The 123,988-nt window shown below is 48.7% G+C and overlaps 3 protein-coding genes across 5 annotated transcripts; all 3 read right to left on the reverse strand.

The window, feature by feature from the left end:
* Positions 1-4,275: 4,275 nt before the first annotated feature.
* LOC105699622 (pro-resilin-like) lies at positions 4,276-7,850 on the reverse strand. Its single transcript, XM_012424761.1, has 4 exons — positions 7,830-7,850; positions 5,401-5,586; positions 4,580-4,892; positions 4,276-4,460 (listed from the first exon to the last, which is right to left on the reverse strand). Exons 1-4 carry the CDS (start codon positions 7,848-7,850, stop codon positions 4,276-4,278), a joined length of 705 nt encoding a protein of 234 aa, XP_012280184.1.
* Positions 7,851-41,472: 33,622 nt separating this feature from the next.
* Positions 41,473-61,943, reverse strand: LOC105699666. Its single transcript, XM_012424810.2, has 6 exons — positions 61,901-61,943; positions 49,270-49,629; positions 44,042-44,162; positions 43,564-43,736; positions 41,952-42,020; positions 41,473-41,594 (listed from the first exon to the last, which is right to left on the reverse strand). The coding sequence occupies exons 1-5, from the start codon at positions 61,941-61,943 to the stop codon at positions 41,953-41,955; spliced, it is 765 nt and encodes a 254-aa protein (XP_012280233.2). The 3' UTR covers positions 41,473-41,594; position 41,952.
* Positions 61,944-64,662: 2,719 nt separating this feature from the next.
* On the reverse strand, positions 64,663-117,147 carry LOC105699911. Of its 3 annotated transcripts, none has more exons than XM_012425333.2 (7): positions 116,824-117,147; positions 91,357-91,719; positions 86,443-86,563; positions 85,515-85,693; positions 83,890-83,982; positions 66,580-66,668; positions 64,663-66,489 (listed from the first exon to the last, which is right to left on the reverse strand). In XM_012425333.2, exons 1-6 carry the CDS (start codon positions 116,879-116,881, stop codon positions 66,580-66,582), a joined length of 903 nt encoding a protein of 300 aa, XP_012280756.1. In that variant the 5' UTR covers positions 116,882-117,147; the 3' UTR covers positions 64,663-66,489. The 3 variants fall into 3 exon arrangements, with proteins under 3 accessions (XP_012280756.1, XP_012280755.1, XP_012280757.1); XM_012425332.2 differs by having other exon boundaries at positions 83,884-83,982; positions 116,824-117,145; XM_012425334.2 differs by lacking the exon at positions 83,890-83,982 and having other exon boundaries at positions 116,824-117,145.
* Between the last annotated feature and the right edge of the window lie 6,841 nt (positions 117,148-123,988).

Below are 123,988 nucleotides of genomic sequence, written 5' to 3' on the forward strand. Positions count from 1 at the left end.
CTAGGGAACTCTCGATTCGATGATTCCGGGCTTACAGGGCTCCGGTCCCTCGTCTTTGCGTATTACCTCGGTGCGAAAGTCATCTTCGGATTGCACTTACATCGGGGCACGTGACCTCCTTCCGCCTCCCACGATAAATCCTGCTGCGCCGCGCCGGGGACGACTGGCGGGCGCCGTAAACCCATAAACCTGCCAAGGATAGAAATCCCCCAGATATCGGGTGGACACTTCTACATATGTAATGGCGATGTGTAAGATATGTGCCGCGGGTGCGGTATGTGCGCCGCGATATGTGCCCCGGGTTACTAAGAAGTTATTGCGCCGAAAAATTACGACGGGGTGCACCGAGCTCGAGTACCGGCCTTTATGACGCACGACTCGCCGCGATTGCGACGCATCTTTACGGCTAATCAAATCTTTGCTCGAGTCATGGTCGATCCTTGGGGGAGGGGAAATCTCATAAGGCGCGTGTTAAAGTATTTCCTTGCTCGCGGGACTTAGAATCTGGCCGGGGATGCGAATAGAACTGAAATCTCGGGGATATCGAGTGAGCGCTTTCACATATGTACGGTATATGGCTCCTGTAAGAAGACGTTGCCTCCAAAATATATGGCGGCTCGTGCAATAGACTATCCACCGTAAAACGGGATCACCCGCCGTCCGTTCGACTGCTGTCACGTCGCGTCGCATTTTCCAAAAGATTCACGAAGGGGAGTAAAAGCGGGCGAGAAGGACGCTCGGGTTTGGGGGAACTGTTAATGGAAATCTGGAGAATCCGTCGAAACGGAAAGTGCCATTCGCGTCGTCGGGTGTGTTTATTTTCTCGGGTACCTTCGGCGAAACTTTTCCCGCTAATGACTGGAGTCGGTGACTCGAAGAGGTGATCGTTAAAAGTCTCAGGGCATTAGAATTGTAAAAGGTTGTCGCGCAAACGAGCACCCCCGTCTTAAGACGTTCGAAACTGGGACTTCTTTCGCCCTCGGGATTTCAATGAGGCAGCGGAAGACAAATTTCCGAATGTATTTCGGGGGCCGAGCAGCTAGTCGATCACCTTCGAATTTCCGCGGCCTTTGATGGCCTTCGAAAAATTCCCGGGAAAATCTATGCTCCTGTAACTTGCCCGGCTGCGGACCTTCCACTCCATCTCCTTCATTTCCGGGCCATCGTTCATCGTCCTGGTCCCTACTAAACCGTGAGTCCTCCCTCGAGACTGGCGACCTCCTCGACAGGGTCGCCTTCGAGGGGAAAATGCACTGGTAGACCTCCGAGCTAACCAATTAACTCGGGAAAATAAATAAAGGAAGGGAAGGTGTACAAATAAGTTAAAAAAAAAAAGACGAAAAAAGGTGGATGTCTCCATTGTTACGAGCGGATCGAATGAGCTGACTGCGAGGTCGATAGTCTGCTTCTTCGACTATTGACGTAACGAGAGACGCCGGTCATCGCTATAGATCCGGCAATTTCAGAAGCGTGACGAGCTCTTAGAGGGATAACGATACTCCGATGAGGCCGATACGGTTCTTGCGAAACTTTTGCATTGTGAGCCTCTTTGTGCCGGTTTGACGTAACCTGTGTATATTGGTTTCGACAGTGGCCAAAATCCCAGTCGATCCTTAACAATGGCGATGGAACGGCCGAGGCCAGGTCGACCTCTCTGGGCTAGCCGCGGAATGGACGCAAAAGGGGCCAATCAAGCCGATTCACTGAACACAGAGATCGACAAAAGGATCTTGCGGAATAAAAGAAAACCCTAAAGTCTCTCAAGGGCCCTTTGAGCTTTCGTTAAGCCCGGCGCCGAGGACGATTCCTTGGCACACCTCTGCACGACCCTTGAAATCTCTCAAATTTAACCTAGAAGGTGTACGAAATATCCGGTCTTATCGCTCCTAGTCCACGATTTGTTCCAGCAAATCGACTAATCGAGTTATGTTTCTAATTTTTCCACCACCTTGTCCATTATACCTCCTCTTTCGGCTTGGCGGACGTTCTCGAGTTTCGATTCGAAATGGAGGGTCGAGTGGGCCTCTTGGCGTGCACCTCCACCTGTTCATGCACAATTAACGCGGGACCAGAAATGCAGCTACCACTTTGGAGCCCGCGTTCTTCACACGTACGGTGAATTTGACATACGAGAGAACCGCTCCCTGAGCCAACTTTAGACGAGACTCATAAAAGACCTCGGGAGGCGAACCTGTATAATGGAACGCGAACTTAAAAGTCAAGCCTTGTGTCAAGTGAGTCGCCGAAAACGACTTTATCGCGGTGCAGTTTAGTCAGACATCTGGGGCACCCTCGTTTTACGAAATACCCTGATGCCCAAATCCAGCAAAACGAGCATCACTCAACTTATACGTCCCAATCGCCATTAATTTCTGAAACTAGCACGACAAAACCTCGACATACTTCCACCCAACCTCATGTCCCGTGATAACGTGCATCTGGCCACTTCGATCGAGTGCAGGACCCTATCAGGATCCCCGATATTCCACGATCCCGTTTAGGACCTCTAGAGCGCATTATCGGGTTTCACTGTACTTTGTTGTCATAGTAGTAGCAATGACGCTCTACCTCGAGTTCCGCCGAGAGCGTATTATCGAGGTCTTTCTCTACTTTGTTATCACAGGAACAGGAAGGATGTTATTCCCAGTCGGAATACCGATACTCGGCCGCGATCCGGAAAAAACACAATCGAGATCTCGAGATGGACGATTCCCGGTTGATGATTCTATCTCGAGCTGGTCGATCTTTGTAAAAATGGCGAGCTCCTCTCCTTTGTCAAGCGAAGAGTCGAGAGAGGCCAGGAGATGGATCGCCGCACGTGTGAGCGGGATTGCGGAAATATTGCGGATCCTTCCCATGGACGGTCCCGCAACGGAAGAGATCCCGCGACTACTTCCCCCCAGTCCTGGGCTGTCTAAGTGTCGACTAACGAGTGGGAGACTGGATGCAACGTTTCACCAAGTCCGAACAAAGGGAACATATCGGACACGCCGTGGATTTCTAGCGTGCGTGCTCTGGAAGTGCCACGCAACGACGAGGCGCGGATAGACGCGTGTGAAGTCGTGCCGCGGTTTACGCAACGCCTGACACCTCACTTTGGAGCCGGTTTTCTTTCGGATCGCCCGATTTCTGTTAGGAGTGAAGTCTAAAGAAGAAGATTCGCTTCGCCTCGTTTCTTATTGAACATTGCGGGAAGCCTTTTACGCGGTCCGACACGCTGGAAGCTCCGATCATGTTTCGAAGCTGACGGAAAAATGGCCTAACCACTTTGCGGAACGGAATGGGAGTTTGTGAAACAATGACCACTTACGTCCATTGTCCCTGGAGGGGTCTTCTTCCTGACATTAAGTAATTCCAAGATGCTGGAAAGAAGTTAGACTACTCGTCTAAATTTTATGCCGTCTGGTTCTATCCGACTTTTCCATGGGCCGCAATTGCGACACAACCGACGTTTTCTTGAGACGTGCGGGATTTTTAATGGGGTTAAGAAGTCGTACCAAGGATACCATTTGTCACTTACGTTTACTCTGGCTCGGATATAAATTGTACATAGGTGAGGTCGCATATAAATAACGCACTTATGATTCAATGGCAAGTCTTCGGGAGACGTTCTCGACCTTGTATAATATGATGCGATTAATATCTAGAACACGCGCGCTTTCGACTGAAGAGTATTAAATCCGTGGCCGTCACTGGATGTACGAGTACGCCTCTTAAGTGGTACGAGGGAATTATGCGTAAAAAACATACCACGATTTCGGTAAATCGAGAACGAGGTGCAGGAATTCTAAGAGACGCCCGCTAAGAGCGTGCAACGGATTTGCTCGAATCTCCCTTTTATTGCGGCATGGGAAACCAATGACTCATAAGGCAAGGGAGATTTCAAGTGTATTGCGGCAGACTTTCACGATTCACATCACGGTCACATCGCGGCGAACGCGTTAATCGTGAGAACGCGTTACCTGGCTTCATAGTGCCCGCCAGGAGTAACTCTTCTTAACTTAGCGGCCTCCGCGATCCTGCAGGACTTTCCCATCCTCCAACCGAACCCTGACACTGTGAGATTACAAGTGTAGAGAAAATATCTCCCTTGGGAATAATTTTCCGAAATTTCTCCCCCTGAGTTTAGCGGACGCCGCGATGGGGTTCAGCCGGTCAAGCAGCGTAAACTCAGCCAGTGACTCGTAACGGACGTTCCGTCGTAAAGATTGACGTTAAGTATACTTAAGAATTGGTAATATCCTACTTCTCCACGAGTCTACGTCCAGGAGGCCTTTAATGGAACGTCGGGGTACCGTACGTGGGCGAAGGATCGTTCGAGCCGTACGAGTTGCCCGAGTAGCCTCCGTAGTTCTTGTACCCATTGTCCAGCGAATTCGAGCCGAATTGGTAATTCTGATTGTATCCAGTGTTATAGTTCGCCCCGTTGCCCTGGTAGTTGTTGTAGCCACCTTGATTACCTGCAGAAATATTCGCGTGAGAGGAGTAAAAGGGCGGCGGATCGATGAAAGAGGTACCACGTCAACGAGTAAGTTCGTAAACGTCGTAACGACGCCACGACCGGGTAAGACGGCGTTACCTGCGCCGTTGTAGCCGACGTCTATGGCGTTCCCATTGAAATCATAGCTCCTGCCACCGTTGTTGTTGTTGTTGTAACCATTGTTGCCGTTGGCGTTGTACTGTTCCGGGTAAGAGGCCTCCCCTTCGTACCGCACATCGGCATGGAACCCAGTCCTCCAATCTGCTGTGTAACTCACGATTTGCGTCCGTCCGTCCGGAAGTTGAACCCTGTATTCTCCCCGAACGGTGTCCCCATCGCTCGTCTCTCTCCGACCGAAGTCGTTTCCGCTAGCTGCATCCTTCACGGCGTACCCGAACTCGTAGGACTTTGGCTGGAACCAGTTTGCAAAGTTAGATTAATATTGGGACCACTGGACAGGAGTGGAACGTTCGTCGGTTTTGACGATTTCCGATTCGATTTTTTAGCAACGATTTTGCGACGATTTTTTAGCAATCATTTTGCGACAACTTTTTGGCTACGATTCCCCGAGGATTTTTATTCCGAATAATAGTACCATATTTAAGTAGAAAGGGGTTCGACGTTTGCCCGGGTTGCGCGAAATGATTTTCCTGTCGATCCGAGAGCCCGTCACTCGAGGTTACCGGCTAACGAGATTAATCGGGCTTGTCGCGTCACTTATCTCGATGCCAATCGATTATCTCGATTTGGCGGATCAACACGGTCGCTGACTCTATCTTTATTCCCGGCGTATTTCATTTATAGCGCTATCACGAGAAGCGCCATATTTATTCCGGCTCGAAGTAACGAGCTGTCGACCCGACGAGAATATTTAGTTTTAACCAACCGCGTTTAACTTGATATCCGTCGATAATGCTTGCCTGGCTATCGATGTAGTCTTGATTAAGGTCATGACCTCCTCCAAGGGGACTCCCGTAACTGTTCGTAACTCCACCATGGTTCCCATGGGAGTTTCCGCCCACGAAGTTTTCAGGCACGCCATATTGATTGGATAAAGGAGGCTCGCAGAATACCGTGGCCATGCTCAGCGCCATTGCGAGTATTATCTGGAAAAAAGAGTTACTTAGAAAATTAGCCAGTCGATCTTCGAGGAGGAACGATCGTTGTCCTCGGTGCGGTCCCTCGGGTTTGGTAAGAACGATGGGGGAAATTTCCCGAATGGCACAACTGATTTTATAAGCCGCAAAGTGGACTTTTCCGAACGACATCGCGCTCGAACGGCGTCCCAAGTTTTCCGAATGGCAGGCACGGCCAGTTATGCGAAGTTGTCGGCTTTTGAGACGCCAATCGGTAACTTAAACGAAGTTTACTGTTGAGGAGGGTTACCATGCCCGTTTGCCCCGCTAAGGGGTGCTGGGCCCCTCGACGTAAATCAAGTTATGTGAATGGTTTTCGGTAAGGGCTTTAACTCCAATTAAATTATTCCTCACTCAATTGAGTGCCCTAAAGTATTTAGGCGTACGCAATTGCAGTTGGCGCGATAGGTCGATCGGTGGGTAGCTAATTAGCGCGAAACTAACCGAGGAACTAACCGAGGGATTAACTGGGAAAAGGAGACGCCAAGATTGCACACAGGGAGTCTAATGACGTGGTTAATTACTCCTGCGTATTTATTACGCAAATATTTGCACTTTTAATTACAGGCTCGACCCAGTTGCTCAATTAATCCCCGCGTACTGGATCGCGTTAGGACGTTTAAAAGACGCAACGGGATAACCTTTGTACGGATCCCTGGATTACGTGAAAAGAAGCACTAAACGCGTTTATGGACCGTTGCGCAGGGCGGTATAATTGAAAAAAAAAAGGTACCGTCACTTAATCGCCCGGGGGAATTAGCCAATTTCTCATGGTGCATTACATGACTTAATACCGGACGACGCGAAGCCTATTAAATTCTGCGCACTGGCTAGAACGTTTTTACAGATTTATTCGCCGAGAGCAGAGGAGGCGTGCACCCATGAAATGCACGTGGAGAACACTTAAGATGCTCCCCTTCTCTTTTATTACCAAACAAACGAGCCCATGGGAAACTTTTCCGATAATAGCTGTATTACATACTCATGAGGGAACTTCAATGGGAACTTATAATCGTATTCGATACGGACTCTCGATAACCGCGTTCACCGATTTTACGGGTCGAGATTTTTACCACGGCCTCCCAGTCCGTTCGTGAAACTACTTTTAACCCTTTTTCCTCGGTATAAGAAAATTACCGCGAGTCGTCTTCTCACATACGGCTCTATCTTCGCGTTCCAAGCGATCTTTGCGAACGTTCGCGCAATTTAGGCTCATATAGAGCACGATTTTGCGTGAATTCCGACGAACCCTTCAACGCGCCCAAAGTTCGCTCATCCCGAGTGCGTCGTCGTCAAGTTTGCCGTCGAGAAGTCTCGCGGGTGAAAACTGTCCAACAAGTTCGAAAATTGAGCGACGCGTTTCCAGTCGTCGGATGGACTCGTCCCTTATCGCCTCTTATCCCGAGACACGATCTGACGTCTCTGCAGTTCCTTAGAGCCGACAACCCGAGAAACTTCCACGACTCGGGTTTGACCACGCGCTTCGTCGAACGTTCCGTCAAAAGTTGAGAATTCAAGCCTCGCCTAAGCGTTATCGACCGTTAACGAGCTCTCGGGAGAATGGACTATCAAGGGATCCACCTCTCGAGATATCACCTCCCCTCGTCGTTCTCCAGACTATGTTACGACGTCGCGACCGCTTTTCAAGTCAATTCCTTGATCCCCAAGGATCCCAAATTCGAAGCCCAAATCTTCGGCACCAGCGCGCAGTGATGACCAAAATCGATCTTGGCCTCGCCCCTGGATCGATCTCTTTTACAAAGCCACGATCAATTTGGACCATCACTAAGAGCCGGTACCAAGATGGCGGATTCCGAGTTCCGTCACCACGGAGTGTCGAATAAACGAAAACGCTTTCGCCAAGAGCGATCCGGCCACAAACTGCAGAGAGCCGCGGTCATCCCGGCAGTATGCACGTATCGTATTGCACCACGTTTATGCGTCGTTTTCGGAGCTGCACTTGAGGTTTCCTCTGCTCGCGGAATCGAGTTCCGGCGCTGACGCGGTGTAACGAAAACGGGAATCGAATTACGTCGAACCCTCCGATGGAAGGGCTCGTAACTCGAGGTTACGGCGGTTAAAAAGAGATCCGCGCCCGTGGATGCACTGACTGGCGTCACGTCCCTTCCCGGTCCCGTGGACCGAGCCCGGAGTCTGGTCCCACGGACATCCGCGAAGCGCCGTCGCGACGCGCGGCCCGAGGGCGCCTTTACCTGTCGCACCGCGGTATCCATATTTTCGTGGCACGGTACCGCCGACGTCGAGGACCGGAATGTGAAGATGGTCCTGGGTACGCGGACTATATATACCGGCCCGGGTTTCGAGACGTGGATTCCGCGTGCGTCTCATAGGCGTCTGTGTGCGTCTCTATGCGTGTCGGTTGATAAACGGACGCATACTCCAGTTCACACGGCGGGCGGGAGCGCGCCACGCGGAAAGCCTACGCTTTACTCCCCATTGTTTTCTTCGCGGGGGATTTCGGCGAAGACGCGAGCACCAGCCTCGGAGAAAGCCGCGGTTGCCTCATCTCCCGGCAGCCGAGCGCCTTTTTCGAGACGGCTAATTAGCCGACTCGCCTTTAATCGAGTTAAGGCCACGCCGCTAGACCGCTAACGGTGGGAACCCTCGGAAGGAACTTGGGATCGAGATTTCGGCAAGACCCACAGGTTCCGGGAGACCCTTCCTGCCTTTCCACTTTCTCTCCGCCCTTAATTCAGACCGAGAAATGCCGCGGACAAAGAAATCCCACCCGATTCGGATCCCAGCTGGGAGCGAATCGGCGAATTACCCCTTTAAAAAAATTCCAGAAGACCGCAAACCTTCTTTGGAGACGGTGTTTTTTCCCGAATTGGAAGTTGCTGCTTTGGGAGGGCTTTCGAGTCTCGTTTTCACGAGGTAAATTAAATTATATTTATTTATTGTACAATTTACGCGGTTTTGAGACGTCATTATTTGCTTTCGTTAAGCTATTTGAAATAAATATGTATTTCTTAAACTCATATGAACTGGTTTTTATTGCCAATAGTTTTTCTTTTGCACTACTCCGCGTAAAGTGAGGGATGGATGTACCTCGAAAATCGAGTCGTTTGAGAAATTGAAGCATCTTCGATTTCGAGATGATTTTAGGGGATAATAGGAGGGGACGGTTTTATGTGGGGAGCACTGTATCGAGGAGTGAGGGGTAATTAGCGATGGTCGATAACGGCTACCCTTTGGACGGAACGAATGTCCAGATTAGAAGAAACGTCTCTATCGCTCCATTATGTGCACTTTCCTAACCGTTGTGATACACGGTACTCGCGTGCAAGAAATTATAACCAGCTGACATGGTTCACCGCGACTCGATTATTAAACTGGAGACCCTGCACGAGTATTATCCAGGTACATCGACACTAAACTTAGTCCTTGTGCGATCTTAATAATTTTGAATTATTATCCGAAATGATGAATTGCCCGAGACGGGAGTTCTAATCTCGTAAGTAATAAAATTCCGGTGGATGAAAATTGAATGATTACCTGCCGCTTTCGACGACTTCATCGGGTTGAGTAATGCACTAAGTACACGCATTTTCTTCTTACAAGGTGGATTCGGCCCGTAAAGTGCGTGGAGGCACATTATCGCAGGTCAAGTTTAACGAGCAACGCGTGGGACTTCATTTCATTTTCCAAAGAGTACTCGTTTGGTACAGTTGCAGGTGTAACAAGAAAAAAAATGGAGATTTTTCAGGATTTTTCCTACAGTTTCGTATGTACAAATTTGAGGTGATCAGGTAGCGAAATCGCGCTGTTTGCACACAAGCTGAGTCAAGTGCAACAGTGGGCCACAACAATTGAATGCCACTGGCATAGGGATTAATTTTATTCGTCTGCTTCCATGACTCGTTAAGCCGCATAATGCATTCTATGTACACGTATCCGTAATGTCCCTGAGAACGCAAATGTTCCAGAAGCGAGTTCCCCATTCCTCGGCAGCGACTCGTAAAACTGGAATTCAAGGTGACGCACTCTGAAGTTTCCCCCGAAATCTTCGTATTTACGAGGTCTGGAAATTTGCAACTGCAATTATTAAAACTGACTTTGACGGCGGCGCTACGTGAAACGCATTGTGTACAACGGCCATATTTATAAGCCTTTCTCGTGGTTATTAAACATGCATGACACCGCGTCGCGTCCATGGCTCTACTTTACATTGTCTGGTTTTTTCGCCAGGCGTGGGCACGATCTGATTACAAAGTGTCGGATGGGGTGACAAAGGCACTTCTCCTTCTAACCGTTCATAAAAATGATTATTAAATTAAGATCAACATATCGCGTCACTTATACTCTATTCGATCACTTGGAAAGTCGGCGGTGACGAAACGTCACGCTGGCATAACGGAAAGTTATACGAACGATGATATGCAGATATGCATAAGAATGAGTGGTACCATACTCGGTTATGCATAGGGCCGCCAGATTCATAAAACATAAAGTGTAGTTCAACTCAAGAGGGTTTATGAAGTTTCCATAGGGCGAGCACGAGTCCTGTCCCATCTCTCCGTTCTCCGGACGCGTTTCGAGAAACGGAACCGCGTGCGGCATAAATCAGTCGTGCAACGCCGAACTGGAATCGATCGTTTGCTACATCATTGGCATCGTTAATGTGAAATGGTTAATGCCGATGACGCGTGTCGTATGGAGAGGGCCGATCGCCAAGCTTATGGCCGAGGTCCCGTGATCGCGACGTAATCCTATGGGAAGCTATAGGAGAAAAGTCGAGCATTCACAGGATCTCCTGGATGACTCGACGCGTTTAAAGGCATGCATTGGTAACGCGCGGTGCGCGTAATACCCCGGTTACGACATTACGGCGTTACCGGCTGTAGGGTAATTATCAGTAATTAGATGTGCGGCGTCAAATTTAAACGAGATCTCGTCTTGAATCTCCGTAATTGTAACCACTGGTTTCACTAACTCGTAGAAAGCGGGCGCCAGCCACGAAATAAGACGGTAAATCGTTCGGACAATGAGCTCTCGCCTCTCTTGCTCGAATGACCGGAAGTGCCGCTGCGTTTCAAAAACCGGGCATATACTTCGGACTGATCTCTTTTAAGTTATGCCTTTCGAAACGGAGTAATCTAATTAAGCCGTAGGTCGACCGACATCCTTGCCGTGTATGGTACCGAAGAGGTCTCCTTATCACAGTTTAACATATGAAATAAGCACGATCCGTCTTGACTATCTCGTTTGATTGCACGCTTGTCTATATCTAAAATTTAAATTACGATTAATACCTTCCGCGTCTAGACCGAGGTAGATGGCCCGTTTACAAAGGATGTCCGTAATCGCGGTTAATATTATTTCCTGCGATCCTGTTTCTTCTTCGGAGCTTCCATTATCTCGTCCGCGGAATGCCTGAGGCTATCTGCTGCGTTGATATTTTCTTTCTTTTTCGGGATGTACCTTCTTTGGGAAATTATCAAGGCTCCGATCATCGACCGTGGCTTAATTCGTATGAAACTTCCGCTCGGTATCCTCCGCCATCCACGTGGTACTTCACATTCTGTACTCTTCCGTCCGGAAGAAGTACGTGGTAACGGCCGTCCGTGATGTTGCCGACCCGAGTTTCTTCGTGGCCGAAGTCGTTTCCATTTTCATGGTCGGTTACCCGATAGCCGAATGCATATTCCTGGGCGTAACGTGCCTGCAACCGAAAATGCACATTAATTAGCCACTCACGCAAAATTTCAGGGTGCATAGTAACAAGAGGTAATTTCGAAATAATAGACGCGAAGATTTTTTGAGCATCGAGCATATTTCGCAGTCGGTGAAGATTTTGAATTTGGGAATAACTGGGGTTTGAATTCGAGTTTTTTCGGGAAAGCCCCTGACGGTCTGTAGATTTCTTGCTTCGGTGAAAGATAGGCGACGTCTATTTAGGGGCTTCGATCCTCCGAACAGACCGAATACCGTGCCACTTACTCGGAAGAGTTTCTTTCCCTCCTGTTAGGAGGGCGAGTAATGGATCGTGAGCGAGATTTATATAGGTAATCCCTTGTTTTCACGGAAGGATGGATTTCTTTGTGCGCAAAAAAAGAACCGCAAAAATAGTACTCTCTCCTCTCTCTCTCTCTCTTAATTGTACAATTTCCCCGGGAAGGTTGTCCAGAGTAATGCCTCTCATAGAGCAATACCAGGGTCATCTCAGAGAATTCTATTTCGAGATAAAACGTGTGTGGATTATGTTTCCCTTTTCCGAGAACCTGCAAACCTGGCTCTGTATCGCGTTGCACAAAATATGCCTCGGATTCGCCTTGGATATAAATGAGCCTTAGAAAATCCGACGCAAATCTCGTGACTGAGCGAAGATTAGATTTGTCTATTGCGGTCTTGACCGATGATGCGCATTTGTTAAATACTGCACTTTGAGGGCCAAACCGCGTTATCTTTACCTCGGGCAAAATGGGCTTTGCAAATTATTCCCTATGGTCAGTTAAGCATACGAAAATTGAAAATTGCTTCAATAAGAAGTCAAATACTGCATTTTCAACGTAGAAAAATTGAGTGCATGGGATTTAACGCGTTGGTCTCGAGTACTGATTGCATCTGCTAAACGAGCGATCGTTATCAGTCACTGTGCAACACGTTGCGAGCTACTGGGAATTCTCTCCGGTTTGAAAGTACAACTGCGAACTTATCAGAGCCCTTTACCGTAGAGTTACTTCCAACTCGATGGATGAGTAAGACTTGAAACTTGGAAATTAATGACTGTGAGGAGACTCTGAGGGAGCTCTGCTGCTATCCATTGTACGGCAGTATTTCTATTTTCATTTACTCTCTGCTGTTCCACGGTGTCCGCAGCTGAAACGTTTGAAGCAAACTTCCGAGAGACAAGCGCGACGTTACCTTCATTCAACTTCTAATTATTATTTCTTTTTTCTTTTTTTCGTTTTTTCCATAACCACCTCTTTACAAACGAAAGAGATTTTCTTCCTCGTCTTTTTCGCAAGGTACCTTAAATTCTTTATGTCGAATGCGCTACTGCCGTATTTTTATACTTCTTAAATTGAGAGCAGAAAGTTATACCACGAGTATCGTAAAAAGGAAGAACGTTTTATCGTGTTTTATCGCAGTAAGGTTTCGAGCTTTAGATATCGTTCCTCGAATCGTTCCCGGAGTGTTATTCTTTCGAGACACGTATTGCATTTTCTACCGAGACTTTTGTGACGCCTCGTCGCTTTCTTTTTCAACAAGTTATCATAGCGAAACGGTTCCAACTGCAAAATTGAAATTCCCAATCCGGAAGTGAGAACGAATGGAAAAAATTATTACCTATGAAATCATTTTCCAGGAATTTTCCGCGTAATATCTAGACGAGGAATAAGCGTTTAACTCGTGCATTAACAGTCGATAATAAAGCTGGCGATTATAATGCCGTTTCTCTAAAGCTCGTGTAAATTAAATTCCTACCAAATTTACCTCAAAATGCCTGCCTTTCCACGTGACGCTTTTTAGGTGCGAAACGCGCTCAACAAATGCCACAATTTTACATTATAAATGCAGTTCAAACATCCTGCTTTAATATCCGCCGAGGGTCCATTAACCAACTTTTATAATGCACTTTCTGAAAGCACCAGCAAAATCAATTTACGCAGTACCGCTGCCGTCAGTCATTACACTGCACATTGCATCATTGAAAACCTTCGGTTTCGCGTTATTGCGCAAAATGGACGGTTCCAATTTGCAACGAAACTAATTAGCGCAGATAATTTCTTTGGGACTAGAATTTCATTCATTTCTACCACAAATAAAATGCTCAATTTTCAAAGGAGCTAATTCTTAATTAATTATGTACTTACGTTGTCATCCTCATTTTCATGGTAACTAGACGTCTCTTCATGTTCGACGAGAGATGGGGAAGGTAATACCTTGACTTTTGCCCATACCGGCAACGGATTGGCGAATTTTGCTCCCTTGGATATTGATTGGGTTAGATGTTCGTCTTCGACCTCGTCTTCGCTAATAGGTCTATAACCTGATTCTTCATGAATATTGGCAATCAATAGACCGCTCGGCGAAGAAATTTTGTGCCGATAAATGGGCGCTCCGTCTACTTCTGCGTCGGCGCCGTCTCGTTGATCGTCGTTTGGTACATCGGGAAAATCGTTCGTTGGGGCCGGGGTGACGAATCTGTGCAAGAAGTCCTGCGACTCATTTCCAATTGCATCGCTTATTTTGGTCGATCCTGGAATTAGAATACGGCAGAAACAGCATTAAATCCACTCTCAAGATCATGTGTTTCAGAAAATGCCGTAGGGGACCAGAAACCCAATCCGTCACCGAGCAGAAATTCGGACTCACCGGCATCTCTTAAGGTTTCAGGCAAATTGAGATTCAAGCTCCGAGCTTGGTCCTGTGGCGAGAGCTTGAGCAGTTTGGTCAAGCGCGTGGACATCGGCTTGAGATCATCATCCGAAAGCGTAAAGGGCTTGGGAAGCACGCCGGTCTGGTAATAGAGCTTCGGTGGGACAAATCTGATGGGTCTTTGCGGAATTAATCTAGATTCCAAGGGAGAGTCTCCGTTCCCAATGGGTCCGCCGTCGAAGACGCCTTGCACCGCACTGATGCGCCCCGAATTCAGGAACGGATTCGAGGAGGACGCAGGACCTAGATTGGACCCTGTGAGGAAATTCGGGTCCAAGTAGGCCGTGGCAGCTTTTAATCGGATGGGGTTGAGATCACCATCCTTCGGGATGCCGTTCGACAAGCGGAACGTCAATCGTCGTTTTCGGTCTCTGGCGAGGTTCCCGCTCGTTTTTCCATTTCTGGCGTTCCGTTTGTTCCTCGGCGTCCTCGGAAGAGTGGACCCTGAGAAATTGACCGGCCTTCCGGGGGAAGATTCCGACACGACGTCCGGCATGTCTCGGAGATCCTGGAGCACGTATCCGCTGCCGTTCGATCCTACCGAGCTCGTCCTTTGGCCTACGTCGCCGACCCTTCGTCCCGTGTCCCCTTCGCCATATATTCCTGCCGTACTTACCGACAATCCGTGGGGATGATCTCTCTCCCTTGGTCTATCACGGAGCCTTTCGCTCGGTCTAGCCCCATTGTGCGCCCCGGAGAACCTGGATTGTTTTTTCGTTTGCGGTGATGAAGTGTACTTCCCCTCGTTCGCCGCTCCTCTGTCCGAGTCTGACGCGGCCTCCAGAGGTCTATTGATCTTTCGAGTAGCTCGCGTATTCCCTGATCCCTGGATCAACCTGTCATTCACCTGGTCCTGGTCGTTGCCCTCGACGACCGATCCCCGCAATTTCGACTCAGGAGAAAAGGAACCACCGAGAGGGATCCGCGTTTCAACGGAATTAACCGCCAATGTCGGTGGCGCCGTCTTTCCGCCATCCAGGAAAGGCACCGGCTGAATTCCGCTGCGTTTCTTCCGCGGATTTGCAGGATCGAGGAGTGGCAACGCCCTGGGAAGTCGTTCGTTACCGGGCTGCTGATTAGAGGCTCGTCCGACAACGGACGTGTAGTTCTGCTCCGACGACGTGGCTGCGTTCACGCCGGTGTCGCCGCACCACGTTGCCAGAAAACACACCGTTACCTGCAATTAGAGCGATTATCGCTAATTGATCGGGAAGACGGGGCTACGAGCGGGTTTACTACCATCAACGTAACCCCGGTTAGCTGCGATTTCTGGGGTAATTGGTGATCTGACCCGAGCTCCTATCGACCCATCTTTATTTTTCGAATTTCAACGCGAGAATGGGACGGAGAGGGAAAGAGTTGTAATAGCTGCGTCAGGGGGACTGAATTTTATGAGGGCCGTTAAGGAAAAAGAAAGTTATCGACTAGTTCATTCAAACGACGAGTAGAATAAACTCCTCGGGAATGACGATAATAAGATTTCGCTGATGTCCCGAAAACCGCAGTCGTTAACTATGCGCTTAAAAAATTCGGTAACTCGTCCCAATTCTTTTGAAGTGATACCTTTAATGCAAAATAAGTGCTTCGATTTTGTGGAATCGAATTTTAATACCAGATTCTGCCTGGCGAAATATCCTGAGAGAGGGCCAAGGCGCAGCTTTGTAGCTTTAAAATTGCCCCAGTTACAAACATTCAAATTCATTGTATATTTTAGGGCCAGCACTGGGACGTGCCCCTTTAAAGTGAAAAATAAAGAACGCGCATTGGAACCTCTCCAGTCCTGACAACGACAAACTTTGCCTTTTTTACTTTCGTTGGAAGGATAGAATACCAAACAAATCTGAATGCACGCTTTCTAACAATAGCTACAGCTTTGACATGATGCACAATAACGCCGTTCCCGAGGTCGCCGACGATACGCGAGGTACATGCGACTCTTTTCAAATTTCCCTGCGCGACACTTTGATCGTCCTCAAGAATACCAGATTTCAGGTAAACTTGTGAAATCGGAGTCGGGTAAATTTTTAATAACAAGTCGATATTCGATTGGTCGACCTTGCAGCATTACGGCGCTGCACCGTGGACTGCAGTGCTGCACAAATTCGCAAATAAAAGCGGTATAACCGGAAGATATACAGATCCTGGCGCTGCCGTAAGTACATAGGTACTTACATAAGCGAACTCGTTAAAAGCGGATACTTTCGTCGTTCGCACCGCCACTAAGCAGAGTACATAAAACGAGTTAAATACGTTTTGTACATGACGTAGATTTCCCGGATGAGCGTGTTCGACCTGTCTGTCAATTGCAGATTAAATAATGGCAACTCAATTGCTTCCCACCTGACAGCCGCCACTAGATAGCAGGTGCTAACTGTTTTATTGCACAACGTTTGGATATTAATGAAAACGTCCTCTTGCGTTCGAACCAGACGTTCCTATTTTAACTTCATCGCTCTATACTCCTTTCAACGCCAGCTAATAATAATCGATCCCTCTGATTAACCCGATACGAGCCCTAGAATTTTTTTTTAATCGAACAAGACATTTTGCATTTAAAGAAAAAATGATCAAGATCGAAGTTCCGCAGTAAGCGTGGATTCCAGATATACTTACGAGGAAGCGGAACATGTTCCGGCACCGACACTCTTTTCTTTTCTTCCACTTAATAGTAATGACGGATTTGTTAAACGTTTTCTATGGTTGCACCGATAAGCGTAATACTCCGATTAAGTATGCAACTATCGATCAGTTTCCTATGGACGTTACGACTAGAGTGATCTTCGATCTTGCACGCAATCCGCAGTTTTATGTCAGACTGACGAAAGAGACCGAGACGAGTCTCGGAATGGGCCATCTTCTTGCACTTTCGACCGGCGTCACTTTCAATTGGTCCTCTAGGTGAATCCCTGCTCGCTGATTGGTCGGCGATGACACTTTCACGTCACGTGGCTCATTCAGAATGTCTTGGTCGGCAGGAAGGACGAAGAAGACGAGCATCTAAGGTCAAAGTCTTGGAGAAAGGTTCTCTTTCTCCTCGGAACGCTCCGAGTCGAAGACGGAGAGGAGACTTAGTCGAGGTTGAGGACCTTGGAGAGGAAACAGACCTTCATTAATATTTATGTTTCGGCTGCTTATTCTATTTGCAATGGTAATACGAGGAAATGAATGCGAGTGTATCCGTAATGCTGCACTCTATATATGCAGGCGCTTAGACTCGGTTTTGTTTTTCGATTTAACTCGCAGAGATGAATGCCTTGCGCCTGGTTGATCGGTTGCGCAATTCACGGAATCGGATTTAGGAAAAACTGAGACACAGGTTCGCAATTAAATATGTATTTGTGAAGTAGGTCGCCTTTCGGGATATCCCAACGACTAATGACTCGGTGAGGGGAAATAATTGTTACCGAATAAGACGACGGACATTCGAGCTTGAATAAACCTAGAGCGAAGTCCCGGATTAAAATTGCACTCTATAAATTTCTCGCGCATTCACCGCCGTGGGGGTCGTTATAAATAAATTAAACCTTCGGTAATTCGGTAACTCGGTGAGGTAACCTGGAAGTGGCGTTCTAAATTATCCTGTCTCTTTTCTATGGTTTAACGTTTTCTAAAACGGGAGATTTATTTACGTCCATTCTGGAATTGTGCAATACCTAACGAAGTGGATTCTCCTAACAATTAATTTTCTACGGGTACGGTTAGTCGGAGAATTACAAGGGGGAGGTTCGTTACTTAACTCCGTTGGAGGAAAACGAAGAAATTGTTCCAAGGGAGCTCGATAGCCGGTTCGACGAAGATGGAGGCCGCCATTGGACCGTTTTAAATCCTACTCGGATGCGCACTTCCTCCTCAATGTCGAAATGCATAATTAAGTCGTAAGGCTGCTCGGGGAGTCAGGTTAAAATTTAACGGGACGAAATGTAACTCGCTGGTATCACGGCACAAATTGTACAGCTGAGTGCAGCTGTGTCTATACGACATGTATCAATGGGAGCAGACCGCACTAAAATATACAATGTGCGGCGCTGCCCGCTCGATAAGACCGACGCCCTACGCCGCTTTCCGCAGCTTTTACTCGAAATTCTCCCGACCAATTCGATCGGCTCGATCGATGGATAAATCGACTTCGCCCTGAGTGCGTTGGAGGTCGAGGACGGATTTTAAATCCCTATCGTCGCGCGCCACGAATTACCTATTCGGCGATTCCAGTTCACTCCGCGTTTGTACTTTCTCTAGGAATTATACATTTGGAGAGAAGATGGCTGGTTAATCATTCAAAATGTGAAAGCCTATTAAGGATCCCGAGACACGGCAATCGGTGGCAAACGCGCCGAGGAAAAAGGAGAATTCGTTTCCAATATCTCGCGGCCGCGGCGACATTCTCAATATGCAAAAATGGAGGTTGCAGATGAGATTATAAGTTCAGAGGAAAGTCGGCGGGTCTGGTGAAGCACGCCATCCGGATATAAATTTCATTGGGCTTTGATTGCGGTCTCGATCTACATCTTCATTTCCTTGTTCCATTCCTCCCTTCGCGAAATTCTCGTATTCATCAGCGATTCGCTATCCTACTTCGAAAATTGCGGAGCTCTTTCATTTGAGCTACTCGCACTTCGCTAACTCACTTCAGCGGTGCGATGAGCCGTAAGGCGTAATGACTTGGTCAAACTATTGCACACAGCTTCTTTCGGTTCCTCCTGGAGGTTCCCTCGATTCGAGCCAGTCGGCTTAAAGTCCCGAATACGCTATTTTCCAGATCATATGAATGTTATCAAGGCACGCCTTCCTCGAGCCCTGCAGGTATCTCTTGAAGACGAGAAATTGCATCCCCAGGAATCTCACTTGTCTCCATAAATCGAAATTAATCCCACTTGGATCGAAGCGACTTCCGCGGTTTCCATTCGTCAACCAAGTTTATTCCCTCTCTGTCTTAAACACCTGACATTGATTTTCCCCTACGCTAACGATTTTCCGGTAGAGGGTCGCCTGAAAAAAATTATACCATTAACGTGAAAATTGTTCCTCCACCGAGTTCATTTACTTCCAGTCAACCTCTACACTGAAGCTTTTTCCCGAGTTCGGTTGAATGTACCTAAATTATTTGTTAATTCAACGCATTTGATATTGCATTAATAGGAACTTAGACATTACCAGGTAATTCGACGTCGAAATTAAATTGTCAGTCATTCGGAGCTTCGAAATTTACTTCGTTAAATTATCTTCAACGAATCGAATCTCCGTACTCTCGCGAGAAGCGGATACATCCATCATTCTAGGTGGCATGTTCCATCATTAAGTGACACAAGAAATTTAATACGCCGTGAAAGGCTGCTCATAAGTGTTGAAAAGTCCGATTTCACGAGCGACGAATTGGTCCTCGGGAATTGTATACGAATTCGGTCAAGTTTATTGTCAAGACAAGAACTTTCTTCCGCACTGCGCGACCTGCCGAAGAATTGGCACGTGTTCCATTATACCGTACACCTCCACGGTTAATAACTTTCGGTAAGCATGTTAACACGTAAACCAGTTTGGAACATCGTTCTCTACCAAGTACTTCAGTTCGGCGCCTACTTTCACTTACCAAGCCCCGACTTTGGCGCGAAGTCTCATTTAGTTTGAATTATGTACTCTCGAGAAAGAAATTTCGCTCGTGGTGGAGAGAACTCTCGTCGGGGCTAACTTTTAACTTACTACCTTTGCGCGGTCTAATTAATATATCAATTCTAAATTAAGGGTATTTACCCCCTATTTACTCTTCGAAAGTTGAGAACGGATAGCAAGAGTGTTTATCCGAGAAGTGATAAATTTCAAGAAGAACGCGAATGCATAACTCCTTGCATAAATGGGCGAACGACGTGACGTTAGTACTCGAGATCGAAGGAACAGCGAATAGTTAGACATACCGGAAAGGTATATTGACTCAACATCGGTTAACTAAAAGCCAACTCTAAGCGGCTTTGGAATATTCAAGCCGTTTCCGGTGGCGTGTAAACAGCCAACCACTGATTACGACTCGGTAATTTCCAAGTTCCGTCAAGTCGGGATAGTTTTTCGCAAGCCCGGAATTCCCGACCAATAACGCGGACCAGTTTTCCTGGATGTAGGTCGGCCCTTCCCGAAAGGCAGGCAAATTTTCGTTTATTTTCGCTTAATCGGCCGCGATCTGAGCAAGCACGCCGACTTTACCTTTCTCGACTTTCTCCTCGGCGTTTCAATTACCTGCGCGAATTTGGAGCCGCTTTTTCCGCGCGGCTTTCCTCAAAGATGGTCCACCGAGGTCCGGCCTGGCCGCGATGGATCGGGGGGCAGAAATATCATGTTTACGGAATTTACAGCGGTGCAGTAAACCATTTCCGCGGGTGTCTCCTCATCGGAAGCAGAATTTCCGCGTAATGGAACCCATTGAACGAAACGACCGCCTTGCTCGCACCGCTCGTCGAATCGACGTCGGCCCTGCCGCTCCGACGGAAATGGTACCTTAGCGATTTCATGCCAGCCAATCGTTCACGCCCTGAAGATATCCCATGGGGTTTGGGATATTGATTCCAAGAGGCGAGCTCTTCTCGGTGACAAATACAACCTTCGAACGGAAGTTCGCCTCGGGAGTCGCTTCCGTTGGAAGGTTAATTTGCGCCAACGTCGTAGGCGGAAGTCGATTTTATCGGGGCTAAATTTCGATTCCGTCCGAAGCCTCTGAAAGAAACGGACTCCTTGGCGATTCCACGTCGAGCATCCCAAGGGCGACGGGGGCCCATGGGATTTCGAGTATTGATTTCGCGGAAAGCCGCCATGGGACTCGATCGAGAGTCTCTTCGCCACGTCCTGATGGCATCGCCATGGATTAATTCCGCAAAGGCTCGGACTACGTTCGACCACAAAGGATTCGAGTACGTCCGATACTCGACGCCATGCGGAATTACTTTAGTCGTCGACGAGTCAAGAGACGGTTCTCGTCAGAGAACGCAAGCTCCGCTTTAAGCTTCGCAGGTCGGATTTATGACGAATCCTGAGTCGCGTGTTTTGCCCCTCGTAACACTCGAAATTAGCGGAATGAACTCGGGACCTTTTAACCCGAAATCGGGACCATTGCCTGGTACTTCGCTTTCGAGATTTACGGATGTCTTTTATTACGCGTCTCCGGAAATTAAGAGGACTTCTTTCCCCCGATATCCGGATACTACCAGAAATGTCTTAAAGTCTTTCGGGATCATCTTCCAGGATCCGTCGACTCCAAGTGGCATTTTATGATACTCACTAGAGAAGTACTTATCGGTCAAGATTTATGTACTACGCTGTTTCCCGGGTTCCTAATTCGGAACAGTTAATTAAAATACTTGGATCGAAGGCGTTTCGTATATTTTATAGCTATGGAAAGTCAAACACGGGAGGAGAAAGTCCTGGGCCGAATTTCTTCCCAAGATCCTGGTTTCCAATTAGAAGTCACGTCCTCGTGATTTCGTTGGGATATCGTTGGCCAGAATTTCTTGGATTCGGATTCGTAGGTTTGCTTTTGCCGGATGAAATCGTCCCGCGGGATTGTTATGCGATCTCGTGAATTCGATCCGACGTAGTCGATCAGTTTCGGGTACCGAATGGTGGCGATCATCGAATTTGAGTCGCAGCCAAAAGATCTCGTGTTACTCATTTTCAAAGACCGAGAGAATCCGCGCGAGCACCTCTCGATCGAGTTACTGGATCGAAGAACTAGCGCGTTCGAATTTATCGTCTCGGCGATCTGCATCGAGGCGATATAATCGATATCGATCAAGAGGATTCGGTGCTTCCGGCTTGATCCGAAGGTAAGGACTACGGCTCGGTTTCCGGAATAATCCCGCGGAAAAAGGTAGTCCGACTCGTTCCGGTAAAGAGCCCCGAAATGTCGGCAGTATTTGCGAAGGAAAGGGAATCCTCTTGGCGAAACTATTACCTAATGCATAAACTCTTTCACGAGGGTTCTGCAAAATGGAGGTGGATGGCGGCCGCAAAAGGAGCAGAAAACCGACCGAATGGCCGGGCGTTTTAATATTGGGCAATTCAAATATACCGTCGCGGAATAATAGCTTACGGAGATAAGCAGTTACGGTGGGCAGATAAGAATGCAAATATCAGTTAAGTACGGAGCGATAGCTTAACTGCAGCTTTGGGAGATCCGCTCCTTCCGCGGATTTCGGTTGATAATAATTCGGCGGATAACGTCGGATATTTCGCTTGATAATAATTCCCCACTCCGGAGATCCGTGGAACGCGCTTTCATCTTTTTGCCCGATTTCTCTGAGCGACATTGAATAACTTTCTGGCGGTTCTTTTCCTGCTACGAGTCTCCACTGAATTATTTTTTTTTTACCCACCTTTTCGCCATTTTATCTTCGATGTCGGGACGAAGAATGTGTCGCAGCTCGGCCAGAGTTTGGCTGGCTGTGCAACAGGGGGATTTACGGTGGCGCCATTTAATCCTTCAGAGTTCTACAGGTGTTCGATGTGCTGCGAAATCGGGACTTTAATATTTTTCATTACGGCTGGTTCCGCCAAACGTCGACCGTTCGTTCTCGAGCAGAGGAATTAGACATTTCCAGCAATCTCGCAACGAGCCGGAAATCACAATTTCGAGTAAAATGGAACTTTTCCAGTTCGGAAAGCGCTCCCTTCGTATGGCGGAAGTAAGCCACCAAGAATTGGTGCGCTTCTTTGTCTGGCATTTCCAACAGGAAAGCATAAAGTTCGGCTGCACAATATAAGACTTCTTTCATGCAGTCTGAACGTTTTCTCCTTCCTTCTTCCATTTTTTCTCCCTTCTGCTTCTTTCCCTTGACTTTTTGTTTCCCACTGGGAGGAACAGATGGTCCGAGCACAGCATCTGCACTATTCAGAGTTGTTCTATGACTCGGCGCTACGGATAGCCAGAAAATGACGCCGTAATCAACGGGAACGACTAACTCAACGACACGCGACATGAAAAAGCACAATATCGTTCGTTCTTTCCCTGAATCCACCTTTACATCCGCTGTTATAATGATATTGAAATTGCAGATCCCCGTGGTTTTGTTGCCGGCATTGTGTTACATCTGGGATTGCTTCCTTTGACGCGTTTGATAGATTTTTCGGGCGAATAAAGTTGCCCCGTACGCTCTCGGAAATTTATTCCGCGGACGTCGTTCTACGTTTAAATGAACCGGCTAATTCCCGAAAGGGAGATCAATCGAGACACTTTGTATAGCGGTGGCATAAATAAATCAAATTACGGCAATTCCGCCTAACGAGAAATTTATGCCAATTTAATATCATTCCTCGACGGATCGATTCGAAATTGCCAAGATGTATTTTTCCGGACTCCCTGGATTCAATCGCTAGCATGATCTGCTGGATTCCGTTCGGTTCCTTTTTTCTTTCTTTCTTTCTTCCTTTCTTTCTTTTTTTTTCCCGTAAGGACGACCGTTCTGCACAGGTTCTCGAATGAAATGTCCACTCTCCCCTCGTTGAATTCTTCAGATCCATTCCTCCATTCTATAGAGTCGGCAAACTCCGTTTCTCATTTCACGGAATTCGCAAGTAAGTGGAAATCTCTTATCGCATTCCTCACCAACATATTGTCCACCATCGAGTCTGCTGACCCGTGCACTTTCCTTCGTCAGCTTCATCCCACGGGAAGAACTTTTATTTATGCCACGACCTCGACCTCCCTTCGCGATAAACCACGTTTCCGGATGGAAAATACCATAAATACCGCGCTGGGGAAAAATAATCAAATCGGTCACAGAAACAACGCGTTTGCGGGTAGAATAACATTTCGACAAAATATTTATTCCCTTCGGGGCCTCTAGTTGAACCTACCAAAAATCGCTGTCGAGTTTACTCGATCCATCTCGGTTGCGATACCTATACAATTTCTGGTTGGTTTTTTAAATAAACAGAAATTCGTTCCGAAACTACGCTTCAGTCATCCGCAGAAAATCTCAGCCGTTTCATACACCAAGTATACTTACACACTATATAACTCGTATTAACTTTTATAATAACAACTTATCGCCGACTGCATTTAACACTATTAACTTATTAGGTATGTCTAAGACTCTAATGGGGAATTCTTTGATTAATTGTACATAGTACATAGTATCGCCTTGTGACGGACTACATTTTCACGTCTTCGCTGAGGTGTGTACATATGAAGGTATTAAAAATAAACATAAATATCTACCCTAACTTTAATGTTTGGGAAATTGGATGTGTCTGGAATTATTATCAGGACGCATCGCGAGTACCCTCGAGCTTTTCGCCTCCGCTTAGAGATTGGTACTCTATTATGATACTCGAGGAGAGTAATGTTTTACCCGAACGCCCGAAAGCATGGGATAATGTCGAGCATAGTTGTTGTTGAGTTTCCCACAGAGCCGAGGCAGATCTGCCTTCTGGGACTTACGACGCCCATAAAATTAGTCACCGTACTTCGACATCGAATTAACCATGGTTTCGCGTACCCGCGAAATGAACTACCAATTTCGCTAATGGGCGGCTGCTATGCTTTAACGTATCGTTTGCGAGCTTTGTCGTCTCTCTGGGCGATTTCATTTCCACGGGTCCATTTCTAACGTACACGCTAAGGGTAACTCTAATTACGCGTGATTTTACATCCCAATCCTCGCCTTTGCGAAGAAAAAATCGAATCCGCAATCCTAACTCGTTAGTTGCCTAACGACGTAACCTAAATTAGTTGAGCGCGGATTCTTATCAAATATCTTTTACAATCAAAAGGGCGATGCAAGACTTTTGGTCCTCGTTGCCTGCCTAACGACGTAACCTAAATTAGTTGAGCGCGGATTCTTATCAAATATCTTTTACAATTAAGAGGGCGATGCAAGACTTTTGGTCCTCGATACCTGAACGACGCACCTCTTATCCCAAACAATTCGCAAACTCGTTGCTCGATCGTTCAACGAAAGCGAATCGGTATGCATGAACATTAGCAACGGTTATGAATTTACTCGTGGGGTAAATGAAGTTCCACAGTTAAATCCAATTCTAATTTCATAATACGTTGGAACAGTCCAGACTTGCACGACTTATCGCCGCTCTCGCAGGTAATTCAATTTAAACGAGAGAGTCAGATGCAGATAATTTAATTTAGACGGGAGTTTATTTCAATGATACCCAGCGCCGACGAGAACGAAATCTCTTCAAGCACGCGAAAGCTCCGGATGAGAAAAATAATATCCCCCCCGAGTAAAGTATTTTTGGATTCACGCTTAAGTAGAAAAGAAATTACCGCGATAAGAGGTGTGCCGTTAGTTGTGAAAATAAAAATTAATAACGATAAGCATGCTGAATAAAATGGCAAAATGAATGGTCCTGATAATCTACGGTAATTATTGTAGTAGCCGTGCTCGATCGTTTGATCGATCGATCGAACGATTCAAGGCGTCCATTCACAGGGCAAGAATGGATGAACGGATGATCGGACTATCTAGGTCTTCTGGACACGTTTCGGACGAGTTTCCCTCTTAGGATGGGATTAGCTCTCGACTTTACTAGCTGTCTTCTCGTCATACTGAACCGACGGTACCATGGGTGGCTTGAATCCGTATTCCATTTTGGATTGCCTAAAGCTCCCGGTTCCCACTTGCGAATGAGCTTCCGGCTGCCTTATTCTCCTGGAAGTAGTTACTAGAGTCGGCAGTCGAGTAGCAGCCGTTAAGTAAATGGGAGCTTTCGAGCGAGGCCCAACTGAGACTTGATCCTGATTCTGATTGGTCGGTGGTGCGCGTTGTTGAGGGGGTATCAAACCCACGTACTCGTCCGTCCAAGGACCGTCTTTAGAAGAGGTCCTGTGAAACGCGTGTCTGCGATGAAGGGATGAGTAATTGTTCGTGGAGTAGGCATTGGGAGTGGACAGAGCGATGGAGGCCAAATGAGCTCCCAGTTCCTTGGATAATCCCTGGTGGATCAACTTCTTCAAGTTGAGAAGCTGCTCGTAGTTCGCCTGCCCGTTGGCGTTGGATCTTGCCTCTGGATACCCCATTCCTGGTTTCCTGTAGACGTGTCCTGGGAAATCTTGGGTCGCGTTCTGGCTGGCTTGCTTCTTATCACCAGCGGAAAATCCGTAAAGGGGTATCGGCGACTTCACCTCGTATCCGGTGTACAGATTCCGCATCTGCGGTTTCATAATCTGCTGGTAGCTCAGCCCGTAATCAACGCCATAAGGCATGTGATAAGGCTTTTCGACGTATCTAGTCACCTTCACCGGATACGGAATTTTCCGTTCGACGATCTTCTCCACCTCCACCGGATATGGTTGGGGGATGCGGATCTTCTTCTCGATGACCTTCTCCACGGCGATCGGGATCGGCACCGGCTTCTCGACGATCTTCTCCACAGGGTAGGGCACTCTCTTCTCCACGATCTTCTCCACTGGATACGGCTGTGGGACTTTAATGTGGACAGCGTAGGGTTGGGGGACCGTGATGTGTTTCTCGATTACTCGGTCCACCTGGATGGGCACTGGGTAAGGGTGCGGAACCGGCACCTTCTTCTCGATGACTTTCTCCACGGTAAAAGGGACGTTCCTTTCTATGATCTTCTCAATTTCGAGGGGGTGCAATTGCGGGAGGTGCAGCGTCTTCTGGATTATGTTGTCGATCGGGTGGACCTGCAGCAACCCAGCCTGGACTTTCTTCTCCGTTATGGCGTTCCCTTCGACGAGATAGGCATTGCCCTGGTTGACTTTCTCGTTCGAGGTTTCGTACCCATGGGCCAATCCTCCACGGTACGCTTTGGGCAACATCGGCTCGCCTTTCTCGTCGATCTCGTTGATCGGCTTCTGATCGAGAAGCTGCGCCGCTTCCGGAGGTTGCAGTTGCCCCGAACGAATGCCCTGGTCGTTCTCCACCTCGTCAACGATTATGCGAATCGGCTGAGCCACATTCGAGCGTACAAAGTCTTCCTGAACACCCCCAGCTTGCTCCCCAGTCGCAGGAGCGTTATCCTGGGGGTTGATCGCATCTTTGGGACGCGTTAAATCCCCAAAAACGTTTTGCAGATTGGCTCGTTGGTACGTATCAACGATCGAAGCTTGGTCCTCGTTGGCAAGGTTGTTTCGTTGGTTGTTGGGGACGTTGTACACGGTTTGGAATTGTCCTTTATGACGCAGCTGGGGGTACGCGTTATACCGACCGGCTTGTATCTGCACAGGAAAAAAGAACCGTTGAGCGTCGTTTGTGGGAATCTCTTGCAAAGGAGAGATCGGACCTCGAGGGACGTTGCTCCCTCCGGAATAAACGATGAACGATTTGCCGTGAGTCAGCACCTGCTGACGATTTCCACCATCTTCCACCTGAATCACATTAGGGTACGCTGCGTTATGATTAACCTCGACGGAAACTCTGCTGACGGATGGCTTGTTTTTCATCTGGAACTCCTCCGTATTTTGGGAACCGGCCAGGTTGAAGTACCCCTGTTCTTTTCGGTGATCGATATGGGCCACGGGGGGAACTAGTTGAAAGGGATAATGAATCTCCTGAACCGGAGCGTTGTGATAAACTTCTACCGACTTCTGAATCTCAATTTCGGGATCGAAGTTGGAGGTGGTTGCGTTGTCCTTTCCCTCCTCCTCGCCGAAAGCAGGATTAACTTTCTCGTAGCCAAGTTCCTGGGTTTCCTTGCCGATTGATCCGTCATCGGTAATCGATCGAGACGGCCCGTTCTCGATCACCTCCTCCTTGACGGCTGCTGGGGATTGAGCGGATTCGCCGCCGATCAGGTGGCTCTCTTCTGCATTAACGAGCGCAACTCCAGCTTGGATTGGATTCAGCACCAGCGAGGACAAGGTAATCCTTTCTTGTCTAGGTGGCTTCGGCGTCACGATCACCGTATCCGCCTCCAAAGAGTTTCGATCGCCCCTGTAGCTCGATTTCCCAGCGTTCGATCCCTCGTCCTGGCCTGCATTCTTTAAGGATGGACTATACTGGGAGGCTTCATAGTTTAATATTTCAGCAACGATAATGGGCTTCGCAAAGCTCTCGGAGGTCACTCTGGCAAAACCAACGGAACCAAGTTGGCCGCTTGAATTCTCTTGGGGACTCGCCGGGAAACTTCGTTTTGTCGTGTCTGAAACGTTCTGGTTGTAAACTGAGGTGGCCGAGTCGAAGTTTTCGATGGTGCTCGGTGAATTCGAGGCATCTTCGATGTCTAGGCCATTGTTCTGGGTCCTGGGATCCGACACCTGGGTTTGGTTGCCCGAGTCGATCGCGTTGCTGTACTCGTAATTTGATTGCTCGTCCTTATCGATACTGGATGATGCCAAGAGACTCTCGATCTTGTTGTTCGGGTCCAGAGGGGTACTCGTGGTGGACGAGAACAAATGGTCGTCGTAAAATGCACCGTTGGTTGTCATTGTTTTTGCAAATCCGGATAAGCGTCGTCCATGTGAACCTCTATTAGGTTTTTCTTCGGCGCCGTCCTTTCTCGTGTGTGTACTAAATGCAGCATCGGGCTTCTGACGATCCCGTTTCTCATTTGTGTCCTTTCCAGCCCTCTCGTACAAAGAATCCTTCTCGCTGAAAGCGGGTCTACCGGATGAAGCAATATATTCCGTGTGCTTAAGGTTTACAGCTTTGCCCGATGTTGCAGGGACCCTTTGACCGTAATTCCCTGCATTCTGGACGAGGAGGAGGTCCTCGGAAATCGGGACAGATAAGTCACCAATATTCTCTCTGATGTCTTCCTCTGGTATTGCCTCGATTGATTGTGATCGAGATGCCACCGTTTCAAAGATCCGTCCAATCGAAGATGCTGGATAATTCTCAGAAAAGTCAAGCTCCTCCGTCACCTGCGCCAATTTCTCGTTATCTCTTTCAAGAGGCGGCATATTCGAGCCGTTTGCATCGTTGGCTTTAGAAATAGATGTGGAATCGTCTATCGACGTCGCGCTGTCCGATTTAAATCCAGATATCAAAGGCTCATCCTCGAAGTGATAGGGTTGAACCAATTGAACGGGTCGACGGTGAAAGCTTTTCCGGGAGAACTGATCCTTCCAATCCTGAAACCAAACGGGTGAATTAAATTGCGTAGAAATTTAGTAAACCGGAAAAGTTTAATGAAGATACGAAGGATTCAGGGCAAGCCCTGGAATTAACGGAAACGGTCTAGGCACAAGTCCGAGTCCTACGAAACCAAGGTATAAATCACTCTAACGCGGACCACGGGACACCTTAGGATAACTTATTCTCATTAGGCATAATTTTGATCCATAACGTAACTCGACAGTGGTTCACGGCGTGAGAGAAACCTCGGTAAGCATGATACACGAGGCCTGAAAATCGCCGTTAACGAATCCAAAATCCATTTTATCTGAAATATCGATGAAAATTCTGAAACCTCTATTTTTCATACCACCTGTCCCAGCTCCGTTTCTACGATTCGTGAGTTATTCGTCCGGGGAAAAAGTCGATGGGGATTACCGAAGATTCCGAAAATGAATTACTAACTGCGTCCTGGGTGTTCCGGCCGAGTTCTGCCGCGCGTTTTCCGAGGGAAAACTGCGCGGTCGAGGCACTGTGCTCATCGGATGATCCGTATTGTACCAAGGGATGATAGCCCCATTCGTCAGCCAAGTATCTGACCTCGGTGGAAGATTGGTCAGCATTCACGTAGTACCGACCGGTGGCTATCTGTCCGGATTTGCTCTCCACCTTCCCCTGACTTTCCCCACCTTCGTCGATTTCGTAGACGTATCGGTAGGTGGGAACATCCTGGAATAAAAACGAACTTACATGAACTCCCGCGATGGTTCCGAGTCCTTCGATCCCTGGAAAATCGATCACCGGGGAGAATGAAACCGTTCGATCCACGAGAAAAATTGACAAGACCAATGGCGCGTTAATCGAACGAGAAATCTCTCGTCAGTTTTCGATCAAACGCCAGGAATCGAAGCTTTGCCAGTCGGCGCACCTGTCCGGCTTTGCGGCCGTTGACGCGCGTAATGGCGCAGTCCGCGGTGTAATGCAGTGTTTGCCCAACAAATTAAAAATCTCCGTTTCACTCGGAGTGCGTGGGTTTTAAAATATTTACGAACAATCGCCATTTACCCGGCAGGCCTCGCAATCCAGTTCCCTGCTCGACGCATCGAGAGAGCTTGCGGCTATAAATAAAACGCCACGATTCGACCCGATAGAAAAGCACTACCGTGTTGTCCGTCGCGGGTGTCGTCGTCAGACCGTGGGTTAAAAGAAAGAGAGAGAAGTCGGCTGTGTGATCTCGGAATTAAGTTTGAGGCACAAACAAAATTGACATGCTTAACGTCTACATCACAGAAACATTCCAATAAGCCTGTTCATTTTGTTTGTGCCTCAAAATGAATTCCAGGTTCACACAATAAGAGAAGTCCCACGAGTGACACTTTGAACCAGGGTTTGGGAATCGAAGGATGTCGAGGAGGGATCGACGTTTTCGGCCTCTTTCCCATATTCGTAACTTCCTGCGGATATCTCGCGTTAATCAAGATCCCTTGGTCTCGTCTGGTTCATCGTTATCGGGAACGAATCGCGCTAAATAATCGACGCGACGGTCGAACCGATCCCTCGACCTGCGGGCATAGAAATCTTTAACCTAGATCTACTTGTGTCAGCTCCGTTTGCGCTCGTACCGAGCCGAGCGTACAGGTGCGGCGTGTAGATACGCTCTTCGAACTTGTGTACGTGGACGCGTTCTCCACCACCCAGTGAATATTGTAGTTAAATGGTCCGGCAGGAGGTGGGACGAAATTTTGCATGTGTTTCTACTTTCCGAGCCGTATAGTCGTTCGTTTTCTCGTTTTTGCCCCCGCCTTTGTCTCCTACCCCTCTTTCCCTCTGGTGAGCGACTACTTTATAAGTACACACCGACATAAAAAATGAACGTTCCCGCGACTTTATGCTCCGCAGCTTTCATCCTCTTTCCGCGTCTCCTTTTGTTTTCCAAAACTCATTCCGCTTTGCGCTTTACCCGCCGATTTTCTCGGGAATACGTCGCGATCTCTAATAGTTGCCCTCCTGGCACCAAGTGCTATAGTTCCCTCTTTTAAATTGTCGGAAATATGTCGTGCTTATTCTCGAAATCGCGTCCCATTTTCCCGGGATTTTCCTCAGGTGTGGAGAAATGCGCCCGCAATTATTAGACAACCATCGCGATTATTTTCAACGCTTCTGAATGCTTGGACGTTTATTGCGCCTCCATGTCGGGGTTTCTAATTACTCCTTGAAGACGGTGAAATTTAATCCTCGGCTTTCGTTCGGCCATAAACGCTTTCACTTTCTTCGCGCCGATGGAATAAACTCATTACCCTGGGAAGAGTACGAGTTTTTGGAGAAATTCGACTTTTTACCACGTTTCGCCCGTTTTCGCTCATTATTTGCATTTTTTATTGCGACCAGGCTTGGCTTTCAGCTGGCCTTTGTGCTATAATTCAGTATTGCCTCGTAATCACGGTGCAGTGCCGGAAGCACTTGCGTTTGTACTTCCTGAATACACTTTTCACATTCAATTAATTATCCTTTCGGTTAGTCATCCCGTAATGAAAATTTCGGTCAAATCACATCACTCGTATGACAAAACCTGAGCCACCCTGACAAATGCCGGATGCGGCAGTGTTCATACATCACTGAGGAGGTACTGGACAGAGTGTGATTGATCTCTGAATACTGTAGGTGCAACGGTGGTTATTCATCTCCCGTGATGTGTGCATGCGTAACAAATCACGCGAGTTTTCAAGTAAATTTCAACTTCCGTTTCATTCGGCGTGGACACCCGGGGCAGGAACTATAGCAAGTCGTTGTTATAATGTACTTATCCATCTAAATTTATTCCGCACGACCGGGTGTACATAATCGAGGGAATTATTCAAAACGGCGCATGTACTCTCCCGCAACACCGCACCCCTAAGTCTCACCTGGTCACTGGCTTGCCGTTTAACGAGATCAGGTGCAGATATTGCTATGGAAGTTGCTACCCACGGGAACACCGCAACCTGTAACAAGTCGAAAATATTTCATGACAAAGAGACCTTCGACGGGAAGACAAGGAAGAAATTACCTAGACGTGCTCTCTAATTCTTGTACGCCCGCTTTAATCAGCACGTTTATGACTTCATTACCTTCTAAGCTGTCCGTTAAAACGGATTACGAGGTGAACCAATAGCCGAGAATCGATTGACTTCGGCCCCAGTCCGTTGATTAATTCCCTCAAGAACGGGGGAGGATTTTTTGTACGCCTCTTTATTCCCCAAAAAGAATAAGAGGGAAGTCTACCTCCGAACGAACCTATCGAAATACCCTCGGGATCCTCTAGCTCTTGCTGAAACAACAGGAATTTACGTGACCTCTGGAACTTGCGTTAGTATTCCATCCCTTAGCCTTGCATCGCATCCTCGGTTAACAGAGAAACTCTGAAACATAACGCTAAATGAACAGCTAGACGGGATTCGTCGGGAATCTGAAAGCTCCCTACGTTCTACGGCTCGTAACTCGAGCAGTTCTAAACAGAAAGGGACGTTCGGTGCACTTCGAAATATTGTCAGCACTATTCGACAACGTTGTCGGGGCAAGGGGCGCTTTTTAATGCACCCTTTGGATGGAAACTTGTGCTCTTCACCCGTTGGGCTGCACTTCGAACCTCTCGTACGAGTCGATTTTTTTTTCCCGCCCCCCCGGAGTTAAAGACATTTTTATGATCTATCAGAATAATCGTCTGCGACTCACCGATTGGAAATCACAAAAGAATGGCTTCGAGATGATAGAGTAGGGTACTGGGTTAAGAGAGGTACTCGGGACGAAGTAATAACGCATTGCCCTGGGATCATTACTGTAATCATCCCAAGTAACAGGACCGCGTACCGATTTATACAATTACGAGCATCTCGCAAGCCTCTCGCGGCGGCGTTTCTGCAAATAATGTGGAGCAAGTTATCCCTATTTTGCCAACTACGGGTGCTTTGTAGAGGCTTCTTAGACGAGATCGCGTTAAAGGGGCGAGGCTCTGGAAACTGCTGGCTCACGGGATGACATTTCACTCGAAACTGCACAGACTAGAGGTGAAAATTGTCCCGAGCGTCTTTCTTCGATGGTGACGTCTCGGAGGACGTTAATCGCATTTACGAACTCATTCCGTTCGACCTGTATATCTTGCAATCCCGGGACAGGGGTTGGCGATCGATCTTAGTTTATTTCACGCTGCCACGTTTTTCTATCGGGGGCTTCTCGGGGTTACATATCATTTATCCGTAACAGATTACCACCTACGGTTACAAACCGATACGCGTCAGCGGATGGTCCAAATAAATCCCTGACAGCTTCTTCGCCGAACAAATATTCCCGATATTATTTATCGGTCGTTCTTGGGGCTTGGGATTTTTTTTCCAGATCATTTTTCGACCTCTCGCAGAAGGCTCGAAGTCGAAGTCGAGGATCGTCGAGGCGGAGAGCTCTTTCATTAAGAGGCGCGATTCCTTTCGTCGGTGCTCCTCGATACTCATCGCTCAGTGCCTTGGGAGGGGCTCGGGCGATAAATTTAACCGATGCTCGATATCGATGGAGCACAGTGAAATTAATAACAACAATAATGAGGTTATGACGCAATAAAACCTGTACGGGCGAACGCCTCTTCCTCGGAGGCGCGCCCGGGAAGGAGACTTCTCGAGAGAGAGTCGTTCCGGACCGACTCCTTCCCAGATCGACCGAGTCCGGAGAAAGAGGCAGAGAGACCGAGAAGTGAGCGGACTGCACCTCGTCCTCGCGAAAGGGATACAGGAGACCGAGTTTCACTCGACCGCCCGTCTAAGAAACCGAAGAATCGAGGGATAGTTAGAAGAGAGAGGACCGACCATCTCCTCTTCTTTTATGTCTACATTTACTCTGGCAGACTATACCCGCTATTGTCAGGGGAGATCCTCGATTCTCGTATCGATAGGGACACCCTCGACCGAGCTGCGATTCCTACAGAGAAGGAACAATCGTTTTATCGCGGAATTCCGAAGTCCGAACATCGACGGCTCCCAAAATGGCCGTCGACCTCGAGATGAAGTTATCCCAGAAATTGTGGAAAATTATAAAAAATCCAGGAATTTTTTAATGCCTTAGTTGATTGTATAGTTTGTTAGTGGATTGTCTAATTTAGGTGATTTAATTCAAGTGGTCGCGATATGCGCGATTTCGGGGTATCAATCATTTTCGGGCCTCCTGAAAACCGACCGCGCGGCGTCGAAAATTTCTCTGTGTGTTCCCTCTCGAGCGTGCGGGATTCAATTCGGCGGAAAATACGGCGATCTCAAATTTCAAATTTTCTGACGCTCCGCGAGGAAATAGATTTTCGTTTGCGGCCAGATGTGGCAAACTAGAAACTTCGCCGCACGGAGAATATCATGCATAGGAATTGCAAGCTTGTACAATCTCGCGCGAGAATCTCGAACTGCTCTCGGCCAGGTGTCGTCGCCTTCCCAGGAGGCGGGAAATCGAGGAGTTTCGAAAATAAAAATGTAAAATGGTATCGTCACGCCTTTGTCATTTTATTCCCCGCCGGTTTCGTCGGTATCGCGATAAGCAATCGCACTGACTGCTCGAAGCGTCGTTTGCTTCGACATGGGCGTCCCAAATCGAGGAATTAGAAGTCCATTCGCGAAAAACGACTTTTTTCGACCTAAAAGCAACGATGTCGATTTCACGGGGTGAAGGCACCCTTAGGTTCTCTCACCGATGGCGCAATTACGGTCACAGGCCAAGCTGGCCGTGCATTCAAAGTGTCCGATAAACCATTCTTCCTTCCCGGTACCTTGCATTCGAGTCTCTTCGAAGGAATTATTCTACCCACGTGCAGATCGCATTACGTCCCTGCGCTAAAAAAGACCATCGCATCGGCCCAATAATTGTTCCTCGTCCGGACATTTCAGCGGTCGTTCCGCAGGAGGGACCGCTCTTAAAATTAGCATCGAATTTACACGTAAGGACCCGAGGAAACAAATGAGGATTTCGGCAAGTACAGTTTTCCCAAAGCCCCATGGCGAGGAAATGTGCGACAGTTTAGGTAAACACTTCCCTCGATTTTCCTACACTCGGGCAGAGGTCGCCTTCGGTTATCCCGGGAAACTTACGAACTGGAGCAGCATATCTTTTCGCGTTAACGCATGAATGGCGTGGCTCTTCCCAGTGGATCCTGCTTCGTGGTCTCGAGTCTCTTCCTGCCAGCTGGCTTCTCTCCGTCTTCCTTTCTGGCTTCTTTCCGGGGACTTGGCGTACTCGTACAGGTCGCGGGTCAAAACCTGGAGCACCGTCGTTTACACTTGGAGACCTAGCGGTATACTGCTTCGCCCTGACACGATCCACTTGACTTAACCGGAGGCTCCAGTTATCCCCACTGAAGGAGCTGGAAGAGTCGGTGTCACGGTGAACCCCTCCAGCATCCATGCCCGTGAACCTGACCACCTAGCCCTGCCCCCGACTCGCGTTCACCTATCGCGACTCCTCCGGTACGTCGTTCCGGAATAACCAAGAAAGTTATCGAGAAAGCTCCGACTCCAGGTGGGCGCTAAAGTGGACGAGCAGGCGATCGAGGAGCCCGATCCCTTTCACGAGACCCCAAACACGGAGAACAGGAAGAAGGAAAATTCGTCCACGGAAACGCCGAGACTGTTTCCTGCATCTTGGATCACCAGTCCCAGGGGAAACGCGTTTGTTCCGTCACGGTTCGAGATCTCGATCTCGAAACGGTCGGCGTCACGGTCGGCGCCTCCGGCATCCATCATCCCAAGATGGTCGTGAACTTGGCCGATGGTCTTCCGGCGACCTTCGCGTTTTCCTTCATTTCGAATCGTGTCGAGTTGCATGCTCTATCGCCAGCTTCTACAGTTTCTTCAGACTCGGGTCGAGATGCCGGCAAAAGGTGGCTGGACGCGGAGGTGGGAAAGTCAATGTCGAGGCCCCTCCAGTCGACGTCCAGCATCCAGCGCCGTAAACTCGACCTTTCCTCGCTTTACTCGACTCCCGGTTGTCCGCGGCACGGGAGGAACGTCAAGAAAGTTACCGACGACCGCGCTTTTTCATTAAGAGCCTTCGGACGGTCTGCTGGAGCAATTTAACTTGGACTCCCCTGATGGCCGGGTTCTCTTTCAGGATTACATCTGGTACGCCTGTCATCCTTGCCTGATGCCGAAGCCGTAACTTCGCCTTCTGGACCGGTGGACGTTGTCCAGGGACCGCGTCGTTTCCGCGTCGCAAGCTTGCGGATAAATTAGGAATCCTTATTCGACGACGCGTTCGACTTGCCGAGGTGGAGGCCTTCCCTAACTTCCTTGCTGGGAACGATGGGCGGTATGTCGTGCCTTGCGAAATTGTCGGCAATCGGTTTATCATAGGAATCCCGTTTTTTATACCTAGTCGCATCGATGGAGGACTACGGTACTGTGCTGAAATCGGCCTTCAAGGTGCCCAGCACTAATTTTAATTTTCGCAATTTTCGCGAAAGTAAGCGGACCCTTGTCGCGGCTTGCCCTGCTAGGGAAAGAGAGTGCGGCAAGAGGTAAGGCGTTCCTTCGCGGTTCAATCTTTCTAGACTCATCGATATCTCCCAGAACTGGGACACTGCGCCTACCTCGAAGAGATTCCACGACGACGACTGTAACGAGGGTAAAAGTAACCCAGCTACCGTTTTCTGTCATTCCAAACCCCTCCCCTTGGTGCCGACTCCTTTAGAAACGGGCTTTCCTGCACAGCCTATGGCGGCTAAATCAAACGAGTTTGTTAGGAGGTGAACTCTTGGCAGCGAAAACGATAAAAAGGAAGTAACGCCGCCTTTGGAGTTGACTATGGGCTAATTGAACGTTAGCCTTAAGCGAAGTCATAATCGACCTCCCCGGTATGGCGAGGGAAATGCTGCTCGTTCTTTATCCGCTTCTCCTGTTGGTTTTACCGTTTCCTTTTACTATGAGAATTACGTGTTTGCATACGTCTACCGTGGGAACGTTCTTCGGACCGTGTGACTTCCGTTTTCCCGGCGTTGTGCAGTTTTTCAGAAAGAAGCTGACGCAGCTTTTCGCGTATTCCTTCGACCCTTCCTGCAGCATCCGCGGAAAAACTTCGCCGAAAGTACGTGTCGATCCTTCGGTGAGAAGCCAGTGCCTTTTTGTCAGGCTTTTACCGTGGGCAAGGACGTGGAGTGGGCTCGATTTGTTGTCGATTGCCAAAGTGAGAAACGAGGCGAGATGCTCGGAATTGGAAACCGGTGAAAGTGTAACCGTGGAAGCAGGTTAAGGTGCCCTGAAGGAAGCGTCTCGTTTTATTCGCCTGGGCCGAGAGGCAACGCTTTTGATTGCCATCGCCTCAAAATAGCCAGCGGGCGAATTTACATACATACTTAAAAGGGGATACCCTTACAAACGTCAAGAAATTCATGGTTCATCATTCCATTCTTATTGCATTTGGCATTAAAGGACCACCTGTTAATTTCCAAGGTACCTACAGCGGAAACAATTCAGCCTGCGGAAATGCACGTTACTTCGATCATTTCATCCCAGGTTGGAAAGTAGTTTTCGAACTTCGGGTCAAAGAAAATTTACCGCCGGAAATTTAATATGGGGAAACCTTTGTGTCGCCGCTGATGAACCGGAAGGAACTTTCCTATTTGACCGAAGAACGAGAAACGTCGATATCCGGTGGCGTCTACGTACGCGTACAAGCAATGCTCTTTACACCACGATGAGTGAAGGTCGACACTTACGAGGAGAACAGAAAGTACACTTTCTCAGAGCCTTCTCCGAGCTCCGTCCCAACAGGATTTGAGCTGATGCTATTTAGCGCAGGCTCTTCCAGCCTTGCTCCACAAAGGCTCGAAGAAATTGCACCGTAAGAAAGAGAGTACTATTCGCTCAGGTGCATTCCACACGAATACTCGGCACCTCGTCCCTGCAATTGCGTAACTGCTTAATCGATAAGTCAATACTTAGACGTCATTGTTAAGATCGTTCCTCTCCTCCTTACCGGTGCATTTTTTTTAATGATAAAAAATTCGCAACCGCGTATAATCGTAACTCGATCGCGAGTGAAAGTAGTAAGATATTTCGTAGTTTCCTCGACACGAAAAAAATAAATAAAAAAAGGAAAATCGACGATACCTTAGCGCGATCCCAAGTGAAATTCCCATGATTGAATTTCATTGAACGGAATGTCCCAGTACTCGTGAAAGTATGCAACGCGACATACGCCCGATTTCAATAGTTGCATGCTGCGAGGGGCGTCGCCCCTGCTGCACTTTCTAAATTAACATTGCAATTATAGAGTAACGGATTCATTCCACGGTTGTTTAAGTAAAAGCACGACGAGCTGTGAATTTTTCTATGTATGCCTAATTACGTTTGGTCGTAATCGCATATGCGTTGGCTGTCTCGACATTTTATGCACGGCGCGAATGCATGATCGATATGCAAACGAGACACTTCATAAAATTGCCGGTAAGCTACTATTTTTTTTTTTTTTTTTTTTCGGCGAGGAGGAACAACGATAAAAGCCACTGAAAAGTGCCATTGTGCCTGACAGAACGAAATAGAATTTTAAATATACCGACGCGACGAGCTCTTTGCGTTAGCCTCGACCCTGCACGTTCCAACGCAAATTGACACTCGCCCATGGACATTGGCACGTCTCTTTTGAACATTACATGTAAATATACGAATGAACACTTTGACGTTTACCAATGATTTAACGCTTTAACGATAACGACACGTAGGGCGTTGATTACGAGTTAGAATTATTTCCCGCGCGGTTGCGACGAATCGCTGACTCGAAATCCCTTAAATTTTCGCGATCGATGCTTTGCTATTTTAATTAAAGAGTAGATATAAATACAGTAGGCGAAGCTTTTTATTTAATAGGAGCCTTACCTGAAAACCAACACCTCTTGTTTGTCTTCGAAAAGGTGTCGCCACTGAAATAAGGATATCTCTCTATAGGTGTTTAATACTGATATGGACATTTATGGGAGGCTAATAAATCAACGGCGATCCGTCTCCGAGACACCCTGTATTTATTGAAATCCTTGAAAGTGATACATTATTTTAACGCTAAATATTTTACAGATCCACGAAGAAAAGGCAATATTTCAGCAACATCCTGGACACCCCCTTGCATCGAAAGTCTGCACCAAAGAGTGCATTACGTATAACGCAGTCACTTAGAGTTCAATGCAGACTTTACGACGCAATATCCACCGCAATATTTCATATTTGTCGTTCCTTGTCCACCCCTCAATTCCGGTCTATCCAGATACGCGAAGACAATAAAGTACGCTATTATCGAAGGGTATACGTAAAGGAGACAAGCTTTCACGTTTCGTTAAAGACCATTAGGGCGAGTGAATGAGATCGGCGTAGCTCGGTTTTATGGAGACGATTCGGTGTTCAGGGCCAATATAAATTAGAGGAAAAGGCCGGGCCAGAGGGTGTCGAGAAAAGGGGTAAAATGGACACCAAAGTTCGAGGAAGGGAAATTCGGGCGGTTTTCATGTGACCGATTTTTCGAAGGTGCACACCCTGCATGTACCTTCCGCCATTCAACTCCAAGGATCGGCACCGAAACGATTTTGGATTTGGAACGCGATAGAAATGACTTTTGTAAATGTTAGTCATCCCCAAAACAGATTACGCTAGTCCCACTCTGCCCCATTAATTTCCGCAAATATTCCCATAAAGATTCAATTCTATTATAACAACACACTGAGCGAACAAGTTTCGTTACAGCCCGCCTTGCTGTCCCTGTAATCGACACGCACTCAGCACACATATAAACTTTATATCGATTTCATTAATAGTAAATCGTTAAATCTTCATTGTCCAAGCTAGAACGCTCACCATACGTACATACGCGTGTACGTACATGCAGGTACGTAAACGCGAGCGCAATTATAATTGTGCACCTGCACGTACACGAATGATACATATGTACATGTATGCACAATTCATACGCATTAATATATACACCTAGCCCCGCTTCAACTTATTCTAGGCAAGTACAGTCGATTCTCGATTATGTTCTCAGGTAAACTGTAAATAATGTACGCGGCTTGCCGTACGAATAAGTTAAACCGACACACTCCGTATGCATACCCATACGTATGACGATAAAAATATTCAATTACTTATTCCTTCACTTTCTCCCGTATTTCACTCAGTACATGCATCGCTTCTTGAAAACTTGGTACGACCGAGGGCCTTATCGAAACTTCACCAATTACAAGGTACCACAATTCGGTCGCATTTTTAATAAAAACCGTTCCTGCATTCGGTGCGATTAGTCTAGTTAATCTTTCGGCATTCCTCCCGAACACGGTCCCTTCTATATTCGTGATAATTTCGCTTTCTTATTCTAGAAGAGCGTGTGGACGATCACTTGCATATCTTTGGAGAATATCAAACACAGCCATAGAACGTAAATTAATATTCTACTATTCTGGATACAGGAAGTCTGTAAAACTTATGGCCTGTTGATACTATGACGCATCGGCTATCTTACAAATCACTTCACTTAGGGATCAATGATCAAATCACCAATATCGAAAGCACCGATCTTGATCGTTCTTTACTCGGCCCACGACTTTCTAGTCCCTAAATCTCATTTTTTACTTCTTTTTTATTCAAATTACCTAAGATTACGAAAGACGGATGAAAACTTAGTCAATAGATTCTGTCACTATTATCAAACAACTGATAATAGGAACTCGAATAAAAAGTATGTCAAGTCTCTTTCTCACTTTGTCGTGGGCCGATCGGGTCGTTTGCTTTTTTTAGGCTGCTTTGAAAACGCAGGTTTTCCTCTCTCTTAGAAAACAATTGAACCTCGGTAGAAAAATAAGAAACGATAATCTTTGGAACGCAGTATTAATATTTTTTTACCGTAGGAAATAAAAATTCTTCGTTGCTAGATCAATCTGCTTTGGACTGTTGGTCTGTTAGTTTGTAATGGAATCGTACTTTGACTATTGAACGCATGGCTGTACATTTGTCAAGCATGACTGTTTTTCGTGGATATTGTCTTGCATGGAGTTACAGTAGAATATAAGACGTCGTTAAAAAATCAGTACATTTTTTTCAATTTATAATCTATCATTGAATATTTCTCGAGTCGTGATTAGTTCTCCAGAAGTCGCAAATGTATGGTCAAACGTCAAAGAGTTCATCCATAAAAAAAGAACTTGCATCGGGACACTATTATGAATCTCTTGATTGTGCGCATGTATGAGCAATAAGATCTTTGAATATAATTAAATATTTAAATTAGTACGATTGAGATGTCAAAGCGATATGCGACTTCTGAAGTGTTGGACAGGAGTTTGTTTAAAGATCTCAGCGTCTTCGGAAATTCGCAGCGTCAAATAAATTAATCGATACTCAAAGAAGCAAATAAAATTAATGTTGAAATAAAAATTAAAAATGACTTCTCAGATAAACAACCTGTCGTGTTGAAATTAAGAACAAGCTATTCTCGTTTGAGGTATATCCACTTTCTCAATTCTTATAAGTAGATTTAATGTTTAGATGACTCGTATGTGCATTCATTAATGCACGTGGAATTCACCTGTAATGTTAAAAAAAAAGTTAACATCAGAATTTTAAAGCATTGAGGTTAATGAACATTTTTACCGGACGAATTATAATCTCAATACTTTTATATTAAAATTAGTTCCTTTCACTAGATATACAAATTGACTCAAATATTTAGGGCGTGTACGAAAATCAAACCGAAACTTTGGAGTAGTTGCGATAATAATATTCATTATAAGCTGTTTGCGTAGTTTGCAAAGTTTATCCGAGCAAGTGGGAAAGATAAACTTTTCCCGAGCATGATAAATCCTATAGACATGCTCGATCCGATATCTGATACCATAATTAACAAACCTCCAGTTATAATACTAATACCGTCTTACACACGTACCTTATTGTCTGCTAATTATTATGGCACCGACCATGACTGCTAGTAACGATAAGCAAGGAAGGTCTCCACCTGAAAAAAAAATGCTTTAAATAAATTCCATATTAAATAATAAATAAACACATTACATATTCGTTTCAGTGATCCGAATTTCTGTCGCCCTTCGTCTTTCTACATTTTTGGCCGCGCATGCACTTCCGGAGCCGCTTGTATCCGCGGTTTATTCTTTTCTCTCTCTTTCCCTAAATCGAACGGACGATCAGCTGATGCCGGAATGCGGAAGTTGGAATACCAGCAAATATTGGAAGAATAAATTTGCCATTTTGCAGCCAATTTCTGAGAGCGAACGGAATCGCTCGGGTCAATAGAGTTGCACACGCGAATGGATTTTCTTGCACGTACGTCCCGCCATGTGTAGGCTGGACTTCCTCCCGGATTTACGTTTTTTCTTCCACTTTAGCGGAATAAAAGGAAGACCATTTTATTGGAACCGAGTCGCACCTTGGTCGGTTTTTTTTGCGGCGAGGAAATCGCCGTTACCCTCTTTGATTTTCCCGATCGAAGCAAGGAAAATAGCTTATAAAAGGTACGCTGGGCGTCCCAGCGTATCGACGTCATATCGAATCCATATCCGACTTGTGTACCTGTTACCCTCATGTACAACCAATCACTATATCATCAGCCAACCAAGATCCATTTGATAACTTTTCGATTTTCGAGCCTCGCGACGTTGCTCCTTCGCTGCACATTTCCAAGGATCAAAAATGTCTCGGGGTGGAGGCGGCGAAAGGGCGGAGGAAAACCAGGCTCGGCATAATTACGGGGAAGAGTCGGTAACGTCACGTGGTACAATTGCCGCGTCTCTTTACCGAAGTCGCAAATTGGAGACGGCGGTGTCGGCGACATTAGTCCGCAAAACTGTACGCAATGAATGCCGGGGAGCGGAAAACGCGAGACGGTGTATGGAATACGCGAGAGGCATTCAGCCGGCAAATGTCAATGGGATAATTCAGAGAATCGCGGGAAAGAGAATCGCGGAGGTAGGAATAAAAGTCCACGTACCGACGACCCCCATGCTACGAGGCCCTTTCTTCGCGTAATATCCCGTAAACGTTCTTGGCCCCTGGTCGCGCATGTGCCCGAGTCTTCCCGTTTCGCTTTTGATACCGAGAAATATTCGATGAAAGAAACGCCGCGACATCGGCTCGACGTCCCTCGGCACAATCTTTCTTCTCTTTGCCTTCCTTCCAAGTTGGCGGATCCCGAGTGGAGAGCGCAGCTACGGCCTGGTATTGGAAAACTCCACATAGCAGGAAGGGACCAAATTGCTTCTAGGTCCTTCGAATTTAAACCGAGCAAAGGAATATCGGATGTATCACGCAAATGACTCGACGAATGTCTTCGTTCAAAGGAAGCTCGACGTGGCGTAATTGCGTTCCTCGGCCCCCTTGCAGCCCCTTCGTTATTGCCGCTAATCCGAGTGCAAGTGCATTTCCGCTTTGCAGGACTGCAGGAGGGAGCAATTTCTTGTGCGCTCGCACGACTGACACCGGCGATAAAATGGGCGATTCTTGTCCCTTGGGGAAACATTCCTTGTAGCGGTGATTGCTCTTACCATTGTAAACGTACTCTCGTATCGACGTGTAGTTCGCTTCCGGGATGGAGACTTCGCACTGGAAGGTGGTGGGCAGTTGCGTTTCGTTCACCTCCACGTGGGCGATGGCTTCCACGGTAAATCGACCGTCGGCGGTGTTCTGGTAGTTGTGTTCTTGCCTCTCTATCGGTTTTCTGAAACGACATTGTCTCGGATTGCCTTCTGCCTCGATCGCCGAGAGGTGTCTCCTTCGGAAAGTAATCCTGGCCCGATTAATTTCGTTCCTCCTAAGACTCGAATGACAATCCTTACAGGTATTAGGTATTACGCAGGTACTCTTCGTTTCTCGGTGGCCGAGACTAATTCAAACCTCGTGGAAAATTTTGGAGGCAGGCTTTATCCTCGCGCAAACGAAATCTTAGACGGACCAGAATGTAGAGGGGCGAGTTGACGAAACGAGACATGCAAGGAGGTGAATCTACGGACAACGTGTACTAACTGGTCCCGACGAATGGTAATCGTCGGACTTGGGTACAATTCTTCGGCCAGACACGTTAACGTCAAGTTGCCCGGACTCCCGTTTTGTCTCGGATGTGAAAATCGGAGGAGCTTTTCCGGGGCTGAAACGTGAAACAGACAGATGGATGAGATAATGCTTCTTCCACCTAGCGTTAAAAAAGACGCCGCCGACTGCCGGAGAAGAAGAATTTAACGCCCGACATTACGGCCGGATACTCGAGGAGCATATTTCTATAATAAACTATTTAAACGCAAGACCTAACCACCCTTCGGTAATTTCCTTAAAATTATTTCAATCCAAACATCGGTTGATTCCACTGAGAAAGCAGTCGAGGGTGCGGCGCGTAAACGGCTGGATTAAATAAAACCAGCGATCGATCGAAACCCGTTTATACGAGCGTCTCCAAACGGCTGCGTCCTTAAAACGCGTTATCGTCGTGAAAACTCTATTAGCGGATTAATTGTCATCGCGGAAATGCCAGGAAATTTCCTGTTAAGCTAAATTCGCCGGAGGGAAGTTCAGTTTGTGCAGTTTGTCCACCGCGTTCCCTGCCGTTTCACCCCCCGGCTATGGGGGACGGTAAATGGCACTACATCCCCTAAGGGTCGCATTGCCTTATCAAACACCGGACACCCCGCAGCAACAAATTGCACGAACGGTCATTTACACACCCAAATGGCAAACCACGTCGCGTCGCCGACGCGATCCGTTCTTCGCGCGACCACCGTTTCGCAATATTTATACACCGAGATTATGAATCCGCGGCGGTCGCATGCCTCTCGTGCTTTTCGCGGGCATTTGATATTTCATTTCCCGGATTAATTACACCGCCAACGCCGGCACGATAAAGACTTTCCTCGCGGTTCGTGTCAACTAGGACCGGTCACAGTAAGCAGCCTCATTGGCCGCACGCATGCTCGTGTGCCGCACGACTCGCATCTCGCCTTACCCTCCGCTGGACACGCAATGTCGCTTACTCCCTTGGCGATCCACCCCTCGATCCACCCTCCACCCTTTTACGACTTGCGATAATGCATTCTATTTTTCTGTCAACATATGTTGATCTTCTGCTACCGACAGAAGGGATGAGACGTTGCTAATGACGTGCGCACGCACGTCTGACCACTCGCGGATTTGAGTACTCACAGGTCTAACCACTCACAGATTTGAGTACATGTAGGTTTTACTATTCGCAGGTTTGACTACTCTCAGGTCTGACCCCCCGGCAATTTGTTCCACTTGCGCGACTCAGCGTAGAAATCATATGGAAACTTAACCATTCCGATTAGCGGCACGAGTCGAATATTCGATTAACTCGAATGACTCGAATTAAAAAATATTGTCAACTTCAATTTGGACTCGAGTTCCCGACTCGGTGAAGTGAAAGGAAACGCGACGAGTCGACCAGTGAAATAGATAACCACGACTGGAGTTAACGAACAATGGCGGTGTACCGTGAAACGAGTAATTCGTTCGTGTCGGTGACTCGAGGAACAATAAAAATAACTGGAGGTGACTCGGGTTCGACGAGTCGAAATATTCGACTGGTCGCATCTTTCGATCCAACCGATGCCAATCCGACGAGGAGAAAAGTGCTGGAACGTTGGATGAAAAGACCTGCGAGGGTACGGTAACGGCCGTCGCGGATTTTTTGCAATTCGCCGGTTGGGTGCGGCCGAGTGCGACCTACCCGGCACCGAATTAAAAGCGGAATCCGCAGCGATGGTTCCCATTAGAGGGCGTCCTTTCCCTGTTACCCTGAGTGGCAGAACGTTGTATTTCTTGTGCGCTCTCGCTCTGGCCGGCACGATACGTATTCGCTGCTCGTGGATTTCGCCGGGGGTTCCGGACCCGGGATTCTGCCGAGTGAGCCAAATTATTGTATTTCCGCTGGATGTAAGCCCCGACGGGGGATTTAGCAATTTCGCGCGCAATCGCGGTTTTCGTATTGTCCCGGGGAGCCGTGACTTACAAATGAACTTCGCGGCCGAGTGCGCCGGAACTTCCCGCCGGATTTTCGAGCACAGGTCGCCGGTGACATCCGAGATGCTCATTTTGGGAAACTGACGTGACCGCGCACGGACCGTTTAAGCGGCTTTTAAATGGACCCGACTACCTCTGGCTTTGAGGCGTCCGCTTTCGAGGCTCGCCCAAAAAATCGCTCTCTTCTTCTTGTTTCCCATACCGTTTATCGAAAAACGCTTTAAAACATTCCCGCGTCAATTCGTTGACCCGTGCAGCTGGGAAATGGGTGTTCACCCCGTGAAATTCGAGGGAAATTCGTCGCCCCCTTCCGGTACTCCGTGGAAAGCCCTGAGAACCTCCTACTTTCGAAACGACGAAGCTTTAATGCGAATGGGCAATGTTAAAAACGTCTTAAAAACGCATCGACGCGTCAAAAACCGCCCTTCCTGTCCGTTACTTTCAATGGCCCTTACTTTCCTCCGCAATGTCCGGAGTAAATTTATTTTAAACCCGCCCAACACGCGACCTGAAAGTACGTCTCCAGGAGACTGCCAGTACTCGAAGCCTGTCCAAAGTTAGGGAGAGACGGTGTAGAAAATTCAAGACCTTCGACCAGGTTATTTCCAAAGCCGAATTTCATCCTTTCCAGTCTGAAACCTACTCCAACCCATCGATATTCAGTAGTTTCCGCGTCGAATCGTTTGACAGTTGACCCGCCACGATTTTCGAAACCATGAGCAGAGAATTCCGGCAATAACGAGCTGCGATAATTATTTTTTCAACCGACTGCCGCATCGAATAGCAATCCAGCTTAGTCAGCTCGGAGCCCATTAGCAGCTCGATTTTAATCGAGTAATCGGACCGGGCACGATTACCCGATTACTTTTAATCAGCTCGGAATCGATCAGCTGGTTAAATTGGTCGACCGAGCGGAGCATTCGCGAATAACGACGGGGCGAAAGGGTGGAGGGTAGAAGAGGCACTTCGGGGCACTCGGTCACAAGGAAAATCCCCCTCCACGTGATCCATCGCCCACCTTCGAGTTTCAACCTTCGAGTTTCGAGTATTTCGCGGCTGCGCGGGGTTTTAAGCGGCCCCTCCGTCGCGGAAGGGAAGCCAATTTCGTCACGCTTTACGTCCCGAACAAGGGGAGCGATGCAACGAGCGCATTCGAAGGTGCACCAACGCTCGCCAGGGTGCCGTTTCCCTCCCCCTTATTTTTCCCTACATCGGCAAAGTTTCATCGGCGCCGCTCGTCTCCTGGGTCGCACTCGACGAAGGGGTTAGGCGTCGCTCGGCGTTCTTTTGATATGCATACCGCGTAATGCGGCGCGCGCTACCACGCGCATCGGGCAGAGGCGAGATCACGTGCGTCATACATATTCATACATAGCGGGGCAGAAGAAGATTCAAAAGAACAGGCGAAAGAAGAGGCCTGCATATTTCCTGGCCAAAAATGCATAGCGCGAATAAACGAGGTCCGGAGGGCGTCCCGATGCTCGGCGGGGGTCGCGTCCTTCCGTGGGATCCGCCCTCTTTGAAAGCGTCATCTCTCGCGGCCCGTTATTAGCGGATTGTGGCCTCGCTGAATATCCGCTAAGTGCGGTGGAACGGACGCGGGCCTATAGAAAACTCTCGCATTCACCCAGAAATAGTGGTTAGAAGCGGTTGGTTGCCATTTATGTAAAGTTCAAACACGCGGGGGGGAGAAGAAACGCGAATCGTCGAGAGTGCGGGACGAACGGTGCTCGGCTCAACTCGGGGATGAATGGCGACGCGGCGCGCCTTGTCCTAACGATCCCACGTCCCGCAACAATCCCCTTCGAATTTCCTTCGGATCTCGTTCGGCGAGGACTTGGACGACGGGAAATCGCGAGGGATCCCCCTTCGCGGCCCCTCGCTTGGTCGTTTGATTTCATGACTCGGCGGAGGCGATCTCACGGTCCAGCTCCCTTTGGCCGCCTCGGATTCCCGAAGGCGCGACGCGCCGCCACCGAAACGCGTTCCTGCATCGAGGGCCGATGCGGGGCGAGTGGCCTCTCCTCGGCACCCGGAAAGAAGCGCGATATCGGCCGCGAGGGGTCGAGAGGCGCCTAATCGAATGCCGAACGTCGATACCAATTGCCAGATGAAAAGCCGTTAGCTCGCGGAGTCGGCGCGGGAGCGCCGGCCTTTATGACGCGCTATTCGTCATCGCGCCGCGCGTAACGTATGGCCGCTGGCGCGTCGTGGTTTACGCGTGTCGGGACGCCACCCCCGTGTTCCACCCCTCGCGGACACGGCCCGATTGACGAACGCGAAATATCGCCGCGTCCCGCGGACCAAATGCCGCATTTGTCACGCACGGTTTAACCCTTCCACCCGCGAAATCCGAGGCCGCTAATTGCAGCCGGACGTCGACGCGACTTATCCTTAATCTCGAGTTTAGAGCGGTCTGGACCGCGCGATAGCGGTCGTCGGTCTGGCCCCATCCTCTGGAACCACCCTAAAGCGCCTTAGAGAAGGTCCCGAGTGCCACTTTCGCGGATTTCCCCGCATATTCAACCCGGGACGTCCATTTTTACTCCCTCGCGAACCGTACTCAGGGCGGAACAAAAGTGCCGGAACTCGTTCCCTCGCGATCGGAACATCGTAACCTGGAGACTCCCCGATCACTGCGCCGGAGTCGCCTTGTTTCGCCCAACAACGGGTTACGACGCCTTCCGAAAGGAGTAAAACTCTCGGCGGAGTGATGGACGCGGAAAAGAAAATCCGCAGGTTGAGCTCCGAGCGCGGGGAAAAAATTCCGTCAGGGGGAATACCTTCAACCGGACTTGGGAATGCCTAAAGGAATGCTCCGGAGAGGATTGCGGGGTCATGGCGGAAAATGTGTTCCCGTGTTCTAGATGCCCGGAAACGAGAGCTGCCTCTCTTCTCCAGAACCTCTTCGGGTTAATACCCGCGTTTCAATCACTCTCATCCGTTAACGTCGGGGGAACGGCGAGATCGTCACTCGGCGCGTTGCGTACCGAATTCGAGATGCCGTTTACTTTTCAGGACGCATCGGCAATCCTTTACGGGCCGGATCATCCGTCCCTCGTAAAGCGAGAAGAGCGTCAGGAATCCCGACGCAGCGATCAATTTCAAGGAGAGAGGCTCATGGTATTAATAGGTGCTCCTCGAGTATCCGGAGGTCGAGCTTTCGTGGGAGAGTTTCGACAATTACTCGGCCTAGGGCGAGCTTTTCGTGCGCGGATACCTACAGTACACCAACATCTTGTTGCTGGCCTCCACTTCCGTGTACTGCGTAGAAATTACGCAACGCACGTTGCCGGAAAGCTCGTGTCCTGGCCGAACCAACTTCACTGCCCTGTACATGGTCACGGGGTTGTCGCTCGCCTTGTACTTCTCGTCGATGTACTTCTTAAATTCTTGAGAGGCTTTCGGCTTGTCCCCGTAGATCCACTGGTACAGCAAGTCGTCGCCGATGTACCACTTGATCACCAGGCTGGTGTTCGGGGAGGACCCCATCTCGTACTTGCAGTCCAGGATCACCGGGTCCTCCGTCTCGGCCCTGACCAGCTTCGGAATGCACTCCTCGGTCATGTTTATCCCCAAGATGCCTGCAACGAAACCGAAATCGTTAAATACCTCCAGCTAAAACTAGAACTATTTAATGTGATATGAAAGTGTCGTCAAAAAGGTCTCGTCTAAAGCATAATAAAAGTTTTACTCCGAACTGGGCGTAAGTTTCAAACTTTACCACTCTAATACGGACACTGTAAGGCAGATCCCTTCTTCCATGATATTTCAAGGTTTTAAACATTTTTAGACGTTTAATCAGTTTTTTTATAATAAATGAAATTTCATGAGTGGAGGGACCTTCCTTTTAGCCTCAATATTCACGTTGCAAAGTGTGAAACGATTCTGTATATACAGTTCGGAGAAAAGTTTCATGAGCGATTAATTCCTCGAATGCCACTTTTACATCCTCTTAAATCGCGACTAAGTTTGATAATTAGCCGTTCTCTCTGTCTGGATTTCGCATTTTCACGTTTCGGGTACACCGCCTCTCGGTGAAATATGTACCTCCGGTAAATATCCTCGACACGGTACCGGAAACGCGACATATTTTTGGCGACCCGACAGCTACGAGTTCCATCGCGGGTATATCGGTAGCCGGGATGAAAATTGGATATTCTGGTTGATTCGACGTCCTTGAAGCCTCGGCTTAATTTTCATTTCTGGGGATATGAGAGAGGATACGAGGTTTTGCCTCGAGTGAGGCAGATCGGGCAGATCGCTGGGCTTTGTACCGAAAGAATAAGAACCCGGTGACCCGAAGAAGGGACAGCGGGATCAATACGACGCACAACAGCCCGAGGCTCAACAACGCGGAAGTGCAGACGTATCATCAGCTTCCGCATATCCCGGAAGGACTCGAGCTCCCTTCGGGACCTCCGTTCCCTAGAAAGGACATTTCGTATACGTCCCGGGGATATAGGTGGAGAATTTTCAAATACCTCTCCAGAGAGATGTAAAGCGCTCGAGTTTGGATAAAAATGATTTCCCGGCCAACCTTCCAAGAACTCCCTAACCAACGAATAACGTCTCCATGGTTGATAACGTCCATAACCTCCATCCTAGAAAAATCGTCCCCAATTCCAACCTAGAAAAATCGCCCCCCAAGCCCCGTCCTTCCTTCCAGAGACCGTACGCACGTTGTAACTAATTACTACGAGCACTCGGCTTACTTAGTGTCAGCTTTCCCTGGTATAACGCGAAGCACTTTAGGAACTTCAGAATTACTCATTACAACGTTAACGTCCTCTTTAGCCTCCCCCGGCAATGGCATGTGACACTTACGACGATCTCAGGCTCAGTTTCGTGCAGCATCCCTGGAAGCTGAGACGACCTACGACGCCGCCACCTACGATATCGAGGTTTGGTTGCATCGGATAAGCGAAAGAACGACGAACAGAGAGAATCCCCAGCTAGGGGCGAGGAACAGAGGTTTCGTTATTTTCCGTGCAAGTGCATTCGCGTAACCACCTTTGGGGCGAAGCTCTCAAGGCCGAGAACTAAGAGGCACCTAGTTTGATCCAATTTGAGGGTGGAGGGGAACGAGAGGCATAAGCCACCGGAGAGCCGAAGCTTTGACTTCCCGCAACGTCTCCGAGTATGAAAGGCCAATATCTGAGTCTTCCGTCCCCAAGACTCCCCGCCGGCGGCGTTAAAGGCGGAAGACCTTGGAAAAGGTGGAGGCGTCGAGGCAGAATTCGGTCCCCATCCGACTCGGGGTTCCGGCACTCCGTAATCCGAAAGACATCCGACATCCGATAGGAAAGTATTAACAGGATCCGCCGGTCACTTTGCAAGCCCGGAAGGGATCCGACCGGTCAATTTAATTCCTGATCCAGTTGCAAACTTGCGCGCAAACTTAACAGGAAGTTGGACTCGACGGTGTCCAACATTCGTATGGCCTTCATGCATATTTATAAAGGTAATGGTTTTACCCCCATGCTTGGGGTTCCTTCGCCACGGGGATATCTCCAGGCTGGCATAATGGCTGTTCTCGAAGTTGCGGCCCTTCTTAGTGCCACTGGCTCGTGAGAATATTTCGTCGTCTTAATCAAGACACGTAGGAGGAAGTTAGCCCCGAGGTAATCCCGGGTCAGCGACAACCATCTAAGGCGGCAGGGCGATCATTCGTTCGAGGACGTCGGGGTGATACCTGAGGGATGGTCCCGGGCGCCCCATTACCTTATACCTTGCACCTTATACCCTCCACCTTATACCTTGCACCTTATACCCTGTACCTCACCGTGTCCTCGAAGGAACGGCCACTTTCCAGGTGCGCGTCTCGGATTGGAGCACCGCAATTACGCCCGAGCTTCAATTTGCGTAAGGAGCTTGCGACAAAACAGGGACTTCCGTGTCTAGAAATTTACTCCCTCATTTTCTCCCCGTTTTATATCGTCGACGACCTGAACCAGGTCGGACCTAGATCCCGGCAAGGGATCCCGGGAAACGGTTGCAACATCCGGGAAGGAAGCTCTCATTTTTCCATCGATTTTCCACCGAGAGCTTCCGCAATTTGGCCGAATTCGAGGAGCGCGAATCCGAGGTTCCCGCTCGATGGAAAATCCTCGTTATCCGAAGGAGCGCACGTTAAAGGTCCTAAAGCGGCTCGGAGGCGTCAAGGCGCCGATAAGTCGGAAAATGAGCCATTAAGTCGTTGGTCTCGAGTTTACCCGGTGGAAACACAGGCACGTTAGCAGGAGAGGGAACGAATTCCCCCCTTCTGGGGGCGCAAAACGGACATCCGACAAAGTGGACGCGCGACTGGGAGGAGAATAATTCGTAAAGGGTTCGACCTCCCCGCAATCGATGGAAAGATAGTCTCGAGATTAGGTTGACCGGCGAAGACTGGAATTGGCGCAGTTGGCTGGAGGCCGCACGAAACCGTCCTGAACTGTCCCGCGATTCCTCGGGGTGAAGCCGACCCCCCGCGACGCGGGCTTAATTTGTAACCGATACTCTATAATACTCCATAATAAACCGAACAAAGGTCGAGGCACGTCGGACTCGAGAAGAAGACGCCGCCGATGCGTGGCCCCCGGGAAACGATAATAAACGTATCGATTTACCCTCCGGCGGGACTCTTCGACCCATCGATTGGCCCCTGCGAGAGAAAAATGACTATGCCCGGTCCTAAGGTGTATTGACCTCCGGTTAACCGTGCACCTCCACCTTCGTGCTGTGACTTTTAACGGGAAAGGCGCTACTTAATTACGGGTGACGTGCAAGTGGGTCCTATGTCCTGTCACGACACCGAGCGATCGTGATCGCGACGTCGCCCCCTCCCCCCGACTTCCCGCCCCCGATCGATACCGAATTAAGCTATTACACACCTCGCCGCGCGATGTGCGACACGCCAACTCCACGCCACGGATCGAAAAGAGTTGCCCGACCATTACGCCACGGGGGAACCGGATCCGTCCTATTTCCCCCTTCGACTTTCCGCAGCGACCGATCCCCCCGATGGATCAAAGGAAATCTTTCCAGGAATGTCGTGCCCGCCGAGGGGAGGAGCCACGTCTGGCAGTCGGTCGATTACTGGAATCGTTCGTTAGGTAGCTAAGGTTCGCCTCGAGATACTCGAACTCGATTCGATAAATTCCACCTCGTCGTGGATCTCCAGGTTTCCACATGGAGGCTCATGAAATATTCCCCGTTTCTGCGGATGTCTTTTTCTCGCTTCCTGCGTCACTTCCTTAAACGGGATAGCTCGTTCGGTCGGGTGTTCAAACGATAAAATGGAATATAAATCGATTCAAATGGAAATGATTGTAATCAGGGGTTTTGCGACGACTTGGGGGGGGGGGGGGGGAAAGAGGAGCTGGTGCGCCTGGAACGTGCAATGGCCACACCATGTGGCTTTATGTCTCTGTTCGATGGATTTTGAACGGTTGAAAAAAATTACCAGGTGGGGCTGAAGAAACGCTGCGGGATTTTTATGCCGCTGGAAAGTGAGGAAAATATTCGTGACGATCGCAGTTGCCCACTCACCGTTCGTTTACGTTTCTGGTAACATATTCCAAAGGTTCGCGTGACCAGTCGGTCATCCTGCCTGTACTCGCCTGTACTCGTGCATACATTAATTCAGGAGTGAGGGGCGTAATGGGAATTAAATTTAAAAATTGAACGTACCTGATCGCGAGCCTAAAAATTAATGAGGGACATAGAACCGCTTGGGCGAAGAGTTCCTTGGAAGATCGAGGTTAGAGAGGGTCTGGGATATTAGATGTTTAAGAGACGCTCCCAGGAAGATCGGAGACGCTTCAAAGCACCAAGCTGACGTTAAGCAAAGAAGGCTTCCAGGGACAAACAAGAAGACCCGCTATTACGATATGATTAAGCGAAGCTATGCTCGCGGTGCGCCGGCACCTCGTCCAGATAATCCAAGGGTTTACTCGAGCTAAACGTAGCTCCCGTACTTTGAATTCCCGGCAAGCGGTCGAAAGCTTTACAAAAGATCCCGGGACTCCGTAATCGGCGCACGCACGATCCCCGCTCGAGTTTTCCGTGTAAACGGGCAGAAAGAAAAAGGAAAACTTCCGGCCTCTTAGCCTCACCCGGGAGCAGCTATGGCGGCCAAGCGCGAGAGAAACCGCTCGGATTCTCGACCAACCTCTGAGGACGATCGCCAAAAACCATCGCTTCATCTGCGATTGCAGTTTAAAACTTCCGGGTCAAAGGGTAAAAAAGGCCGAAAGAGAAAAGAAAAAAAAATTGCTTCGGTCTCTTGGTCTCAAAGCGAGATGAAACCGCTCGAACCTGGACCAACTCCTGAGGTTGGTCCCCAAAAATCATAGCTATACCTTCGCAGTCCAGAACTATAGGGTAAAAGAGTGAAAAAGGTCGAACGAGGAAAGAAAGAAAAATACATTGATCTCTAAAGCGACCCTGGCAGTCTAGGAAGAATGAAACGGCTCGGATTCTGGACCAACCCCTGAGGTGGATCCCCGAAAAATAATGCTATATACCGGATCGCAGCTCGAAGCTCCCATATAGAGGGTCAAAAAGGCCGAACGAGGAAGGAAAGAAAAATGTTCTGATCTCAGTTGAAGACGACCATGGCGGTCCAGGAGGGATGGAGTGGCTTGAATTCTGGACCAGCCCCTGAGGCCGATCACCAGAACCCATTATCATGGCGTAGCCAGAGAAAACCGCCATTCTCGTGTCGGAATCCCCTTACGATCCGCGAGTTAGCCGAGCCGGACGTACTTTCAAGTTCCACCGAGTACCAGGGGCCTCCGAAGAGGTCCCAGGACGCCGTGATCAGGGCACGCGCGATCGCGACTCCAGTCTCGACACAAAAGAAGGGAGGAAGTGGAAAAGTTCGGCTGCCGGCGAGTCCCGGGTGGAGGGTCTCCACCGACCACGAGGAAATTAGGGGCGGAAGGTGCCGAGTTTCCGGAAGAGACGCAAGAGTTTCGGTTTCAGGAAGGACGGCCCTCGAGCCGCGAGTACGCTGCCCCGCACACACGTGGCATTTAAAGGAGTTACGGGCGAAACATGGCCGTCTCCCCCCTCGCCGTTCTCGACCCTTGTTCTTGCTCGGTTTCTTTGAGAGCGCTGCCGCTCGACATCAAAGCCAATACGAAACTTTGAAGGCGCGCGCTCCGAGTGCGCTCACAACCCCTGCGATCTCGGCGCTACACCGGAGGACCCCGAGCTACCCCTAAGAGAGGGGCGCTATGCAGATGCCACTAGAGGAAGGGAGAGGAAGAGGTCGGGGGCCACCAGGAGTCACCGAGCGATCGGACCTCGCTCGATCGAGTCTTTTACCGCAGTGCTACCTACTTTTAAACGCAAAGACCCTATTCGTTGAGTTTGAGGCGACGAACTATCCGTAGCAAAAGCTGCAAGTAAAGCGACCCCGACGAGGGGTCGATCTCGAACTCCGACAATTTTCGTGATGTCGTGATTGGGATATATCTTGAAAAATTCTAATGCTGGAAAATTTCTGTATTTTCCGCAGATACCTATTTTTAAATGCAAGGGCACAAACCGTTGCGTCCGTGGCAAGGAGTGGAACCGAGAGGGCTCGACTTTAAAGTTAATATGAAGTTATAATTTTCATGGGGTCGGGATTATGATACATCTTGAAAATTTTGATACTGGACGGTTTTTCTGCTTTTCGCCCAATCGAGCTCTAATTTGAGAGGATAATACCGCGGGTAAGACTTAAGAACTAGGATCCACTTCCGAAATAACAGGCTCGTAGCCTCGCCAGTGAAGAGCCCTTGCCAAGTTAGGGCATTAGATGGTGGACGCTGGCTCGGAAAAGTTCCCGGAACGCCGCCCCGAACTCTTATTTACCCCGAGGTGGAAACTTTCCATCTACTTGAGAGTCCGCACGTGCCGAACACTCGCCACAGCCTTCGACGAGTCGCGCGACGCGCATTTGTATCGGTTCCATTTTCGTCGGCCTCGAGGGTTCGATTCTTGGGTTCGTTCTCGCGAGTTCGGAAACAAGGGACGACTTCGGCTACGACGCTCGGGAGATAAAGGAGGAGTCTCTTTATTACGGCCGTCACGAGGGGTCGTTAACGGTGGCTACCCACGTAACGATGTATCGTAGCGATTTGCGATCCGCGCAGTTAAATCGAGTTCCACTCCCCCGTCTACGTGCATTAAGTTCGCCATCTTTAAGCATCTACACCCGTGACGACGAATTGCCGGGAACAATTCGTGCAAAATGCGAAAGAACTCGATTTCACGGCCTGGATTACAGATCGGGAGATTTATTTATTTATTCCGAGGGTATGTTTATTTAGCGCGTCGGCTCGTGCAATATGGCGGCGCCGTTAAGTGAACCAGTGCGTTTGAAAACACGCTACGTGGACGGGCCCTTAATAGTGGGACTTCTCTTTCGAAACGAGAAGGACAATAATTAGACGAACGTCGCATCGGAGAGAGCCGTTCTCGACGAAGGGTGATAAGGGGTATTCTCGAGCGCGACTCAAGGGTGGACGATGAGCCCTCCACTAGCGCCATCACCGGCGCTACCGCGCCACTACTACTTCCCTCCGTCAACGTAACAACGCCGCAAGCGACGTCCACGTCCAGGATCCGCGGAACGTCACCAAAAAACCGATCGGCCGAGGCCGGATACTGCCGACGAGGGATTTACGTTGCGCGGGTAATCGCGCCATCTTGACTCCGCCGCTTGTAATTGGACATTGCCGAATTACAGGCGACGGAATTTAGCTCCGTCCAATTTCGTACGAGTAATGGAAAACGTCTCACCGAGGGCGGGGAACGAGCTCGTCGCGTGTATGAAATAGTGCCGGTTGCGTTTCGTGCCAACTACGGCAACGACCGAACGAGAGACTTCTCCCTATCTTTTCGGCGAACTCGATCGACCAAGCATTCATTAAACGATCGGAATTTTTCCAACGCGGAACGGCCACATGGGGGAGAATTTCCCGCGCCAGTTCGGGAAATTCCAGTCCCGAAAGAAACGTGGCAGGAACGTCGATCTTCGCCTCACCTCGCAGAGGGGAAAGAGCGATCCGCGTCGCGGCTAACTTCCTCCGCGATGCAGAAGCTCCCGCAGCGGGAATCTTGAATCTCAACGCCGCCAGTCCCCCTGAATTTCTTATACATTTTTTATACAAAACCTCCCGGTGGATTTCGGCGGATCCGACTAACGCCTCGGATGGGTCGTTTCCGAAAAGTTCCCGAACGACCTCTTCGCCCTCGGGCGCCGAGGGAGCGACTTATTCCCGTGAAATTCCCCAGCAAACGTCGCCGGTCTGCGGATCCATTCCAGGGAATTCGCAGCCGAACTCGACGGAAGTTCGGCTAATCGCATGGAGACGCGACGACTCGAAGTCGAGGTGGAGGAGCCGAATCGAGGAACGCGAGGCGCATACCTGGGGGAGCAAAGTTTCCGCACGCCGGCCTACCTAATGGAAGGAAGCGATACATCGGAAACATCGGTCGCGAACGGCTTGGAAAGGTTGCCATGCGACCGACCCCTGAACATAGGAAATGGCTGGGCAGAGTGTTCCATCGGTTCCAGCCATCGGCTCCAAAGAGCCGAATGCATAATCCGTGCCCCTGGGGTCGCGGCGTGTGCATTACCACCCCAATTGGCGCACTTGCCTCTCGACGTCGTCTCGAGATAACGAAAAGTGAGAAGCTTCCGCGGCGGCCGTGATGAAGCCATCGAGGGTTCGAGCAGGGTGCAAGCGGGTAGGGTGGAACTGCAGTCCGATGTAATTTATACCCGTGGACGATGTATGGCCTCTTACACCAGGACGAGGCGGAGCACCCAGGACGACGAATGATTCCGTACTACTTTACCGCGTGTGCGCCTGCAGCGCCGCGTCATTGATTTATACGAGCCATAGAACACCGACGACCGCGACCAAGTCCCCGGCTACGGGGAAGACGTCGACTTTCGATCACGTTTGGAAACAACCTTCACTGGAAGTCATCGAAAGGGGTGAAAATCGTCTCCGGTGACGCGCCTCGCCTTCGCCCGCGAATAAGGGATGAAATCGAAGGCCGATTCGACCGCGACCAAGTCCCCGGCTACGGGGAGACGTCGAGTTTCGATCACGTTTGGAAACAACCTTCACTGGAAGTCATCGAAAGGGGTGAAAATCGTCTCCGCTGACGCGCCTCGCCTTCGCCCGCGAATAAGGGATGAAATCGAAGGCCGATTCGTGGCGACTTCGGGTGATTCGCCGGAAGGGTGGGTCAAAGTGTTTCGGGCTTAACGGCCTCGAATTACTCGGGGGAGGATTTTTCGTTTAACCCCAGCAGCGAACGCGCCCCTTTAAGTCGATCCACTTTCTCGGTTCCAGTCGATTTCGGCGAGAAAATAAGACAAACTTCCCGTAGGTTTTTGCAGTTATCGCTCGACTAGGGAATTGCCCCGAAAAAAAGACCGCTCGGAGGCATCGTTCCAAGAAAGTCGCCGTTAAAGGTTTTGCTTTTCTATTACTTCCTAATGGGTTGATGGCGAGCAATAAGAGGAAACGCTCGTCAGAGCCCTGAAACGAGCAATATCCACGAGGAAAGCTCGATTTTCTGCACAGAACGAAGCACCCGCGAGACGTAATGCCTCGAGCCGCCGTCTGAATAATTCTCGGTGGTCTTGTTGTTACCAGGGGATATTTCTTGTACTTTGTTACAGTCCTCGTAATAATTAAACGCTTACTTGTCTACGAATGGCATAAAGCCTTTAGCGAGCTGCTCCGTTGATTCAAATTACGCGTTTGTAATGAATTTCGCCGCTGCGTTTACAAAGTACGCCGTGTCCGGAAATTCGTCACTTTGTACACAAAGGTACGTCACGCCTTTTCTCGGCGGCGACAAATTTATTAAAACGATATCAAAATGGGACCATTGACCCGTTCGAAGTATGTATGCCAGCTTTTATCCAAAGAGCGAACGCTAACGTGATGCGAGTTATTAAGGATATCGAACCGCGGCATCTCGTTGTTATAGAACGTTCAGGTTTTTTTCTCTAGGCCATAAAACCGAATGAAAAAAATTAACAACTTTATCCGACAACAACGGAAATGAGCCTCGCAAATTGGAAGGGGTGCAGGGTCGATATCAACGCGCTTCCGTGGGGGGGAATTTTTTTTCTTTTTTTCCACGTGGAAAGAATTACCGAAAACGTATTGGAGGACGATAATTAAATTGGTACGTTTCCTTTTGTACGTTTAACCGGTTAGGCCGATTAATCCACGGGAATTAACGAAGAACACAACTTATTCCAGAGATGAGATGAAATTATCCTGCCGAGAAGTTCTTACTCGGGGGAAAATAAAGCGCGTCGGTGAGACAAACCATTCTACATCTGACGTTTTCTCATTCTTTACCGTCTCCTTAAAAAGCCTTTTCTGCTTCTTGCCGTTTCTTAAGTAATTAGTGCAATAAACTAAATGGACAGCGCAAAGAAAAGCAGACTGGCATACCGACTCTGGAAGCAAGTGCGATGTAATAAGACTTGACTAAACGGTTTACAAACTTCAAGATGCCGGTTTTCCTCGTTGCGTTCAAGACGCGTACAAAAGCCATTTACTAAGGAAGAATTTATCGTTTTGTTGGCCGTTTTCGGCCCCAAAGTGAAATTCGGCAACCGTTCCGACATAACCGCTTCGGTCTCAAAGGACGTTCCATTTTTCTCGGTTTAATGCCGCTACCATCGATCTATGTTCGTGTCTTCTCGGAAGTTGGGACAGGAACTTATTTGTCCCTAGTGCATACACGAGCCACATCACATTGGACCGTTTTTTAGTTTGCAAACTTGACGGACGGAAGAAAAATTGGACGAGGCCCGCCGACAATTGAAACGGGAATGACCGTGTTCCGCGCAACTTTCTAAGGTACTTTTAACTCGGGAACGGCGCAGCATATTTTCCTGACTCCGGCGGGGATCGAGACCGACGGAAATTACCGCTCCGCCTCTTCTTCGCCGAAAATCCAGGGGAAAAAAAGATAGAAATAAGTAAAAAAGAGGAGGACGACCGAACTTCCGCGAAAACGGTAAATACTTTGTTACTCGAACCTACAACTAGGTCCCGGTAGGAATACGAGTGCCGAAAATTCGTCCAACGAACTCTGGAATTTCACTCCGCATCGGCAACGCGTAATTTCCGCGGATGATAAAAAAGTTCCCGGTGCAGCGACGTCGCGAGATCAAATATTTTCATTTTGAAGGCCGCGTCGCTCTTTCCGGGCGGGAAATTTTTGAAAAAAAAAAAGGGACCATCTTTGCTTTTGTTTCAATCCACTCGATCACTCGTGCGGAATTTTTACGCGTTATTCAAATGCTGGGACCTTCGGGGGCCGAATCGCGAAAGGGGATCACGTTCGTGGCCGAAAATGAAAACCCCATCGACTCGAATTAGACATTAGCGGAGAGAAGGGTGTGGATTTCGCTGGAATGTGTCGCAGATATTCCGCACTTAGCGAGCGGGCTGCAGGAGCACACGCGGTGTACGTACATCTGGCCGTACTGCATTACTCCCACGGGTAAATTAAACAGGCGCTCCATTCTACCCTGGGTAATTGTCGATTTCCGCATTTTTCTCGGGGCGAATATCTCCTGCGCCCTCGGGCAATAACGGCTTTCATTGCTCGATTGGGAGCTTAAATTTATCCGCCTCCAATTACATCGTTGTCATGTTTATTGGTTTAGCGTGTAACGGCGATCAGGAAAAATGTCATCCGCTCGGCGCACACGGGGTTGCATTAACGTCCTAGAATTAAGTACTTTCTGGTTTACCAATACTTTTCGTGCACTTCCTATCGGATCGATCCGAACTTCCGAGAAACACTTAGCAAGGGGTCACTGGACAACCTGACTAGGATTTGCCAGAAAACGGTACGTATTTATCGGCTCGTGGAAACCGTCTTCTTGAAAACGGCCCCATTGTCAAGTGCAAACAATGCCCCCGAAAAAGCACGGCCGCGTTTAAAAAACATATAACTTCATTGTCGCGACTGTAGAGGCGGCACAATGTATCCGAACAAGGAGCGGGCATTTTCATTGTCGAAACTAGGTCATAATTTTAATTTCACGAGTACTTTATGTCGTCCCTTCCACTATTTCCATAAGGAACGTAAAGGCTTTTAAAGTATGAATACATTACTCGCGGGGGTGCTGTATCATAATGGTATAGTTATGTCAGGGGTGAATGTTTGCAATGCAAACCAGCTTTCCACGAGTCGTAACGAAACCCTGACGAGTATATTCCTGGCCATCAAAATAGTCGGATTTTTCAGGCCCGTCGAAGTGGAATCAATAATTCGGAAGCCGTCATCCCTGCTCTCGTTTCTGGTCAGGATTTCGAATCCAGAGGAGAGATCTTAAAATTCAGATGGCGAGATATTATTCGACGTCGTTAGGGGTGGAGGCTTCGGCAAAGGTATGCAGAGTAGGTGCTCATCTCGAGATCGGATAAATCGGAGGATTAAGTTGCCGACAAGGTGCATCGTAAATCTCGATTCGGGACTAAGAAGTCGAAGGTGAAAATCGAGTTTAAGTCGAGAAAGGGGGAAAACGGTCTGGCACGTTTGCAGACTCGCTCGGACGAGGATCGAGGGCGATTCTCTTCTTTTTTGGATAAGACATCTTCGGGAGAAGACAGCGCCCAAGGCACGTTTTGAGTTCAGTTTTGGATGGGGCAAGAGAACTTCGTTTTAATTACCGGCTAATTCAATTTCGCCCTGGGCGAAAGCCGGTTCTAACGATCGCACCTTGGATGGTTAAATGAACAATGAGCCGATTTAACGAGAATTCGATTTCACGTCTCGGTGGGGTCGACGTCTTGAGATATCATATCGGGCGATACGTACCTCTCAGTAATCCACACGCCAAGAATATATGGAGCAGACCCATCGTGCTCGCCTTGACGCCAATCGAGCTTTTCTCGCCTTAAATCATCATTCGCAAATCGACACCATAACTCATCGAGCTTTAACGGGTGCTTCCGAAACCCCTTAAAGCGAGCGTCACCTTAAACCGCACATTCCTCCGTCACCCCGGAAGTGGTTACGTTTACAGACGTTCGATCGCAAGATCGCAACGAGTCGCGTTAAACGCGGCTAAGGCCTCGGAGGATTTTCCGAGACTTCATGTCGTAGCATATGGAGACTAATCACCGCAACTTAAACACTTCCCACCCCTTATCTTGCGACTCTTCCGCCACCTTTCCAGTACCTCCTCTTACTCGAGATCCAGCTCCGTCGTTGATGAGTAGTCCATTCCACTATAGTCTATCATGTAACAACGTTAATACAAAATCATATTCTTGACTAAGATTTTTTTTTCCGCTCTTGATAATTGCGATTGACGGATCGACTTGGATTTAAATACGAGTCGAGGATAGGCCCGCTAAATTCTAAATTCTGTCACCGAAGCACGTTCGAGTACGACCAAGAAGTTGACTTAGCCATTAGTTCCGGAGGCACCTGAAATCCCCAGCTTTTTCCAGGATCTTTTCCTTTCCATAGTCCTGGGACCGCATTTTTCCAACTCTCGGATCACTGAAGACTCCTAGAGTCGCACATGGAGTACTCTTGATTACGACCGAACTCCGGACTTAATTATTAATAATTTGGAATATTTCTTAGTCAGCATTTAATAACAGTTTAGGGATTCAAGAGCCACTCTGACGTCTCCTCTTGATTCTGGTTCGAGCACTGGATTTAATAAACGGTGTTTCGGAAAGTGAGGTCCTTGCGTTTCTTTTTCAATTTGGCAGTTTGCGGAAAGCGGTTGTTTCCTGATGTCGTCTCTTCGGCGAGAACTAGTTTGAGGTAATTGAGGAATATTGGCCAGCAAAGTGGTTTCTAGAGCGGAGTCTAACTTCGTGCTCCAAGAAGAGCTCGTCGACGACGTCTGTCGAGGAACTGCGAGGTTGGTCCTGCGACTATCCCGCTTTCGTCTTATGGTAGCACTACTATCGCACCACTCCACTATTATCCTGCGAGGACCCCGAGCGAGTACGTGTACTCGTCGCACGGAGCGGCCCGATACTATTTTCACGAAAGCACAACGCCGGCGTAAGCCATCCGGAGCTTGCGCGAAATGCCCGAGTTTGCGCATTAAGCTCCCGAGTAAATCTGGTTTCAAAGTTGTTGGTGGGACAATAGCTTTAATATTCGCAGAAACAGCCCGCGCGTACCACGGCGTGCTTGCCCGAAAACAAGCTACAAGCTTTCGGGAAAAGAAGAACCCCCCTTAAGAAATGCCGAAAGTGTAGGTGCTCGTCAAAGCGGAAGATTACTCGCCCGCGTCCCTAAACCTCGACTATGAGAGATAAATTCGGTAAACACGAGGAGGAAATCTTTTCATTCGTCCATTTGATAGTCGGTCTAGTAGCGCAATATTTACAGAATTTGCATCGTTCCGTTTTGCGTTTAACTTGATCGGCAGCGGCCGATAACGTTTTTTTTTTTTTCGCGTGGCTTGCGAATCCGCGGCTTTGGGAAATGCTCAAAATTCTATGGCCGGTAGCTTCGCCATATCGGAACGGGTCAATGGAAATTTACGTTTTTTACAGCGGATTCGACAAGGTAGATAACGCGGAAAGGCCATTTGTACGGAATCGTGAACGCGGTGATCAATTGAACGGCTAGTTTCGAGTCGCATCGTTACGACGCTTTGAGGCGGAAATGAATGGACATGGAAATAAGTTGAAAGTAAATCTTTTTTCTTTTTTCCCGAAAAATAGCAGAAACAATCCGGAGGCAGAGCAAATTCGGGGCGACCGTTCAATCTCTGTGTGCGCATTTGATTAGCTCGTTATTTGTCGGAATTTATTAGCCGGTGCATTCGATTCAAGTAAATATTAACCGTAGATCGATCTGCATTCTGACAATTCCGAGTGCAGTCGCGGCTGAATATCATATGCGTTTGTTCCGCGACTATTGGTGAAGCTACCAGGTTTATGGGTGAATGAAACGCTCGTTTAAATTTATCGCGGTCCTGCATATTTACTGACTCTTCGTTTAACTCACTGTGGAGCTCTCAAATTGCATACATAATGAAGGAACAGCGAGGGCTCCTTCGTTGGAAACGATTTTGCAAGTCGCGAGCGGTGCATCGGCAGAGGACGCCATTCTATCGCCAACGCTGCACTTATTACCGAGCTCGTTAAATAATTTTTCTGATTGGCAATTCATGACGAAGGTATATAGACGCCGGCTTATCGCTCTCGTCGATACATACAGCCTCCGATTTGTGCTCTCTATACAACACGGATGTATCGCCCTCGCTTCGATTTCTAGGGATTAAATGGAAGGCTGCGTGTTGGGTTTACGATTCGCCATAAAGTGAAAATACCGAGTCTCAAGAATACCTCGGTGCGCATTATTCTAAGGCTTGTATCTCAAACGTAATCATCAAGTGCGCAGATATATACTATGCAGACGGGACGTGCTTAAAATTAAACGAGCACTTCGTACACGTCTAGTTTCCGACTACGGCGAAATGGCCCGCGGGAGGAATACCAAATGTTCTTTTTTAAATCTGCAAGTGTAGAATCGAATCTAAGTGATAAGAGACATTGTTTCAAGATGGAGTCGGGAAACGGGGGGAAGTGAAACACACATCGGACAAATAGAATTTTTTATTATCTTGACTCGGTAGTGACATAACAGATCTTTCACTTTCCATCTCGATCGATTGCGCGATTAAAACAACGTATTGTACAACGATTGAATTATCGATATCTCGCCCGTCGTAGACGCGCTCGTATATATATATAATATGTACAGATCGGAGTTATCATTCTCTTACACTCTACACTGGGTTTGATTAAATAAATATTTGGTGTGGTTCATGTGATTAGCTATTCGACTAGCAAATTATTACTATCAAGTCCAAATGCTGGCAAGGTGGTAGTTAGATTCTCACTTTCACACCTGGGAGCAATTCCCTCAACTATCCGCACGTTACTGACGTAACTCTGCATTACAAGAGGACTCTGGTCTGCATTAAGGAATCTAATTAGGCACAAACGTTGAAATTATATCCACCCCTTCGCCAATATCTCCTAGAAGTTTGCACGTGCATACCTGTGCCAAATGCAGTTGCATTTTATCGAAGTCAATGGATTTCGAGAGGTCTTCGCCAATCCGTCTTCGTTTCTTATTTTAACGATACGACGCTTGTGTACACGTACAAAAATAATTACTTCCTTCCGATTCTCTATGAATGACTACTTGACAAACGTAGAAGGAAATTCGCTTTATGGTTTTTCTAGTCGCACAGTGCAAGAGAGGGAAAGCTGCTAATTGCTGAATCTTGGGAACTCTATTTCGGAATGGAAAAGTACGGAAAATGTATAAAATATGGAGGTCAAAGGCAAACTAGTCGGTATGCCGTCGGCTATTGCTATTGCTTCTTGGTTAGGGTTTAATTATTACCTGCTCTATGGACTTCCATAGACTAGCCATGGACGCCAACTTGGACAAAGACTGAAACGGACAAACAGATTGTGGTGCTTTGTTCCCTGATTGCCTACATATTACCTTCGTGTTGCAACAATGCCAACAATGCGACTAGTATATGTTAGACCTTAAGAGGTAAACCGGTTAACAAACTTTAACTGAAAGCTGATTTTCACGGCTTTGGTAACTCCCATCGTACGACGATTTTCGGAAACTTTTCATACGTGAGCTGAGTCCAAAAATCACCCTGGCTGAAAATACCTGTATGTTTCACCTTGTCAATTTCTCGAAAATCGGAGGTGAGAATAAAACCACTTGTATGCATTGCGTATTGTACAAAAATGTTGCTCCCAAGATGAAACCGCAGACTTCGGCACGTGCACGCAGCGCATTTTTAAATCAACAAATTATTGGTGACATGTGTGCACTGCGAAATAGTGTGGTGGTAATTGAAAACTCTTAACAATGTATATAAATTAAAAAATGCAACGCAATTTACCTTCGATTCTCCCTTTTTCCGTGATGACAAATCGACGGAGTACTCAATAGTGAAGGCATATTTCTACCTTTGGTGTACTTTTATAAATTATACCACGAGATTGCGGTACCCTCAAAATTGATAACAGGTTTGGGAAAACATCACGTCGCTATACATTAACCTAGTTAGAATTTCTCGACTGGATCGACTATCTTTGGATATCCTTAAGTCAAATTAGTGGATAATTTACACGTCGTGCACCACAAAATTGATGCGACCTCGATAATTCGAACTGCAATTGATTTACGACAATCGTCCGAAGGAACTCCGAAATACCTTCCGATTTCTTTGCTACGTACAATTTCGAATTACTAAATAGGTACATTAACGACTGTCGTACTCGCTCACATGCGGAGGTACGTATATACAGGTGTGTACACATGATAGCTCGTATCCTCGGTGCAAACGTGGTCCATATCATGTCCGGTGTTGTTTGACTCCTTCAGAGGTCCTATAAAAATGGCAAGAAAAATTTTTAATGAGGCTAAAAGAATTCTTCCCTAGCCAGAAAATTTTTTATTCTATACTAAAATAAGCTCACCTAATTATAAAATTGATACACCACACTCAGCGTCAAGACTTCCGCCGCAAGAAGGAATATCGTCCCAGATAAGACTTCAGCGGTGCTACCTGTAACAAAATAATGAGCCATCTTAATTTTTGATACGCCATAAAAGTATTTTGGTCGGGTCACTAGACACGTATGTCAAACCTAATTCGACTGCGAGACGAGTTATAAAATAATTACGAGTGTACTCGAAAAATCCGCGTAATCGAATTAGCGCGTGACAGGGGGAGCGAAATTAGTGAGAATTTTGGTTCCAATCGAATGAGCTTATACAGGATCGCGAATGTTAATGGGACCACCTGGTGTAAAATCGATGAGTTCAACATGGTCTCCGTAATAGCGGAAACAAACATGTTTTAAACGATCGAAACGGTTTTTGGGTACATAATACCTCTCTACCGTCTATAAAGTGAACGATAATTTGTATGATATAACGTATTTGGTTCACTGGCCATAAAGCAAATCAATTCACTGCATTAGAGGCAACGATGAGCTGTTAAATCGGGAGGTCTTTCAATAGTTAAATAACCGTACTCTTGATTTCTCCTAATGTATTGCTTACGGGACTATGGCTCTGCAGCGCAACGACGCTCAATTACGTGGAACGCAATAAATCACCTGTAAATCGATATCGCGGGGAGGGAATTTTTAGCGGGAATCCAATCACCGGAGGACCAATCTTTTATTTTCACCGCGGATTTCTTAACAACGACCGATTCTGAAGGATCTGGGATTTCAAGAATTTATTTCCGACTGACCAAATTGTGGTAATTAATTTTCACATGAAGATCCTTGCGAGAGAAAAATATTGGTGCTCGAGAGGGTCCTTCGAAGCAAAACGGCGATTTTTTACCCATCGGTGGAACAAATCGCAAGACCGCAAATTTTGTGGCATTTCAAGGACTCAATTTTCTGGATTTCCTGACAACACCCAATTTCGAAAGATCTGGGGTTTACAGAACTTATTTCCGACGAATCAAATTGTGGTAATTAATTTTCATATCGAGATCGTTGCGGGAAAAAAAAATATTGGTGCTCGAGAGGATCCTTTGAAGCGAAATGGCGATTTTCTACCCAACGGTGGAACATATCGCAGGACCGCTAATTTCGAGGCGAACTCGCGTACCATGTATGTAACCAAGCAAAGGCTTGTTATCGGTTTTAGGATATGCCTGCCGCGGCATTATTCCCAAGGGCGGAAAATGGAAAGCTCGTGATGCGCATTCGGCGGACATTCGGCGAAGACAGATGGTTCACCGTGGAATGATTATCGCTCCGTTTGCTTTGCTTCCCACACTCTTTGGGTAATAATTCATCTGCAGGAATCCTCGAAATTTTCATTCGCGGCGATGGCCATTACGAAACTCCGCGATTCACGAGGGGAGTGAAGTCCCGGGGTTGTGCGAATCGCCAATGCGAGCTCGCCGATTGAAAACCAACCGATCGGGTTCGACTTGATCGTGCAATTCCACGAAAGGTTCGACCCCGTACTCGGACCCATAGCGAATCGATGCCCTCGCGATTACACTACTAATTCCATTACCAGCACGGGGAAACGAACGCGGAAATAAAATCCTTGGATTACGCCGGTTCTGAAAATGGGTTCTCGAATTAGAAATCGGCAGGCCGTGCGGGTTGGGTTTATTAATGCAAACTTTTCGCGGGTCCCTCGTTCCACGGTTGGCGATCGTCGATAGATTTGTTATGGTCAAACTCCGCGACACGTAAAGCGCAGCTGATGAGGGACGAACGGCGGCATCATTAATTCCAATGTGCCCTACTGATTATACTTTGTGCCACTGCAAATTCTGCCTCGACGTATCAAATATTGAACCCGAGTGGCGAGAGGATTTTTCGCGATTAAATAATCGAGCCCGATATTGCAACGACAAAGATACATGCGACGACCCAGAGTTAATAAACTCGGGAATACCTGGCTCAAAAAATTCTGCCCAGGACTGTAATCATTAATGGAGATCGTTAACGTCGCATCAAAAATTTCTACAATATCGGATGCTGTATTAAATCCATTCGCCCTCGTGACGTAATAAAATCATTTCCATTCCGCATTGAATTTTCTGCCATTGTTTCCCATATCGCAACAGTATTTAAATTTGCCTTTAAAATTCAATTATCGCGATGTATGCCGTTAATTAAGCTCTCTCCACGTGTTACTTTAATGACGAATGATTACCGACCGACTGGCAGCTTCGTTGGGTAATAATCGATAAGTCGATGCTAGTCGGGATGCCGAGTACGATTATAGGCGCTGGTAAATAAGGATGCAAAGATTCGATGCATAAATCGCTTTCTCTAGACCGACTGATCGGCTCGTCCATATTTATACCGATCTCGATTAATTCATTTTATTTAACTCCCTCGGCATAAGCGGGCGATACAGCGAACTTCAATAAATCATCCATAAACCACGAAACGTTTACCGCCCGACTATAATCCACGTCGACGTTCATTAATTTATTGTAGTTAAAATTTGGAACGTTACCTCGGAGCTTTCCGAGAGAATTTCACGCACGGATCCCCTTTGCTTCTGGCATCGTTTCGACGATTACCTCGCGCTTTCTCTCGTGATCCTATATCTGCAGATTGAATTAACATATTCTGCATACTTTCAACTCATGCAGCTAACGCGCGCTTCGTACCATTCGCGTATCTATCAATTACGAATTCGGAGCAATTAAGGACTTTCCACCCTTTCGAGCATTTTCGGGGAAAATAGCCCGTGGAAGTCGTACTTCGATTAAATGATTATCATTCACGGATCACCCCGAAGAAGAGTAGTTACCTCTGTTCACAATGAACGTACACAAATGGAACCAAAGGTTCGTTCGATCGGTTTACTCGACAAATCTGCTCAAAAATTTCTCGCACGCCCTTCGAGTTCTCCGATTTTATGTCCGGTTTTTCCCGGTTCCGCAAAAAATCGGAAGCCTCCAAGAGCGAAGGAATCCAATTCGCGAAGTTAAAATTAATTTAAAACAGGAGTGAATTCTTGATTTAACGCCGCGTTAGGGAACAAAACAAAAATCTAGGCGCGCCTCCCTTCTCAGCTAAAAGTCACACGACGAGGGCTCGCTTTTTTTATGCAAGGTAAATTCCGTTTCTAATTACGCTCGCCCTTTCGCAAGGTAATAGCCCGACGTTCCTCCAAGTCGGGGAAAGGCGCGGAATTTCAATAAATAAAAACTCTGGGAGCGAAGGATTCCGTCGGCCGGGATGGAAAGTCATTTTTGAACGGAAAAGGAGCCTTTACCGCAAACCATTTCAAGGATATTAGGTTTTCCTTTGTGCCATATAAAGCCGGCACAATACGGTCAACCCTCCTCCATTTAGACAGGACTCCAGCCGTCCGTTTCTAATTAAATTCCTTATTGCCGAAGTAATAACCTTTCCACGTTCTTCCAAACCGAAGGAAGGGGAGATGTCATCGTTGCATCGGACGAATTTATCGTATCGAAACTCTCATTTTCCGGTCTGGCGAAATTTTGCTTTCCACTTTCCACCCTCGATCGGCCGAGTTCCGTTTCGTTCGTCACTGTGTAAGGGAAAGTCGGGGTCCTTTGTAAAAATGTGTACAGGCAAGATTACAAAGGGTCGGTCGGTGTCGGTCCACGTCGGTTGGGTGTCGGTCCGGTGTCGGTCTGCGGTCGTGGCCCGGGTCGAATTAGAAGGTGAGCTGCCGGACTGCAGTAACGCGTTTCAACTCCTCTCTCTCTACCTACTTTGCAGTCGGAAGGAATTTCCATTAGTGAGAGCGGGGTTACCTCTGTTTGTGCACAATTATCTCTTTAATTACTTCCTTATTTACGAGCCCATCTGGTTTCCTCTTTAGCGCCGTCGAGTCGCACAGTCGCTCTTCCTAGCCCGAACGGTCGGCGCCTTTTTCTGAGGTCGAAAAGCATCAGCGAAACAAGTCGAACCTTCAACGAATCGATAAGGAAACGGCCAGAAAATCACCCTGCGAAGTAACTTGACGGCCGATCGTAATCCAACAATAAATCCGTGCAATTTACTCAACGCATGGACGCCAGAGAAGAACTCGATTTAACTGCACGGTATCCAAATCGCCGCATGCATCCATCTTAATATTCATTATTTTCTGCAATTTACAGCCGCATCTTCGTTGCATCCACCCCCCAAAAAAAATCGATCTAAGCATGAAAATCCCTATTATCAAGCCGCCATTTCTAGAACGCTTCCACAACCGCTATCAGCTATACAATAAATCCCGATGGGATGTATCGCCATTGTCCATCACCGTTACCAATGACTCCAAGATCAATCTATCGAGTACTTTATATTCGCGAATAAAACGTTTTCCCCAAAATGGACGACTAATTTGCCAGGATTTTCGAAAGATCGTATCCAGATCGCGGATTGCGATTGCAACTTGGTCGTATCGCCCTACGATTTCCGCAGGAAACTCGTTGCAGAAAATCCTGGTTGCAGGAAAACGTCATCGTTCAGCGCTAGGGAATTTTAACCGGGTTGCGGTTTGAATACTGTTTGGGGAATTCTCTCGGTCACCGGTTTCCCTCCTTTCCCGGCAAGACGACGCGCCAACGATTTTTCCCCTTACTCTTCCTTATCCCCCGTGTCTCTGCTCACCTTATTGAACTGCAATGGTGATGATAAAGCATACACGAACTCGAGCTTTCTGCCGCGGGCGTGGCCGGAATATCAAGTGCGGCCAGGGCCGCGAAATTTGGTCGGAATCAAAATGGATGGCATCGCGCGGGTCATTCGCAAAGAACGCCGCGAAATTTCGCCGGTGTTCAACGTTTCGTATCGCGCCTCGTGTTTTATCTTTAATATCATTGGAAATGTGTTTGCCGCTGCCTGATCTCAATTTCTGGCACGCGCAGTGGTCCCCCCAAAAAGCGAAATTTTCACCAGGACAAAATTCCTCATATTTGAGATTTCATTCTCATCCTCGCTCGATTTCACTCTGAACCACGATGAGAAGCATCGAGATTAAAGTGATATGAAAGAGTCATTCTATATATATATATAAAACGTCAAAATATTAATAAAACTATTTTCCAAGCATTTTTCATATCGCCTTAAGAATGTTTAGTTTTTAACTGATATGGATCGGCATGTCGCCTGCAGTTATTAAAAATAATATTCGTATTTCTTTGTAGCAAGTGTCGCGGTGTAACATTTGACTCGTTAGAATCTTCTCTCTTGGTACAAGCGCGTTGCAAACTGCCTTCCAGCTGGCGCTATTGATCCGCTGGAGCTACGCACTCCGGAGAAAAGTTATCGGCGGTCTCTTCGTCAAATCTCGCCCCGATAAATTGAATTTGACGGTGAATCGGCGGTCCAGAGATAGGCAGCTGTTTGAAATAAAATGCGCGCCCGGGCACCGGAAACCATTTTCGTATATTCTTCCTCGCGGAGGCCGATGCCCGAAAATCTGTTCCCTTTCAGCGAAACATCCTGCAATTACTGGGATTGCGTTCGACATAACGCCTCGCCAATTGAATCGTCAATCTTCTGTTATCGCATAATAGGCATGGAACGAAGCCGCTCGAAGACGGAGAGAATGAGGGCGAGGAAGGGTTAAATCCTCGAGGGAAGAGGTAAAACGCTTCGAAGGAAAGCGAACAAGCCGAAGTTGACGCCGAGTAAAGTCTATTAACGCGAATGCACTTCGATGACGGGTCTAACCTCCTCGGTGGAAGTGCATCGCTCCTATGCGTCGGATATCTTCGGATTACTTTGTTATTTCGCTGCCAGTCCTTTTTTTTCTCTCGTTCTCCCTTTTCGCCATCTCGTAGTCGTCGCAGATCGTGCAGCTTGGTGCAGCTGGTCCCACGAAAGCGGCTTACGAACTTGTCCGCCTATTCGAGTGCACCGAATAGACCGATTTACCGAAGTCTCTCCTGCGAGCTGATTGGAATTAGTCGAGAATAAAGCTGCGGAGGGCATCGTTGCAAGCATCGCGATTCCAGGACGCAGGACCTCCAGAGATTTTAGGATCGTTTCCCCAAATCTTTCTCGAGACTCTTAACAGCCGATGAAATGGAGAGAAACGACTGCAATTAACATCCGAAAAATCGAGCGAGGATAATCACCTCGCTGGAGAGGCTCTGTCCGTGAAATGCATCCCGTACGTATCAAGTTGCATCTGGCAGCTCTGTCAATGGTGCACATGAAATTTGCACCGCACCATGGGATCATAATCGACGTAACTCGATGAATAGGAGAAGCCATGCGTGCGTCGCTTTAGGCCGAAACATGAATGTACTTCTAAAGGACATTGATGCCGAGAGTATACTCCATCATCGGATAGACTTTGACCATTGACACGTGCTGTGAGCATTACGGGGCATTTAGCGACGATGTTTTAGGTAGTTGAAAGCGACCGTGTCTTCGGAGCTCTTCTTTGATCGAGCCATCGAGCCACGAGACGTATCTTCGTCAATTCGAACGGCCACCGCGATGTCCACTTTCGGCCCCTCTGTGCCTTTCAAATCCATCGAGGGAAATTCATTTCTGCCGGGACGGCGCGTTTCAACTTTCATTAAAGCCGCTTTTTCCTTTATAGAGTAGCAAACCGCGTGCGCGATAAGCCGCCGCGATCCCTTTTCAATCAGCCCCGCTTTTCTTCGGTAACTGCGCGCGCATTCATTCGGCCACTTTTCCCGGCCAATTTATTTGGTTCTGGACAATGGTCCATTCGAAGTTGAACCGTGCGATCCATCGACAGAGGCGCGTTAAATTTTTTACCCCTCTGGCATTCAGTGACAAGCTTCGCGTGGTCTTCCTCGGCCCAAACACGAGGAATATTCCTGGATTTAATGGCGAAATTTCGAGATGTGACGTTTAGCAAAGCAAGTTCAAAAAGCATTTTCTAAAAATTAAACAGTCTTGGATCGCAACTCGACGCGCAATAACGGTCGCGATTTTCCCTCTCGTCGAGACCGCGTGACTATCGTTAACAAAAGTCACTTTTTATCGCAAGCCAGTAGATGGACGGTTTCGAGAGGCAGGGCGAAATAATGGTAATCGTCATAAGTACTGTGATTGACCTCTGGCGATTAGGCGAGGGAGAAAAAGGAAGGAGGATTGGATTAGCGGCTGTTTTATCGAGGCGGTGGAAACCGCGGACTTAACCGCGGGGAGTTCGCGGACAGGATGGTCGGTTTAAAAATTGATGGAGAGAGAGAGAGAGAGAGGTCGTTCGATGAGTTCGTCGGTGAAGGGTGCAGACGCGATCCGCAAGAAAGATGTAATTAAATGGAACGAGGAAAAAGAATCGCCCCGGTGCGTTGGAAGAAAATAACGAACCTTTCCCCGGGTGATAGATATACAACGTTGCAATTTACCTTGCGTTCCCGAGTACGAGCGAGCCGAGGAGAAGGGGCGGAAGCGGAAAGGAAAGAATGCTTTATGCACTTTAAATAGTCCCCCGAATTAATCCGGGATTTATTAACTCTCCCTGCTCATTTAATTACTTCTTGCCCGGGTAAACGCATTACTTTGCCGGGGTCCCGTTTGTTCCTTATTAATGGCAGTTTGTTTCCGCGGGGGAGTTAATGGCTGTAAACCCAGCCACCGAGTCATCGGTGTGGTTCACTTGCCCGGAGAAAATGGCCGCCGAGGATGCACCAGATAACGGACCCTGGAATAATCGTGGCACCTTCTTGCTGCCGACCCGATTGTCCCCCGCGAACCGCGCTCAAGAATCGTCGGGCTCGGATTGGAATTATGGACGCATCCGACGCCGTAACGAGAGGTGCCATCCGGCATCGACGTGGCTGACCGACGTGACGGAAGGATGAATATGGAACTGGCGTTGCATCGAGCTGCTTAAGTGCGCACACGGTGCATACGATGGCCTCGTCGTCTCGTCGACGCGTTCGGACTGACGAACCGGGACCATCGTCATCTAGCTGGCGATTCCGCCATATTCGAACCTGGCGATGCAAAGCGCGATTACCCAGCTCCTGCATAAGCCGATTGCCCGGGGGAGGCGAGGAGACTTGAAGCCGATTTTAATTGGAACTATGGACCCCTGCTAAGAACCAAAAAAGAAAAGGAAACCTTCTTCGCCTGCTCGGATCCTACCCACCATCTTGTTTTCGCTTAATTGTTGGCCAGGAAAGCCCGGAAACCGGACGCGGGCGAAAAACGAGTCGGGAGTGCCGCGCCCAACTTAAATGGGGAAACTCGACTTTCGTAATATCGGGGTTACTGCGACAATTGAGTCTAACTGGTTAAGTTTTGCAGCTGGCAGATTGCTGCATTCATTGCCTCGGAAGTTCGTACCCCGGGGTACACGGGAAAGACAATTGACGGAGACTCGAACGCCTGCGGCGTTCCTCTCGGGGAGACGACCGACGCGCTTAATCTCGCCTCGGGAAAAATTCGCCGAAGAGTGATTAACTTCAGCTCGTTAATGGACGGTCAGCTGTTCGAGCTGTTCGAGCTGAACGTCGGGCAAAACCCGCCCGCGGGCGACCTCTTGGCAGCGGCTCCTCGGTCGTGCAATTTTCCAGGGTGCGAATATTCGACTCGGCTCGAAGTCGTCGAACTTGGTCGAAAATGTGCCCGCCGAGAAGTAGACTCGTCGATAGGAGGACTCCTTAAAAATTGGACCGATCGCAGGATCGGATGCAGTCAGCTGGACGAGACAAAGCGAGAGGAGTATTCCCCTGCGCATTTTCTCGAGGGGTGGGCAATTTTTCTGCATTAATTAATCTTGTCCCTTAACGACGACCTGACCTCATACAGAGAAACCCTGGATCGGCACCGATCAGGAACCGAAAGCCACCTCGAGATGGCGCGATCCCTTGTCGGAATCGATATCTCGATATCGATCCTCGGTACCTTTGCCTCGCTTGTCCCGGAAGGAATCCTCTTCGCGTCTCTGGGTCCGAAAAAGCGGGGAAAGAGTCGCTCGAGGTCGGTCCTCGCGATTTAGCTGTAGACTTCCTTTCTTCGGAAGATTCGGCGGGGGGAGCCGAGAAACGCATTTCCGATAAACGGAAAAGAGGCGAGAAGGAGGGCTCTCGAGCCTTCCTCGAGAAGGGGCGCGGCCGAGTTCATCGGATGGCATTACCATACTAGACTAATAAATAGCCGAAGTTGGGCATGTGCTCGTGCGTCTTTATATTAGGCGTGCTGGAGAACTAACTCGCAGGACGGGCTGGCTCGACCGCCACTCGGGCGTATATTGCCTCCGGTAAAGCCCCGCAGAGAGCGTCGCCGTCGCCGCCGCATAACCTGATATATACCCGAGACGAACACGCAGCCATCGCGCCAGGATTCGCCCAAAGTGCTCTAACGCCTCTTCTGAGCCACCCAGTGTTTAAAAACGTCCATAAGAGTTCGAAAAATATCCGAAATCAAACCACCGAAGAGACAATAATCAAGGAAACCGAGTCCACTTGGTCCATCCATGTCGAAAAGAACCCATGCATCGATGGCGCAACTCGCAAATACATATTGCGGAACGAATTGGAGTTCCCTCGAAGTTGAAGAAATTTCCTTAAACCGCTTTGCGGTGACTCGGCGAGTGGCTAGCTTTTTTCGGTGCCGTGGTAAAAGATTCGCTCCCAGGTCGCTCTCGAATCTCCGCTTTGGCCTGAAATCGTTTAAGGGAAATTACGAAGGGAACGAACCCGTTCGTCCTTCCGCGCCAGCGGCCGCCGTCAGGAAAGGAAACGAAGTATAATCCGCGAGCTCTTTACTGAGGACGCCCGCGTCGCAAGACCTTTTCGTTTGAATTTTTGCCTCGCCAACGAAGTCGCCCGACGCCACCGGCTACCGAGTCTTATTAATTGCGATAATTAGCGGACTCGCCAAGGGAGGAAACGAAGCGCGGACCGCGAAGATCGTACTTTTAACCCCAGTAATCGCCTCGACTGGGTGAATCGACGTGTCAAAAGACTTCCTTCGAGGGGGTGGGAACCGCCGATAGCCGCGCATCGGTTTAAATCGGGCTCTATCGAGAACCTCGATTATCGATTCGCCGATGCACCGAGTTTCGAGTGGATCGGAGGGATTACGAGATTCTTCCGAATGGACGCTGGCCTTTATTTCGGCGACCCCGTCGTTACTCCAGGGACGAATATTGAAATTTCATGTCAAATCTGGGCGCATTCAATTTGATGCATTTTCTCGGTACACTCGGCTTTGCCGGGCTTTAGGCCGCGCAAATACTCCCCGGCCCTCGGATTCGTAAGGTATGCGAAACATGCAATGGACGAAAAAAAACCCAACCAATTGGATTACGCTGGGATGAAGGTTTATTAAACTTCCGAGAGAAAATCCACGGGCTGAGAAGAAGGGTCTAATTATACCGCGATCCGCAGTTCCTTACTTCGGCGACGTTAAGCTCGCCGGGAGATGAAATTAAACGACGGGGAAGACACTAATTTGTCACTTTTCCCGATTAAACGCCCAATTACGGTGTCTACCGAGTGTACGTTATTTTTTTTTCTTCCCTCTGGGCTGCATATCCAGGAAAAATATACCCGTCGCGGCGGTGTGTAGGTACGGACGGTATTTCCTGGTCTCGGCGATGAGGAAATTGTCGCGTGCGCGGTGCAGCTAGTCAATCAACGCGAGCATGTAACAACAATTCCGACCACTACGTGTCCCGGCTGTGGGAAGGGAATTTTTGAATTTTTTTCAGCCAACAGTCGACTTGCTTGTCGATGCCGCTGGTTTTCGAGGTATCACTCGCGCTGTCAGCGACCAGACCGGCGTGATAAAGGGTAACGACCGTAAAGAAAGTTTCATCTGCACTGAATTTCCGGAGTTTTCAAGCTACGTGGTAATTTAGTTATTCCCGAAATTTTGAATGAGGTTCGATCTCGTTAGGACTCTAGTTAGGTCGCAGGACGTCTTCTCGAGCGATTTTGGGAGCGATTCGCTGGTCGAATCCGTGATCGGGGGATTACTTACTCTCGAAAGCCTCATCGAGAGCACCGCCCAAGACGTTTCCTACGAGCCTAGACACCCTGTGCGGAAAATGGCCAGGGTAAGGGGGTTATTCCGACCGGGCGAGGAACATAGACCCGAGATTACGCGAGCGTCTCCACCCTGCGGCTCACGCTCCGAAAGGACGGAGAACGAGGACCGCAGTTACGGTATCTCATCGTTAGCGACGACCGAGATGGACCGCGTCTACCCCGTAAACCTACCCTGGAGTAAAAGCCTCTTGGGGTCCTCCGTAAACTAATTAAGCGATCGCAAGAAGCGGACGACCTGAGACCCCCCTGGTCGTGTCTCAACCCTTTCGATCGAGACGTTGACGAGACGAAAAATTCGATTCGACTTGTGGCGACCGAAATTTAAAAGGGATGCAAGTCGAAAACCCTCTGGTCAGGAACCACCAGGTAACGGCGCAATTTGGGCAATTCGTGTACACTTCGAGAGTGAAATTAAATCCAGGGTAAATTTGGCAAATGGGAAGCGGGGTGGTAAATATTGGAATGGAAAGAAAACAGAGGATCCTTTTCTTTTCCGCCGAAAACTCTCCTTTATTTCCCGCTCGTGCAGGGAACAATGGCGATTCGCGGTACACCTGTCCACGCATTCGCGCTTTCCGCTTTCTGCTCGCGAGGGCGAAAATAAACGGAGAGTCCTCGAGGGTCGTCCGATTCTCGCCGTATCGACTTCCTGTCAATTCCAGGAGTTGTGTCCAGATGATAAGCTATCGGTTTCTAATGTGTCAGGTTTCGGCGCGTATGCACTCCGGCGTTCCGCATAAAAGCTCGGCCGAGATTTCGAGGAAAACTCGTGATTGATTGAAACTCGTATGGAATTAGCGGGAACGTTTCCGAGGAAATTGCGAGCGACGGCCTGGACTAGAAGGCGATTAAATCCCCCGTGGAAATTCGGGCTATCGAAAACCGGCCGCCATCTTCGTTTGCTAAATTTCCGAAGTTTTCTTCGACAATGAGGTTCGAGTTGCGCGGTACTTTTCGATGCTTCTAATCAATGTCGATAGCGGAGGAGGGAGAAACGGGGAGGGGGTAACTCGCGAGGAAGTTTCGGAAGTCCTGGAATTTATTTAAACACGAGAAAACGCGGAATTTCATTCCACGAGGAGTGATGGGACATCGCGTTACTCGCGGAATGGGGCGACAGGAAACACCACCCCTCTCGGTGTAGAATTGGAACGTCAACTTTTCCAATATTTCCCGGTGTCAATGAAAGTGTCGCGAAGGCTTCCTTGGCGAGGAGGCTCCAATTAAAATCCGCAGTTTTTATTTCGCGACTCGACAATCCCGCAATAGACAATTTTCGGAGCGGGAGCTTCGAGTACCGCGCAGAGGAGGAACTCGTCTTTGTAATCCGAGGGAGGAATTATTATGAAAATGGGGAAAAAGTCTGAGAGTTCCCTCTCGTGCCCGCAAAGGGGCAAATACCGCTGGGCTCAAATTCGTTTATTACTGCCTGCGGTAGGGGAACTGTTATAATAGAGAGCAATAACTGCCAAGTGGGAACGCTTTACCTCGTGGGCTTCATTTCGAGATGCAGTCCGAACGTTCGACGTTCCGCGTCCGGCATTTAATATTTCCTGAAGTGGCGCCGTAATATCGGAAATGTGTCGCGATTCTGTTGGGAATTCTTCGTCGCACTTAACATGGAAGCAGCGGAGTCGTAATTGAAAATAGATGATATTTGAATCGACCCCGCAAGTACCCGAGCTGGTTCTTCGCGCAATTTCGTTCGCCGCACGTTTCTCACCGACTTCGTGACATTTTCGGGTTTACCATCGACGGGATTAAAGGATCAGCATTTAGACGTATAAATTCTGGATGGGAGCCTTCAAGAAATCGTCCAACGTAAGGTCGGGTGAGCATCTCCCAGCTCCTCCACCCTCACCCATCGCGCGTGCCCCCTCGTCTTCGATCTCGAGAGACCCCGGCTTTCTTCCCCGTCATATTTCCCCGAACATCCTTTCCCATCGGACGCCTTCGCGACCGAAAATATGGTGTCTCGCGGATGTCAGAAATCGAGTCATCTTCGACTCTTGAACGCACATTTGAGCGGCAATTTCGCTCACAAAAAGCTGATTCCAGATCGCCCTTTTTTACGGGCCGATTATTTCTGACGATATCCACCCCATGCGAGAATTTACCATATCGTAGTAACGATGTAAAAATTCCAGAGGGTAAATGTAATTTTTTCCATTTCCTCGGAAGCGTCCCATCAGCGAAAAATGACACCGTTTAATATAATAAACGAGTAAGCCTGATTAAGTCACGATTAATTTCTACTTGGAGTCCCGCCAGATGACGAAGAGAGTGCGCCTATCGAGTACTTTGGAAGTAACCTTAACTGGAACGTCGAGTTTGAAGTTTCCACCAGGAGGTCCAACCAACTCGGACGGGAGCACTCTGGTCGACGGAGACGAGCCCTGGACGTTCGATCCCAATTCTCGTCGAGAAATGGGAATCAAAGAGCAGCGAGACGGATTTCTTATCTCCTGCTGATCCGGCCCCATGAACGCCTCTAATTCGGAGCATCCCGTGGAGGGAAGCGAGAAGGTAGGAGGTGGGTTTCCGGAAGAAGGTCGTCCCGGTCTATGAATCTTAAGTCCGCCAATCGACATCTAAGGGGTCGGAGCAGTCATGGGAATCTCTGTAGGTTTAACGTCCGATACCGACGAGGAGGAAGACGGTCGTCGAATCCATCCCGGGGAGAGATCAACATCCGAGCGGTCGCGTTCGAGTCGCCGCCCTTACAGAGAAGCGCAATCTCGAGAAGGGTCCTCTTCCAGGAGGTAATCTCGACGCGATACCTCTGGAAATGTATATAAACACGGACGAATCGATAGGGAATTCGTCGATTCCTCGATTCGTCGGGAATTCTAGATGGCAAGGAAGAGATCCGGACAATGGTCCAAGACCTCTTCTCGCTCGACGGATGCGGAGCTCTTTCCGGCATATTTCTCGGATTTATAGGGCATCCACCGAGTTTGTTTCCGGGGTTGACTCCTCGATCAGTCGCTTTCGGATGCCCCGATTTGGTCGCCTTGATTCAGAGACGAGGTTTTTTCGGGTTCTTCGGGTGGAAATTGCGATTTCACCTTACGGAAATAACCGAATGAGAGTGCCGGAAATGCCACTGGTCGATCGGTTCTCCATCTTCCTTTAATTTATTTTCATCCGTTCGAAATGAACGGGTCACATCCGAGATAACTCTCGTGGTGTCCTGGGAACCTCGAGTTGCGATATGCGCGATGTCGCGTTTCCGCGACTACGCTATCTTTGAAGACGCATTCCCAGGATTCCGTCATAAGTAGGTCTCGCGTAATCTCGAGGAATGGAACGAGATTCTTACGGACGTCACGACCCCGATGGAGGAATGGTCTTGAAATCCAAGGTATCTAACTTTGCTCGTCCTCGATTCCCCTGGTTAATATTCAAACGACGCGTAGCCAAATTGTTTGGAATTAGAGTCTGGGCCAACTCTCTGGTAGTCGTGCATTATTTCGCGCGACCTGCCGACACGACATCCTGGATATTCGCAACAGATGATCAGGGTTATGTCGGAAATATGGCAGTCATAATTTTTCCCCATTGCCTGGAAATAGGGTTTAACTCCTTACCGGATCAAGAGAACGCGCTATCGCGATCGGATGGCTTATCGCGTTAAATATTTAGACGAGTCTCTAATTTTGTATCCGCTATCCTGGAATATACCAATTTCCGGTATGCATCCCCTAGTATCGTTCTCAAATCAACTGCACAGTTCAAAATGGGACCGTGTATCTAATTTCGACCGACGTCGCCAGGAAGTTCCGGTAAGTTTTACAGGATCCTCCCAGGACGAGCTAGGGTAGAAATTTGGCAAAAGATGGTAACCTTGCTCAGCGGTAGTCGGGACACTCGCGCTTATCCCTCGTATCTCCAGGTCGTATATTATTTCATACATCGCGAGATGTACGTAAGTCTAGAACGTCCAACTGTGGACGTTGTTTCTTTGAAAACGGACCAGGAATCGCGAGAGGCGTTCCGCCGGGTGGAACAAAACTTGCGCCAAAGGGAGGAAGTTCCACCTCCGAGAGTATATACACACATAATTTCGATTCCATTACCTTTTTTCAAGCCGAGCGCAAAATCCAGAAGGGATCGAAAGAGAAAGGTTGAAAAGTACGGAAATGAAGTTCGCGGAGGGAGGTAGTTGGCGCGAACTGCAAAGTGAAAAAGTACCGTAAAGCATGCTCGTTTCTTTTCGGGCTCGGAGTATGGTTTCACGTCATTCTGCTGATACGGACACGAGTTGCCGAACTCTTGGAAGAATAAAGTTCCGTTTGAAAGCGTCGGCTTTGAATCCTCGAGGCCATCTTCGGGGGACCGAATTTCGAAGTTGGATCCGGAAGGCTTGGAAGACCGCAAGAGGAATCGAGCCACTCGGCTCGTACTTTAATGGCGGGTTTCCCCCGCACTCGCGAAACGAATCCTCCACCTCGTCGTTACTCTTATCTCGAGAAGTATCTACTCTTGGGGACAATGCGGTAATAAGCACCGTCGGGGGAAAGACCAAAGGGTCGACTGCAGGGGTGCGCGTCACTTAGCCAAGTCTGAATAAGTGACATCGGACGATACGTCTCTTTTGATCGAGCCCATTCTTGCGTGTCATTGCCATTATTTCCCCGGAGTCCAAAATCGATAGAAAGCGGAGACTGCAATCAAACCCTTTCGTTTCGAGCCTTTAATTCATCCGATTCGCGAGGAAATAATGCAACGTCTGAGAAAACGCATTCCCCGGCTAGTCTGCAGAAAAGCGCTTCATAAGCAGAGGCAATGAGTAGTTTTAGATCTACACGAAGCTAATCTAAGCTGAAGCATATCGTGACAGGGAGTAGCTGCAAAAGCATGCCAAACTACGTGGGCCAAATTTGTTCCACACTTTTTAGGAGATCCAAACGCGAGGCACTGTCGTTCGTAACGTTTTAACAGGGCCTCGAGCCCTGATGAAATGTATCCATTAAACCGTTTCAATTTCGCAAAATTAACCGAAAGTATTCCCGTTCGGCCGGAAAGAACCGCAAAATTTGATCCAACCACGCGGAATTGGCCGTGTGCTTCGATACCGTTAAGTTCTGTCGAAGAGTGCCGCACAATTCCATTGTCTCCGTATAAATCCAGAACGGTGTTGAATCAACCCGAAGCAGTCTGGAATCGATACGAGTGACACCATTCCAGCTCTATATAATGCCTTGTAGCCGAATTCAATAACGGATACATTGGAGTGTTCAAAGAAAATGCTAGTTATTGGATCGAGTCTCGACAATATACCCATCTGAAAGCGACATCCTTGAGTTATGGAGGTTCTCGAAAGCCAGTTACGAAATCCCGGAAGAACTTATTACAGGAAAGCGTGTCAAGGACCTCCTCGTCCTTCCTCTCTCGGTCTTACGAAGATGCAGGGCGTCTTGAAGACCTCGTCAGTATACAAAAATATATATAAATCTCCTGATTATACAATAAAAAAATATGTAAACCTCAATTTTTACGTACAATTTAAATCCAGAATCCGGCGAAGCGTTGGACTGCCAGTGGATACCAAATTTGCGATTATTAAGAAAAATATGTAAACCTCGTGATTATAAAAAAAAAAAATGTAAACCTCCATTTTTACGTACAATTTTAATCCAGAATCCGGCAAAACACAGGATTGCCAGTGAATACCAAGTTTGAGGGATTTTAGTTTCGGTTCGAGATAGGAAATGGTCGAAACTTTTTGTCGCCCGAAGGTACGGCTGTCGAAGCTTCTCTTCGATCGATCACTTTTAGCAGGGTTAAAAGCGAGTGTCCTGCTTACTGCGGGGATCGGCATAGACGCTATCAGATCGTCGCTTTTTCTCCCTCCTTGAAAGTACCCTTACAAGCGGAACATTGTAGCTAGAGCTTATCCCGCGGCGAACACGGTACCGTTCCACGGTGCTTCTTTGGCAGGCATTTGTTCGCTGAGAAACATTTTCGTTGGAATGGTTCCTCGAACGGACAAACGCTACCGTGTAGCCTGATAGAGTAAATTAATGAAGAAATATAAAAATGATATCCCGAGAGCTCTTGACGCTCTTTTATGGGATAAATTTTGGGCTAGTACTTTTCAGGAGGTAAAAGCTAGATTTATGGAAGAAGCGCCATTGAAGAAAAAAGAAAAATAGGCTTTCTGCTTTAAGCATGTCCGATTGCAAGCCAGGAGAAAAAGCTTCCCGATAATTGGTGGTTTATGGTGGCGATAAATGCTCTTACAGGGATTGCGGTATCTCAATCTTACCACCACCATTGTCAGAGTCTGGTTCTGTGTTGTTTAGCGCCTGGATCTCCATTTTTCTCAGCAGCTTCGAGGTAGCAGTAGGAGTAGCGGTAGGCGTTCCTGCACAATAAACACCACATACAGCCTCTAGCTAGTAACCGGTCAACGCTTCTACGAGAAAATAAGAGAATCTAGGAAATCGAGGAATTCCAATCTCCACCCTTAAGCGTAGAATCGGAATTAAAGCTCCGTTGAGTATGTATTAATAAAGTTAAAAAGAGCACGGTCAACGTGAGAAATTTCAACCCTACGAGGGTGGAGAATGAGAAGTAAAAGTTGCGGTGGATAACGGAGCAAGGAAGAGGGCGGAATTGATAAGAATTATATCGGATAAGCAATAGCGAAAAGCACACAAGGACGTTATTTAAAACACCAGTCTCTGCGTATCCGTGGGCGAGTTAGTGAATTATTAAAAATCCATTGACTAGTGAGCAATTATTTTTTACTTGCGCCATCGATGTAGAATAATGTATATTAATATCGGATCGTTTTGTTTTACTTAATTGTACAATGTTTGCGGAACACTAAAATGTTAGTAATGATTTGGTAGTCGTGAGGTCTTGAAATCTATTGCGTTACGGATTGTGGCGTTGACGTGAAAGGGCGTGAACACAGAGTACATTAAAATGACAAACGATAAATGAGATTGCTTATTGATCCACTCGCAGTCGCTGTACTGTACCTTGTTAACAACTATCGATACTTGAGGAGCCACCAGATGTAGAGTATAATAGAGAAATCTTTCGAAGATTTCAGTTTAAAGCTTACACGCGTTGATCTGCGCCAAGTAAAAAATAACCACTTTTTGTGTGCAAATAGCGGACAGAAAGGAATAAAGGGTGTGTAAAGAAGTACTGCTTAAACGCCTAGTTTCCTGCATATCTTAAATTCTATCGAAAAGTGCACATTAAAATAAAATAAAATACACAAAGAAAGTATTGGCGGAAGTCGTCAACAACAAAGTCGAATATTCGTATGGTAAAATGGTAAACACTGATGTGTGAACAGGGGGGGTTGCCGAGTAAAATTGCGTATTAATGCAACCGTTAATTGCCCATAAACCTTCTACCGAAATATCACTGAAACCCCTATCAAACGTAAATACATTAACTGCGCACATATTATCTACATAATTGCTAGACAAATAGAATTGCGATATCTATAGGGGGATTTACCTTGCGGCTAATTGCTGGGGTATTAGGAGAACGTGAAGGGGTTGAAATAATATAATATTTATCGGTAACGTGCTTCGGTAATTTCGTCGTTAAACAGTTGGCCGTTGGTATTGGATAGGAATCTCAATCGACACATTTCTTTAGATACGCCTTAAAATTCGGGATTCGTTAAAAAAGTGTCCTAACTGCTCAAACTCAATAATTGAGCCGTGATCGTTTGACTTAACGACTTGACTTAAATTTACTAACGGACACAAGTAACTCACACGTTTAGTAATACCGATTATCCAGCACTGACGTGTAAGTGCTTTTGCAACGTTAATGGGTGCTTTCATTCAGAATAATGCACCGTCGATTGCGTATGTCACTTGACGAATGTTAGTATAGTTTGGAATAGGTGTTAAAACGGTCACTAACCAACGTAGATTTTTTCTCGTGTAACGTTGTATCCAGCCTCCGGAATGCTGAGGACACACTTTACGACCGCAGATTCGGGAAGCTCATCGTGCTTTAACGTCACTCTCGACAAAATGTCGTATCGTTGATCATCCCGCAGAGTGACGACAGGTTTTGACGGTTTCTCCGACTCCACGTTCCTGAAAATACGGATAATTTCCCAGAGGGTTTTTAGAACGTCTTTAACATATAAGTCGAAGTTGCGAGATAAATTCGGCAGACTCGTCTCTGGACCAAGAAACTAGCCAGCCCCAAAACGAAGTACTAACTTGGCAGACAACCCTAAACGTTCAATGCAACATTTGGCACATCCCCGTCGCGACTAGAGCTGGCAACATTTCCGAAAGTCGACTAGTCAATTTTTTCCCAGTTATGGTTAGGAGCGCTTTTCCAACATTAGAGGCTCGTATCTCCCCGAAAGAAAAAAATCCCACATGGCGAGGCTTTAGTTTAGGTGTTGCCTAGGATGTTGGCTCGAGTCCTGAAAAGATTTTACCTCTGAAAAAAAAGAGAAAAAAAAAACAAAAAATTTGGCGAGGGCGTGGGACGATAAACTGGGCCCCGGGACGGCGAAACTTTGAAATCTCGAGCTGGGTTGCGTCTACCGCCTGGTGGAAAAATTATTTAAATTTAATTTAACGAGTTAGTCAAGCTGAATGCAGATCCAATGTACTAATTGAATTTCCTCCGAGGCTCGGACGAGTCGCTCGACTCCCGAAGTTCAATTATTCCTTAAGGTCAAGGAAGTTGAAGCTCGAGTGGATATTACGCCAGAGAGGATTTGCTTATCCGACTTTTCTCGTAGCGAGCGAGCTTTCATGACGGGCAGCAGCTGCGAGTGAAGCCGGATGAAGAAATCCGCACTCTTGACACTGTACTTTGTACTTACTCGACGGAGATGTCAAGAGTCGGCCGAGGGAGCAGCCCTTCGGCGCTGCATGACGCCTCCATGACATCTTCATTGTCCACGTTTCTTCTTTGAACCGTTAGGTCAAATTTCTCTTCTGGAGCTGGAACAAAGGTTTCGCGTTGGTACCTTGCATGCAGCCTCTTCCGGCCGAGAGTATCAAAAAGAGCAACTCCGAACTCTTCCTTTCGGTTCGGCATCTGTTTGCCCCGCGAGAACACGGGAGGGAAAGCCTTCGCGTACCCCGAAAACGATCGATCCCGGTCCCGGAAACATTGATTTTATTTCATTTAGACGACATTCGGCTCCACGTGGAAGTGCCCCACGCAACCGATCGCGGCTAATTCGGGAGCGACTCCCGCAGGGTAGAAATGCCGTACAATGGTAATGGATAGATGGTGTATTGCGGAATGTGCCGCTGCATTACCGCGGCAATGCGGAATTCCCGCGTAACTTGGTGCGCTCTCCATTTTCCGGCGATTTTTCCCCGGAATAGGGAAAGCCGGAGCAGGACGAAGCGTCGGGAAAGTGGAGAAATATTGCGGAGCCGGCCGAGGTGACGGAGAGAGTGCGTCCCTTAAAAAGCGTGTCTTCTCGAGTTTCCCACGGACACGTGAAATTACATCCGGGGTGACCGATTGCCCGAAACTTTTGCTTTTCCATTAACAAGACGGCCAGGCTGCGGGATTTAATGGAGCCCTGTAACCTCCTGCGCAACGACCTTAACAGGAACACTCGCTCTGGCAATGACCGATCGGCTGGAATTTTTAATGTTTAATGTTCCGACGACGGGAAGTATCCATTTCCGGGTCCGATAGAGCGATGTAACTTCGCGGATACACCGGCTGGCGATACATCGACGCTGTGTCGTACATTTTTGTCGACATGATGAGTACACGGCGGTACGCGTTAAAAAGCTCGATGTTCCGGGTATTATCTATTTGCACGGGGCACGGAAATGGACATTTATATTATCCGAGCCCTCGATTTCGGTCGTTCCGGGTAACAGGCACCGATGCGTCGTCGATCTTCCGATAAAGGTGAACTCGAAATCCGGAAACCGATGCGATCGGGCGGACGTCGCCCGTCAATGGAGACGGAGAAAGACCCCGGCAAACGGAGGGCACGAGAGGGAAAGTCCGAGAAATTTACTCCGACAAGGAAGAGGCTCGCTAAATATAGAGACAGCACGCATACTCGGCGTAATGATCGATGCGACACGGGCACGCAGCCTGGACGAAGTAACGGGCGCACCCAGGGGGAACACCATCAGGTAACGTCGCGCCCCAACGAGATATATCGTCACGATTTCCAGCTCTATTTAGGGCCAACTCGAGGTACTCGAAAGTAACGTTTTCGTTAACCTCGCGGGGAATCGCGAAAACGATCTCCGCGGTAGTGGGACGCGATCCGAAAAGCCGATTCGGTCAAAGGAGACGAGACCTCCCTCGACTCGTTCCGGCCTCCGGAATTTCGCGACGCGTTTCTGCGGCAGGATGCTAACGAAGCGGGGGCGAATCCTTGAATGGGATTCCTCGCGGCGGAAGAGAAAAAGAACACACACAAGAAGAAAAGGAAATTAAAGCGCAGTCGTCCCGCTCGTTCGAGGAAGAATCCGCGAAGGCGCGCACGCTCTCGAGCGCAGGGCGCACGGTGCGCTTTTTAGAGATACTGCCCTCGGAATAAATCCGATTTTCGCGGAAATGACTAACGCAAAACCGAGGGGAGGGATTCGGGATGCTGGGAGGCACCGCCGAATACAGGCTTTGAATAAATTACCGTAGGTTTCTTGCCGTCGAGCCCCGAGTCAAAGGAATCTCAGCCGGTTTGTACCATTGAAAGTTTCTCTTCCGCTAACCACCCGTAGAAGATGAGCTCTCTGTCTCTTTCCCTCTCTCCTCCCTAAAGATCCAGCGGTAGAAACGGCGATTACTTCTTATAGTCGAGGCCTTTGAGTCGGCCCGTAAACATGGGGCGGTAAAGCGAGCTCTGGCCAGGTCGCTCGTTTCGGTATTAATTTCCCCTGAAATAATGCCGGCCAGGCCGGACACATCGCGAAATCACCGGCGATGAGCGCGGCCCGATTATACGCATATAAGTGCACGGCAATCTAACCGAGGACAAAACGGATTGTGGCTATCGCCATTTATCACGGGGATCAACATGCAAATTGTATAGGTTGCGTTTGTATTCCCGGCCCGGTTATGCGCGCCCGCCGTCCGCTGCCTCTCTCTGGATTTATACGGAGATTATTTCTCATCGCGATTAAATTAATTACCCTCGGTTCATTATTCCTATTCGGAGGGAAGAAAAAAAGAGAAGGAAATCGGGACTTGCCTCGCTTCTCGCCTGCTTCCTCGATACGAACGTCGAGACCCGGCTGGATTTAACCCAAGACTCGTTTACGTCCACGTTCTGTCGGCGTTATGGATCGTTAACCCCCGCGTTAATTATTCCGCATGCGGCATGATCGGCTCGTTGATCGAAAAGGCGGGCGAGATCGAATCCATCGGAGAGCGGAAACGCGTCGCTCCCGCGGGATCGACTAAAGGGTCGAGGGATCCTCGAATTCGTCATCTCCCGGGGAATTAATTGTTGGCGGAATTAATTTTGCGGAAAGGAGGCCGCTCGATCGTCGGCGTACTAAGTAATTATCTGTCTCGTGTCGTGGCGTCGATCGCAGGAGACTCGGCGTGTACCGAACGTACAGGGCATGCGGGACGTACGGAACGCGTCGAACGCACACGGAACACGCGGAATGATGTAACCAGGAGCAGGCAATTCCACTTTACCAGACGCAGATGGTCGCATGTCAACGCAAGACCGCACGGCTGTCAGTGGAGATTCATTGGGCCAAAACCGATCAATGGTATGGCTCCGCGTATCGACGCGTGTCGATTTCGTTGCGTCTGCCGCCGTCCGGGTTATACGAAGCCCGACGTTGCAGTTCATTTGTTATACCCCGAGCGATACGTGCACGTGGCTTTTTATCGACGAATCGGTTGACGAGTCCATTTGGCCGCGACCTGACCTCCTAAATGGACGCGCGGTATCCAAGTTGCGTCCTGAAAATTCGACGCCTCGAGTCACGCCTTGGACCTCCTTAACCCCTTGACATACAAATAAAACGGAATTTGATGCGTCGAAAAAATATTATTTAATTTGGCCGGAGGCAGTTCTTGACGTCTCGGAGACGTCAAAGTCTTCAATAGCACATGAAATGAACGACGTCTCCCGGACGTCATTGTATGCCAAGGGGTTAAAGGGATGCAAAAGTGCCATCCAAGGAGGCAACCATCCGCGAAAAAAATTTCTTCATCTCCAAACTGGGGGTACGGAATTATTTAAAGCTCTACCACCGCGAATAAAGAGACTATAAGGAAGATCCTGACTCTCATGAAATTTCAATCTGTATAGAAATTTTGTAAATGTCTGAACAATTTTTAAAAGAATTTAAATTCCACGAGTGGAGGGTCCTTTCTTAGAGTCAGTCTTCACGTTGTGAACGTTCGGGGAAAAGTTCGGTAAACGAGACCTTTTTGACGCCATTTTCACGTTGGCTTAACCCTTTGCCGTATAAATTAACGCGGTAAAATCCGCGAGAATTTTCAGAAAACGCGCCGGAATGGTGAGGAAAGATGCTCGCTAAACCGGAATATTTGTTTCATACGAAATTGAGATCTGACTCGTGACTGACCCGAAATTGTTATCGCGAGTTAGACTCGTCAAAGTATGGCAAGGGGTTAATGGGAGTAGAGGGAATAAAAAGGCGATCGATCGCACCCGTCTGTCAAATGACTGGGCAGTATCGATAACTGAGACATTTGCCGCGGTCTGCATGTTTCCTCGAAGGGTGCCACTATAGCTGGGGTATCGATTCGAGCGGGTCGTCGCGCCCGATACACTATATCGAGGCGTGTAGACCTTTCCAACAAGGTGGGTATCGCGTGCACGCCATCTGCCCCGACCGCGGAGATCCTCGTTGCACCTTTGGCACGATCCACCACGACCGGCCCCAACACACGGCCCCCGTCGATTCGGTAAACTCCGCGTTTAAAAGACCGCGTCGACGCGTGCCCGAGTTTGCATAAAGTTAGGCTACGAGTCGACATCGGGTTTATTGCGGCGCCCCTTGCCTCTCCGTGAAGAGCCTGCTCCGTTTTCTTGGGAGAAAGGGAGATGGGGTACCATTGTAACACTTTTCAAACGTAACATCAACTGTACACGAGTCAAGTACTCATGTAAAAAGCCACTCGGTTAACAAGTAGCCCCAAGCAATAATTAATTCGATTTAAGTAAAGTTCTCCCATTTCTCCGGTGTAATTCCAAAGACTCATAGATAAGTACGATTGCGACTCGATTAATTTTTTTCGGGAAAAGGGTCAGAAGAAATTCTCTAGCAAAAATCGTTACAGTTGCACCCTTCGTCGGGGATTTTAATCCTCTTGGAAATTCACGGGAATTGATCGGGTAGAAGGAAACCGGGAGTTTGTGGAAACAGTTTCCACCCTGCGCTTCGTTTTCACCCCGATGTTGCCATCGGGCATCCACCTTCGTCTTTACCGCAGGATCCTCGGCTCCGGTCCCGTGGCCCGTTACATCTTGCTCTCGTACGTTTTATTGCACGATGGGCTTAAGACCTCTCCGCGTCTTCCTCGCTAAGCTACCTTTTAGCCTCCGCCATATTGACCGTGGGATCACAGTGCCCGAGGGTGGAGGAACGGGGACCGAGTCCCGCACCCTGGTCGTCGGAGACTTCGTTCCCTCCCGCGAGTCTCGCGCCTTATTTACGGAAAGGGTCCCGTGATTAAACGTCGAGTCGAGCTCCATCTCGTTCCCGCGGCTTTTGGGAGAAATTCGGGAAACGGGGCCGACTACAGCTAAAGAGACACTCACAAAATACCACCATCAGCTTGCTGGACGTCTGCTCGTCGGTGAACGTCGAGATGACACAGGTGTACTCGCCGGTCAATTTCGTATCAGGGTTGTTCAATTTCATGGCTCGGTACATGGTGCCGGAATCGTTGCTGGCTTTGTAGTCCAGATCGATGTATTTGGCGACTATCTCGCTGGCCAAGGGCTTGCTCCCATGGATCCACTGGAACACGAGGTCCTCCGTGTTGAGGAACCACTTCACCACCAGACCGTCCTTAGACGTGTTCTCCAGGTCGTAATCGCAGTCCAAAATTACGTGATCCGTCTCGCCGGCCATCACCGACGAGGGGACGTTTATGCTCTTGATCACCAGCTGCGTCGAATCTGGAAAAAGAAAAAAGAAAAGTGCGCTTATTACCGGATTTTCAAATCGATCCTGACGAGCGTTTGATCGCGAGGTTGGAAGGGGTTATTTGTCGGTGGTCGGGGTGCGAAATGCCTAGGGTCCCTAGGTGGATAAATCCGGCCGATAAATTTCAATGTTAGTCGACAAAACGACACGACCGACACGCAAGAATTCGGCTCGACGCGTTTACGACGCCGATGATCGATTTTAATACCTCGAGCTTTTAGTTGGAGTCCCAGCACCCTGTAAAACGGGATGTTGGCTTTGTTTGACCATCCGGCGGAGATTCGATATCGATCCTTCCGGTCCCCGGTATATTTATAGGACCAATCCAGAAATGGCTTTCAGTGGGACATTTAGGGCGGAATGATTGTTTCCGACCTCCGAGTTGCGGCAAGCTTCCGGTAATGTCCGAATTCCATTTTAGGCGGTCTTATTTTAGAAGGCGAGGTTCCCGATTTAATTCGCGCCTTTGACAGATGTCTGGCCGACGGGTGCTTCTCTCCGATGGGGTCGTTTCGGTGACTGGAGTGGCCCATGGCACCCCTTTTCGCTCCCCCATAGAATCGAACGTCCGATGCGTGCACTCGATCATTCCTCTGAATATTCCACCGGTGATCGTTAGCGATATTTCGATGACCCTCGACACCCTCAAGACGCCTCGGCAATTATCGAGGTTTTCCTATTTATCGAAACTCGATAGCTGGTGGGCATCTTCTTTATGGAAAATCGAGATGAGACCGGAATTCGAAGTTAATGGGTGCTTAAAGTCTGTCTAGAATTCGGCAGAATTCTGTACGGTCGTAAGGCTAAATTCCAGATAATCATCGAATGTCTCGGGGTATAGAGCGTTAAGAACCAGAATTGTCGAAGAAACCTCTAAGCGATATATGTCGATGTGGAATACATGCCGAGGTGTCTGCCGAAGAAATAAACCACCCTCCTTGCTCCCGCCGAGCTGACAGGATACAAAATATGCTCGTGCATATATTCACGACCGCGACCATTTGCAACGTTTCTCCCCCCTAGTTTCTCCTCCAACACTTCTAATTATATGTAATTTGTCATAATTGGGAACAGTATCTGGATCGCCATCTAGTGGAAGTACAATTAGAGGATCCGGAATTGGTCGTTTAAGGGTCACGATATGGGAGGAGTTACACGCATCTACCTTTCTACCTTTAAGAGACTTTTCTACCCTTTAACTGCATTTCATCTCAGACAGATATTCCAATCCGTCGTTCGAGTCACGGTGCATCGATTACCGCGTCACCTCTTTCGTTAATCCCTCATAATAGCTCTAAATTCGACACGTGACCGGAGCTTTCGAAACTCGTCATTTGATACGAAAAATTCATCTGTGTACAGGGAGATCGGCTCGTCGAAACATCACCGAACGTCCGATTGCTTACCTTCCGAGTTTATAAATCCCCATTTGCATACGCAATTTTCGTGATTAACTTCCTGGGAATCGGATTTAATTTAAGATAATTCCCTAACGAATATGCATGGATTCTTTTAAGCCGGTAATGAACGAGGAAAGTCCATCGGCAGGGTAGTCAGTTCTATTATTACCCGATTTCTCAAATCGCCTCCACGGACTCCCTGCATTTTGTAGCGCCTAGGGGATAATATTAATATCACCGGCGTAAACGCGCCGAAGAGGCAGAGGTTGAGAAACCAGCCGTATTCGTTGGTACGTTTCATTAGGAAAAAAACCGATCTTTGGGGAGCTCTTTGACGCTCGCCCTCCGTTACTCTTTATACCCGGAAGTTCGTAACCCGGTCTCAAAGGGCCAATTGTCGGATCCCTCTTTTTGCGATTGCGGAAACTTCTAAAAAACGGCACGTGACGGCTACTCGTCGGACGTAAAAACGTTTGCGCGCAAACGGCCACAAAGGATGTCAGAGAATTTATTAAGCGGAAGGATCCCAAGAACGGAATTAGCGGGGAACGTTCGCCGATGTAAAACAACAACGCGAAGTCTCGAGGAGGGACGCCGTTCGAGAGGTCGATACTTGAAGAACGAGCGCGCGTCGTTTCCGCATCCGTGCATAGTCGCCGGTCGACGGGCGCTTCTCTGGCAGGCTAATGAAAGGAAATTTGCTTACGCGTGGTCCGGCCAGCTCGCATTTAAGTTAATCATAACTCACTGGAGGTTATTTTCTGGGGGTAATCGGATAACGAGAAACACTTCTCTCGGCCTGCGAGACAGCCAAGACCCGTAAAGCGATCGGCCCTCTCGTACTTTCGCGTTTCTCGCCTCAAAGACTCCCGCCCCGAATTTGTCAGTCGCGTCGAATCGTCGAAGGAAACGAAGGAAAAGGGAAATAGATTGTGATGCGGGGGAGCCGCCGGAATATAAAACGACCCGAAACGCGGGGGCAGCAACTCCTTCGGCTTCGATTCGACGTATAACCCCGGGAGCGTGAAAGCTGACCGAAAATTCCCCAGGGAGGAAGGATCGCTCGGTGTCGGGCAGTAAGCCACTTTCCTCGAGGGGAAACTTCCTTCGAAATATTGCTCCCGTCTTTCGTACGATCGAGCATTGCAACTTATGGGTAGTTATTAATAATCTAGAACCGATCGCCCCGTCCGGCCAGGTTACTTCCTGACGGGCTCGTCGTAATTAATCCGGTAATTTCGGTATTATAATCCTCTTTTGGAGTTTCGAAGGAAAAACTTTGCAACGCTATCGGCCCATTCCCCGGCTCGAGGTATTACGCGGTTCGAGGCTTTAGCTTTCCCTGGTATCTCCACTTTCACATTGATGAGTTCCATGCCGATTTAGGTTTACGTATTTAGAGCCATTAGTTTTTAATAATATAGGTCTAGGATGATGCGGGCGGCCGATCGTTGGATCATCCCTTGATCATCGAACGTAGCTACGTCGATTCTCAAAAGGGTTGCGGTCGACTGGTCCAGATTGCAGAACCACTGATAATTCCGCAACATTGTGGACCGACTGCATGGGGACAAGGTGGACGATTTTCTCGCTGCTGATCCGAGCAATCAGCCCAGGGTCACGCGAGCAGAAATCAGGAATGGAGGATAAGTGTCGCGGATCTCGCTGATCCCGAGTCCACCTGCTGATTGGACTTCTTCCGATGGATCGCGCTAATCCAGGCTTCCCCATTCCCCTAGATCCACTCGATAACGTGGTCTTCTTCTAAGGGAAGATGAAGTTACCGCTGACCTCACAGGACGCCTTTGATTTCACCTAATAGTTTTCCCCTGATGAGGCTTTTCAGATTTCCCTCGCGGTCTAATTGCCCCCGATTTCAGATATTACAATAATCGCGTTGGAATAATTTAACTCCGCGATTTTTGAAGTTCGAATCGAGAGTTCTTCGAAATCTATAAGACATGGCGGAGGAACACGGTGGGGAACGGGGGTCAGGAAAAGGGAGAGAAAACGCGAGGAAAGCGAGACGAGGGAGGAGGAAACCGGAAGTTAAAAGCTTCGTTGGCTTGATTTTCAAGTGGGGAAAACGCTACCGGGGGTTACTTTTTTGTAATCCTTGTCAGTAGTGCTTGTTAGAATCCTGAGTAGACGTGATTTCCTATTGGCCGAGCACCTTTCTTCTTTTGCTCCTTCCTCTGCCTACAAGCGGAGCTTCCGCGGCAAACTTCCGAGAGGGGCTAACTATATTCACCCGACTAACGCGCACTTTTTCCGAATCTTGAGCAAACCATAATTCGGGAAAAATTGCAGATTTTCGCGCTCGATTATACAGCTCGCCCGAAAATGAAGCTGGACTCGTTAATTGATAAACGAGTAAACGAAGCCACTGAACTTCGCTTCCAATTAAACCGACGATGAAACATTGTCACGTTCTCTGCAAAATCAAATTTCGCTCGATGGAGGTTTCGTCAATTTTTACAATAATTTCGGTACTTTTTCGATTGATAATCCGTATAGAATTTTCCGAGACTCGAGGCATCCTGTGATTTAACATTCAAGTAAGAATTGTCACCTACTCGTGGTGCGACCCTCGATTTCATGTCGCCCTTCTCTCGGAAAAAAGCCCGTCGCCCTGTAACGTCAATTTCCGTTGACGTATGTTCGCGCGTGAACTTTTATAGATATTGAAAGACACGAGTGACGAGTGACGCGTCGGAATTATTCCATTTCATTTCCATTACGCGAAGCACGTCGGATCGAGATGATAAATCAGAACGCAAAGGTTCTGCCGGTTGACGCTCGATCCTCCGGCTCGTAATAATCGCGTGTTAAAAATACTTTTATGGGGAGTGAACGACTAATCCTCTCGTACGGCAATAAACGTTGCATCAGCACGCCATTGTTTCCGAAGCCTTCCATCAGCCATGTCGACGTATTTCGACGTTCCGGGTTTCATATAGAGAAATAACCGACGCCCATTGATGTCGATAGTCGCAGACGCGTTTCGAGTCTCGTTCCGATAGTTAAATTTCCTGAACGATGTAGAAAATAAATCGTTGGCCGCAAAGGCTACAAAGGCGCACCTCCAATGAGCAGGTGAATTATCAGAAGACTTCGCGATTTTTATTCCTAGGAATAAATTCGTGAGAAATTCGCCGGCCACCAGGACCAAGATGTCGAGCCTCGAAGGATGTGCTTCCAGTCGAGTTAAGTCTCGAACGAGTGAAGATCCCTCACGTAGGGGCAAGCTTCGAACTTCCTAGTCTGGTTTTAAATTTCCAGGGAGAACTCGCTATCCGAAAACGTCCTCTGGAAATTCCGGGGAAAAACGGGGGGGGGGGGCATATAGCCGCGTATTAATATTTGTCCAAGCCGAGGGTCTCTTCGACGGTGCAGGATAAAAGTGCTCTCCACGAAGGGGGCCGAAAGAAACCTGGAAGTATGCCAAAAGACTCGATCCTTGACGCGGATAACGACATCGCGGTCGCGTTTCCTTGTGCGTGCCCTTTGCGACGGACGTTTCGATCCTTTCCTGGAGAAAGGAAGCCAAGGTAGGAAGAGATCTCGCGGTTGATAAAAGCGAAAGACAGGAATAGAAATCGTAAGGGAAGCCGAGGTTCCCAGGTGGAATCCGTGTTTTACTTTCGGAGTCCTCAGGACGTACTTCGGCTTTGAGTTTAAGACTCGTATTTGCTCGGTTGTCACGGGCAACTGAAAGCCGGCTTGAAAGCAGGGTCAGTAAAACAGGTGTTTCGAAGTAATGGAGTAGCAGATTATTTCTGGTGACCCCACGTTTGACGAAACGACGGAGACTTCGAGAGCACAAAACTCGACGGTATCAATACCGAACTCTTCCGTGATATTTAATTAAATTTCTATTTTTTAACAACCATCGAGGCGGTTAACGATTCCCCATTTTTACAGGCCAACTCGGACTCGCGGCGAGTTCACCTCGTAAGGGTGTCGAGTGCAGGAAATTCGAGTCGAGGATGTAACATCCGGGGCAGTGGCGGATTCTCCATGGAATTTAGACCAGATTCCATGCGCTGAGAGACTCGTGGAATCTGCAAGTACCCACCTACCGACCGTTTCCACTCGAGTTTGCACCCTCTCGCGACGTATACCACTAGTAGCGAAGCGCCATTTTCGAGATACGCCAACTCGGACGGACATGGCCTGCCCCGTCGCCCCTCTGATTACACATATCAAAGTAATTGTTCGAGATCTATTCTCCGAGAAACTGCCCCGCAAGAGGGAAAGACGATTTCACTGAACGCAGACCCGAAGGGTGGGTGCATCCACGGCACGTCGCCGCTGCACTTGGCACGGCCTCCCGGGTGGAATTCCCACATAGGACCATTTAAATCCGAATCGTCGATAGATCACGTATATGCCGCTACAGGGTTCCCCACTTTTCCGTATACGAGAATCGCATTGAAATCTCAGCACGTTGCGCGGATGAGTCGACAGCGAAGAGGCGCGCTTCGATGGAGGACCATCATACAGGCACGCATAAAATCCTCGAATTTACCGCACCGTAACACCTCTACGCACCTCGATCGAATGAAGTGGAGATATTAAACGGCGGAGAGTGGCGGAATCGTGGGTCGTGGCCGGTATCTTGAAGGGGAAGTCGAAAAAGGGAGGAGATTTCCGCGGCCAACCGACCATGCACCGACCGCGGTGGAGGGTACTTAACCTAGGAGGTCCCAGAGCTCTCGGGGTTACCGGGAAGCCACGGAAGCTCCTGCTAGTCGGATTTACATGGTTAACAAGTCGACTCGCCTCGATTGCGGGTCAACTCGGCTAGTAGGGGTGATTTTTCCCCCTTGCGGAAAAATCAGCCGTCCGGAGCTCGACGGTGGAGAAAAACCAGCTCGTCCACCGGGGCGAAGCTCGTGAGCGGTCTCGAAAGTGGCCGAAGGGTAATCACGAGGTACCCTAGGCAGGATGAAGACGTAGAGGTGGTCCGGCGGGTAATCGCGGTTGCATGCCCCGGTCATACGCGCATAGGCTTACGCGCGTGTACGTAATGCCGTACGTAATACCGGGGGGTACGTGCAGCGCGGTCAGCAAGAGTAACGCAGGACGCACATGCCACGTGAATTGTAGGTTTGCCGGCAACCCTTAATGTCCGCCTCCTTCCTCGGAGCCAGCCCGTAGTCGCGGCCCACACCTCGGCTGATATACACCCGAGTTACCCGGGGTCTCCGGGGTGCTAAATTGAAGAGTGCCCCGTACGCTCGCACCTCCGCCGCGTCGGTATCTCCTCCGGCGTGGAGAACATTTAGAGGACCGATAAGGCCGCAATGTCCGTTATCATCGACGGCGGCGTGGAGCCATTAGGCGGTAACCTCGTACGCGTCACTTCTGACCCCACGAACGGCACGAGGGGTGCGCGAATGGCTTTCTAATGCGGTAATCGCTTCCAGGAGCGACGCGTGAAAAGGGGTCGTGTGCCAACGGCGAAAGATCGAGCGAAAGCGACGAGAAAACGCGCCAAGTGCTCCGATCGAGCCGCCGATTGTCGCGACCTCTTTTAAGGGATACTTAAACCTCTCCTTGCGGAAATTCGCGGACCTCCTAGCGGAAGATTCTCCTCAGCCTCGCGCAACATCCCTCTGTCGAGCAACGTCCCTCGTGACACTAGAAGCCGATATAAGAGGTTTAATATCGTGACCCGACGACCTGCTTCAAACTTCGCCAGAAGATTATTGCTCTCCTTGGCGACTCTTCGCGCTTATCCGACCGACCGTTTACCCTCGCTCTCTAGGAGTCGTTAAATCCTTCCGGGCAGAAACGATCGCACGGGGAAAATCGATCCACCCTCGGTGTTTTCGGCGCCGACGTGATGTGTCGAAAAAGAGAGCTCGTCGTCACGTTCTTCCGATCGGGAGATAATACATATTTCAGGCTCCGGCGATGGGAGTCTCGGCGATAAATAATGGCCGCGGTTTCGGCGGGCACGTCATATATTTTTTAGCGCCGGCTCCGCCCGGGATATAAGACTTATAAGACTTCCCCGCGCTCTCTCGATTTCTAGATTCCGAGGCGAGATGCGGTTGAGGGAGCACCCGCGGCTGTTTTATCGCGTTTACGCGATCGAGAATCCGTTTACGTCGCGACCTCGTCGAAGTCCGTCGGGGACGCGGGGGAGCTGTTAAAAGTTGTGACGCCGCGCAAATCGTAAAGTGATACAGGGACGTCTAGAAGCGCCGCGAGCTCTAATTCGATTTCCTCGACTCGGCATTAAAGTCCCCGCGGTGCATCGGGGAGCGATCTTTGATGCGGCGAAGCGATCAACGAGACGTTTATTCCCGTAATCGAATCGATTTTGCGGAAGAGCGGCCTCGAGTGTGCCGGACGCGTGACGTTTAGAAGCTAGCTCAGTTTTCCCGTAATACCGGTCGCGATCGATCGACTACTCCCGTTCGGGTCCTTGCTCCTAGGTATCCTTCTAACCGTTGTCGGATCCGCCGTAATAACACCCTGAAGCTCCACTTACCGTAATTCGGTTTACTCGAGCCAGCGTTGCGATACACGCGGACGCATCGCGGAGCAATTTCAAAAGCAACGAACCGGCGAGCGAGATATTTATGCGAGTGATCGGATCGATTTCACGGCAGGCGAGCGCTCGAGAGCCGGAGCTCCTTTCGGGACAAGATGGCTATGAATGAGCGGATCCACAATGTCATCTCGTCAGAGATACCGATTACTCATTGTCGATACCCGATTCGCAGCTGCGACTATTATTAATAACCTTGACAAGTTATCACCGCGTGGGGTAAGCGTCGCATCGGAAATTGACTCCATTGATCGATGGAGAGAGTGCCCAAAAGTGAGGAACAGGTGGCCGAGATAATTCCACGATAATTGAACGAATTTCGAGAATCGATCGAGCCGACTTCATGATCGTGCCCGGTTTTGAAAAATCGAAATCCGCGATCAAACCTATTTCAGGATGGAAAAAGGTTCTCTTAAGGGGGTGGGAAAGCAGAAATCGTTCAGGGAATTTTTTCCCGAAGTGAGAGTATTATTTCCGAACTTCGTAGCTTCAATATGGAGGCTATAAAGAAGGTTCTGGCGTGCAGGAAATTTTGCCTTTTGTAGAAAATGTTATAAATGCCCATGAGAAAATTTTTTTAATTCTAATTTCATGGGTGTCAAAACTTTTCTTTTAGCATCTGTATTCACGTAGTAAAGTTTGAAGCGATTCGTCACATCAAGTTTGGGGAAAAGTTTTGTAAACGCCACTCTTCGACGTCATCTTGACGCCACTTTCGCATCGCCTTGATAAGGAGCTCTCTTCGATTGCCTCGCATAATTAATAACGTTGACACGTTCTCTCGGCGACTGATGAGCGTCGCGACGCTGCCGGAAGTAGCAGAGTGCGATCGGAAGTCGAGTCGATGGATCGATGGGATGCGGTTTCCGCAAGCGTGGAGAGAGGCGCGGAACGGTTCCGCGATCGAGCCGACTCCGCGAAGGACGAGCGTCCCCTGCGGAGGAGGAGGCGTCTCCCGGGTCGCGACGTCTTCCCCTAAGTGTAGATTACTCATACTCAATTTAGCTCTACCCGGGCCAAGTGCGCCAAGTCCAGGCGGAGAATAATCCTCGGAGCGGTTAAGTCGTACGAAGTTTGCCTCCTGATTAAGTGATTCGACTCGCGGAGGTTCCTCGGCGCCGCGTCGACCGGAGATTCCCTTTGCTTTGAGCGTGACTCTTCCCGCGAGCGGAAAGTGGGTCTCTGGCGGGATTTAAATAAATGTTTTAATGGAAACGGATGGTTATCAAAGCGGGCCTTGGCACGATTAAAACGGCCGGGTTGTTTGAACGGGCTAAGCGGAGCATACGCGGATGGGTCAAAGACCGGGTCGCCGCGTCAAAAGAGCCGCGTCTTTCCGCAACTTCGGCGAATCGAATCCCGGGGATTCCCCTTTCGGATTTTGCGGCAACGCTTCCGCGTCGCCCTGCTCGGCGATGGATCTCCTTTTTAATTAAAAGCCCTACTCGTTGCGATAACAAAGGCTTTTCGCCTGGTATTAACGAAGGCAACTTTCGCGCGCCGCGGAACTGCCTTGGAAAGCTGCGAGAGGGACCAGGAAGGTATGGCTAAATGAAGTCGTGGATAAACGGTAGCAAGTGCAACGGGTAATGCGCCGATGGAAGCAATTGGAGTTGAGTTTGTTATCCGAAGTAATTACTATTAAATTATCCCGGCGACCGGGCCGAAACGACGGTGATCACGCGACGGTCGAAGCTGCACAACTCGCCCTTCCCCGGCTTTATTAAACGACTCAATTTACTCCTTGGAAAAGCCATTCCGCGGACAGGGAAAACCGAAGTCCTTGCGGAACGTCTCTTCGAGGGACTTTAACGCCGACTCGACGATGGATGAATTCACGTCCATTCGAGGCCCATCGAGTCGGCCACCCTTACAATTAGTGGTGCCTCTCGATTCAAACAAAATCCGGCCTCGTTGAACCGCGCTCGTCCGCCCTGACGTTCGCTTCGACTCCTCGATCGAGTTACGGCTCGGCGGTTGAACCATTTAATTGAAGTACGTGGGTTAATCCGGCTAATCCAAACGAAATTTAGCCCGACGCGACAAACCTTCGTTTGACTCGCGTACTTGAATTAAACGGCCTAATTGGTGTCCGGCGACTACATCGGTGGCCGGATCGCGAGCGATGCGTAAAATGCGCCATTGTGCCAACAACATCAAAAGTCGACCAAAAGCATCCAAACAATATCCCGGAACTCATAACCCCTGAAACTGGAACCAGTGGGTGAAATTTGGAATCGGAACTTGAGAATAAAATGAGAAACGAATGAAATAAACAAAAAACAAGATAAACAATACCGCACTCATTCGGTCGTTCGACTTTAATTCCCGACAACTAGGTCGGTTGAGAAATGTAAAATTACGTGGAGAATTCGGGGCCACTTTTTATCAATTTCGTGGCATCGAAATTGGAACCTCGCTGAAGGAGAACCATCGCTCGACGTCCACGTGTCGCCGGTTAACGAAGCGACGCGTCGCGTTCCGGCGTCCAGTCGAGGGTCTATCGAGGCTCGAATCCAATCCCCCGACACTTAATAAGACGTGACAAGTGGTCACGTGACGCGATTTCGTGAACGTACCGGGGCCAGGTCACGGATCGAGCGAGCCGTCGCGTGGGTCCCGACATTAGCCCGAAGATATCGACCCGGACAATCCCCAGGAAGTGGAGGCGCATTTCGCGGAGGAATTGCGACGCCGTTCGTTTCCCTCCGGCGCTATCGCCGGTGGAAAGAGAGCCCGGGATTAGGGATGTCCCTCGTACGGGGCGACTCCATCCTGGATGAACTTCCTCGTTTATTTAAAACGCACGCCCGAGGGCCGCCTCGAACAGGGAGGACGTCCTTCCGGGGCTTAAACGCAGACGACGGAATCTTCGAGGGCTCTTTGCGTTTCGAGAATTTCGACGCTCATGCGCGCGCTTTATGAAACCTCGGATGGAATTACCGAGCGCGTTCCACGGGGCCCTGGACGATCATCGGCAACCTGGTCGGTGTTCTTTGATGTGCATAAATCGACGCAAGTCTTCGCGCGGACGAAGAGCCGACCGCCAAAATTGGACGTTTGCCTTGGCTAGGGCCAGCCGATCGGAAACGCCACAATGGAAACCGCTGGTCGAGGCCTTACTCTATGGCTAGGCATCCTCGCAAACCATCCCGCAAATCCGCGAGATTGTACTCCGGTAAGTGTGCAAAGCTTTGGTCGCATCGGTCGCTCCTTGACAAAGGGAGCGGTCTCGATATTCCGCGGACGATTCCGCCGTTCACGTCTGGATGAAGCATCGCAAAGCTCCACCGATGGGCTCCGAAATTAAGCTCCCCGTGGAGACGACCTTATCTTTTAAGTGGGGTTTTAGGAGGCTTCCTTCTTACTTGCGTTACAACGTCGACCTTTAAATCCGGTACACTGTGGAGGTCCAGCTGGATATTGCGCCGAGTAACGCCGATCGACCGTTTTCATCTTTCCGGGCTCATTTCAGATACGAAAAGTTCGAACCGAAGGCGGAACGTACCGTTTTATTGGATCGAGCTATCTCGAGCTCGGATCCCGCGAGGCTGCGTTGTCTTGTTGCAAGGGAAAACAGAAACGTCGTTGCTTTACGTCAATTGGCCGTTACGGCCTTATGGCCGAGCATCGTCCATGTACATGCATGAGGCAGGAATCGAAGCCGAAAGATATCGTGTTCTGCCACGGTGGAAACGCATCGACTCGCCGTGCTCCGTGTTCATGCAATGGATGCGAGGAAATGGATTAGATCGACCATGTTGTCTGCGATTGCGTTAACGTTTCTCTTTTGTTCCCCTATTTCTACGATTCGCCTTCGGAAGGTTGACTTCATGTTCGAGGTTAGGTCTTGATCCCGCGCACTCGACGGTGACGAAACCGTCGACGTCCTCGAATTAGGGTAAGTGCACCCTATCGCTGACTATGGTGACTATCGGATCGGTGATAACTCCTTGTTTGTGCGATGACAAGTAAATCGTCAAAGATTGGAAACGCCGCTCGAGGGAGACTCGACCTAGCTCAAGAAATTGACGCGGTATGTCGATAAAAATAGGACTTCCTAGAGACAGATTAGAAGACGTTGGATGAAAGCAAATTATTCACGAAGGCTCATTGACTGTACGGTGGAAAGTACCAATTAAGGAGCTAACGAAGGATTCCCATTAGCCCGGCTCGATATTAACGAGGATGCCTAAAGTAGTGCCTTCGTAGGAAGTTCGGGCCACACGAGCCGCCGCCATTAAACTTGATGGAACTTGGAGATTCTCGGGATAACGTGCTGGATTATTCGCTCTCTTAGAGTAGGTTATCCGGTGACAAGAAATCGGTCAATACTTTACTCCGATTACCCCATCGAGACCGGAAGGTCGTGTCGCTAGACTCGTTCTAAGATCCGCAACGAGACCATTTACGATGCGAGAAGTGGAAATGGGAAGTGAAAATCTGCCTTTTGGATTTGCAACTTTCCTGGGAGGGGGGAACGCATAATGGGAGACTTGACTCCCAGCTACCGCGGTTCTAATGGGACGCAAGTATTTCCTCGGTTTTATTAAGTCGAAACTTGGGGCATATATCCTCAAGTCTGGAAATTTAGATTCATGTTGCAGCCATGCACCGCGGCTACAAATTACGCCGTGAGTTCCGATGCGTTGTTACGAGCAACTAGTCGGGGTTACGAGAGTTGTTGCAAAAAGTTACGGTGTTCTATTTTACCAAAGAGGCAGGTATAAACGCCGAGGGCGGAAAATGGATGTTATTTCGATGGGCATGCAATTATTTAGGCAGGGAGGAAGAAGGATAAATCCCCGCATCGATGGAACGACTACACCTTCCTCGAGTTACGGAGAAATAAAAGGCCCAGAAGCGCGGATTCGCAGTTAAGGGTTGCGCGGCCGCAACTCGACGAGGCAACGCGAAATTCCCTCAAATCAGATTTCTTTACTCCCGACTCGATGGGATTACATTCCGGCGCTAACATTCCCTCGCGAAGAGGAGGCAATAAATTTCCCTGCTCCATTTGCAAGCCAGACAGTAAAGTCGAAGGAAGAATTATTTTAAAGAGAGCTTGCATAACTAACTCCTGTCGCAATCCATTACCTCGGTTCCCATAACTTCTGGGAGACATAATTGAACGATCGCCCGTCCAGGAGCGACTCTCCCTTCGAATCTCCGGGATGTTTTTATCGCTCCTGTGTACACGCACTCCGGCCTCGGTTTCTCGGTAGAATGTAGATCGAGACCGCCCGACGAAATTATGGAATGAATTTCCTACCGAAGGAAATTACCAGAGATCGCGGCTTGTGTGGATGCACGATGAATCTTAATAGAGATATGCAGAACAGGGATTACGAAGTTTTCGATGCGATCCGAACTCATGAAAGTTGCATGAAAAATTACACGGCAATGAGAGAACCTGGGCTAAATATCGTTTGCCAAGGAAAATGCGGCGAAAAATGCAACGGCATCGGCGGAAGGATGGGAGCCTCGAGAACGGAGCGCATTTTTGCGAGCGAGGCAGACCCTCGACTCGAATCCTCGACTCGAACCCTCGACTCGAACCCTCGAAGAGTGGTCCTTGAGCGAAGCTTATCGACTTAAAATCCTAAACTGATTGCGATAATTCGATCTCTCCGATTTGACCAATCGATGCGCCTCGGGGCGTTATTTCCCCTGTACGAAACGTCGGTTTCCTTCCTCAGGCAGGAACGAAAAAGAATCTCGCAATCGACCCCCGACCTTATCTCCGGATTCTCGTAAACCGGATAAAATCGTCCCACGATTCCGCCTCTGTATTCTGAAAAAGAAAAGGCCGCATTACGTGTCCGCATAAAACCGTAAGGGAATAAAATCCATCGCCGGCCCGAGTAACGTGAGGTAAATCCATAAACCCGTAACACTGATTTAGTTTGCGCGATTTCTCCGATCGACCATCCTCCAGGAGTAATTCCTCGGGTGAGATTTATGGGGATTCCTCGGCTCGTCCGAAAAAGAAGGAGAAACGAGATCGACAGCCTCCCGGCGGCCGCGTCGAGGCACTCGTAATAACTCGATTTATTATCGACTGGCGTCCCGATCTCGTCCATTCGTCGCCGCCCTCTTCGACGATCGGCCTCGTCTCGGCTTTGACTCTCCCGACTTCAAAGACACGTATGAATCGTAAAGTGCATCTTGCACGTACCGGGAATTCTCGGCCCGCCTGTGAAGGCGCTCTTCATAACCGGGAAAGTAAATTCCTTAGAAAATGCCGCGTGCCTCGATAACGAGCGGACCAGCGGATCCAATATCGACGCAGCCTCCCAGGAAACCTGTAATACATACTAATTCGTATCCTGAAAAGTCTCGAGAACCTTTCCGCCTCGCTTATTAAAGTCGGCTCCGAAATCTCCGTCGACTCCGCAACTTGGTCGGATTCGACCGGACATTTGAATATCGACCGGGAGTAATTCACTCTGGCCCCGCAGCTCGGCCAATCGTTTTCCGTAATTGCCAGGAAACTGGCCAAGGGTAAAGGGCGAACCGTCGAGCCTACCAAAGGTTGAAGTATCTCAGGGTACACTTTCCACCAAAAAAGCGGCAAAATGGGCCTCCGTGTTTAGAATTCTCCCCGTCCTGGGCGATAGCTCGACGATTTGTTGCCCCGATTCGCCAACGATGAGATTTCCTCGGCGATGAAAGCCGAAGGAGGAAGCGTACACGGGGTTGCGTTTAACGTCGCAGGATATCGTACTCTTAACTGTAAAAGCCAACTATTAGGGCGCACTACCATGTCTCCCTAATGCCGCACTTTGAGATAAGAATGGAGTAAAACGAACCGTGTTTTTCCTCCGGCGGTATTACCGGGGTCTACGTTACCTTTATACACACACTAGGATTAGTAATAAGGGGTGAATCGTCGTATTCGTGATCGAATTAGTCGGCCGAGTGAAAATAGTTTACCGGAGGAGCGGAATTGCAGGTTAGGGCTGGATTCGAGGCAACGGAAGGTGGGGCGAGCCTCGAAGACGGATAACGCGAATGAAACGCCATTTCGAGGCACTTACTTGCGCCGGCAATGATACGGAACTAATTAAAACTTGACTCAAGTAACCCGGAGGAATCGGCCGACGTTTTAAACGACGCCGGAACGAACGTCGGAACGAGCCGACGTCGACGAGAAAGCTCGCGGGTTTACGGAGGCGGATGGGACCGAGCACTATCGGTTTTCGATACATGACGACGCGATTGTCTATACTCGATGATGCACGAGCTCTGTCGTCGTTAAGATGGATCTTACTCCCGGTTAATTAGGTCGTTATAACGCAGACCGTCTTCCGGAGTGCCGACGAGTCGACACTCGTCCCCCCTCGGAAAATGCCGCGTTTCCAGGAGCTGGGAAAAAATTAAGAAAAATTCTCAAAACTCGTCGAAGACTCGAAAAACTCCCCCGGTACTTGAACCAGTCAAGGCACTCGGAAACTTATTAATCGCAATAGTGCCGAACTTCTTTCACCAATTGTCGGGTAAAACAATTGCGCGCGAGCAAACGATTCCCGATTCGCCTTACCGGCGTGCCCTTAAATAATGGAACTGTTCCGCTAATTGGCTTCAGTCTGCCGGTCCAATAATTGACTCTCACTTACTTATATTACTTGCAATTACGGCCCATTGTTCGTATTATTAAAACTTCGGCGACTTCTCTTAGCTCGGTTCATTTCCACCCCAGGAACGTTTCCAATCTCTCAAATGATTCTTTTCCCGACTTACACTAGAGATCAATATCTCGTAATTAAAACCACTCTCGTAATCTCCCAAGAATAATTCCCTCCTTTCTAGGAGCATTAATAAACCGGAGGGAGACCGGGATACGGGAATTTGGAATTTCGCGATAAACTTGGAAAAAGAGAGGACCTATGCACGTCGGATATTCCTGGCGAGCCCAGAGGAGTCCGAAAGAAGAGCCTTCTTGGGGAAACAAACGATCGTGGTGGGCCTCGACGTGAGATTTACGTCTCGATCGTGAAAATTATATCGATCCCGGATCGAATGGGGCGAAAATGGACAAGACGCACAGGGTGGTTTCCGAGGGATCGTAGTCTCGAGAAATCCACACAAATTACCAGATTAGGTAGAGCCTCGGTAGCCATTTTTTCCCTATAAAGAGCTCGTCTCGCGAAAGAGCGATTACATTTCGGTGGTGAGAAATGTCTGCTCCCGGCGAAGTAGGGCCAAAAGCGGGGTTAAAAAAAAAAGGTAAAAAGAACCGGCAGATAAATAAATGCCGATAGAAAGCTCGGCCATCAATCGCGCGGATATCTTCGGCTATTTCGGTATCGAGACTCGGACGATTTACGACGCGTCATTCGGCGGAACGAATTTTTCCAACTAATATTCGGCAAAAAAAGTTTCGTCAAACGAGGGACTTCCGGCCCGCCGGCGGAAGTACCTCCGCGGCCGTTACTTTTCGTGATAAATCACATGGAGGAGGAATTTTGTAGCGGTAACGCGTCGCCTCGCTCCTGCTTATCAGGGCTCGCAAGTTTAATGCCCGACCTGGGGAGAAAAAGAGGGAAACGGAGAGGTCGATGCGAACACCTCGTTCGGCAACTCGAGGCACGAGTCCGCTGTACTACCGAGCTATAATCTTGTAACTCTAGCCCGATACGTCCGTGTCAATTCTTAATGCGATTCGTCTACGTCCAATGGCTAGTGGGAGGATCAACGTCGTCTACCGAGAACCACGTCAGCTAAACTCGTGTCGGTGTTGGGTAACATCGAGGGTGCTCTCGGAATAGCCGAGGGTAATCGTCGCCGAGGACGTCGCCGCCTTTTCCACGCATCCGTCGAGTCATTTCATCGATGGATATTGCTTCGATAAGGAAGAAAAGGAAAAAGAAAAAAGAAGTAGAAACAGACAACGCATCTCTTCGGTTGCGCGAGGAGAAAATCTAAGACGTGTCTCCGGTTCTCTGGAAAATCGCGCGAAGAGCAAAGACGTGCCGTCTCGAATTGGACCAGAGGTTCATTGATGGTCTTGCGGGAATCGGCTAGTCCGACGAACCGTACAGGATCATTATTTGACTGCACGATAGGGACTGCTAAATGCGCTCATATCGACCGGCTCTATATCCGAACGGAGTCATCCATGCCGACTACCCAACCGGGTATTTATACCCGCAGTGTGTAAATCTTACTCGGAATATTTTTAACATTCCAGAGCATTACATCGTGATCGTAAACACGGCTCGTGGAGCGAGGGTCGCAACTTAATTCCGCTTAAGAATCTTGTCTCGTCAATTTTGACTTTACTCCCGACAGTTTGTCGCTTAATCTGCCCGATAGGCCGAGAATTGCGATAATCGATTGCTCCGGAATAAATAGCAACGAGAGCGCCTCTTGCGAGGGGCTGATTTTCCGTGGGCACGTCACCCTGGACGAGGGTGCCGAAATCATCGGTTGACACCACTCCGCTATCTGGACGCACACTTATTTCAGATCACGTATGCCCATTGAATCTACCAATCAAATTACGTTTATGTCAGGGCCACGTCCCCTCGGAACATCGATTTCCGCTTTCGGGAAATGCCCGAAACGTTTAACGGCCTCAATACTTAATTGCGGGGCATTCGTATTAATCCCGCCGATTATTGGAAATTAAAGTCCACATTTCAAGCCGAAAGACATTCGCAATGGAAATAAAAAAAAGAATGAAAAAGAATCGGCGTACCTTGCGCGACCGGATTTCCTATTTTCCCGGATTTACCAAATCATTCGTCCGACTTAGCGCAATAAATAAACGCTCGTAAATCTTTATCCAATGCGTACCGTCGTTACGTCCCATTAAATGTTTCCGGTAAAAATTCTTCGGCTCGCGATTCCAAATTTCCGTGACAATGGGCAGGGTCGCTTGGACCGACGTGTTATAGTCGAGGCGTCGTCTCGCGTAAGTAGATTCAGTAAATTGTGGAATAAAGTATGGCTCTAAGCCTTATATTAAAAGTATAAGTCAAGACCGTGATGGGGGTGTAGAAACTTTCCCCATAAACTTTTCCCGGTGTACGCTCGCATTGATCCGAAGTAACTATTTCCATTTTTCACGATAACACGAATTGCCAAAGTGCTGAAATGCAGAAGTTAGAGGGCGCACTTTTTACTCGAGGACTGGATATCGATAAAATATGGCGGCCAGTCGTCAAACATTTTATCGTCGCTTTCTTCTTATCGGGGGGGAGAGGCTTCGTAGCTGAAAATGATTGCGTTTGAGCTTACGAGCATTATTAATTTTCTTAATTACCGTCCTTTGCCTTTGCGAGGCGAAATGTTCTTGGTGCAAGGTTCGTACGACATGTGGCTCGTTTCGGGATACAATTGGGCTCGATTTCCTCGCCGGAAGAGGAAGTACGCTCAGCGAGCAAATATAGGAAACACATGCCTCCAGCAGAGTAGCCCTTGTTCCGACACAAAATGCAGACAGACCTTCGCGTTTCAATGCACCGGACACATGCTGGCATGCTATTCGTCCGCATTTGTATACGATTCTACTCGCCCAGTCTTCCAGCGCCGTTTTCCTCGTTTTTAAAGGTTCTTTAAACCGCTGAAACTTCGATCCACCCTATGCTCTCGGTGCAGCCCTTAGATCCCTGACCTTCGAATATTTTCAAGACTTTCGATCCCCTTTCCGATCGATAGCTCAAGAATCTCCTTTCCCCAAAGTTCGTACAAACTCAAGAATCTTTGTATTCCTCCCGAAAGCCGGCAATCTTTCCTTAACAGAGTTGATCTTGAAGCAGATTTATGTCCTCGAATTTATTTAAAAAGTGCGCGATATCGCCCCGCTCCCATATCCGCAGTCGAAGATTTCTGCGGAAAAACTCCGCGACGTTCTAAACTTCGGAACCGTTGATTAAGCGTTGCGAACCGGAATACTAATTGCGTGATTAGCTTAAGGTGGAATTCCTGATTCTACTTCGCTAGAGCACGCGCTCCGGATGGCTCGACGTAACACCGGAGACAGTTTAATTTGTTACTGACAGCGCAAGAAGGAAAATTGCTCTCGGAATTGCATTAAATAATTCCCGCTGCAAGCGAGGGGATACGAGAGCAGAAGGCCGTGGAAATGACTAGCGAGGATCGGGAAGAAAACTTCGAACGAGAGATCGAAAAAAAGAAAAAGAAAATGAAGGAAACGCGTAAACGCTTAGTTGATTCTCGATTCTACGTGGCAGCAAAAAGTCGATCGGAAACTATTGCGTGCCACGTGCTCGTCCTCTTGGACTCTTCTTCTTTTTCTGAAGAATTTCCGCAAATGATGCGATCTTAAAGTTTCCATATGCCGGCACTTATCGCGTTGGCGTCGGGAAGTTGAAACTTTCCGAGGCGTCGTTCAAGTAAAGAAACCCAGGAGTGTCTCGTTCGCCAAGCTCTCCAAGTTATTAAAGTTCGCGGAAGGTCAGATAATTTCTCGATCCGCTGCATCCGAGACTTGGATGCAGTTTCACGGGCAGTCGAAAGGCTCGTTTCTTGCGTGGCGGCGAAGTGGATTTGATTTTGGTCCCCGATAAGAGGAAGAAAAAAATAAAAGGTAACAAAAGAACAAAAGCGTCGCGACTCGTGCCACCGTTCAAGACGCAAGGCGTTCATAATGGATAATTCCCTCTTCTCTTCCAGCCATTCTTCGGGCACATCCGTGGCCCGTGCCTTCACACCTCGGCGAGTATGATAATGGCGAAAGATGGTACCGGCTCGACCGGAAGTCGTAACGGCTCCATAGACCGAATCGATCTTACGAGCAACACCCGGCCTTTCCAAAAATCGTCTACCTCTTCGTTTCCGCGATCCACCCAAACATCACGACTCAATGTCTCTTCGAATCGCATCTCATTTTGAGATGCGATCTCACCTGCAGACCCCATAACGCGATTATTTCGCGTAATCCGGATTTTCGCGCATTTCCACAGTTGTGCGGACATTTTCCGCGGCGCGAGCCAAAGTTGGCCAACCAGTAGGAATAAGTACTAGTCGGGAATAAAAATTCGTTCCGCCAAGGGGGCTTCGAGGGAAGTGGACTGATAGTCGGCCAAGAGGCACGGCCAGGTGAGTAGGTGAGCAGCCGAGTGTGCTTCCGGTTCCGCCGGAGATAATCGCGGGTGCCACGGTATGTATGAACTTCGTTAAGTGCACTCCATGAATTTCACCGCTGGCGCATTACACGTCGATGTTCCAGGATTGGCTCGATCAAACGTCGAACCAATTGCCTACCTCGTAATCCGAATGCTATTGTTCGCAATTCTCCGTCAGTACCCCATAGCTACGACTATCGGTACCACCGCGACCGCCACTCTTGTTTATCAGAGTATTTAATCGTATTAACATCGAACGCGACCCCGTTTCCCTTGTTCAACATTTCCTACGAGTACCGCGCATCCCGGGTATATAATATAAAATAATACCGGGATAATCAGCCTAGGGGATAAATCGATGCAAACCACTTTGATAGGAAATTAGTTGAATTTGAGGGGTCTTGCCAAGAGCTCGACACCCGAGGAGCGGATATGGAAATCTCGTTGTAACATAGCCTCTCCGGTTACTAAAAGGGGTTGCCAAGATACAGAGGCCACTCAAGATGGGCAAGGAAAGGTTAATAGAACGCAAGTGATCTCGACGTTAATACCTGTCCGACGCATCGCAGATTGCGAGTCACTCTTAAGATTTCGCCGGGATAAAGTTACGTTGGCTAAATTAATCGCCGTAGTGAAACATAACGCCTGTCCCTTGTGTGCGGTTCATTCGGCGTTTTAAGCCGAAACGTCGTCGTCGAGGTGCCATCGAAGCACCAGTACCGTCGATAACGACGCGGACCCTCTTCGGAGGAACGGCGAGTGTTGTCCAAGGATCCAGAATATGTAAGTGAAAAAGGCCCCGAGGGTCCTCTTCGGGCCGAAGACGAACGACGGTGGTACCGGCGACGGATACGTGGGACGAATCGTCGATGTAACGAGCTTTTCTCGACGAGGCAGACGATAGGAAACAACAGCTTTTACCTCGGAGAGCGAAAAAGGCGAAAGCTTTTGGCCCGCCAAATTTCTCGTCCTCCCGGAATTTCGCGAGTTAAGTTTAACTCGAGTGTCCTTGTCGGATCGATGCCTTCCCCTGGAATCCGAGCAACGCGAGCCAAATCGTCCTCGGACTCGCGAGATTCCCATAATCCTTGCAGAAGAAGGTGCATTCTCATCCTTAGACGCGTTTCCTCGCGCGCGAGGCTGCACGTCCCGCAAGGATCGATCGCAGGTCCTTTAATAAACGCTGCAGGACTTTTAGAAACGTCCCGCCCGAGGCGCTGGGCAAATTCCTCTGCCCTGATTGCGACGAAACATTTCCCGACGGTCCTCCAAGGTGGAGGCTGCTCCTTGGAGAGGAGCGAGATGACTCGCGGACTCCGCTCCATCCGGCGGTTGAATTGAATAATCTCGGCGATGACGATTGCGCCGAACAACTCGGTTAAATAATAGTTACCGAAGTAACGAGCCAGCGGAATGTTCGGTACATAGTTTGCATTGTTATAACGATTATTTGCGAGGCTGGCTCGAAGCCAGGACGGATTTGTCGCGGGGTGGAACCCTTAATAATCGGGGCCGCGGAGTCTGAAGTATAATATTCTCCATTTGTTCGAATAATCGGTTTATACAGGAAAGTAGCAATTTATTTCGGTGGGCACTCGATCGGTGAAAGTTCTCGTTAGCTCGGGTGGAGGCACTTCCTCGAGTTGAAAGAGCATTCCGATGCGGAACTTCGCGTGTTCTCATCCTCTGAGTAGTGTCCCAAACTTCGCGAGTTCTTCGTCCTAAATATTATTATGTATGTAAATATATATCAATACATCTTTTTTCACCGAATGCGGATTTTTCCTCCTCCCTTTCCGTGGCTGTTCCTCTGGGAACGTTGATTAGCAAGCTGTCGGCCCGAGTTCGTGGCCGCAGCCAGAACCAGACGCCATTAAGTGACCGGACCGTATTCCTATTAATAGAAGCGTTCTAAATGCCCCGGACATGGCCCAGCGCTAAAACGGAAGTGCCAAATTTAAGAATGATCCCTACGATTCAAACGATAGCGAACTTCTAGCCTGCCGATTGCTGCGTGATACTCTGGTGGGAAAAAATATCAACGACTCAAGTCCTCCAAAAGATTCAAGTCTGCCATGAAAAACGGATACCGATACCGAAAACCGACCAACGCGAGCATCTCGGGATCGTTTCGCGTTTATATTTCTAGGCAACAAGGGCTCTGAATTCACCGTGGAAACCAAAGCGCAAACGAGGACGAGGATGGCACGATGGGGCAATTACGTCCCGAGGACAATTGAATTAATACATGGTAGACCTCCGTAATGATCCAGTTTTGTTACCGGTCCATTCTAGGCAGCTGAAATAACTCCAACGGCTCTCACCGTTGGTAGGGAGGTTCAAAGAATTCCGTCCCGAAAATCGCGGCAAAGTTTGCAAACTCGCGAATATTGCCGCTCTCCCGATCGACTCTCCGCTCTTATGTAAATCCCTATGTGAAAATCCTGGTATTCAATTTTCCTACGTATTAAATATCATATCTCCTCAATGTTTGTAACGTAATTACCCGACCGAACGTGACTGCGCGCGCCATTTTGCCAAACCCTGTTATGGCTGTACTCTGCCACGAGGGCGAACTCTCGTAACGATCAATTACAATGGTTTCATTGAAAGTCTTCCAATTTCCATCGGCATACACATTATTAGCATCTACTAACTACTTCGCTAACGAACTTGGCGTATTCTTGCCGTTCGTCCGAGTCTTGCCTGTTTAACGCGGCTCGACGTGTACTAATTGGGTACGTGCGAGCGAGTCTTCCGGGGGAAATTGCAGCCACTCGCGATATTCCCTGGTCCCAGCAGTGCCAATAATCGCTGCAAGTCGCAGGAACGTGGAATTGTCAAAAATGAGCATTTCACCATCTCGGCGCAAAGGATTTCTGCGCGGAGGCCGGTAAATCTCCATCGCTGCCGAATCGGGCGGTTCTCTTCGCCCGCGCGTACAAATCGCCTCATAAATGTTCGTCGGATGTTCCCGACCTCGTGGTGTACGCAAATCCGCGCGTCGGATTGATGAAGTACTCGGGAAGTAGCAAAGAAGTTCAGGGCCTCGCATATTTCGCCGTGATATAAAGTCCCGCCGGTGACTAAGATTAACCGACCTCGGGTGATCTACGCGAAATCGAGATTTGTACACCCGACCCGGTGGGCATGATCGTCATTGACGTTAAAGCAGCGAGGCGGAATATCCGCGGTGAAGCACTGCATCCGAGTATAAATAAGGTCTGTCGATATTCCATCGATTCGTAGTCCAGAGACCGAAAAGTCTCCTCTCCTCCGGGTCGAACTTCGCCGCCGCGAAGATATGAGCTTCGAGTCCGCGCGGTTAAAAATGGCGCTGATCGACGTCGGCCCGCAAAAAACCTTCGAGAAATATGAAAGGCAGATCACGGCGAGCCCGACTCCGCGGGATTTATTGGAAAGAGGAGCCCGCGGCGCGGATTGGGGCCGGCTACATTTTTTAACGTCGATGGTCGATCTCTTGCTACCCCCAATTTGGGGTTTTCAGACCTCACAGGGTCGTATCCTCGCGAGAAATAATTCCACTCGGCACGGTTTCCGTTCCCCTGTAACCTGGATGTCGGATGGAGGTCCAAAAGGTTTCATCTCGAAAGAGATTACGAGGTCAGGGGCTGAAAAAAACTGAAACTGGTGCAGGCAACAGGGAAACTGGGGGAGATTCGAGCCGGCGAGATTTCGAAACACGATCCGTCGATCGATTTTCGAATTCTCGGAGATAATTTAACGCGATGGGCATAATTTACATACGGATGCAGGAGACGATTCGCTAGCTCGATGGAAGTCTTCCACGTGACGCGTCCGAAGGAGTTTCGATAGGTCGATCTCCGTTCAACCGGATAACGCTATCTTTCGAGTTAACGCGTTCACGGAGCATACTTGCAACGATCGTACGAGTACGAGTAAGTACTCTCTCTCTCTCGCTCTAATTAGCCCTCGTAAAGATATCCTCGTTGAACCCTAAACGTTAGACCAGCCTTCCAACGTCTCTTTAATTAACGGACTTTTACTCGAACCCTTCGATTGTCCTTCCATTTAATCTAGCTTAAAATCATCCAGCACTCTCGATCGTGACTTTCGGTCCCGGCAAAGGCTTAAAATTAGCGAGCGACTGACTTCCCTCCAGCAAGCCACGTGCGACCGGCCAAGTTTCGCGCGAGCAAAAACTCATCCGCGTCGCCTCCCCTTTCTCTCGACGTCTTCATCCGACTCAAGAGACAGGCGAAAAAAGCCGACACTTCGAGGCTCGTCGCGATTAAATGCTTTGAACCACCGTAATCGCAGCGGCCGAAGCCTATTATCCGCAGACAAAAACCGATTCGTTCATAAAATATAATTCCCACCTCCTTAAATAAATGATTACCTAAACACTTTCCTTCATTCTTCGAATGTAAAATTCAGTGAAATAGTAAATAACCCTCAGTGAAATGCCGACAAGTGCGGACGACTAAACATTTTAGTTCCACACCCCTCAAATGTCGATTATAAAATATTATTCATACATCCCAGAATAATAAAACAATTACCTAAACTCTTTCCTACGTTCTTCGATCGGTCAACTAAAATTCGATGCGTCGAGCTAAAAACCATTTCCTGAGATATATAGTAAATAACCCTCAGTCAAATGCAGACAAACGCAGATAAACGCAGTCGATCAAATGATTTAGTTCCATACCCCCCAAATATCGATTATAAAATATTATTCATACATCCCAGAATAACGAAACGATTACCTAAAAACCCATATCTATGTTCCTCGATCGATCAACTAAAATTCGATGCGCCGAGCTAAAAACCATTTCCTGAGATAGTTAGTGGATCACCCTCAGTCGAATCCAGACAAATGCGGTGGATTAAACAATTCGGTTCCATGATCCCCAAATTTCGATTCCACGTGGGAGAATCCCTGACCCACCCCAACGCACTTGCGTAGTCCTCGTCCCTAATTACTGACGGTGGAGGGTGAGAGTCGCGCCACCCTGCGTTGGTCGCACTAACCTTCGAACAGTCCCGCCAACAGGACGAGGCACACCATCTCGAAGGCGGTCGCCCCCATGGCGCAGGGCTGCCACCACTGTGGCGGGGGCGGCGGGCCGCCCGCTCGATTCGAAGCGACTCTGTCGGCGACCGTCCGCGGGGGCCTCCAGGGGGCCGAGTCGTCGTGGGCAGCGGCGAGGAGTCCACGGCCGGGTGGAGATTCGGTCGCGACGGGGTCGGCGGCGCGAGCGCGCTCTCTGCGGAGCCGAGCCGAACTGAGTGGAGCCTCGCGCGTTTCCGCGTGCGGCGCAGCGGGCGAGGCCCCCTCCACCGTGCTCGAGGCCCTCGGAGGTGATTTACGCGACGTCCCCCTGGCGTCGCGGTCCTTCTTTCGCCCTAACACCGCACCTGGCCGGCCGGAGACAACGGACGAAGGAATGAATTTCCGCAATTTCCCAGGCCCGCGGCTCGCGGGAAGGGCCGCCTCTCCGGGAACTCTTAAATTCTGATTTCGAAAGTTTGAGGGGCCACGCGGGAGTGGAGAAACTTTTTGTCTAGGATAAGGCAGCGGTTTAAGGCGCGAACTCCCGCCTTTACGGCGGACGGACCTCCGAGGTCTCCCGCGCCCGGGGTGGCGCGAAACTTCCCTCGATAAAAGTTCCGAGGCGTTGGGCGGCCTCTTAAACCGTGTAGTTTGCGCTTCCGACGCCGAGTCGACCTGGAAATGTCTCGGGCGAGAAGGTGGGCGAAAAAGTTGTCTCGCATCGGTCGCATTTAAGATAGTAGTCGCGAGATGCGGACGAGGCCTATTGCAGGGACCGAGTCGGGGCGCGGCGGCCTATGTGCAGCAGAGTGCACCGTGGCTGGGCGTTATTTTTGGCGCCAGACCGCCGACCTCGATGGAATCTATTAGGGACGGTGAAGTCACGGCTGCGATCCGCGTTCCCTCGGGGTCGGGCCGTTTTCGGAGCGAAGGACGCGGTGCGAAGATCGTGGAAGACCTCCCTCGGCCGTGGTCGAGCGAACGCCGGGCGATATTTCGAGCGGAAACTTCGGCCCCTGGACCTCGAGATTCCGTGGCTCGCCTTCCTCCAACGCGGCGTTTCAGGAAGGCCCATAAGGGCGTCCTCGCTGGGAAATCCAGAGTCGAGGTCCAGCAGTTTAGAGCGTGGTTTAAGTTTGGGTGGGTTCCATGGTAGACGGGAAAATTGCGTCTCGACGCAGAGACGCGCAAGGATACTTCTCAGTGGTCGCGTCGAGGAGCAAAAGCTCGGTAGAAAAAGAAGGAAGGATCGATTCGATACCGCGACGAATTCCGCGGAGGAATTCTTCCAGGCCAAGACCGGGCGGAAGCGGCACGGAAATTTTCCGAGCAGGCGGGGAGATCAAAAGATCCTCCGCCTCGGCATTGCGGAATGGCTCGCCAAAGAAACGAGACGGTCCGGCCGTACCGCGTCTCGCTTAACCCGAGCTTCTGGCGAGATATCGGAATTACTTTGACGCGTAGTTAGAGTCAAAGATCCCCTTAAAGGGGAGGCGGCTTAACAACGCCACCTTCGGAGAGGAAACGTCAAATCGCTCAATTTACGCGGAGCGATGCGCCCGAAATTCCTGGACGGAGTCGATGGCCGCGGTCGACCTCGCGACGGACCCCGACGGAGACGTTTCCGCAACCGGCTCTTTGGGAAGAAATATCTGCCGGCGCGGAAATATCCGGAACGGGGAGCGATCTAGATCGAACCGGCGGAGGAGACCAGCAAGTGCCGGGGAGGGCAAAGAGCGGGCCCGAAACCCCTTTCGAGCGGTTTCCGGAGCGGATCCCGGCCGCGGACGGCGGTCGGGTTCGCCCGCGATTCCGCGCACGGCGAATAAACGCGACGTAATTTAATTCAGGCCGAACTCGTAAGTGACCGAAGTATATTTGCTGGGAACCCGGCGAGGCCCCAACGCCGCCCGGGAAAAGGCCGGCTTTGACTTTGACGCCCAATTAAAAGTGCATTTTCCGCTTGCGCCGACGCCGAGCCCCGTTAAAAATTTCACTAACTTTGACGTACGTGGCGCCCATTCCACGCGGGGGGAGCGACACTTGGCTTTGGCGTTTATTCTTGCGTGCACGAGTCGTTGGAATAATTGCTTTTCAAAGATTTCATTAGAGGAGTAAACGCGCGGGAGGAATAACGAGTCGCGGCAAGTCTCCTTCCTTCGAGTTCCCCCCTACGTAGAGAAGCTTCGGGGTGGCGTTTTACCCGCTTCCGAGTCTTTCGGGCGCGTTTCTCTGCCGATTTCCGGTGACGCCGCGAATCGTTGACCCGCGCTTTTGAGAGTCGGCGCCGTTTGCTCGCCTACCGTAAGGGAGCGTCGATATTTCATCTACAAGCCGCGATTTTGTGCCGAGCCGCATTCACTACGGCATCCGGGTTTGCGGAAACTGTCAGCCGGGCGCGCATCAACATGGCAGGAGCGAATCCATCGAATTAGGGAATAATTTGCGCGAGAGAAATTAATGCGCTCCAGTTTGGAGCGATGGACCGCGCCGGATCGACGGAGTCGATAACGAAGTGCGATTCGAGGGAGGATGAGGAAACGGAGAGAAGAGATTGGATCGTCCTCGATTGAGTCAATGCCGTAGTGTTAATTTTGAATTAGATTTAGATTAATTAATAAATCAGTCCGACTACGCTAACGATGCATGCGTACCCTTCGCGCCGTCATAACCTCTCCACCAAAAATAGACGACCGCCATAAAACCTCCCGTGGTCAAGGCGCTCGTCTCCCTTTTTCGATGTTTTAGAGGTATCTTCTTTAAGGGCACCCATCTGTCGCTCTCGACTCACATGGAAACCATTAAGTCGCAATCGTTTCCAAACCTTCCGAGAAAGACGATTTATTTCTTTAGCGCTTAAGCCTCGCTTTTTTAATTTCGACACGTACTTGATAAGAGGCAATTTGTCCCCAGATTCCTTTGGTCCTTTTCCGAGTTCCTTCTTAGAAGTACTTCCCCAGGAGTCCATATTGCAGTCTCCACCTACGCCTCCTTGACTGCATTAACTTCCCTTTCCACGCTCCTTTGCCCCCAATCGGCTGCATCGCAAAATGCAGCCCGTTTTTCCTCTCAACCTGTCCTCGGTATTATTATATCCTATCCTGAGATTTTCATCGCCAAGGCAGAATTTCTTCACCCTACAAAAAAAGAACTTTCTCCGGCACCGACGCGACTAGCCATTAGTTTCAGCGGGAACTCTTTCGCTCGGGTCGTAATACACAAACATTGTCACACAGGTGTACGTGTTCCGTGTACGCAAATAAACATACATTGTTACATGAAAATAGTCGCAGGAGTTTTCGTTAAAGTTGGCGCGAGATCCGTCGCCCTGTAGTGCACGGAACAGAGATTTTTCTAGAATAAGACCTTTCTAGTGTAAGTACGCGTTCAAGGCTTTGCGGGCAAATTCGCACGGGTTTCTCGGATTCTCCGTGGAAAGCGACGCGTTTCGTTTTATTCCCTGTCCCGAGAACACCGAGCGAAGGCCGAAGCGCTGTATTTGCAGCAACGTAGGCTCTTGCGGACTCATCGTTCCTCTTGGCCTCCCAAGCATGATTTTGTCGAGCATAATACCCTCCAGACCAGTGTGGACCAAGGTAACTATTCCGTGAAACCCTCGCCAACCGGGAACTCCGTCTTGCAAGTAGTCTCTGTAATAATACCGCTGACTTCCGGATATTATACACCCGCTCTACTTTCCTCGAGTCCGAGTATCACCTTGTTAACATTTGCATTAAATGTCGCGCGTCCTATTGTTCCGCCCAACTGGGGAGCAGAAATCAGTCACAGATTTATTCTGCCTAGTTTTCACGTGCTTAAGATTATGACAAAGACTCTCGACTAGTCGCCGTTCCAAATTTTCGACCGCCTTCAATTATGTTCCAGTCGTCGAAAGTTTGTCGGTGCTGCCATTTACCGGCCGAATGGAGAAACACGATCGACAGACATTTTGCGATAACTTGGATTTTTATCGATCAGAATGAAAGTAAAGACAAAGACCCAGAGGATAAATTGTAAGTCTTGAAGTATTGAAAACAACGTGATTATTTATTGCTAAGAAATTTTAGAACTTGAGGGATAACTTTCCTACTGATGAATGGTAGAGGTATGTTATTATGTAGACAACGGCAGTCGGTAACGCCATCATGGGAGACTTCAATGTCGGTAATGTTGCCGAGGGTCGATAAAACGCCACATATAAATTCGAGAATTCCTTCGTTCCGTTTCATTCTAGACGCGAACTGACTTCGAGGGAAGAATTCAGAGGTCTTCATTTATTTTTCTGAGTATCGGAAGGGGAAACTTAATTTAAATTTAATTTTTCTTCGCAGTCAGTTCTCGAATAGGTGCGATCTTAAGAAGATGGCACCGATCTTCCATGAGATGAGGAAGGAAAGGAGAGTGGGGGAATTTTGTTTTATTAACCGCTAACCAAAAGTGCTCAATGGGGGTACAAGTGTGGATACGGTCATGTAACCAAGGGTACCAAACCCGATCTTAACGCTTCCGCGGACCGAGAGCAATTGACGCTCCGCGCGTTCGCCCGGCCTAATATGGGCCTCCACCGACGCGCCGCGCATGCTGCGCGCGCATCCAAGAGTATCAGTCTGAACATTTTTTTTTTTAATTTTCAGGGCCTTTATCACATCTGGCGTGTTATTCTGCTTTTCTTCCGTACCTTGCGAGTATTCTTCCCTCGATTACAAAAACATCAGCATTTCAGTGAAACTGTTATTACAGTTAAATCATTTTCTACTTTACCAGCCGCAGAGAACCGTTCTGCAAGGAAAATCATATCCAGCATTCCCAGCTTTAGCGACCGAGTAGAAACTTCCAGAACCTCCATCTACGAAGGATAATCTCACAGGATACCCATCATTTTTACATAACCACGAAAACAATTAATTTCCAGCTACAACAGAGATGAGCAGAGATGAGTTGGGTTAAAAATCCTCAAATTCTAATAAGCAATTTTGAAATATATTAATCAACTATGTATTAGACATTTTTGACGTATGATCGTCAAAAATGATTATTACGTGTTAGTACCATCCTTATGGGATGGCACCGATCCTCGAACTAGCTGTGAGTAGAATTTAATACAGATAAAATTTCACCTTCCCATAAAATTAATAAGATAAGTTAAGGTTAAAGTCGAAGAGGGCACCACGAGTGTTCGTCCCTTACCATCAAAAGCGAGCAGTGCCGGTAAGCGTAGGTAAGCCACCACCGTCAACACTCGCATGGTATTACCATCACGAGTACGTGAGCTGTCAACGGCTACTGGTAGATGACACCGCCATCGCGAGTGCGCGAGCCCCTACCAGAAATTCGTTGCGCCGCCCTTGGGGGCAAAAAACGGTGAAAGCTAACGTACGAAACCAGAGGGCAGCACAGGATGCGATCGCACGATCCTGCCCGTAAGCAATCTCCCAACTCATCTCTGGCTACAATTGATTTTCAATCATAAACGAATCCAATCAAAACGACTTCCACATTAAATCGATGCATCTTCCTCTTAGACAATTTCGTTCAGTGTTAACAAAAATAAACATCCTAATATTCCGATGAGCAAGTGGAAAAGTTCAAGATGTAAACCGCCACACTTGGGGAATTTATTAAGGACCCCAGAATGCCAGGCAACCCCAGATGAAAATAATCACTTTTCGAGAATTTTTCAAGAACCGCAGTGTCTCACATAGGCCTGTCTTTTCCGGTGGGGATAATAGAAAAGAGTATTATCATTCTTGCTCGACGCCAATCGAGAATTTCGAGGAAGTGTCGAAACCCTAACTTGTTTGCTAAATAATTCCTGGCTGGTTCCATGGGACTTTCCCCAGAGTGGCACGGTCTCCTAAGGCTAGCTTTGTTTTTCGTATGGAAAATCCTAGCTGAGTGGCAAGTTCGCGGCGTAGGGTCCTCCAGGAAGTAACTTCCAGATAAAAGTTCGAGACGCCTTCGTTTCCGCCGTAAACTGCGAAGTGACTCGGGTGTCCGGAGGCGGATGCAGCTTCAGGTGTACCGTATGCACCGTCAATTAAATTACGTCGAACGACGTCTAGGTGGGTCAGCAATCCTTTAAAGTGCTCGTTTCGAGTGATCTCGATCACTTCGCCGTGCTTACGCCGTTAATTCGAGTGGTTTCTTGCCCCTAGTCGACGAAATCTATCGCACCGAGCGTACTCGAACCCGGTAATTATTCGTTAGAGCACCGAGCGTCAGAAAACCGTAGCGTTTTTCGAATGTAAAGCGCCCGAATGAATCCGCACGCTTATGTAAATTATAAAACAACGCCGAGCGTCGACTTCCCACGATTCGGGCCAAACCGCGTCAATGCAGTCACGCATGCGATTAACAAATAATTGATAAAATCAATGAATGTGCGAGAGCGCGCCGTAGTTCTTGCGGAAAGGGAAAATACTGGTAAGCTAATGGTTGGAATAACTGGGAGGGAAATTTGCAAATTTGCGGACGATAAAAGACGTAGTTCGAAAGTTTCGGACCGAGTTCCACGAGCGATTTAAAGGACACCGCACCCGCGAGCGGGTTAATGCAAATTGGTAGGAAGGACTCCTTACAATCGGTAGCGAGTGGAAACCCAGGCCTTTGTCCTCCGACAGAGTGCATATTAGTGCGATAATCGAGTCCCTCTATTATTTTCCGACGAGTCTTTGAAATCGTATTAGAAGCAAGTTGAGAGCAAGTTGAGAGCCCCATAAGCTCTCGACGCTAGACGCGACGCACCATGGAAGCTGCAATATGAAATCATGCGTGGCACCGTATAGCGTCTGGCCAACGCTTTTACCTTTTCCCATCAAAGCATACTTTAATAGAATTTTGCTACATTTTAAACGCTCCTCTTTGATTAGCCACCCAGGCGAGCGGGGCGCGGCGGGGATGTACAAAAATTATTGTAATTAATTCGATTCAACGGCGCCCTTTTGATAAAACGTTCCGGTCACCCGGGGAAAAGGAAAAACGGTTCCAAATTGTCCATCGGGCTTCCGAGGGCGTTGTCGCAAACTATCAACCGGTTAAAATTTCTTCCGGCCAAGTTAGCGCCGATAAAACCGGGGGCTTATCCGTCCGGGGGAAAGAAGGAAAGTGGAAGAGCCGAGGACGGAACGAGCTCTCCTGCCGAAA

The sequence above is a fragment of the Orussus abietinus genome, unplaced genomic scaffold (assembly GCF_000612105.2).
Source record: "Orussus abietinus isolate OABI.00-Male unplaced genomic scaffold, Oabi_2.0 scaffold19, whole genome shotgun sequence".
Classification (NCBI taxonomy): domain Eukaryota; kingdom Metazoa; phylum Arthropoda; class Insecta; order Hymenoptera; family Orussidae; genus Orussus; species Orussus abietinus.

Excerpts from the sequence above, each read along its gene's own strand:
- LOC105699911 (XM_012425332.2), bottom strand. The coding sequence starts at position 116,881 with ATGGGGGCGACCGCCTTCGAGATGGTGTGCCTCGTCCTGTTGGCGGGA. Across the intron at positions 91,720-116,823 it reads GTTGGCGGGACTGTTCGAAG|ATTCGACGCAGCTGGTGATC; the intron begins GTTAGTGCGACC and ends TTCTTTTTCCAG. Across the intron at positions 83,983-85,514 it reads ACGAGAAAAAATCTACGTTG|GAACGCCTACCGCTACTCCT; the intron begins GTTAGTGACCGT and ends TTTATTGTGCAG.
- LOC105699666 (XM_012424810.2), bottom strand. The coding sequence starts at position 61,943 with ATGGGTCTGCTCCATATATTCTTGGCGTGTGGATTACTGAGAG. Across the intron at positions 44,163-49,269 it reads CAACAAGATGTTGGTGTACT|CCCCGGAAAAGCTCCTCCGA; the intron begins GTAGGTATCCGC and ends TTCACGTTTCAG. Across the intron at positions 43,737-44,041 it reads ATTACCATTCGTCGGGACCA|AAAACCGATAGAGAGGCAAG; the intron begins GTTAGTACACGT and ends ATGTCGTTTCAG.
- LOC105699622 (XM_012424761.1), bottom strand. The coding sequence starts at position 7,850 with ATGGATACCGCGGTGCGACAG. Across the intron at positions 4,893-5,400 it reads AAGACTACATCGATAGCCAG|CCAAAGTCCTACGAGTTCGG; the intron begins GCAAGCATTATC and ends AACTGGTTCCAG. Across the intron at positions 4,461-4,579 it reads CGTCGGCTACAACGGCGCAG|GTAATCAAGGTGGCTACAAC; the intron begins GTAACGCCGTCT and ends ATATTTCTGCAG.